General features: G+C 41.9%; 1 protein-coding gene across 5 annotated transcripts; it reads left to right on the plus strand.

The window, feature by feature from the left end:
* The first annotated feature begins 5,853 nt into the window (after positions 1 to 5,853).
* On the plus strand, positions 5,854 to 82,282 carry TBC1D30 (TBC1 domain family member 30). 5 transcript variants are annotated; one of them, XM_056574256.1, is made up of 15 exons: positions 5,854 to 6,006; positions 6,867 to 7,872; positions 27,725 to 27,889; positions 47,885 to 47,946; positions 53,340 to 53,405; positions 55,554 to 55,679; positions 57,094 to 57,279; positions 64,539 to 64,707; positions 65,037 to 65,205; positions 67,987 to 68,092; positions 68,337 to 68,449; positions 69,707 to 69,846; positions 76,131 to 76,337; positions 77,001 to 77,039; positions 80,414 to 82,282. In XM_056574256.1, the coding sequence occupies exons 2-15, from the start codon at positions 7,377 to 7,379 to the stop codon at positions 81,160 to 81,162; spliced, it is 2,793 nt and encodes a 930-aa protein (XP_056430231.1). In that variant the 5' UTR covers positions 5,854 to 6,006; positions 6,867 to 7,376; the 3' UTR covers positions 81,163 to 82,282. The 5 variants fall into 5 exon arrangements, with proteins under 5 accessions (XP_056430231.1, XP_056430232.1, XP_056430233.1 ...); XM_056574257.1 differs by lacking the exon at positions 77,001 to 77,039 and having other exon boundaries at positions 5,855 to 6,006; XM_056574258.1 differs by lacking the exons at positions 5,854 to 6,006; positions 6,867 to 7,872; positions 27,725 to 27,889 and adding an exon at positions 46,014 to 46,472.
* The last annotated feature ends 61,897 nt before the right edge of the window (positions 82,283 to 144,179 follow it).

The following is a 144,179-nucleotide window of genomic DNA, read 5'->3' on the forward strand; positions in this document are numbered from 1 at the left end:
AATAGAACCTGTACACATCATGTGATCCTCATGTCACAGATAATACAGATGTCATAGAACCTGTACACATCATGTGATCCTCATGTCACAGATAATACACGTCATAGAACCTGTACACATCATGTGATCCTCATGTCATACATAATACAGATGTAATAGAACCTGTACACATCATGTGATCCTCATGTCACAGATAATACAGATGTCATAGAACCTGTACACAGCATGTGATCCTCATGTCACAGATAATACAGATGTAATAGAACCTGTACACATCATGTGATCCTCATGTCACAGATAATACAGACGTCATAGAACCTGTACACAGCATGTGATCCTCATGTCATACATAATACAGATGTCATAGAACCTGTACACAGCATGTGATCCTCATGTCACACATAATACAGATGTCATAGAACCTGTGCACATCATGTGATCCTCATGTCACAGATAATACAGATATGGTAGAACCTGTACACAGCATGTGATCCTCATGTCACAGATAATACAGATGTCATAGAACCTGTACACAGCATGTGATTCCCATATCACAGATAATACAGATGTCAGAGAACCTGTACACAGCATGCGATCCTCATGTCACAGATAATACAGATGTCATAGAACCTGTACACAGTATGTGATACTCATGTTACAGACAATACAGATGTCACAGAACCTTTACACAGCATGTGATCCTCATGTCACAGATAATACACATGTGGTAGAATCTGTGCACATCATGTGATCCTCATGTCACAGATAATACAGATGTCATAGAACCTGTACACAGCATGTGATCCTCATGTCACAGATAATACAGATGTCAGAGAACCTGTACACAGCATATGATCCCCATGTCACAGATAATACAGATGTCATAGAACCTGTACACAGCATGTGATCCCCATGTCACAGATAATACACATGTGGTAGAATCTGTGCACAGCATGTGATCCTCATGTCACAGATAATACAGATGTCATAGAAACTGTACACAGCATGTGATCCCCATGTCACAGATAATACAGATGTCATAGAACCTGTACACAGCATGTGATCCCCATGTCACAAATAATACACATGTGGTAGAATCTGTGCACAGCATGTGATCCTCATGTCACAGATAATACAGATGTCATAGAAACTGTACACAGCATGTGATCCTCATGTCACAGATAATACACATGGCTTAGAACCTGTTCACAGCATGTGATCCTCCTGTCACAGATAATACAGATGTCAGAGAACCTGTACACAGCATGTGATCCCCATGTCACAGATAATACAGATGTCATAGAACCTGTACACAGCATGTGATCCCCATGTCACAGATAATACACATGTGGTAGAATCTGTGCACAGCATGTGATCCTCATGTCACAGATAATACAGATGTCATAGAAACTGTACACAGCATGTGATCCCCATGTCACAGATAATACAGATGTCATAGAACCTGTACACAGCATGTGATCCCCATGTCACAAATAATACACATGTGGTAGAATCTGTGCACAGCATGTGATCCTCATGTCACAGATAATACAGATGTCATAGAAACTGTACACAGCATGTGATCCTCATGTCACAGATAATACACATGGCTTAGAACCTGTTCACAGCATGTGATCCTCCTGTCACAGATAATACAGATGTCAGAGAACCTGTACACAGCATGTGATCCCCATGTCACAGATAATACAGATGTCATAGAACCTGTACACATCATGTGATCCTCATGTCACAGATAATACACGTCATAGAACCTGTACACATCATGTGATCCTCATGTCATACATAATACAGATGTAATAGAACCTGTACACATCATGTGATCCTCATGTCACAGATAATACAGATGTCATAGAACCTGTACACATCATGTGATCCTCATGTCACAGATAATACACGTCATAGAACCTGTACACATCATGTGATCCTCATGTCATACATAATACAGATGTAATAGAACCTGTACACATCATGTGATCCTCATGTCACAGATAATACAGATGTCATAGAACCTGTACACAGCATGTGATCCTCATGTCACAGATAATACAGATGTAATAGAACCTGTACACATCATGTGATCCTCATGTCACAGATAATACAGACGTCATAGAACCTGTACACAGCATGTGATCCTCATGTCATACATAATACAGATGTCATAGAACCTGTACACAGCATGTGATCCTCATGTCACACATAATACAGATGTCATAGAACCTGTGCACATCATGTGATCCTCATGTCACAGATAATACAGATATGGTAGAACCTGTACACAGCATGTGATCCTCATGTCACAGATAATACAGATGTCATAGAACCTGTACACAGCATGTGATTCCCATATCACAGATAATACAGATGTCAGAGAACCTGTACACAGCATGTGATCCCCATGTCACAGATAATACAGATGTCATAGAACCTGTACACAGCATGTGATCCTCATGTCACAGATAATACAGATGTCAGAGAACCTGTACACAGCATGTGATCCCCATGTCACAGATAATACAGATGTCATAGAACCTGTACACATCATGTGATCCCCATGTCACAGATAATACAGATGTAATAGAACCTGTACACATCATGTGATCCTCATGTCACAGATAATACACGTCATAGAACCTGTACACATCATGTGATCCTCATGTCATACATAATACAGATGTAATAGAACCTGTACACATCATGTGATCCTCATGTCACAGATAATACAGATGTCATAGAACCTGTACACAGCATGTGATCCTCATGTCACAGATAATACAGATGTAATAGAACCTGTACACATCATGTGATCCTCATGTCATACATAATACAGATGTCATAGAACCTGTACACAGCATGTGATCCTCATGTCACACATAATACAGATGTCATAGAACCTGTGCACATCATGTGATCCTCATGTCACAGATAATACAGATATGGTAGAACCTGTACACAGCATGTGATCCTCATGTCACAGATACTACAGATGTCATAGAACCTGTACACAGCATGTGATCCTCATGTCACAGATAATACAGATGTCATAGAACCTGTACACAGCATGTGATTCCCATATCACAGATAATACAGATGTCAGAGAACCTGTACACAGCATGTGATCCCCATGTCACAGATAATACAGATGTCATAGAACCTGTACACAGCATGTGATCCTCATGTCACAGATAATACAGATGTCAGAGAACCTGTACACAGCATGTGATCCCCATGTCACAGATAATACAGATGTCATAGAACCTGTACACATCATGTGATCCTCATGTCACAGATAATACACGTCATAGAACCTGTACACATCATGTGATCCTCATGTCATACATAATACAGATGTAATAGAACCTGTACACATCATGTGATCCTCATGTCACAGATAATACAGATGTCATAGAACCTGTACACAGCATGTGATCCTCATGTCACAGATAATACAGATGTAATAGAACCTGTACACATCATGTGATCCTCATGTCATACATAATACAGATGTCATAGAACCTGTACACAGCATGTGATCCTCATGTCACACATAATACAGATGTCATAGAACCTGTGCACATCATGTGATCCTCATGTCACAGATAATACAGATATGGTAGAACCTGTACACAGCATGTGATCCTCATGTCACAGATAATACAGATGTCATAGAACCTGTACACAGCATGTGATCCCCATGTCACAGATAATAAAGATGTCATAGAATCTGTACACAGCATGTGATCCTCATGTCACAGATAATACAGATGTCATAGAACCTGTACACATCATGTGATCCTCATGTCACAGATATTACAGATATGGTAGAACCTGTACACATCATGTGATCCCCATGTCACAGATACTACAGATATGGTAGAACCTGTTCACATCATGTGATCCTCATGTCACAGATACTACAGATATGGTGGAACCTGTACACATCATGTGATCCTCATGTCACAGATATTACAGATATGGTAGAACCTGTACACAGCATGTGATCCTCATGTCAAAGATAATACAGATGTCATAGAACCTGTACACAGCATGTGATCCTCATGTCACAGATAATACAGATGTCATAGAACTTGTACACATCATGTGATCCTCATGTCACATATACTACAGATATGGTAGAACCTGTACACAGCATGTGATCCTCATGTCACATATACTACAGATATGGTACAACCTGTACACATCATGTGATCCTCATGTCACAGATACTACAGATATGGTAGAACCTGTACACAGCATGTGATCCTCATGTCACAGATACTACAGATGTCAGAGAACCTGTACACAGCATGTGATCCCCATGTCACAGATAATACAGATGTCATAGAACCTGTACACAGCATGTGATCCCCATGTCACAGATAATACAGATGTAATAGAACCTGTACACATCATGTGATCCTCATGTCACAGATAATACACGTCATAGAACCTGTACACATCATGTGATCCTCATGTCATACATAATACAGATGTAATAGAACCTGTACACATCATGTGATCCTCATGTCACAGATAATACAGATGTCATAGAACCTGTACACAGCATGTGATCCTCATGTCACAGATAATACAGATGTAATAGAACCTGTACACATCATGTGATCCTCATGTCATACATAATACAGATGTCATAGAACCTGTACACAGCATGTGATCCTCATGTCACACATAATACAGATGTCATAGAACCTGTGCACATCATGTGATCCTCATGTCACAGATAATACAGATATGGTAGAACCTGTACACAGCATGTGATCCTCATGTCACAGATAATACAGATGTCATAGAACCTGTACACAGCATGTGATCCCCATGTCACAGATAATACAGATGTCATAGAATCTGTACACAGCATGTGATCCTCATGTCACAGATAATACAGATGTCATAGAACCTGTACACATCATGTGATCCTCATGTCACAGATATTACAGATATGGTAGAACCTGTACACATCATGTGATCCCCATGTCACAGATACTACAGATATGGTAGAACCTGTTCACATCATGTGATCCTCATGTCACAGATACTACAGATATGGTGGAACCTGTACACATCATGTGATCCTCATGTCACAGATATTACAGATATGGTAGAACCTGTACACAGCATGTGATCCTCATGTCACAGATAATACACATGTCATAGAACCTGTACACATCATGTGATCCTCATGTCACAGATAATACAGATGTCATAGAACCTGTACACATCATGTGATCCTCATGTCACATATACTACAGATATGGTAGAACCTGTACACAGCATGTGATCCTCATGTCACATATACTACAGATATGGTAGAACCTGTACACATCATGTGATCCTCATGTCACATATACTACAGATATGGTAGAACCTGTACACAGCATGTGATCCTCATGTCACAGATACTACAGATATGGTAGAACCTGTACACATCATGTGATCCTCATGTCACAGATACTACAGATATGGTAGAACCTGTACACAGCATGTGATCCTCATGTCACAGATAATACACATGTCATACAACCTGTACACATCATGTGATCCTCATGTCACAGACAATACAGATGTCATAGAACCTGTACACATCATGTGATCCTCATGTCACAGACAATACAGATGTCATAGAACCTGTACACATCATGTGATCCTCATGTCACAGATACTACAGATATGGTAGAACCTGTACACATCATGTGATCCTCATGTCACAGATACTACAGATGTGATAGAACAAACCATGTGATCCCCACAGCAGTGTTTGCACATCCTGGCATATGATACAGGGTAGTGCACTTGACATCAGGTCCTGTGTGTTCTTCCCAAATCCCGGCTCCTAGCCGCTCCCGCCCTTCCTTTACTCTCCAGCACTTGGCTCCTCCCCTGCACGGCCCGGCTCCGGTTACCTGACCCGGCGGCGGAGGAGAGCTGGGGGCGGCAGCAGGACACTACAGAGCGGACTATCGGCGACAGGTGTGTATGGGGTCCTGTGTGTACTGCGCCACTGCCATGCGTGTGCTGGGACAGGACAGGATGTGCAGCGCTGCTGTAGGAAACTGAGGAAATGCCAGAAGTCTGTACGAGTGATAGACTTACTACTGGCTATGAGAGACCTGGTGTAATAGCTCCTCCACCCTAATATGACAGCGGGGGAAATACAGGGCCACTGGGGGAAGGGTGGCACAGGATAATGTGAACACACACCCCTCCCCACTGGCACCTCATATTTAGTGGTAAGCGTTGTAGCTCAGGCAGTGTTTCCTAACCAGGGTGCCTCCAGCTGTTGCAAAACTACAACTCCCAGCATGCCCGGACAGCCGAAGGCTGTCCGGGCATGCTGGGAGTTGTAGTTTTGCAACAGCTGGAGGCACCCTGGTTGGGAAACACTGATCTAAGGGTTATGTATGCTCTTTATCCAGGCTAGTATTTTACTTGTAAAATGTTGTGCCAGCTGTTACATCTAACATAATCTGGATTTGTGCCTCATATCAGTTTTTATAACTTAAAAAAAAACTTTGTAACATTCTGTATAGTTTGTCATAAGAAGCAGTTTTATGCATATTTACTGTATATATAGATTTATTGCATTATAATGTGCAAGTTCTGGATGCAGCTGACATTTCATCTCAGACTGCATTGTCCTGTGATGGGAAGCTGTCCTCCCCTTTGGATCTCACGTATTCCTTTACCTTGTACAATATGTATATATATGTAATAAACCTGAATAATATGGCAGATGCAGCACAAGCCTGTTCCATTTCTGTTGAATTTCTTTTGTTTATATAATTATTGATTATTTACTTATTTTACATAAATATTTTGTCTGCACACAGGGTTGCAGTGATGAATTGTATCGGGATGAATTTTGTAAAGAAACGCAGAATAACCGCTGAAGATCAGTGTGTGCCCCTCATACCGTGAGGACATTTGGGTTAATTGGTTCTGTGTGCCCGTCTCCTTACCCTGCTACTCCACCCATCCTGCTAGGTGGACTATGAAAGTTGACGTGCATGCCTGCAAGCTGCGGCAGGTGGACTGACTGGAGACGTCACTTTTCTTCTTCACCTGTTGTACAAGTCACTGAGAAAAGTTACCAGTCAGGTTTCAACCACCGTGACTCAAAAAGTAGGGGAGAGTAAATAAAGGTGGCAGCTCAGTGCAGAAGACCTGATATCATGGAAATAGCTTTACTCCCTCCCTGCCAGTAAATAGTACATTCCCGGATCTTGGTCAATATGTGAAAATTAGATCTGCTAGTTGAGAAAAAATACAGAATTCGGACTGGCATGGTGATATTCTCTTTCCAGAATAGTTTCTGGATTACATGAGCATGAACTGAAGCCATGTCTTTGCAGGTAACTCAGGAGGAAAATGGAGATGAGATGGAGATTTATGACGAATTGTGTATAGATGACGAGAGTGATGTATTTGTCAACAACTCTTATCCCGACTCTGGGTTTACACAAAACTTAAATTCGTGGCCTAATACTTACCCGGTTGTCTGGCCACTTCCATCTTCTGAAGAGTATGAGACGCAGATGCAACCTAGTGAAAACTCAAGTAGAAGAGAGAGCACTGATGGTGCCAACTTTAACAATCCGAAGGAAGTCCGCAGCCGCACGTCGTCCCTGGTAAACGGTTTACTTACAGAACTTTATGACACTTATCGTAATGGGCCTGGGTCTGCTCTTGGCCTATATCATGACAGTGTGGACAGCTCGACAGAAGCATCAGGATCAGATGCTTTTCTAAGTAGGAGTAACCCTGAGTCCGGGTTCCTTTTAGAGTTGTCGGAGAAGCAGAGCCGCAGGCATCAAATACAGTTTCTGAGAAAGAAAGGTAAGATAATTATTTTGTGTGTCACATTACTCCTCCTATGCATGTAAGTCTTGTTAACATATACAGTGGTTCCTCAACATACGATGGTAATCCGTTCCAAACGGACAATCGTTTGTTGAAACCATCGTATGTTGAGGGATCCGGGCAATGTAAAGTATAGGACAGTGGTCTACAACCTGCGGACCTACAGATGTTGCAAAACTACAACACCCAGCATGCCCGGACAGCCGTTGGCTGTCCGGGCATGCGGGGAGTTGTAATTTTGCAACATCTGGAGGTCTACAGGTTGAAGACCACTGGTATAGGAAGTTGTACTCACCTGTCCCCGCCACTCCGGACCGTCACCGCTGCCCTGGATGTCTCTTTCCATCGCGGTTGCCATGTCCCCAATGCTCCAGCAAGGCCTCTGCTTCCCCGGCATCTTCGCTCTCCGTCGCCGCCATCACGTCGCTACGCACGCCGCTCCTATTGGATGACGGGACGGCGTGTGCAGCAACGTGATGACGACGATGGAGAGCGCTGACGATGGAGGGGATCCCGAAGAGGACGTGCCGGAGCCCCAAGGACAGGTAAGTGATCGTCAGCGTAAACGGATATTCGGTGACAGCTGAAGCAGTCTGCGCTGCCGGATAGCCGTTTTATGCGATGGCCCCGAAATACAAAAGCATCGTATGTTGATGCTGCCTTCAACATGCGATGGCCTCTGAGAGGCCATCGCATGTTGAAATTATAGTATGTCGGTGGGGGGGGGGGGTCACTGTATATGGCTTGTTATCCATAACTATAATCGCGGGTTCTTGCTCCCCAATAAACTGTGCTTAGACATTGAAGTAGCCTCAAAGGCCATGGCAGAGTAAAACTGATAACAATTTACCATATACCTTGCCCTCATTAAGCACTCGTCCAGTTATAGCCTATGGTTTATAGGACAAGCGGTACAAGGAAGACCATGCTCTTTATGAAAAAGGGTGAGATGTACTGCTGCTTCCTCCTGAGCTTCTGCCTGTTAAGCAACAAATTCCTATGTATTCAAAAGTATCTGTCAGTCATTAAGGACAAGGCGGGGGTGAGTCAGGTGTATTGCTTGTAAAGAGTCAATACACAGACTGCTAAATATTTGAAACGTGTAAATAATGAACATTTACATATAATGGGAAGGTATGATACTTTTTATTGCACCCTATATTTCAGTTACCCAGAAATTCCAGGATTACTGTTGTGAATTAAAAAATTGTTCTATTTATTCCAGTTTCAGATGATCATAATACGGCTGCCTTTGTTTTCTTTGTATTACCGTCACAAGTCCTGGCCTGACTGGAGGTCTAGGACCTAAACTGAAAGCCTTTATAGTGTGTGCAGATGGTGTGTATGGCAACGTTTTTACCTAATATTTTCAGGCTTTCATGACCCCAGAAAATGATTTTGATCAAAGCCACTGATGGTCGGATAGGCGTGGTGCAAGGTAAGCGATGCCCCACCACCGCCATGACCACCCTCTGTATGTCAGCGCTGGGACCGCTGTGTGATTGACACACAGGTCCCATCACATGCGCCCTTCAGCTAATCTAACGTGTGCACCGCTGCGTGTCATTCAGCTAGCACTGCGCAGGCGCACTGAGGAGGAAGACGGTGGCAGGAGCGAGCGCTTTCTGGATGACACGCAGCAGCACGCACGTTAGATTAGCTGAATGGCGCATGCGATGGGACTTGTGTGTCAATTGCACATCGGTCCCACCGCTGACATACAGGGGGTGGTCGTGGCGGCGGCGGGGCATTGCGTACTTCACGCCACGCCTATCCGACCGTCAGTGGCTTTGATCAAAAGCTTTTTTTGGCATCATGAAAACCTGCAAATATTAGGTAAAAACATTGCTATACACACCACCTGCACACAGTACAAAGGCTGTGTGTAGGTTATAGCACCCAGAGTTCGTGACAGTTGCGCTTGAAGGCATCATAGATTCCTATAATTCTCTCAGGCCAGATGAATAGACCCACAGCAGGGCTGTAATACAGATGCACAAATGAGGCTGAATTGCACTCATCTGAGACTGGCCATTGTCATACTTTCAGCTATGTGGTGGATCCAGTTGTATCCAATTTATAGAATTTTCTTTTAGCTACTTTACATAATACTGCACTTACCTGATACCCTATCACATCTGCTATTGTCACCATGTCACTTGTGTAATGTTATAATACTAGCAAAAAGGTACTCTGGTCTATACTGCACCATACCTATATGATTGAATATCAATTGAAGTCTATTTGTGACTGCTGTTCCAGGACAAACAGGGCTCACATTAGATGTGTACAGCTGGTACCCTGCCGGTAGCTCCCAAGCTAAGAACTGGTCCCTTCAGTGGGGTAACCAGACTCTTCACCTCTGAGCCCCATTGCACCCCTTGCGACCAGGCCTGCAGGTGAAGGGGAGGCTGCCTGGGAATCCAGGACACCTTTTCCGAGTAGCCACAACTTTTAACATTGAGTGTGCCTTTAAGATGCACACAGTGTTGAACATGTACTGTGGCGGCTGATGTGACAGAAATGAGCCAGAGGTTCCGTCCTGTCACTCCAGCCGGAGCTACCTGTGTGGCAGAAGCTCCCAATGATGCTGCTCGTGCAGGTAGCTGAGAGAAAAGAGAAGCTAAGGAGGGGTAAGTGGTGTGTTTTTATTCTATTCTATGGGGGCAATGTAAGGGAGCCTTATAATGGATGGATGCAATGTAAGGGGGCCTTATAATGGATGGGGGCAAAGTAAGGGGCCTTATAATGGATGGGGGCAAAGTAAGGGGCCTTATAATGGATTGGGGCAAAGTAAGGGGCCTTATAATGGATTGGGGCAAAGTAAGGGGGCCTTATAATGGATGGATGCAATGTAAGGGGGCCTTATAATGGATGGATGCAATGTAAGGGGGCCTTATAATGGATGGGGGCAATGTAAGGGGGCCTTATAATGGATGGGGGCAAAGTAAGGGGGCCTTATAATGGATGGGGGCAAAGTAAGGGGGCCTTATAATGGATGGGGGCAAAGTAAGGGGGCCTTATAATGGATGGGGGCAAAGTAAGGGGGCCTTATAATGGATGGGGGCAAAGTAAGGGGGCCTTATAATGGATGGGGGCAAAGTAAGGGGGCCTTATAATGGATGGGGGCAAAGTAAGGGGGCCTTATAATGGATGGGGGCAAAGTAAGGGGGCCTTATAATGGATGGGGGCAAAGTAAGGGGGCCTTATAATGGATGGGGGCAAAGTAAGGGGGCCTTATAATGGATGGGGGCAAAGTAAGGGGGCCTTATAATGGATGGGGGCAAAGTAAGGGGGCCTTATAATGGATGGGGGCAAAGTAAGGGGGCCTTATAATGGATGGGAGCAATGTAAGGGGGCCTAATTAATATGGGGGCTATGTAAGGGGGACTAATTAATATGGGGGGTATGTAAAAGAACCTAACTATAGCGGCAATATGAGAAGGCCTAAATTACTATAGGGGCAATGTAAGAGGGCGTATTTGACTCTGCTGATGTGCTGCCGGCAGTCAAAGAGCAGTGGCAGAGTGAGCGCCCTGTAGCTCTGTGTGTCCGGATTTCCCTCTGGCAGTCATGATCTGACACGCAGCAGGTATGTTGCTCTACAGTCAAATACGCTGCAGATGCACTGTGTATGACACTACTCTTAGAGGGGATAATTGACTTTTGTATAGTGGATTTATTCAATAACAATATAGCAGTATTCATCAGTGGTAATGGTGGTGGTCATGGTGTGGTGTAAATATTTGTCCCTTTTATAGTGGTGTTATTGGTGATACTGGTCTGTGTATGATGGTATTACTTAGTTTTACAGTATGATGGTATTATTTACTGCAGAAGTAATATGTTGTCCTGAAGTGGAGGTATTATTTTATGTTTCCAAGCCCGATACTAAAATCCAGCATGTGCCACTGGGAGAGGGGTGGGGGGCCCCAGACCTTGAGCTGTGTAAGGGGCTCCAAAAATTCTGATGGCAGCCCTGAGGACACTGTATGTTAAAACCATTGTATCTTGAGACTAGAACTCTATGGAAAACTGATAATCTGTTCCAAAGTCTCCAAAATGTCATCCAAAAATAAGGAAAACATTTAGATTAAAGAAAAATGACAAGATAACCAATAAGTCCTTACATATAAGTCTGCTAGAAGCAATAAATCACTTTATACATAGAGGGCAGTGCTTCTTCAGTGTTCTGTACAGTACATAGTGTACCTGAGATACAACATGAAACTGCCCTCACCTGGTGTCTATAGGAGCAGCTAATCTTGGCATAGGTAGAGAGTAGTGCAGTACCGCATTATACTGTGGGGAGGTGCTACTAGACAGCAAATCAGTGCATGCACTACAGTAATGCATGTTTTGCAAGTAAAATGTCCACTTTAATTGGTCGGGCAGACCACCACGAATAGACACTTATCCCTTTCCCTGTGTATAGTAAGTTTTTAGACTCTGAATAACCACTTTACAGGGAAATGGGTAAACCCAATAAAAATGATGTAGTGCAGGTAAACCCATATTGGGATAACGCCTTATAGTTTACATCGTACAATTGGCGTCCAGCTTCTCCCTTTTGGCTTTGTTTTATAGTGGTCAACCAAAACAATAGCAAAGCTGCACATTTATTTGTGCATTTGTTTTCTTTCCAATATGTATTTTTATTATTTTTACTTGAAAATTAAAACAGATGGCAATACAAGAGAATAATGAAACCATGAAATAATGAAAGTTTTAGGAAGGAACAAATAGATACCTTGGAGTAGCAACAGATGTTATTTGTACAATTTTATTAAAAGGTGTAGATTTTAAAGTATATTAAAACATTGTGAAGGTCTAACAGAAGCTAAATGTAATCTCTCCCCTTTAGTTTATGAGAAATCGAGAACTTTTTCATGTAGCATAGAACGTCTGCAGTGACTAGTTACGATACTGCTGCAGCTTTGTTGCCCAATAGAATGATGTGGAGTCATCCCACGGTATATGTAGGGAAGTCTATTGGTTTGTTCAGAGGTGTGTCTTAGTGACACTGAGCAGTCTCTTTATGGTGTAGTCATAGGAGCTAGCTGTATATACTGCCGCAGCACTTTGCTCTCACTAACCGTGATACTAGAAGAAGGGCACAAACTGTAAACTAGATGCAAATAGGACGATTTTATTTAGCAGGCTTATTACACAAGTGATTTATGCCTGAAGAGAAATGATATGGCCATGTAACTGTGTGACCTTTATAACTTTGTGGGACATTTCATTCCAAAACCATGAGCATTAATATGTGACTCTACAAGATTGTAAAGTGTGAGTCTCTCTCCTCAATGCAGGAGGTAGCCTCCATAGACTTTATATGAACATAATATCCTGCAGTGAGGAGAGAGACAGGGAGCGAAGTGCTCAGCTTAGCGATTCTCCCTGCTCGTTCTAGCGATCGGTGGGGGTCTTAGCACCCAGACCAATCAAAACTTTTGACATGTCCTTTTTTTATTTTTTTTATTTTTTATGACAGACGCTTTAATGGCCCAGGCAGTCACTCAAAAGCATATTTTTATTTTTAATTTTTCTATAATTACTTTAGGATAATTTAGAAAATAATCCTAAATACTTTCTTTTCACTTTTTTTAAAGGGGTACTCCACCCTAGACATCTTATCCCCTATCCAAAAGGATAGGGGATAAGATGTCTGATCACTGGTGTCCCGCTGCTGGTGACCCCCACAATCTCTCCTGCACCCCCCGAGTCATCACTGCACAGAGCTAAGTTTGACTCACGATACAGGGGCCAGAGTATCATGACGTCACGGCTCCACACCCTCGTGACCTCACGATCCGCTCCCTCAATGCAAATCTATGGAAGCCACGCCCCCTCTCAAAGACTTGCATTGAGGAACGGAGAATAACATCACAAGGGGGCGGAACTGTTACATGACCCTATTTCAACACTCTCACCACTTAGATAATGTACTTCCATATCGTTTGTATTTTAGTAAATTGTATTATGATGTTTTTCCACGGACAGACAGGTTATTAGGTTCTGCCTAGTATGCTGTAGAACAGGGCACCCCTTGGGACCATTGTTAGGTATTTGGTTGCCAGGGCAATATACACCCCATATTTGCATTGTTAGGCTTAGTTTCCACTTGGTTTTTTTTTCTGGCAGTTTTTGGAATCCTGCCACTGCAGTTTTTCAGCCAAAGTCAGAAGTGGATCCATAAGGGAGGAGAAGTGTAAGTTCTTCCTTTATATTTCCCATTCCTTTTGAATACACTTTCTGGCTTTGGCTCAAAAACTGCAGTGGCAGATATCCCAAAAACTGCCAGAACAAAAACCAAGTGGAAACTTAGCTTGAGAATGCTGATGGGCTTACCTTGGGAGTCGCCTTCCTTTTGTAAATCCACATATATGCTGCGGTCAGCTTTGGCCACAGCATTTGAGGGTTTAAATGACAATGATTGGACACTGCTTTCTTGCCATTGCAGCCGCTGTACATGTTACCCAGCATGACACAGCACCTGAGCCTGTGCCATAATAGTGTGGTGTTATGCAACTACCCACCCCACATGACATCCCTTAGCCCCAGTATGTTATTTTAGGTGCACCTAGCCCCACACCTTTTATTTTGATCAGTTTTGGCACTCATTTTGGTCAATATTTTTTAACCAGAGGTGGGTGCAAAACACAGACAAAGGTACAAAACTTTCCTTTTATAGTTTTTTTTTCTGTGTCTGTTCCAAAATGAGGACTTAGAATAAATGATCTTTTTTGCACAAGTCTATTCCAGATCCTATTACAAGGAAATTTCTTTTAACCCATTAAGGACCAGGACAATTTTCATTTTTTTTCAATTTAGTTTTTTCCTTCTCCCTTATTCGCCATAGCTCTTTCATTTTTTCATCTACACACCCATATGGGGGCTTGTTTATTGCGTGCGTGACCAATTGTTCTTTGTTATGACTTCCTTCATTCTTCCATAACATATGGTCTGAAATTGAGGTGAAATTGAAAAACAGTGCAATTTTGGTAATTTGAAGGGGTTTCTTTTTTAGGCTGTTCACCGTGCGGCAAACTAACACATTATCTTGATCCATTAGGTCCGTGCAATTACAACAATACTAAACACGACATTTGTATTGTTTGCGATCCACTGCACTATACTACCAGGGACTGTTTAAAGGTCACTTTAGATGCCGCTGTAGGCTTTGACAGCCGGGATCTACAGGGTTAATGGCCGTCTGCGGTCACCACATCAGCAGTACCCCACAGCTACAGAAATCAGCAGGGGGTCACTGGGTAAGGAGTGAGCTTAAGTCAAGGGTCCACTTTATATACCTTTAGTGGCACCATGACGGACTTGATCCATCGTGGGTCACAAAGGGGTTGAAGCGTACCGGTCACCATGGAAAATAAGAAAAACAAACCTGAAGATGTTACTCACACTTTAATCTATCTAAATGTATTTTAATAACTAAATCTAAATGTATCCGTGTTGACTCTACTTCTGGCCAAATAATAGCCCCGTTGTGCTGTTCAGGTCTCCTGCACTCCTCTCTCTAGCAGAGGTGTGTCCCCAATCTAGCTGTCTCAGCTTTCATTTCCTGACTCTGTGTCTTTCAGTGCCTGCTGCTGGGACACAGATGACATGTTGTGAGTACATAGATGAGCCAGGAACCTAATATTACATTACCTTGTATGGGCATATTTAGTATGGGGACATTTAATGGCTAAGGTAAAACCCACATTATTTCAAAGACCTATATTAGAGAGAGTGTTAGAATTACTATACATGCAACATATCAATATTTTGTTGGAGACAGTTTCCTTTTTAAATGGCATATGGCATCTTAAATGAAAATTGTTGAAGTATTTTTTATCAGTCTGGGGAATATATATCTAATAATGCTTAGATATGGATATATACCATAGTGACAAGACTGTTGTATTCATTCTTTATCTTAGTAGTTAGCAGTAAATAGATGAAAGGTTACTTACAATGCATTTCTAGTAGTGTTGCTGAAATGCTAGTAACCGACCTTCAATATAGAACAGTATTAAAAAAATCCTATACTGCATGTAACCTTCAGAAACTAGGATATTCTTTCAGTTTCTACTGATAAAATCTACTTTAATGTTAAAATATTTTTTTTCCGGGCACGATGTTCCTGTAACCATGACATCAGAACAATTGAGGAAGGCCACCATATGTTACAAGAAGCCCTGATTTGTCTGATAAGTGGTTGTGTACATAGAGAAATTATGATTAATGAATGAGCCTTCTATATACCACATTTGTATTAGGCTGGGTTCACATCACGTTTTTGCCATACTGTTTTCCATTATTTGTGAAATATATTTAATTCCATGGTTAATCCAAAATCTAGCATCTTCCATCATCATGAATTCTGCCAAATTATGATTATACCATAGAGGTGTGAACTCTGTACACCCCTTAATCCCTATAACTTTTTTAAGTAAAGCCCAACCCTTCAATATCATCCTCCCATATGAGAAGGAAGAGTCTATTTGTTTTGCCTCTAAACTCTCCATTATTCCAAAATCACCCCATGGATTAATCAGCTTACAGAGTTGTAAGAACGACCTATTGTCCTTATCCAAAATAAGTTTTAACTATACGAGCCAGGTAGTAGAGTTTGAAGTTTGGGGCCACACAGCCCCCCTTTCCAGATTTTGCACACAAAACCTCATATTTCAGTCTCGGCCTTTGCCTCCCCCAAATGAAGAGATTTAACTTTCTATGGTACTGATCAAACCAAAATTCTAGAATCCAAATTGGGGCCGAATTTAACAAAAAAGGGAAGCTGGGGCAGAATTATCATTTTTATCAAGGCTATCCTATCCGCCATAGAAAGGGGGAGTTTCCCCCATACCTGCATCTTTTTCTCGATTTTCTTTACTAAGGGTTTCAGATTAACTTCCATAAATCTTTGCGGATCAGTTGTAATCTTAACTCCCAAGTATTCCAAACTCTGTTCCTCATTCACTATTCTAAGTAGTACATCCCCTTCCTTCAAACCAAACCTGATAGGCATAACATATGATTTCAGCCAGTTGATCTCTAAACCTGCATATTTTCCAAAATATCAGAAAGTTTCTTTTATTTCTGGAAGGGCAACTATCATGTCCTGAATGAAGAGAAGGAGGTCATCCGCGTATAAAGAGAGTCTATGTTCTTCATTATATATCCTAAATCCCTCAACCGTAGGTAGAGATCGGATCAAGTTAGCCAAAGGCTCTATATGCAGTGCGAAAAGGAGGGGTGACAGGGGACAACCCTGACGGGTCCCTCTACCTAGTACAAAACCTCTAGATAAACATTTACCCCATATGATTCTAGCGGACGGATGTAAATATAAAAGTTTAATCCAGGCTATAAATTTTTCTCCAACCCCTACTGCTCTCAACACTTCCCACAGGAAGCTCCACTCCACCCTGTCAAACGCCTTAGTGGCATCTAAAGACAGGATGGTAACATTTGAATGTTACCAAATGTCCTTTGAATATTAGTGAATAAGCTTCTCTGCGGAATAAATCCAGTCTGGTCTTTGTTAACCAGATTTCCAATAACGCGACTGAATCTCCTCGCCAGGATCTTAGCAAAAATCTTCTCATTGGAGTTCAGTAAGGATATTGGTCTATATGACTCAACAAATAGCAGGTCCTTATTCTTCTTTGGGATTAATAAAATGTGAGCTTTTAACATAGTTGTGGGGAGTGCCCCCCCGTTGCAGGATTCATTAATTATATCTAATATTATAGGTACATTAACACTTTTTCTATAAAGGGTAACCCATCCGGTCCGGGGGCTGATTTAACTGGGGAACAAAGTATAACTTCTCTCACCTCACTCAAGTTTATGGGAGAGTCTAATCTCAAGCTCTTTTGTGGCGTTATTCTAAGTAAATTCACCTGTTCGAGAAAACGCTTGCAGTCAGACTCTCCCATTCGAACTTCCGAGCCATATAATTTATTGAAAAACTGCTCGAACACCTCCACTACCTTCTCGGGCTCGTTCACCAGTTCGCCATTGTTATCATATATAGATCCACTAATCTGGCTCAAGCCCTGAGATTTAAGTAAGCGGGCTAACATGGCATTCGGCTTCCCTCCCTCACAAAAGTACCTTTTGGCCCGAAAAGAATACCTTGTTCTGTGCTTTCTCCCTTTGCCACATAGCTAGGTCCCCTTGGGCCCCTTTTAATTTGTTCAAATTAGTCGTGTTTTTTTAGTGTAAGGAATTCATTTTCTGCTTCCTTAACTAAATGTATTAACTACTCCTCTCTTTTCCTAAAAAACTTTTTCTTCTTGTTAATTTAAAAAACAAGCAGACCTCTAAAAAAAAGCTTTAAACGCATCCCAGACTACTCCAATATCAGCCGAGTTCCTGTTTATTTGCCAAAAGGCCTTAATTTCTTCCTCCAAGAATTCATCCTTCCCAAGGACTGTAAGCCAGTGGGAGTTAATTCTTAGGGGCAATCTAGGTCCCCCCCCCCTTTCCCAGTCTCCAAATACAACACCATTGGGGTATGATCTGAAATAGAACAGGGATAACATAGGATCTTTTTGACTCTTCCTCTTACCTCTCTATTACCTATAAATAAATCAATACGGGAGGCTGCATAGTAAGAAGTGCTAAAACATGTATATTTAGTATAGTCTCTGTACAGAGCCCTCCATAGGTCCAACCAACCTACTTCCTCCAAAAATTTACTAAGCATAGTCCTATTCGATGTAGTAGCTCTCCTACCCACCCTTTCTCTTTCAGGATCAACAACTGCATTTAAATCCCCTGCAACTACAAGGGGAACACCAGACCTGGGCTGGAGAAATCGCAAAAGCTCGAGAAAAACCTCCAATGAGAATGGCGTGGGAATATACAAAAAAAGCCAAAATCAGTTCTACCTGATCAAAGACCCCATGTAAAAAAATTTAACGCCCCATAGCATCTATTTCTTTTGCAAATATCTCACAATTAATAGATCTGTGTACATATACTGATACCCCAGCAGAATAATTTGAGAACACCGCATGGAATTCCTTACCCACCCAGCGTCTAGAGGCTTTACAATTTGTTTCATGCGTCAGGTGAGTTTCAAGGAGGGCAACAACTGCCGGGAGTGAGCGGGATATTTGATAAAAAATAACGCATCTCTTTACCCTGTCCGACATTCCCCTCACGTTCCAGGAAAAAATCCTAATCATCTAACAGGGAGAAAAAAAAAAAAGGCCCAAAATGCATCGGCGGCAAAAACCTCCATCCCTAATCCCCTCCCCAACCGCCCTGCTCTCACCTCCCCCCAACCCCCCCTAACTGACCTTACTATGGTGTAATGCATAAGGTCTCTATATCTAACGCCCATTCCTACCTCTCCCCCCACAATCCACTCCCCCGATGGAACACATCATTTAATTTAAAAGGGTTATCGTTACAACCCCTGAGACTCCAACCATTCATTAGCTTGCCTAGGATCCGAAAAAAATAACACTTTCGCCTTAAAGTTTACTCTCAATTTTGCAGGAAAGAGAATAGAGAAACCTATTTTTGCCTGATGTAACCTCTTCCTGACCTCTCTAAAAGAAGCCCTTGCCACTTGGGTCTCCCTGAAGAAGTCAGGATAGAGGGATATGCGAGAATTATTATGCATCAACCCTGGCAGATCTCTCACTCGCCTTAACAAAGAGTCCCTATCTTCAGAAAACAAAAATGTCATTAACATTGTTCTGGGTGGTGAGCCCGGAAGGGGCCGTTTCCCAGGGACTCGATGGGCCCGTTCTAGTTTAAACAAATTAGTAAACTTAATGTCACTAAAAGTTCTCCTGATCCATGCTTCACAGTATTCCACAGGAGAATCCCCCTCCTCCCCCTCTGGTAGGCCGATTAGTCTTATATTTTAGCGTCTAGCTCTATCTTCCATATCAATTAATTTCTTTTTCAGTAGACAGTTCTCCTCACAAAGTTTATCCGTTGTGGATTTAACCAGGTCAATTATGGTTTTAGTTTCGGGAACATCTTTTTCTATTGCCATCACCCTCTCTCTGATTTTATTGAGATCATCCCGGATAAAGGACACTTCGGTGGATACTGTCCCCAGCTGAGTAGCTAAGTCTTTAAGGCCCAGATTACACTGCTGTAGCTCCGCAAGAATGTTCTGTAACATCTGTTCATTAGGTTGCTTCTCCCTCTCTCCCTCATCCCGAGCCAACACCTCATATCTTGAGCCCGTCCTATTAGCTGAAGGAGAGGGACCTTTATTTTTGCTGGTAGCAGATGGAGAGGACCACAATTTATCCAACTTTCCTGTGCCTGCTTTTTCTTTATCCCTGAGGGGGCTGTTACTCGGGTGTCTTTTCAGTGCCATATCTCCAATAGCCACTCCACGCTAGAATGAAACCAGATATTACAAGAAAAGAGCATAATCAGAGGAGGGGGGCAAAAGTCAGCTCTAAGTATACCTCCATAGTTCCCTTCAGACCTTCCACTTTCCAGCTATCCGGGGAGTTAGAGCATTAAGATAATGTAAAAAACTCACATATCCTGAAGTAAGTTCAGAACAGTCCACGGTCCTCTGAAACTTATACTGGTGCAGCCTGAAAAAAGCCTGGAAACAAAGTGGAGGAGTATTTAAGCTTCTTGAAAACAGTATAAAAAAGAGGGGGAGGGGGGTTTATACATATTGCCTTCATGAAAGAGGAGGTACAATATCCCCCCTCCATTTCTCCAAACTGGGGGCTCTCTCCTCTCACTAGAGGGGGCCCCCTAAGAGCCACGCCTCCACCAGTAGACAGATTCAATATAAGACTTCTCCCAAACATTAGCACCGGGGGAGGATTCAGGGGTAACTCCGGCCCCCCCCCCTGCAAAAAAGGGGGGGGGGGGGGAGAAAAGGGGGAGTCTGAGTTGCCACCCCGGGGCCCCCCCAGTACTTGCTGAAAGTTATCCAAAATTGCCATACCCCATCCTCACACCCACGGTGGCAGCTCCCCTTTGTTACACATGTCCAGAGCGGGGACCGTCCGGCCGGCAGACTTATACCAATTCAGCAGAAAAAGAGGGGGGGGGGGGGGAGAGCGGGAGCACATATGGTGGCACATAGTACAGTCATAAAAGTCCTACCTCGCTCCAGAAGCTCTCCCCGCCAGCGCCCGGTCCAACCCGGCAGTCCCCTCGGGTGCATACACGCCGGACGCCAAGTACGATCACGTGAGACGCGCTCTCCATGTGACCGACGCACGTCCCAGCGTCCTCCCAAGATGTCGCCACCAGATCTCGCGAGAGCACAGGCAGGTGTCTGAGCTCACCATCCCCAGCAACGCTTGGCACTCCAGTCACCCCCAGGAAGCCCAGGGAGTCCGAGGCAGATGCAACAGACGGCCGGGGAGGTTCATTCCAGGAGTCGAGCGGTCCCCCAGTCCAGGAGTCTCAGGAGATCATCAGGCCGCCGGAGGGAGAGGTGAGGAGGAGAGTGCGGAGAAACGGCTAGCACGTCATGGCATCAGGGCGTTCCCTGGCGGTGCCATACTGTTTTCAATCCGTTTTTCTAAAGAAAACCATATGGCAAAAAAACAGATGGAACAGTATGGGAAAAAGTAGGCTGGGTTCACATCACGTTTTTCAACTACGGTTCCCGCATACGTTTTCTATCAAAAACCGTACGGGAAAAAGTAAACCGTATGCGTTTTTAAACAGTATACTGTTTTTAAAAGTGCATACAGTTCCGTCGGTTTTTATAAAAAAAAAAAAGAAAATGTGCAAAGAAAAAACGCATATGGTTTTGCCGTATGGAACCGTATACATGTGCGTTTCCCATTGACGTCCATGTTAAAAAAAAACGTATGCGGTTGCAATACGGTTTTTAAACTGGAGTCAAAACCGTGGTTGAACACTGTTTGGAGTACTGTTAAAAATTGTATTGCAAGCAAACCGTACGCAACCGTATGCATCAGGGTACATACGGTTTGCAATGCTTTGCCTATGTAGACCATTTTCAATGCTTTTCCATACGTTTTCACTAATGAAAACTTATGCGGGAACCGTAGTTGAAAAAGTGATGTGAACCCAGCCTTAGAGGCCGTGTCACTGGTACTTCCCTGCTCTATTTTCTCTGTTTGACAATATTGTATGTGTTAAAGGGGTTATTCACTTATTAAAATATGGTGTCCCGGCACCACATTTCATACTGTACCTTGGTTATTAGTCCCCAAAGTCAGAGTCCCTAGGACTGTGGGGGTCCGCTTCCCTAGTTAGCCCCTAGTCACCCCTTAGTAAGTTAATATTTATAAAAATTATCATTGTAAATATGTATATTGCATTACTCCCTTGTTTGGCGTCGCAGGACCTTAGGTCATGTGACCCGTTACTCAGAACTCTATGGTATGTTGAAGGACCTTTGGTGGTTCTTGTGTCACGTGTTCACCCACAATGCCGTGTAACGGTGAGTGACAGTTGTTATGACCAATCCAAAACGGCTAATATAAGGGAGCTGCGGCCATTATTCTCTCTCTTGGGTTGCTGTCACTGAACGAGGTAGGACCTCCGCAACTTTCAAGTACGTTTACTAGGCCAAAGCCTTGTGGCCTCGGCCTATACCAAAGCTGTTGTACTTCTACAATTCCCCGCTACTCTCCGCAAGATCTCTGGACCTAAATACACCCCTAAATCCAGCGGATTTATGCTACGGAATCTTTTAGAAGCTAAACTGAGCTTATCTGATCCCAACCAACTGTCAATCGCTGCTCAACTATAAATAGACTCTGTTATCTTGACTGTTATTGATATTGCCTGCTACAGAAAATCTTCAGTAAAAGTTCTTGCAAGTTTTCAGTTAAACAGTGGTTGTGGACAATCAATTTATTACGCATTCACCTATCGCTCTTGGGAAGGGTGGCGATAGGCCCAGCACCATTACAGTATTTAACCCTCACTCTGGCGTCACGAGTGACAAGGGTTAACAGCGCCCTTTATCATCCAGAACAGCAACACCCCAAGTACCCTACACCCCCCCCAAGATTACCACAAAAAGCTTATAGGTGTCTGATCCTCGTGGGTCCCAGTGGTCTAACCCCCCACGATCTCCAGAAGGGGGTGCGGCTCTCCCTGCTGAGCGTTCCAGCCTCCTACCTTCTCACAGAGAGCCCCCTGTGGAGTGATCCTGTCCGTCCCGTCCATGCACATGTATGTTATACATCTTTAATAAAGAAAACTCTTTTATGCTGCCTGAACCATTGGCAGAATGAAAGAGAGACAGAGCACAGTGACACAACAATAATATAACGATGCTGGATGTGGATGCTCTAACCTGTGTGGCGATGACTCGGACCGTATCAAGGAGCAGAGTCTAAGGTGCTGCTGGTGTTCACCAGAGCCCACCACACGGCAGGATGGGCTTGCTGCGGCAGGTGACACCCAGGTCGCTACCCCCGACATGGCTCTACCACACAGGTAGTTGAGCAAGACGAGGTACAAGAGAATGAGGCAGAACCGTAGTCAAACTTAGCAGGAGGTCAAGTCAGGCAGCAAAGGTGCATAGTCAAATAATGTAGCAGGAAGGATACACAGGATACACAGGAAGAGGCAAACAGGCAAAAGGAACTCTTAATCTCAGGCTAGGGGCACTGAATATCCGGCAGGGAAGTGGGAGAGGAGCTGGCATAAATAACGTATTAGATGGACCAGACCCCAATTAGTGAAGGTGCCACGCGCGTGCCCTAGAAGGTGGGGGCGTGCGCGCAGGGAAGCAGAGAGCCGGACAGCAGGAGGTAAGCAACGGGCCGCGATTTGCATGTGGCCGTGTGCCGCGATACAAATCGCGATCCCAGAGGGAGACGGTGGGCACTCACGGTTGGGGTGGGGACTTAATCGCTCGCTGTAAGAAATATGAGTTGGTTGTCCCTGCAACTGCTCTTCTCTCTCCATGACTAGTCACCCTGTTCTTGGCTATTAAACCTATGATTTCTCTGAAATGACTGAGCGTTTCAAAGTAAATCATAGTTTGTTGTCTAACCGCATCCTCTCGCTGTTTCATGCAGCCCGTGTTTTAATAATTCAGATTCTCTTTAAAGTGCCTATATATGTTGTAGGCTGAACCCGCCAGCTGACAACATCTAATGTGTATTGGGGTGTCCTGACTAATCCGTGGCAGATGAAAAAGAGGGATCATACTGTTTGATTTCAAGATACCTGGTCCGTTTTATTTTCAGGATGCAAAATCTTGGCTTTCACCTCTCTCCTGATGAAATAGCTGTCAGCTAAAGGAGTTTAACTGGTAAAACATGTCGACAAGTTGTTTTCTCCAGTAAAACAGGTTAAAAAGCCTAATGCAACCCAAACAATTGTGCTGAAAACTGCAGCAATTTGCAGTAACATGCTTGCAGTTTTGTGTTTAGTTATTAACTTTCCATATTAGGGCCCCAGCTAACCTGTAATTGTGAGTGGTGTTGTTCTGATGGACTGATAAAAATTATTGTGGAAGAGAGATTGGCAGTCACACTGTTATCTTCCTACATTAGTGTATGCACAGGAAGTTAAGCTTTATCATGAAGTGCAAAGAGTTAAGAGTAAATCAAATTTATAGTTTCCTTTATTTAATTTTAAGCTTTTTTTTTTTTTTTGAGACAAGAAAAGACAGATCTGTAAGACTATGTTCACATGGCGGAATTTCTGAGAAGAATTCCACAGGAATACTCTGCTCAGTAATTCCGCTGCAGCAGAGCCCAATTTATTTCAATGGGGTTCTGCTGCACTGTGCACATGGCGGAAACATCTGCCGCACAAACCCAAAATGAAAGAAGCTATCTGATTGGTTGCTATGGGCAACTCAGCAAGTTTTCCTCTGGACAGGTTTTGATAAATCTCCCCCATTGTTCCAGAGGTCTTCTGGTTTGTTCAGATGCAAATTTGTAAATGTTCTCCTGGCAACCTTTCCAAACAAGCTATATTTGTTCAGTCTGTTTCTAATTATACTCTCATGAATTTGATCATTTAACATGCTGGGGTCTGTACAGTATGAGATGTAGCTCTTGTGTTTTTTGCAATTCCATTCACTCCTGGGAAGATTGTCAACTGTCTTGTCAATCACAGAATTATGTAGAATTATGAACATCAAATTGTTTGGAAATGGCCATCCCATCCCAGATGAATGCGGCAACAACAATAGCTTTTCTAAGATCATTGCTGATGTCCTTCCTACATGGCATGGTGTTAACACATGCCTGAATCCTCCACACCAACAAACTGCAAAAATCTGCTTTCATAGAGGTTGTCACACTTACTGATGATCAACTTAAGGGGTTTTCCAAATGATAACACTTATCCCCTGTCCACAGGATAGAGGATTCATGTCTGATACTGGTAGTCCAACTGCTGTGACACCAACAATCTAAATAATGGGGACCAGAGTCTCGCCTCTGCATGACTTGTTCTATTAATTGTCTATGTTGCTACTGTAAACTTCATAAACAATAAACAGAGCAGTGTTCGGCACGCAACATACGCAACATTCCATTTAAAGGATTCTGGTCTCCATTCTTGGATTGTGAGGGTCCCAGCTGTTGGACTCCCTGCGATCAGACACTGATAAGTATTAGAAGTTGAAATGCCTGTTTTTGCAAGGACATTTTTAATATCAGCACCTGGCTACTACTTACCATGTAAGCAGTAAGGGTATACTTTTTACACACTGTTGTTTTTTCATAAATGTCCTAATACATAAAACCTTAGGCTCAAAAGAGAATGGACATCATTTATCAAAACTGCCCACAGCAGTCAGTCACAGCTCTTTATTTTTTTTTTGTGATCAGAACATTTTAACACTTTAAAGAGGTACTCCGCCTCTAGACATCTTATCTCCTATCCAAATGATAGGGGAAAAGATGTCTGATCGCAGGGGTCAGGCCGCTGGTACCCCCTGTGATCTTCGTGCAAGCACCCGGCATCATGGACATTATGTTCAAAACGCTGGGTTTGGGCAGCCATGGTTTTGATGTCACGCCACGTCCCCTCCATTCATGTCTATTGGAGGGGGCGTGATGGCAGTCACGCCCCCTCCCATAGACATGGATGGAGGGGTTTGGCATGATGTCACAAGGGGGCTTGGTATGACGTCACAACCACGGCCACCTGAACCCAGAGTTCTGAACATAATGTTCAGAATGCTGAGTGCTTGCACAGAATCTGAGTGGGGTCTCAGCGGCCGGACCCCACCATCAAACATCTTATCTCCTTTAAGGAGATCAGTATTTTATTTTTGCACTTATATTTTTTTCCTCTTCGTCTTCTAATAGCCATAACACTTTTAATTTTCCACCTACAGACCAATATGTGGATTACATTTTTGCACCACCAATTGTTCTTTGTTATGACATCACCCAGTAAACCACAAAATACGATGAAACAAAAAAAAATTGTGTGGCCAAATAGAAAGAAAGTCATTTTGCTAATTTTGTGGGTTTCCATTTCCACACAGTGCACTTTTTCATAAAAATGACGAATTATCTTTATTCTGTTGGTGCATACGATTACAACAATACCCAATATATATAGATTTTGTTTTATTTTACGTCTAAATATATAATTTTTTATGAATTTTTTCTATTTTCGCGTTACGGCAGTGCTGACGTCATTCCACTTCCTGGGGACGGGGACGCCGCAGAGCCGTCGGCGTATCACCGGGTGTAGCGATGTCCCGCCCCAGTCGGTGATAGGCTGAGCCCACTGTCATGTAAGGAGCTCTGGCCGGCTTCTTACATGACAGTGGGCTCAGCCTATCACTGGCCGGGAGGGACATCGCCACGGCCGGTGATACGCCGACGGCTCTGCGGCGTCCCTGTCCCCAGGAAGTGGAATGACGTCAGCACTGCCGGACCGTGAGGACTGTGCCGGACCAACGGGGGCTCGTAGGAAGGTATGTATGAGTTTATTTTGTTTGTTTTTGAGGCCCGGGCACGGGCATATAGAAAAGTGTACCACTACAGTTGTCCTTTTAAAATTTGTCCATCAAAAACCTGATACAGGAACTGTATTGCAAAAACGTGGTGTGAATGCAACCTAATGTTTTTTTTTTTTTTTTCCTTATATGGGGCTGTATGTGGGCTGTTTTGAGCGGTTTTACCATTTTTGTTCTGATTAAACTTTTTGATTTCTTTAATTATTTTTTTTTTTTAACTAAATGGTAGAGAGTTTTGTTGTGATCAGCTCCCTGAGTTAGCTGACAGTGTTTTATCTCGCATTTAGATGCCTCAGTCAACTTTGATCGAGAGGGCTAATGCCAGACATCAGCCCGGTCAGTGATGTCCGGCATTAATCGTGAGTTCTGGCTGCTGATTAGCAGCTGGGACCCACCGGGTGTGAAGGGTGTTCAGCTGCTGAGTGCACTTCATACAGCGGAGGCAGGACTATAGGGCGCACATGTATACCAAATGTTCCCAAGGGTTTAAAAAAATAAAGGCTGCACTGTGCATGGGCAACAAAGATAGTTTTACTTTTTAGATAGCTTTGATAAATCTGCCTTGATTTCCTTTTTTCTTTTCTTCTCATGACTGTGTATTTAAGCCACTGGCCACTTAGGTACACACTGGCACACTCAGCCAATGACATAGCAGCAACTTAGTGCATTTGGGCATTTAGATGTCCTCAAGACAACTTGCTAAAGTTCAAACTGAGCATTAGAGCAGATGGGCTACAGCAGCAGAAAACCACACCAAGTGCCAATCCGGTCAGCTAAGAACAGGAAAACTGAAAGACAGGCATCTTAAAGGTTGCTTAATGCTTGTAAGCACAGTAAGTTTATATGTGGAATTTGTTTTTGATTTACTGCTCTTCATATTTTCAGATTGCAATGAATTAAAAGCTGTAAGAGAAGAACTTAGACATCGGATTGGAGTTCAGTCTGCCAAGCTACTTCGACAATTGAAGCAGAAGGATAGGCTTCAGCACAAAGTGCAGAAGAAATCTGACATTGTCACTGCATGCCTTCAGGCTGTCTCGCAGAAACGCCGTGAGTATTTATCGGGACGAAAAGATACTGGATATGATTTGATGTTAAAATATGTGTTTGTAAAGCCATATGCAGGAGACTGTATGGTAGAACATGGAGTCCCTCTGACTGTGTACCAATGTGTGTCACTCGATATGGCACTCTACCCAGGAGAAACCTATATTTAATGGAGAATGGTGAAAATGAATCAAATTGTCTTTTCTATTCTACTTTATGAAATAAGAGGGGAAGTAAGGCCTCATTCACTTCCAGGGTCACTTTATTATGGATTTGTACAACTTGGACAACTTAGTGGAGAGCCATTATATGGCTTATGTGCCAGAGGCCTAACTTTGAACACATTAAAAAGGTTTTCAGCCAAATATTTAATGTTGCCTCTCCACTTTTAAATGTAGGCTTTTTCATTAAAAACATATGGGCCCAGGTTTATCAATCTGTATGAGACATAAATGTGTCTGTGTTTTTTGTCTCCGATAACTACCAATCACAGCTCAGCTTACATGTTACCAGAATTTGAAAGCTGATCTGTAATTGGTTGCTATCTGACTGTGACAAAAATAAAATTTTTGTCACACATTCTAACACATTTTTGTGTCAGACAGATTGGTAAATGTGGGCCATGGTGTCTTAATACTGGATTTCTTTTTTATTAACACCCTCTCTTTGTTTTATTGACATGCAGCATGGCAATATATTGTTTTAAGGTACAGTACACCAGCATGGAATGCATGGTTTTTGCATCCTTCTTTTTCTTATACATAATTTATTTCTCTTACAAATTAATAAATATTCGTAGTGCCTTGGATTTATTATGTCTATACTTCAGTTGTGTATTCATATGTACTAATTTATAGGGAATGTGGGTGAAATTTATCAAAACCTGTTCAGAGGAAAAGCTCATAGCAACCAATCAGATTGCTTCTTTTATTTCTTAGAGGCGCTTTTAAAATAAAAGAAACAATCTGGTCAACATTTGCACAGGTTTTGATAAATCTCCCCCAATGTCTTTGGAAAATGACCCATTGTTTAAATCAAATGTTTGTTAAAGCGTACCTGTCATAGTGCAAGTTATATGTTACTCCTGATCATGTACATATATTATTATTTTTATGTGTTTAGGTTCTATATATGCCTATTAAATAGCATTTGTATGTTGTAGTACTACAAAATATAAAAAGTTTTTCATGACAGTGCCTCTATAACCATTTTTGTAAGAATTTTATGTGATGTTTTTCTGATTTTCTATCTAAATTAGAATAGTCCTGAAATCTTGCAGTTGAGACTTCCTTTTTTGTACAGCTTACTTCCCTGCAGTGCCCTAAATATCACAGATAGAATTACAGTGAAAGGTGACACAGTATATAGACAGCATGGGTACACATAATAGCTGATGCACACAGATCAGCCTTCTTGTAGAATGACATCTGAATAGGTCACAGAGCATGCCCAGACACCTTTTACATTCATGTGAATGGGACAGCTTCAGTTTGCTGATGCATATGTATGAGACCTGACCTAAGGTAAAAGACCAATGAGTAACCAACCTCATTGATTTTACAGGTCAAAGGAGCCTGATCTCTCCTCCAAGATACCTACAATAATTGCATACCTACAATAATACCACCTGACTTGCGTAGTCATTCTGAAGGTTGGGATTATTGTGGTAATAATTAATTCAGGAGTGATTACATGGGGGATCGGTTGCTGGGAAAGGTATAAAGGGGTTAAATGGGGAGATGGCTGAACAGAATTAGAGATGGCAGGCAAAACTTAATGTTTCATTTAAACCTTGTGGGGCCTGGGTTTGGAGATGGTAAATCCAGCAGTTCTCTTTCTGGAGGATTAATTTGTCCCAATCTCCTCCTCTTCCTGGAGGTCTCACCAGTTCAATCCCAACAAATTTGAGATTTTTGGAATCTCCACCATGTGTGGTGTTAGTGTGCCGTGCCACTGGTTTGTCTGCTTGGTTTGCGATATCTTGCAAGTGCTCCTCTATCAGTCTTCTGAATTCACGGATTGTCTTACATATGTACTCCATCCAGCAACTACAGGTTGCCTTCTAGACAACCCTTCTGCTCCTACAGCTGATAAAGTCCTGTATAAGAAAAGTCTGTTTGGTATTGTTGCTAGTGAATGTCTTAGTCACCTCAATGTTCCCGCATGCAATGCAGCCACTGCAGCGGTAGCAACCCCTAATCTGTCTATCCAACCAAGTGCTGCTTGTTTTGGCGGCCACAAAGTGACTCTTAACAAGCCATTGTCTAGATCTATATAGGGTTATACCAACTTTAATCCCTATAATTAGTGCCCCTGCTATCGTCAAAGGCTTGTGTGTTTTTTGTTTGTGGAGTATTTTCTTGGATTTTAAAGAGGCACTGTCATTGTTAAAAACTTTTCATATATTGCAGGACTCATTATAATATGACATTTCACAATATACACCTGTTAAAAAAAAATTAAAATTTTCACCTGAAATTCAAGCTCAATATAGCCACCACTAGGGGTCCCCTGTCTTTTTTAGCCAGACAAACTAGTCTAGATTTTACAGCTTACTGGATACGGCCGTAAAGCATACTGGTATCCAGTATAGGAGATTTCTATTGTGTATGCAAAACTACAGATAAAGGATGTGTGGACATGCTGGGAGCTGTAGTTTTAAAACAGCTGGAGGCAACACTGCTCTAACACAGTTATTTACAAACATTGCAGTTGTTACTAAACTACAACTACCAGCATGCTGAAATAGTCAAAGCTTTCTCGGACTCCTGAATGACAAAGAAGTTGATCAGACATTCAGGAGTCTGTGAAAGATGAATGACACACATAGTGACAGCTATGCTGATGAGCATCCAGCTTTACTAGGAGAAGATAAAACAGATAGAACATGTATTCATAAAAATGCTGTACTTTTATCTAAAAAATCCTTGCACTAATTTTATGAAGATCTATTCTTATATTTATACATTTTATCCTGTTATGAATTCACCATAATGTCTTCTGATTACTGCAGGCAAGCTCCAAGTATCTTCCTCTGACACATGACACAGCATAAAACCAGAGAGGAAAGGGTTACAGAGTAGAGAGCACTGATTGGCTGACTGCCCAGGCTTGCACCTGTGAGGGAGACAGACTGACACGCCCCCTCCAGCCTGCACAATGAAAAAGTAACTCACCAGCAGATAAATGCTTATATCTCTGGATATATATAGGTCCGAGACACATACAAATTGTATGCACATGATCAGGATTGGGTCCTGAGTAACATATCACTTATTTTTGCACTATGACAGGTACGCTTTAAGCGTCTCATTAAAAGTTAAATTTTTTAACATGTTTACCCCTCTGTGAATTACTTCCGGCTTTTGCACAAACAACTTGCCACAGAATACTTTGTGTCAACCCCCTCACATCCTTGTGGTGGTTCCTACAGTGAACTAAAAGTTCATACTTGACAGTTTGACTGGATGCAACTATAGGCTTAGCAGCTGTTTTGGGGCCCAGAGATTGAGGTTGCCCATTTAAGTGCTTGAACACTCTACAACAAGACAGTTTGACAATAACCAAATGTGGGAAAATTTTACTGTAAAGAAATGTACACTAAAAACTGAATCTCTGTTGTGCCTGACACCTGCAACAAGACCTTAACCTCTTGCTGCAAAAGATAAATTTTTGAGTGCATTACTAGAAATAGAAATACAATTATCTCCAGTGAATGACATGGGCAAGTAAGCAAAGTATTTGGGGCATAACATATTTTTTTCAATCGTCCTCCTTATCTGTGAGGACTATTTAATATTATGCAAATTAGGCTAAAGTGTGCAGGGGGTGCCCAAGTAAGTCCATCCAATGTCCTCTATTGGCTGTCAGTGAGACAGGATAGGCCAGAGGGCAGTGATAACGAGGACATGGGCTGGACTTGCCTGAGCTCTTACCATGCATTTCACTTGTGCACATGAGCCTCATTTGCATAATAAAAAGGCTTATATCTCACCAATGGAAAGGACTAATACTAATATTTAACTATGCACTCCAAATTCCCCTAGGAGGTGCCTGCTAAAGACTGGTAAGGCACATAATTATGTATAAAATCATATATAATCATGTACAAAAATCAGTAGCACTTCATAATTCTCACATTTGAGTCTTTCATTAATTGCAAATTAGAACTTCACAGCCCATAGAGCTCAACTTATTAGTATGAAATTGCATCAAAACCAATCCACTATTGATACAATTCACTTGATTTAATTACCAATCTGAAACTTTTTGCTCATCATAACCTTTTTCAACATAGTATCTATAATGACAATTACATAACATCGATTAGGAACCAGGGTTAATTTCAAATAATATACATAAGCACACAAAAGCAAGAATAAGAACCATTGCAAAAATGTTCACTGTCCTGGTATATAGAGAAGAGTTATACTGTAACTGTACTTGTAAAAAATAGTGAGTGGGTGCACATACATACCGTATTTTACATAAGTGAGTCCACCCCTCACATTTTTGTAAATATTCTATTGTATCTTTTCATGTGACAACACTGAAGAAATAACACTCTGCTACAATGTAAAGTAGTGAGGACTCACCCAGTATAACAGTGTACAATGTTGAGTACCCTCAAAATAACTCAACACAAAGCCATTAATGTCTAAACCTTGGCAACAAAAGTGAGTACACCCCTAAGTGGAAATGTCCAAAATTGGCCCCAAAGTGTCAGTATTTTGTGTGGCCACAATTATTTTCCAGCTCTCCCTTAAGCCACTAGGCTTGGAGTTCACCCGAGCTTCACAGGTTGCCACTGTAGTCCTCTTCCACTCCTCCATGATAACGTTACGGAGCTGGTGGATGTTAGAGACCTTGCATTCCCCCGCCTTAGGTCTGGAGACATGCCTGGTCATTCAATCACACTGGTCTTTGTAGTCATTACCTGGTTGCTGCCACACATGCTTCACACCATGTGAACCAAATGTTTTTCTGGTCTCAGACCACAGGACATGGTTCCAGTAATCCATGTACTTAGTCTTCTTGTCTTCAGCATACTAATTTGGTCGACTATAATGAGGCCAGTTCCGAGTGTAACCTGTCCTGAGAAAGCTGTCTGGTCTTGACCATTGTGATACAGCACACTTTTATGGTCTTGGCAATCTTCTTATAGCTTAGGTAATCTTTTATGTAGAGCAACAATTCTCTTTTTTTAGATCCTCAGAGTTATTTGTTATAAGGTGCCATGTGCCACCAAATTTAAGACACCAGCTTCTCATTCACATCTGAGAAGTTTTTAATACTAATAAGTCACATGGCATCAGGGAGGAAAAATGGCTAATTGAACTCAATTTGGACATTTCCCTTAGGGGGTCTACTCACTTTTGTTGCCAAGGTTTAGACATTAAAGGGGTACTCCGGTGGAAAACTTTTTTTTTTTTTTTTTTTTTAAATCAACTGGTGCCAGAAAGTTAAACGGATTTGTAAATTACTTCTATTATAAAAATCTTAATCCTTCCAGTACTTATTAGCTGCTGAATACTACAGAGGAAATTCTTTTCATTTTGTAACACAGAGCTCTCTGCTGACATCATGACCACAGTGCTCTCTGCTGACATCTCTGTCCAGAGTAAGAGAAAATCCCCATTGTAAACATATGCTTCTCTGGACAGTTCCTAAAATGGACAAAGATGTCAGCAGAGAGCACTGTGTTCCAAAAAGAAAAGAATTTCCTCTGTAGTATTCAGCAGCTAATAAGTACTGGAAGGATTAAGATATTTTTTTATAGAAGTAATTTACAAATCTGTTTAACTTTCTGGCACCAGTTGATTTAAAAAATAAAAAGTTTTCCACCGGAGTACCCCTTTATTAGCTGTGTGTTATTTTGAGGGGACACAACATTAAAGGGGTTATCCACCATAAGGTGATTTTAGTACTTACCTGCCAGAACTGGGTATTTCCTGTTGGATTTTGTTCTCTAAACTACACATCCCTCAGTTCCATGCTTGAAAGTTTGAGATCACTTTACATCCTTCCACACATCAGCCACCCCACCCATTGAAACATAGTGTTTTCTAACCAGGGGGCCTACAACTGTTGCATAATTGAAGCAGGACAGGCTCCCTCTGATCACCTGACTATTGATGTCAGGTCTCGACACACTGCAACCTGGGAAATCCAGAGACCTGAGTAATTTTGTATACTGTTAAAAATAAATATTGGGGCGATAATCACAGAAGAATTGTGAGAAAACCATCACACACAGGTAAAGACACTATATTATGAACTACACTAACTGTAAACCCCTGTAGCATAGTCAAATAAAAAAAAATCCTGGAATACCACTTTAACCAGTTTAGGACCCAGGGCGTACCTGTACGCCCGTGGGAATTTCGGTCCCCGGGGACTGGACCGGGGTGACTGCTGATATCTATCAGCAGGCACCCCGTGCAAATGCCCCGGGAGGTCCTGAGACCCCCCCCATGTCTGCGATCACCACAAATTGACGGTGAATTCACACTGGCGATTTGCGACGATTCCAGGTCATACGGGTCTCCGGTGACCCGGAAAATAAGGGTGTCCAAGACACCCACGATCCCCCTGAAGGGATATGAGTGAGATGGCAGGGGTGCCACCCCTCCTATCCCTGCTATTGGTCGTCCAGAAGCGACGACCAATAGCAGATCGGGGGGGGGGGGGAACCGACGGTGAACGGCACCGAAGGTCCACTTACCATTGGCGGAGGCAGCGGGCGGCGATCGGCGGCAGCAGAGGACGTCGATGCGGCTCCCTGGATCCTATACAGTGGTCTCTAAACTGTAGCCCTCCAGATGTTGCAAAACTACAACTCCCAGCATGCCCAGACAGCTGTTTGCTGTTTGAGCATGCTGAAATTTGTAGTTTTGCAACAGCTGGAGGGCTACAGTTTGGAGATCACTGTGCAGTGGTCTCTAAACTGTGGCCTTCTAGATCTTGCAAAACTTCAACTCCTAGCATGCCCACACAGCAGTTTGCTGTCTGGGCATGCTGGGATTTATAGTTTTGCAACATCTGGAGGGCCACAGTTTGGAGATCACTGTTCAGTGGTCTCTTAACTGTAGCCCTCCAGATGTTGCAAAACTGCAAATCCCAGCATGTCCAAACAGCTGTCTCGGCATGCTAGGAGTTGTTCTTGCGTACCTTGCGTACCTCCAGCTGTTGCATAACTACATCTCCCAGCATGCCCGTCGGCGATCAGTACATGCTGGGAGTTGTAGTTTTGCAAAAGCTAGAGGCGCACTGGTTGGAAAATACGGAGTTAGGTAATAGAACCTAACTATAGGTTTTCCAACCAGTGTGACTCCAGCTGTTGCAAAAGTACAACTCCAAGCATGCACGGTCTGTCAGTACATGCTGGGAGTTGTAGTTTTGAAACAGCTGGAGGTTCGCCCCCCCCCATATGAATGTACAGGATACATTCACATGGGCTGGTTTTCCTGCTTGAAGTTTTTGAGCTGCGGCAAATTTTTCGCCACAGCGCAAACTCCTAGTGGGGAAACTCGCCGTAAACCTGCCAGTGCGAATGTACCCTAAAAACACTACACTATACTACACTTACACAAAATAAAGGGTAAAATACTACATATACACCCCCTTACACTGTCCCCCCCCCCCCCCCCCCCATAAAAATGAAAAATGTATTGTACGGCAGTGTTTCCAAAATAACAATTCCCAGCATTTCCGGACAGCCACTAACTGTCCAGGCATGCTGGGAGTTTAGCAACAGTTGGAGGCACCCTGTTTGGGAATCACTGGCGTAGAATACCCCTATGTCCACCCCTATGCAATCCCTAATTTAGATTTAGTCCTCAAATGCGCATGGTGCTCTCTCACTTCGGAGCCCTGTCAAGGAAACAGTTTAGTGCCACATATGGAGTATTTCGGAGCCATTTCAAGGAAACAGTTTAGTGCCACATATGGGGTATTTCCGTACTTGGGAGAAATTGCACTACAGATTTTGGGGGGCTTTCTCTCCTTTTACCACTTATGAAAAGGAAAAGTTGGGGGCTACACCAGCCTGTTAGTGTAAAAAAAATAAATAAATAATTAACATGCTGGTGTTGCCCCATACTTTTTATTTTCCCAAGCGGTAAAAGGAAAATAAGACCCCCAAAATTTGTAACGCAATTGTACGGAAATACCCCTTATGTTGGCGTAAAATGCTCTGCGGACACACAACAAGGCTCAGGAGAGCGCACTATGTACATTTAAGGCCTGAATTGGTGATTTGCACAGGGGTGGCTGATTTTACAGCGGTTCTGACATAAATGCATAAAAATAAATACCCACATGTGACCCCATTTTGGTAACTACACCCCTCACGGAATGTAACAAGGGGTATAGTGAACCGTAACACCCCACAGGTGTTTGAAGGATTTTCATTAAAGTTGGATGGGAAAATAAATAAAAAAATGCTGGTGTTACCCTAAATTTTTCATTTTCACAAGGGAATACAGGAAAAAGCCCCCTAAATTTGTAACCCCATTTCTTCTGGGTATGAACAAACCTCACTGTTTCAAAGATCTGTCAAACACCAGTGGGGTTTAAATACTCACTGCACCCCTTATTAAATTCTGTGAGGGGTGTAGTTTCCAAAATGGGGTCACATGTGGGGGGTCCACTGTTCTGGCACCACAGGGGGTTTTGTAAACGCACATGGCCCCTGACTTCCATTCCAAACAAATTCTCTTTCCAAAAGCTCAATGGCGCTGCTCCTCTTCTGAGCATTGTAGTGCGACAGCAGAGCACTTGACGTCCACACATGGGGTATTTCCATATTCAGAAGAATTGGGGTTACACATTTTGGGGGTCATTTTCTCCTATTACCCCTTCTAAAAATGTAAAATTTGGTAAAAAAACAACATTTTAATGAAAAAGAATTTTATTTTTTTCATTTTCACATCCAACTTTAACAAAAAGTCATCAAACACCTGTGGGGTGTTAAGGCTCACTGTACCCCTTGTTACGTTACTTGAGGGGTGTAGTTTCCAAAATAGTATGCCGTGTGATGTTGTTGTTTTTTTTTTTTTTTGCTGTTCTGGCACCATAGGGACTTTTTGCCCCCCAAAAACCATTTCAGCAAAATTTGCTTGCCAAAAGCCAAATGTGACTCCTTCTCTTCTGAGCATTGTAGTTCACCATCAGAGCACTTGACGTCCACACATGGGGTATTTCCATACTCAGAAGAGATGGGGTTACAAATTTTGTAAAACTTTTAAATATGGGGGGAAACTAGCATTTTAGTGAAAAAAAATAAAAAAATAAAATATATATAAAGGAAGGACTTAAACTTCTCCTCCCTTATGGATCCACTTCTTACTTTGGTTCAAAAACTGCAGTGACAGTTTTAAAAAAAATGACAGAAAAAAAACCCAAGTGGAAACTTAGCCTGAGCCCTCTAGTGCACCCACAGAGCACTTGACATCCACATATGAGGTATTTCCTTCCTCGAGAGAAATTGAGTTACATATTTTAGGAAGATTTCTCTCCTTTTACCCCTTGTAAAAATTCAAAAACTGGCTCTACAAGAACATGCCAGTGTAAAAAATGAAGATTTAGAATTTTCTCTTTTTCTGCTATTCCTGTGAAACACCTAAAGGGTAAACAAACTTTTTGAATGTCATTTTGAATACTCTGAGGGGTGCAGTTTTTATAAAGGGGTCATTTATGGGGTATTTCTAATAAGAAGGCCCTTGAAATCCCCTTCAAAACTTTTTGTGAAAAATTAGAAAATTGCTGCTATACTTTATGATGCAAACATAAAGTAGACATATTGTATATGTGAATCAATATATAATTTATTTGGAATATTAATTTTCCTTACAAGCAGAGAGCTTCAAAGTAAAAAAAAAAATGCAAAATTTTCAATTTTTTCATCAAATTTTTGAATTTTTTGAAGTATCGACAACATTTTACCACTACCATAAAGTAGAATATGTCACGAAAAAACAATCTCTGAATCAGAATGAAAAATAAAAGTATCCCAGAGTTATTAATGCTTAAAGTGACAGTGGTCAGATGTGCAAAAAATGGCCGGGTCCTACAGTGAAAATTGGCTGGTTCCTTAAGGGGTTAAACTCTATTTTACAGGCTGTGCACTTTCTACTTCACATTGTAGCAGAGTGTCATTTCTTCAGTGTTGTCATATGAAAAGATATAATAAAAGATTTACAATAATGTGAGGGGTGTTTTCACTAATTTAAGATAGTTTGTGTGTGTTTGTGTGTATACAAACATATGGTACTGTTTCAGCTTACTTACAAGAGTCGCCTAAAAAACCCAAAGTCAGACCTGTTTCCATTCTCTCTAAAAATGAAAAAACTAATAAGTGATCAAAAACAAATAATTACCCCAAACTATTTATATATACCATAACGCCTCCAAAAAATATTGAAATACAGTGTTATATAACATATTGCTGCATATAGAAGCAAATATGGTCATCATAGTAAAGATAATAATTCATTTTTTGGTAGTTTTGTTGTTCAATACTAGGTATAAAAGCCATCGAAGACTACTCTAACACTTATGTTGGGAATGTCACTTTTCATAGAAAGGTGTTGCCGCAAATTAATTTATTCAGAAAAGAAAATCTCTTTTGAAACCAGTAAGTGTGAATTGTCTCTCCATATCTTAGCACCAGATCTGTGTGTGTATCCTGATAACTTTCTTAAATTACCATGCCTCTGATGAAATGGTAATGATGATCACTACGATGAAGTGGCCGTGCTTTTTACAGAGGTTGTGTGGATGTCCATGGATGACTTATTCTTAATGCTTTTTGTCTTTGACCCCTTTTAGAGAAATCCTGGACTGCACAGTGATATATAGCAGTGTCATGAAGTGCTACTACTGCATGACCTATTTGTTGTCTAGGCAAAAGCAAAATTTGCTTCCAGCCTGGGGTTGTATAAGACAAACAAGGTTCATCTCCTCTGTTTCTCACAGTAGCTGCTTCTCCACTGGTCTTCCTGGTTGTGTCATCCCTTCTCCACAGTACCTGCCCACTCAACCAGACAGTGACAGGATAGCGCTGCATTGTCTTGACAACTAGGTGTGTCTTACTATGCTGCTGTCTGCTGAGACCTGGATGGAATACAGGAAATGCAAGCTTAGCTTGTACTATGATGGGGAGAGTCTGGATCCTGTACATGAACTTGCCTGCCTGCTCCAGAGGATCCATGCTGTCCCTGAAGTGTAAAGGCTTTCCCCCAGGGAAGTTTTAGGCATCTGTCCCTTGTGTTCCTACTACTATATGTACACAGTGCTGCCTCATGAGTATAATACCCTCTCCACCCTCCCTTAAACTTGTCTTAATCATCATCATCATTGGCAGCAGCAGATCAGTGTTTAGTGTAACCCATTTTTGTTGTTGTTAGTGTATCATTAATCCCTTCTTACCTTTACATGCTATCTGTAGAATTGAGCTATATAAGTTATCCCCAAGAGCAGCCTGTTCAGTCCAGTCCACTTTTACCAGCACTATGAGAATTGGTCAGAAGACGAAGGCTGGGTTCATTTCTGCATTATTTTTTCTATTCTTCTGCTTTGGTATTGGAGCAGAGACCATGGACTATTCTGCTCTGTTATTGGGGCAGAGCCAGTGGATCCATTTCATGCAAGACACCAACTGTGCCTGACACATACCATTATGAGAGAGATTCATTAAAACCTTTGCAAAAAAGAAAAGGTGGCCAGTTGCATGTAGCAACCATAAACTTATTTATTTTTAAATCAATCAATCAATCCATAGTGCTTTTTCATAGGCCTGGGGTCTACGGGACTAAACATTTTTGTGTTGGCATTTTACATTTAAAGGGGTACTCTGCCCAAGACATCTTATCTCCTATCTAAAGGATAGGGGATAAGATGTCTGATTGCGGTATGTCCCTACTGTGACCCCCGTAATCTCCGGCGCGATACCCCAGTCATCCAGAGCATGGAGCGAACTCCACTCTGTGCTGGTTGACTGGTGACCACAGCCGTCATGCCCCATCCATTCATGTCTATGGACTAGCCACCACATCCCCTCCCATAGACATGAATGGAGGGGGCTTGGCGTGATGTCACGACACGGAAGCTCCTAGGTTCTGTGTTCAGAACGCAGTGGCACCAGCCTTGAGTTCACAGGGTACCATTACTGGGTATATTTTGTGCAGTTATGTTTCTGTATAGCCTAAACAATGGGACACAGGGTATAGGGTATAACTTGCTGACGTGACTGTTTACCCATTTAAAAGAATGACCAGAATTTGCTGCTAACTTCTTGGTTTCAGATAGCACAGAATATATTCAGAGTTCTTGTGCAGTCCAGGCCTCAATGGGTCAGAACTGTTTGGAGCAGAATTCAAACGCATGTGTTTTTAATATCATGGTTAATCGAATTCCGGTGACTATGTATCCATAATTTGTTAGTGCTGCACTTACACTACACCTTTGTTACCTTTGAGATGGTCTTCAATAGAGATGAGCGAACTTACAGTAAATTCGATTAGTCACGAACCTCTCAGCTCGGCAGTTGATGACTTATCCTGCATAAATGAGTTCAGCTTTCAGGTGCTCCAGTGGGCTGGAAAAGGTGGATACAGTCCTAGGAGACTGTCTTTCCTGAGTCTCCTAGGACTGTATCCACCTTTTCCAGCCCACCGGAGCACCTGAAAGCTGAACTCATTTATGCAGGCTAAAGTCAGCAACCGCCGAGCCGAGAAGTTTGTGACGAATCGAATTTACTGTAAGTTCGCTCATCTCTAGTCTTCACTGTAGGTATAGTAAGTTATACTTGAGCTATGGGGGGGGGCTATCAAAACCTGTCAAGATGAAAAGTCGCTGAGTTAGAGGCCTCTGAAAAATGAAAGAAGCGATCTGATTGGTTGCTATGGGCGACTCAGCAAGTTTTCCTCTGGACAGGTTTTGATTAATCTCCCCCCTATGTGCTTACACCAAAATAATATCTATACTCTCGTTGCCCCACAGTATAACCTTTTGTGCACTGATATATGGCTGCTGCAAAGTAGAATCACTGGGGAAAAACACCAGATTTTTGCTGGGAATCAATAGGGAAATATAAAATGCTATACTTAAAGTGCTTTTTGTCTATTATGACATCTGTCCCCCCTTGTGCGTTTATGAAGTGAGCGGTAGCTTAGCTGTCCTGATATGCAGCATGCTGTAGCTAAGGTAATGCTACAGGGTAAACAATGCACTAAAGGGATCAATAACACCACAGCAGGTTTTCTACTGATCATACAAGATAGTTGATCAGTACAACAAAAATAAAAAATAAACCTGGTATTAGGCCTATGATGTCTCTATACATGATGACTTTGGGTGGGACCTAGGAATGGACAACTAGGGGAGGGGTGCACACAGGACATATAAGTCCCTACATGCTGCCCTCGGCTAGGGCCCTTATCTATAATAGAGTTACAGCCCCACATCAGATCCTGCTCTAAATACACATAGGGTGTGTGTCCCCCCCCACCTATGTCTGACTAACTAAATACAGTGGTGCACCTTCCTATATGTCTGACCTCTACAATTACACGGATATGACCTTACTGTACACCACGTTATTATGCAAATGATATTTTTCTCATTTACCTAAATAATTGATGTAAATAAGTCAGCATAATTCTCATGTTATCACCTTTTAAGAGTACAATTCAAATTTTATTGAACAAACCTCCTAATGATAACAATATTTTTTTAAACATAAAACTTACAATGCACTGTTCCAAATAATAATTACGCACAGTATCAAAACACTTTATAGGTTGTAAAGAACTAAAAACTGTCATTTGTTGTGTTTGCAGCATATTTACTGAAATCCAAAGCTATTTCAATAAAAATTTTAACATTTTAACAGGTCACGTTACATTTTAACATAGGACCCCTTATTTGAAAGCAGCTTCACAAGTCTTGCATCCATTGAACTTGTGAGTTTTTGGACAGTTTCTGCTTGAATTTGTTTGCAAGATGTCAGAATAGCCTCCCAGAGCTGCTGTTTGGATGTAAACTGCCTTCACCATCATAGATCTTTTGCTTGAGGATGCTCCAAAGGTTCTCAATAGGATTGAGGTCAGGGGTGGATGGAGGCCACACCATGACTTTGTCTTTTATCCTCATGGCAGCCATTGATGCATTGGTATTCTTTGCAGCATGAGATGGCGCATTGTCATGCATGGAGATGATTTTATTACGAAAAGCATAGTTCTTGCTTCTGTACCAGGGAAGAAAGTGATCAGTCAGAAACTCCACATACTTTGCAATGGTCATCTTTACACCTTCGGGGACCCTAAAGTGACCGACCAGCTCTCTTCTCATGGTTCCAGCCCAAAACATGACTCCACCACCTCCTTGCTGACGTAACAGCCTTGTTGGAACAGGGTGGCCGTCTACTAACCATCCACTACTCCATCCATCTGGATCATCCAGGGTTGCACGGCACTCATCAGTGAACGGGACTATTTACAATTAGTCTTCATGTATTTTTCTACCCAATGCAGCCATTTCTGCTTGTGAGCATTGGTTAGTGGTGGCCGAATAGAAGGTTTATACACAGTTGCAAGACTCTGAGGACTCTACACCTTGATGTCCGTGGGATTCCAGAGGCACCAGCAGCTTCAAATATCTGTTTGCTGCTTTGTAATGGTATTTTAGCAGCTGCTCTCTTAATCCGATGCATGGATCTGGCAGAAATCTTCCTCAATTTGCCATTATCTGCACAAACCCATCTGTGCTTTGAATCAGCCACAAATCTTTAAATAGTGCAATGATCATGCTTAAGTTTTCGAGAAATATCTAATGTTTTCATACCTCTTCCAAGGAATTGAACTATTTCATTCTTTTCGGCAGCCGAGAGATCCTTTTTCTTCCCCATAGGGCTTGAAAATGGTGCTCTGCTTAATAATGTGGAACAACCATCTTTAGTAGTTTTTCCTTAAATTCACAGGTGTCTGAAATTTTTTTCAGTAATCAATAGAGTCCTAAGACACCATGCCATCCAAATATGTACTATATTAATACCACAGCCCCTTTTGTTACAATATTAATCCATTAGGAATAGTTAATGTGCTTTATACATCCAACATTAAAGGACAACTGTAGTGCTAGACTTTTATATATCCCTGTGCCCAGGCCTCAAAAATAAACAAACAAAATAAACTTTAACTCGCCTTCCTACGAGCTCCTGTTGGTCCGGCACAGGACTCGCAGTCCAGCGGTGCGAACCTCGTTCAACTTCCTGGGGCCGTCTGCGTATCACCGGCCGCAGCGATGTCCCACCCCGGTCGGTGATAGGCTGAGCCCACTGTCATGTAAGAAGCCGGCCAGAGCTCCTTACATGACAGTGTTCTCAGACTATCAACGGCCGAGGCGGGACATCGCTGTGGCCAGTGATACGCCGACGGTCCTGCGGCATCCCCGTTCCCAGGAAGTTGAACGAGGTTCGCACCGCTGGACCGTGAGGCCTGTGCTGGACCAACAGGGGCTCGTAGGAAGGTGAGTTAAAGTTTTTGTTTATTTTTGAGGCCCGGGCACAGGGATATGTAAAAGTCTAACACTACAGTTGTCCTTTAAGATAGCAAAGATCCAAAGCCTTTGCCCATCCATAATATATCTATGCTCCATACGTTCAATAGACCAGCTAAGACAACAAAATCATTAACTAGATTAGCTTACAAAGAAAAATAAACAAAGCAGGGGATACCAGATAAGCTCATATACTTATACTTCAGATGTATAGCTATATATTCCTATAGTTCTATATCATAATGTGTTCCCTCTGAAAGATCAGCAAGAGATAGGTTAAAGACAGTTGGCAGACTCACTATTGTAGTGGTCACCTGACATCGATAACCTGCAGGATCACATCAGTGGCCGTCTGCGCGGTGTAGTCCTTATTAGGACCGAAACCTGTAAGTCTTGTGTACCCCACCCTGAGTCATCGTGTAAACGGATTCAGACATCTTAGGGTTTTTTCCATACTACAGAATTCAGCAAGGATTCAATCCCTTTCTTTTCCGTGTTACTGGAGCAGAAATTAGTTGGAATCAGCATTTATATCAACAATGATGTGCTTCAGAAATGAGTGTGAAATGTGAACTGCTGCGTAGACTTGCTGACATCGGAGAGCACCAGCGTGTTGGCATGACTGCGGGGAGAAAGTGCTGTGATGCCTGCACCACTGGAGATGATCAGCAGCTGTGATTTAAAATTCAGTAAAGTCCTGTAGTAATTCTTGACAGCATTAGGCTAGGTTTCCACACAGGTTTTTTCCAATGTTTTTTTTTTTTTTGGAAAACTGCCACAGCAGTATTTGAGCCAAAGTCAGAAGTGGATCCACGCACCCTTAGGGCTCATTCACGTGAGCGGATTTATTTGCGGGTTTCCCGCTGTGTGTTAGAAAGGGGGTGGGCTCTCCACTGCCGAAAATCCACCGCAGACCTTATTGACTTCAATGGGGCTTGCAGCGGATTTTTCGAAGCCGAAAATCTGTGGTCAGCCATTGAGAGCCCGCCCCTTTCAAACACATAGCGGTAAACCTGCGAATAAATCCACTCATGTGAATGAGCCCTAATGGTGCATTCACACGTGCATATTTTTGCTGCTGAAGCCAATCTGCAGCAATCAATACGCACGTGTGAACGGACCCTTAGAGACAAGCAGTCACTCGAGTTGACTGGCGGCTTTGGGTTAACCTTTTGTGCATTTCTGTGGCACTAACTGGCATTTCCTGGATGTCAGAACTGTAATGGGGGTGGTAGGGTTGTTCAGATTCCATCCTGAAATCAACCCTGTCATTGCACACATTGGGGGAGATTTAGCAAAACCTGTGCAGAGTAAGAGTGGTGCAGTTGCCCATAGCAACCAATCAGATCGCTGCTTTCATTTTCCACAGGCCTCTTTAGAGGCCTGTGGAAAATGAAAGCAGCAATCTGATTGGTTGCTATGAGCAACTGCACCACTCTTCCTCTGCACAGGTTTTGCTAAATCTCCCCCATTGTGTAAACAACTACAGTTATTCCAACATTCCAAAATTGTATTTTAAAACCATGCGTGGCTGCTTTCCCATAGACACCTTATCAGATGAAAAATACTGCAGCTTTTTATACCTATTTTACTGCCATTTTTTGTTTTGTATTTGATATTTAATGTGTGTGTTTTTCTTCTGTTTCCTTCCCTCCTGTCTTTGACTCACATGATCAATGAATCCCATGACTTGTAATGAGAAAAATGCAACTGGAACAAACCTCCTGTAATAACACACTATTGTTTGTGTGTGTGTGTGTGTGTGTGTGTGTATGTGGGGGGGGGGGGGGGAATGCAGCAAAAACTGCATCTTACATCATCATGGGGGGCTATGCCAAAATTACATATGAAGGAAGTCTAAAGTGTCCGTGCAGGTACGGAGCGCTGGGACAAGTCTCCTCCATTGTGCTGCAGTACTCTTTTCCACTAGCCACAGTGTGCCTCCAGCTGTTGCAAAACTCCCAGCATGCCAGGACAGCCAAAGATAACAGCTGTAAGCCCCTTGTTGGGAAACACTGCCCTAGCCCTCTGTATTGGAGCAGGCAGACAAGTACCCCTTGGCATATACAAGTGTTTCCCAACCAGGGTACCTCCAGCCGTTGCAAAACTACAACTCCCAGCGTGCCCAGACAGCCAAAGAGAACAGCTGTAAGCCCCCTTGTTGGGAAACACTGCCCTAGCCCTCTGTATTGGGGCAGGCAGACAAGTACCCCTTGGCATATACAAGTGTTTCCCAACCAGGTTACCTCCAGCCGTTGCAAAACTACAACTCCCAGCATGCCCGGATAGCCAAAGATAACAGCTGTAAGCTCCTTGTTGGGAAACACTGCCCTAGCCCTCTGTATTTGAGCAGGCAGACAGTACCCCTTGGCATATACAAGTGTTTCCCAACCAGGGTGCCTCCAGCCGTTGCAAAACTACAACTCCCAGCATGCCCGGACAGCCTTTGGCTGGGAGTTGTGGTTTTGCAACGGCTGGAGGCACCCTGGTTGGGAAACACTGTTATATACTGAAGTGCACCTGGGATCAGAGCTGGAGACGTCATTAGATTTGTGCCATGGTGAAGCAGTGCCAGGTACCCCACAGTGCACCCATAATGAATGCTGGGCGCAGGAGGGGCGCAGTGCTGTAGGGCTGGCTGTTGATGATATAATGGTTGGTAGGTGGAGCGCCCCCTCCTCATCCGTCCACGTTCTCTCCGCCGCCTCTGCACTGCAGATTTCCTCAAAAACAAAGCTGGAAAGCGAAGCCTTCGGTAGGGACACACGGGGAAGCCGCAGACCGCCGGGATCTACCGGATACATGTGCGTCATTTATGCCAAAGAGATCGCCTGAGCTCCGCAGCGGTCCCCGAGGCTTCCATAGATGAGACAAGAAAAGCTGTCCTGTAGCCTGAGGCGAGGGGGCAAAGGCTTGAAGAGGCAGAATGCCGGAGGAGGAGGAGTGGGCAACATCCTCAGCAGTGTCCTCAAGAAGAGGAACTGCATCTCCAGGACGGCTCCCCGCCTGCTCTGCACCCTGGAGCCAGGTGATGCCATGGGGGGCACTGAGGAGAGGAGGTCTTAGTAATCGCCTTGTTGTGCTAGTAATCGGCTCAGCACCAGTTGCTCTGTCTGTATTGAGGCCTGGAGAGGAGCTGCATGATGGCGATGCCTGGTATTATTTCCTAGATTCCTTATTCCCAGCAGATGGGTGGCTGGCAGCTCTGCCTCTCAGGGGCTGGCAGTGGATCCCGTGTTATCTGCTGATGTGTGAGGTAGTCTTTGGTATGTAGCAGGGCAGGTATGTGCATGTTGTGTGGAATGAACAGGCCGGGTGACAGCACTTCAGCACTGGACAGCGCCCTCCACCTCCCCTAGCCTGCAGATAGAAGCTGCCCCTCAGGACATGCTCCCGGGGACAGCACAGGCCTGTTCTTCTTCTTGTTTTCCTTGTAAAACGGGGCAAACATGCACAATCCATTCAGGAGTTCAGCTTTTGAGTGTCTATAGCACTGTGTATTAACCGGGGTTGCAAAACTACAACTCCCAGCATGCCCGGACAGCCTTCGGCTGTCCGGGCATGCTGGGAGTTGTAGTTTTACAACAGCTGGAGGCACCCCGGTTGGGAAACGCTGGTCTATAGTATTGTAGTGATTTACTGAAGAATTATGACTGCTATGAGTCGATAATTTCTGAGTTTATATAGGATGTTGTTATCTTTCTGGGCTGGATACTATTGTTAAAGGAGAACTCCGGACTAGGAAAATTGCTCGTCATACACCTGGCAGTAAAAAAAAATAAAGAGATATATACCTTCCGTTGCTCCCCCGGTAACTGGCTCTGGTTTCCCGCCGCGATCCTCTTCTTGGTTGCTGGTGGTCAGCGAGTCATACTGCGCTCAGCCAATCACCGGCCACAGCGAAGTCCCGGCTCGGCCAGCGATAGGCTGAGCGGCAGTGTAAGAATGCTTCAAGACACAAAATTCCTCACTACACCGGCACCTGCTGCCGGGGCCGAAAATGTCACACTGTCGCTCAGCCTATCACCGGCATAGCCGGGACTTCATTGTAGCCGGTGATTGGCTGAGTGCAGTATGACTCACCGGCAACCAGAAAGGGGATTGCGGCGGAGACCGGAGCGGGTTACCGGGGGAGCCAAGGAAGGTATGTAACTATTTGGTTTTTTACTGCCGGGAGTATGACTAGCAATTTTCCTATTCCGGAGTTCTCCTTTAATAAAGGCTTATGTTTATTTTTCATTAACTTGGATCCTGCGTGACTCATCCATTGTAGGTGGTATCATGGAGGAGCTATCTGTGACCGTGTGTGTGTGACAGTGGAGGGGTGCTGGTGATATGAAAGCATAATACACACAGCTCCTTTTATTTGTTTACTTATTTAGGTGAGATATATTTATACAACAATGTATGTAAAAATAACATTTTTATCCGTTTCTGTAGGCGTGGATACAAAGTTGAAATTTACACTTGAGCCTTCACTGGGTCAGCATGGCTTTCAACAGGTAAGACATATATTTTTGCATCTATCTACTGATGTGGCAATGGTGATTAGAAATATGTTAACCCAAGATACCAATGTGTTGTGTTGAGATCTAATAGACCAGAGATCAAGATAAAGCCGATATCTGAGGAGTAATGGTAAAATAGGTTTGTGTAATGTGTTATGACATTGGACTGCAATCCTAAAATCAGGATAAGTTACCCTAATCAGAAATCAAGATACAGTCATGGCCGTAAATGTTGGCACCGCTGAAAATTTTCAAGAAAATGAAGTTTTTCTCACAGAAAAGGATTGCAGTAACACATGTTTTGCTATACACATGTTTATTCCTTTTGTGTGTATTGGAACTAAACCAAAAATGGGAGGAAAAAAGGCAAATTGGACATAATGTCACCAAACTCCAAAAATGGGCTGGACAAAATTATTGTCACCCTTTCAATTGTGGAAAAATAGATTGTTTCAAGCAGGTGATGCTCCTTTAAACTGACCTAGGGCAAGTAACAGGTGTGGGCAATATAAAAATCACACCTGAAAGCAGATAAAAAGGAGAGAAGTTCACTTAGTCTTTGCATTGTGTCTATGTGCGCCACACTAAGCATGGACAACAGAAAGAGGAGAAGAGAACTGTCTGAGGACTTGGAAACCAAAATTGTGGAAAAATATCAACAATCTCAAGGTTACAAGTCCATCTCCAGAGATCCAGATTTGCCTTTGTCCACAGTGCGCAACATTATAAAGAAGTTTGCAACCCATGGCACTGTAGCTAATCTCCCTGGGCGTGGATAGAAGAGAAAAATTGATGAAAGGTGTCAAAGCAGGATAGTTCGGATGGTGGATAAGCAGCCCCAAACAAGTTCCAAAGATATTCAAGCGATCCTGCAGGCTCAGGGAGCATCAGTATCAGTGCGAACTATCTGTCAACATTTAAATGAAATTAAATGCTATGGCAGCAGACCCGGGAGGACCCCACTGCTGACACAGACATAAATAAACAAGACTACATTTTTCCAAAATGAACTTGAGTAAGCCAAAATCCTTCTGGGAAAACGTCTTGTGGACATATGAGACCAAGATAGAGCTTTTTGGTAAAGCACATCATGCTACTGTTTACCGAAAACGGAATGAGGCCTACAAAGAAAAGAACACAGTACCTACAGTGAAATATGGTGGAGGTTCAATGATGTTTTGGGGTTGTTTTGCTGCCTCTGGCACTGGGTGCCTTGAATGTGGGCAAAGCATCATGAAATCTGAGGATTACCAATGGATTTTGGGTCACACTGTGTATAGCAAAACATGTGTTACTACAATCCTTTTCTGTGAGAAATACTTCATTTTCTTGAAAAATTTCAGGGGTGCCAACATTTATGGCCACGACTGGAAGTCTATTTATCTATCCGCCACCGAAAAAGAATGTCCATCCTATATATAGGTTTGATAGTAAGAGTAACAATATAAATAATAAAAGGGGGTTCACAATGAACAACTGAACTAACAATAAAACACACCAGAATGTGGACCCCCAATCAAATCCAAACAACCAATAATGTAGGTAAAAATATATTTTATTACATATAATAAATAGTATGCATACAGATGATAATGTATTTAAAAACAAATGTATTTCAAAACAAAATAATAAAATAGATATGCTGAATTTATTAAAAAACAAGGGGTACTGGGGTGAGAGGTCTTGAATAAATATTGCAAAAAATAGTAGTTATACCAAAAGGGCCTGGTCTGCCGCGATAAGTGCAAGTGCTTATAAGGTACAGACAAAGCCTATCTATCTATCTATCTATCTATCCTCCAGTGTTTCCCAACCAGTGGGCCTCCAGCTGTTGCAAAGCTACAAACTCTTTCCCACCATGCTGGGAGTTATTGCCTTGCAACAGCTGGAGGCACACTGGTTGAAAAAAATACTGATTATATCTATCTATTTATCTATCTCTTACTATGTGAACAAGGCCATTCTGCATGATATGTGCCCTTAGATTACTGAATAATTTGTTTCCACATTCAGCTTTTCAAATGTGGTAAATGTTATAATTTATTAAGTGAAACTTGAGGAGAATTTTCACACGGCAGATCTGTTGCAGACGTTTCTTCAGTGGTCAGATTCATCTCAAATATTGCCATTCAGATTAGTGGAATAGAATTTCCACAGCAAAAATTTCTACAACAATTTTGCAATGTACAAAACAACTTTTAATAATTTTTTTTCTTTTTTAATTCGAATTGTTTCTGCATACAGCAGTTAAGTTCTTCAGGTGTTCAAATGTACATCTGTTTTTCATTTCCCAATATATTGATATATGCAAAAGTCATATTAAGAGTTTAAAAGGGAATAGCTGGTTCTTTTGTAAAATATCAACATAAACAATTAGTAAAATACTGGTACTTACATTATTATCCGTTGATAATTGAATTGCTACTAAAAGCTAGTCCTAAAATTGTAAGACTATAAACCTGATATTCAGTATGTATATTCTTTAGTTTATTCTATTTTATACATCTGGAACAGATGCTTCCTTTTATTATTTAAATATAAGTAACAGTAAAAAAACAAAAAAACAAACCTATAAGAAAAATGTTATCAGATGCAGAGACCAGGTCTTTTTTAATGAAGAATAATAAGAATTTTAGGGAGCCCTTCAGGAATATTGCTATTCTGCGAAGGTTCTCATAAATTATTCACTCGAAAATATATGCCATATACAATGGTGACAAATCTCTTTTGACATTTTCATATGAAGCTTAATTTTAATATGTGATCTCATTGTAATTCTGTTCATAAAAAATGTTATTTGCGTTATTTGGCTTTAGGAAGAATAGTCATGTGATTTATTTATTTTTTAATGCCTTATACATCATTTCAACTTAAAAAAATGCCTTTTAAGTTTTCTTTTTCTTTTAAGTTTCTTCCCTTGCTGTTTTCTGACAATAGGAAGTAATCTGCACTAGATAGGGGTTGTTGACAAGGCTTTCCAAATTATTAAAGTGTATGTGTAATTTGCAAAAACAAATTATAAAATGTAGATGATAACATTAAATGTATATTTGTGATATAGATTGGTTAAAAAATTTGCATATTTTTGGGTGAAAAAATTCTGGCTTGTCCCTGCAGCCAATGGCTGTGTGCAGTGAGGACAAGCAGGGCCCTGTACACTGAGGACAAGCAGGGCTCTGTACACTGAGGACAAGCAGGGCTCTGTACACTGGGGACAAGCGGGGGCTCTATACACTGAGGACAAGCGGGGGCTCTGTACACTGAGGACAAGCGGGGGCTCTGTACACTGAGGACAAGCGGGGGCTCTGTACACTGAGGACAAGCGGGGGCTCTGTACACTGAGGACAAGCGGGGGCTCTGTACACTGAGGACAAGCGGGGGCTCTGTACACTGAGGACAAGCGGGGGCTCTGTACACTGAGGACAAGCAGGGCTCTGTACCCTGAGGACAAGCAGGGCCCTGTACCCTGAGGACAAGCAGGGCCCTGTACCCTGAGGACAAGCAGGGCCCTGTACCCTGAGGACAAGCAGGGCCCTGTACCCTGAGGACAAGCAGGGCCCTGTACCCTGAGGACAAGCAGGGCCCTGTACCCTGAGGACAAGCAGGGCCCTGTACCCTGAGGACAAGCAGGGCCCTGTACCCTGAGGACAAGCAGGGCCCTGTACCCTGAGGACAAGCAGGGCCCTGTACCCTGAGGACAAGCGGGGCCCTGTACCCTGAGGACAAGCGGGGCCCTGTACCCTGAGGACAAGCGGGGCCCTGTACCCTGAGGACAAGCGGGGCCCTGTACCCTGAGGACAAGCGGGGCCCTGTACCCTGAGGACAAGCGGGGCCCTGTACCCTGAGGACAAGCGGGGCCCTGTACCCTGAGGACAAGCGGGGCCCTGTACCCTGAGGACAAGCGGGGCCCTGTACCCTGAGGACAAGCGGGGCCCTGTACCTTGAGGACAAGCGGGGCCCTGTACCCTGAGGACAAGCGGGGCCCTGTACCCTGAGGACAAGCGGGGCCCTGTACCCTGAGGACAAGCGGGGCCCTGTACCCTGAGGACAAGCGGGGCCCTGTACCCTGAGGACAAGCGGGGCCCTGTGCCCTGAGGACAAGCGGGGCCCTGTGCCCTGAGGACAAGCGGGGCCCTGTGCCCTGAGGACAAGCGGGGCCCTGTGCACTGAGGACAAGCGGGGCCCTGTGCACTGAGGACAAGCGGGGCCCTGTGCACTGAGGACAAGCGGGGCCCTGTGCACTGAGGACAAGCGGGGCCCTGTGCACTGAGGACAAGCGGGGCCCTGTGCACTGAGGACAAGCGAGGCCCTGTGCACTGAGGACAAGCGGGGCCCTGTGCACTGAGGACAAGCGGGGCCCTGTGCACTGAGGACAAGCGGGGCCCTGTGCACTGAGGACAAGCGGGGCCCTGTGCACTGAGGACAAGCGGGGCCCTGTGCACTGAGGACAAGCGGGGCCCTGTGCACTGAGGACAAGCGGGGCCCTGTGCACTGAGGACAAGCGGGGCCCTGTGCACTGAGGACAAGCGGGGCCCTGTGCAATGAGGACAAGCGGGGCTCTGTGCAATGAGGACAAGCGGGGCTCTGTGCAATGAGGACAAGCGGGGCTCTGTGTAAGGAGGACAAGCGGGGCTCTGTACACTGAGGACAAGCAGGGCTTTGTGCAGTGAAGTCTGTGACATGCCCCTGGCTCATAAAGCAGGATGATTAACAAGCTATGAGCCTGCACAGAGCCCTGCTTGTCCTATCCTAATTTCCTTTATTTGGTTTCCTCACAGAGACTCACAGGCAATAGCTGCAGGGACAGCATTTTTAAACCAATGTATATTACAAATATGCATATAATGTTATTTTCTACATTACATAAAAAGTTTCAGCAAATAGAATATGTTTAGAAAAGTTCCCCAGCACAGCCAAGATCTACACATACACAGTGAGCAAGAGAGTTAAAAGCAGGACCTCTGGATAAGTGCAGCTGGACTTGTTCGGTGCAAAATCAGCCCCACAAGGTAAGTGTTCATTTAGATAGCACAAATGGAGAAAAGAATCCCTGCAGCACTCTTGAACAGTCTTACTTCTTTTATTATAAGCAGGTGTGATTGTTCGAGTGCTGCAGCAATCAGTAAAGGCCCACAGATGACATACTAGCAGCTGACACGATTCGATTGATGTTTTTGTTGTTTTTTAGTTTTGTTTGTGTTAAACCATCAGAAAACTGAGATGTAACTAAATTTCTTTTTAACAATTTGGTTGAAGACAGCTTGATAAATTTGTAAAATAGTTTATGCAGTGGGATTCTCAGAAGGTTTGTAGACAAAGTCAATCTAGTTATCTAAGACTGTGCCTGTAGTTTCCTTTTGCTGTGATAATGTTATTTGTTTTTCTAGTGGTATGATGCTCTTAAAGCTGTTGCACGATTGCCTACTGGAATCCCAAAAGAATGGCGGCAGAGAGTAAGTTCTTTAAAAGTGTATGTTTTTGAGAGAAATGTCAGGAGTTTTCAAATACTAAAACATTGAATTTTCAGTTATAAAGCCAGGCACTGGGGCCCCGTGGTGTGATCTATTAACTACTGTATACATTTTTATTCAAGTAAAAAAAAATTATTTTAGCCATTTATTTGCATGCTGCTAGTTTATGGTACAGATTCCCCCACTTTGAGGACTGATTCTTTCTCTACCAAATTGACACACACAACACTTACTCTAATATTTCAATCTGACTGCCAGTTTCCTATCTTCTTGTCTAGATTACATTTAGATTTTTTGAGTATTGATACCCCACTTGTTTCAATTTGTATTAGTTTAGTTTCAAACACATTGGATATTTGTGTCACAATCAGTTAACCTCGATCTCCTTAACTGTGAGCTGCACTTTCCCTATTTTTTTCCTTTGCAATATATATAGTATGATAGAGTGCATCACAAAAAGCGCAAGTACACAAGACATATAAGGTAGAGCTTGGATAGTGACTAGTAATGATCATGCATGTTTAATCCCCAAGTATGACATTTAAGAAGTCTGTACTATGTTTTTGTAGCTTGCTCTACACTGAATTTTAGGCAAAGTTTACACATCGTAAAATGTGCTGACATATTTTAATTTAACACACATTTTTTTTCCGTTACGAGCCCTTGACAAAGTCAGTATGCTGGCGAAACGTCAGGGAGTGGGTTTTAATACCGGTGGGTCTACGTAGGCAGGAAATTGTTCTAATATATTCCATATAAATATTATAATTGTGTAAACTGGGCAATACTATCCAATAATTCACAAAAAAAATGAAAGAAGGGGGTAAATTCAGCTCACCACCGCAATATGTCCCATGACTGAAAGATGCATCTGTGTTTGGAGAGCAGGGCAGGCAAACAGTGGGCAGTATCCCGGACTGGAGTGGTGAAGAGGGAAAAAAAGCAGGGGCCTCCAGCTGCTCCAAAGCAAAAATAGAAGCTAAAACTTGACTTTTATTCCATGTGCATTAACAAACAACAGATATCCAACAAGTGTCTCTTGTTTTTAAACACTTGTTGGATATTTTTAATGCACATGGAATAAAAGTCAAGTTTTATCTTCTATTTTTGCTTTGGAGCAGCTGGAGGCCCCTGCTTTTTTGCCCTCTTCACCACCTACTGCTAATAGCTGACCTATAGCAAGTGCTGGTGAGAGCAGTACACTAATTCTAGACAGCAATAGGATTCCGCTGTCATTTTAAGTTTATTATATGTAATAATAGTAGCTCCAAGGAGTTTAATAAAATTGTAACGTTTTTAGGAGGGGTCTCTAGTAAGGGTAATCCTTAAGGGTTGTATTTATTATTGCATTTTCCTGGGATTTTTAGGGACTTTGGGTATTTTGATCCTGCCTTATCTAAATGATGTGACCCTATTGTGCACAGATCCTGTTAAATAGAGTAGGACTCATGTAAGATATTCTATACATATATAGTTACTGCAGCAATTGTACCACCCATTGTACAGTAGTAGCATCTTTCTGGGTAAAATGTCAGCCAGGTGGGAGATTGCAACTTGAGTTACTGAAAATCATACAATCTAGCGGGCAGGTTTGTCTTAATACACAGTATTTGATTAAAGAGGAACTGCAGATTCTTAACACTTTACCAAAGCTCAGTATATGTGTAGCAGTTGGCTAATGCTCATTTTCTCAGTTCTGTTTAAGTTGCTGGTAGGTAATGCGTGTTCTATCCATACTGTAATGGTGCACTGTTAGAGGATTTGTGCTTTTGGACAACAGCTAGTGTGAACTTGCAGAGTAGCAGTATAAAGCATGGGGCAAAGAGCGAAAAATCGGTATCTCTGCACCCTTGATGAGACAGGGTAGTCTGTAGACTGACTCGCTCTCCCATTAGATAATGGAACTAAGTTATACCCTAATGAAACAGTAATGTAGTGGTCACTTGATATTCATTTTATCTTATGATCACAGCTTCACATTCATTACAGTAATATGTTATGTCACTAATGTACTTTTTCCCCCCAGTTTTTCTGTTAGTAAATGAAAACATTGTTTCTGGAAAAAAAAGAACTTTTTTTATTTATTTTTTATTTTATTCTATATGCTGATCTGTATTTACTGTGTTTTAGGTATGGCTGACACTTGCAGACCAATACTTGCACAGTATTTCTATAGATTGGGATAAAACAATGCGCTTTACATTCAATGAAAGGAGCAACCCCGATGATGACTCAATGGGCATACAGATAGTGAAGGTAACCATGTGGGATTTTACTAAAAAGTGTTGTAGAGTTTACATGTTTTATCATGTTTTACTGTGTGGCCAAAGACTGCTTGTCAAAATGATGGCCGCATTGTAGCCTCCAAAGAGAACCTATTACATAGGAAAGGTTGATCTGTGGGCAGCATGTTAAAGAGCCGGAGGAGCTGAGCTGATTTATAGTTTTTGTAGGAAAGATTTAGTATAGTATAATTTGTATTTTATTGATCTTAATTTCTGGTGATTCTGCGCTCAGAATTACATTGGGTTGTCCTACTTGGCTATTGAAATTTTTTTTTTTTTTTGGATACCCACTTCTACACCAGTAGCTGTCAATCACTGAGTCGGACCACCTTCTGGACTCCTATGCTCAGAATAAGCAGAGTTTTAGATAGTACAGTGATCCCTCAACTTACAATGGCCTCAACATACAATAGTTTCAACATACAATGGTCTTTTCTGGACCATTGTAACTTGAAACCAGACTCAACATACAATGCTATGGAATCTGTGAAACGAGTCAATTGCTGGAAGAACTGACCAATCAGAATGTATATTTCACTGGTAAAACCCCTGTAATAATGAAGTGCATGCACTGACTGGCTGTCCGGTAATGCCCCCTACAGTACAGGGAGGTACTACATGTTCTGTACTACTTTGCCAGGGTTAGCTGCTCCTTTGGACACCAAGTAAGGGCGGCTCCATTTTACTTTTTTTGGACACTTTGTGTACTGTACAGGAGCCTGAAGAAGCTCCTGTCCTCTACATAGACCAGTGTTTCCCAACGGGGGGGCCTCCAGCTGTTGCAAAACTACAACTCCTAGCATGCCCGGACAGCCAAAGGCTGTCCGGGCATGCTGTGAGTTGTAGTTTTGCTACAGCTGGAGGCACCCTGGTTGGAAAACACTGAAACAGACAGTGACTCACAGCTCCCAGCAGTTCTTTCTTACTTTTATATGTAAGGATTTGCTTTATCTATATTAGTTATCTACTTATTTTTCTGTAATCCTCACTTTCTCTTATTTTTGGATTACATTTTGGTGGCTTCAGAACCAATTACCAGGTTTCCATAGAGTTCTGGTCTCAACATACAATGGTTTCAACATATAATGGTCGTCCCAGAACCGATTAATATTGTAACTTGAGGGACCACTGTATATGACAAGTTATGCTGGCTCTTATTTCCATAGCACTATATACCGTACAGGTTAAACTGTTTATATTGCAGGTAAACTGTACTATAATTTATTATACGGTGTAAACACATCTACCAATGCTGGGTGTATAGCTTCTTTCTTGTTGGTCGGGTTAAATGCTACAGTATTTGAAATAAAATGTTTAAGGTTTGTATTATAGATATTCCTGTAAGTAATTGTTTAATGTTGTTTTGTATGTCTGCTTTATTTTAGGATCTCCATAGAACAGGCTGCAGCTCCTATTGTGGACAGGAGGCAGAGCAGGATAGAGTGGTACTAAAGCGTGTGCTTTTGGCTTATGCCAGGTGGAACAAGAGTGTAGGCTACTGCCAGGGATTTAACATTCTGGCCGCTCTTATACTGGAAGTGATGGAGGGGAACGAGGGTGATGCACTTAAGGTGGGTAAAGCTACCTAAACTTGACTGTAAATTGTATGTTTTGGTGTGCTCATGGTGTCGTACAGGTTTGATAAGACACAGTAGTTTTTACAGGAATGAAGTATGGTGGTTATGTAAATAATTTAAGCTGCTTTAGTGTAAAAGAAAGATTTAGTGACTAATCAAATCTGCATACAGTAATCCCTCAACTTACAATGGCCTCAACATACAATAGTTTCAACATACAATGGTCTTTTCTGGACCATTGTAACTTGAAACCAGACTCAACATACAATGTTGTGGACATTGAAACGTGTCACAACTGGAGGAACCGACCAATCAGAATGGGCATTTTACTGGTAAATCACCTCTATTACTGAAGTGCATGCACTGACTGGTGTCTGGTAGCGCCCCCTACAGTACAGGGAAGAATTACAAGTTCTGTACTACACCTTACCTGTGCCAGGGTTAGCTGCTCCTTTGGACACCAAGTTAGGGCGGCTCCATTTGGGACACTGAGTGTACTGCATAGGACCCTGAAGAAGCTCCTGTCCTCTACATAAACCATTGTTTCCCAACCAGGGTGCCTCCAGCTGTTGCAAAACTACAACTCCCAGTATGCCCGGACAGCCAACGGCTGTCCGGGCATGCTGGGAGTTGTAGTTTTGCAACAGCTGGAGGCACCTTGGTTGGGAAACACTGACATAGACAGTGATTTACAGCTCCCAGCAGATCTTTCTTACTTTTATATGTAAGGATTTGCTTTATCTATATTAGTTATATACTTATTTTTCTTTAATCCTCACCTTTTCCTATTTTTGGATGACATTTTGGTGGCTTCAGAACCAATTACCAGGTTTCCATAGAGTTATGGTCTCAACATACAATGGTTTCAACATACAATGGAGGCTCTTAGCGCACTTTTTGATCAAAACGTGTCCCCCCATCCACCACGCGGAGGTGGCCTCTTATCGGATGGGTCCCTAAACACTCACCTACCTCAGGCTGGGTGACATGTTGGATCCACTAACGATCCCAACCACCTTCTGTGAAAATAGGGGAGGGGATGCACGGCTACAGAGGGAGCCACTCCCCCCAAAATTGCACAGCAATGAAAAAAAAAAAACCTGAAAATGTAGCCAGCACCTAAACCCAATACACGGGTGCACGCTGCTGTGGCAAGTACAAAACATGTAAAAAAAGAAAATGGCAGCAGCACACTTGGTCAACAAAATGGAGGCTCTTAGCGCACTTTTTGATCAAAACGTGTCCCCTCATCCACCACGCGGAGGTGGCCTCTTATCGGATGGGTCCCTAAACACTCGCCTACCTCAGGCTGGGTGACATGTTGGATCCACTAACGATCCCAACCACCTCCTGTGAAAATAGGGGAGGGGATGCACGGCTACAGAGGGAGCCACTCCCCCCAAAATTGCACGGCAATGAAAAAAAAAAACTGAAAATGTAGCCAGCACCTAAACCCAATACACGGGTTGGGATCGTTAGTGGATCCAACATGTCACCCAGCCTGAGGTAGGTGAGTGTTTAGGGACCCATCCGATAAGAGGCCACCTCCGCGTGGTGGATTGGGGGACACGTTTTGATCAAAAAGTGCGCTAAGAGCCTCCATTTTGTTGACCAATGTGTGCTGCTGCCATTTTCTTTTTTTACATGTTTTGTACTTGCCACAGCAGCGTGCACCCGTGTATTGGGTTTAGGTGCTGGCTACATTTTCAGTTTTTTTTTCCATTGCTGTTCAACATACAATGGTCGTCCTGGAACCAATTAATATGGTAACTTGAGGGACGACTGTATTCTGTAAATCTGTTTAAACCTTACACAGCCTATTGACTTAAAGTTCACCATAAGTTATATGTTATAGGGTATGTCCTTTTTTCACAACAAATCTAAGCTTAAAATCACATATTGTTTTGTGTTTAGTGTCTGATAGTGGTCCGAACGCTGAAGCTCTGTGATCAGACACTTATTCCCTATTCTGTGTAGTTCCCCGGACTACCTTTTTGAGGACACAGCCCATTTGTCCATATTTTATTGCACAGATGAGTTTTCCCCCCTGTCTTTGACCAGCAATACTTGGTAACATTTCATAGAACATAAATGTATGTCCTGGTGCCTTGAAACTTAAAGCACCAAGATGTACTTTTACGTCCTGAGCTGCGGTATGAGCGGTGCTTGCTTCATAAACTGTAAGGGACGTCTGCTAGCAGCAGCTGTACACTTACAGTCAATGACAGAGAACGTCCATCCCATTGTTCTCCATCATTAAATGGGTACTCCACTGCAAAACATCTTATCCCCTATCCTAGACAAGATTGGAGGAGGCGTGGTAGCTGTGCTCCCCAGTCATCCGGCACAGAGCAGAGTTCCCCTGCAAACAAAACATCTTATCCCCTATCCTTTGAATAGGGGATAAGTTGTTTAGCAGCGGAGTACCCCTTTAAATTCCTTAAAGGGTACTTCGGTACTAAAGTTCTCATCCCCTATCTGCAGGCAGCCCTGCAACATGTATTTGGGGGTCCAATTTGTTTATTCACCAGCTGTCCTCTCACCTGCTCCATGAGGGTCCCGGCTTGCTGAGCCAGGCTCTACCAGCAGATCACAGATAACATAGCATAGATCGAAGTATTGGAAGTAAAAATTTCCTATAAGGACTTAAAAAGTTTGGAGATCACTGGCCTAGGAAAACTGAGCTGATGAACTCCACTTTATACAAGAATATTCTTGAGACAAATATGAAGCACATCAGAAAAGTCTAAACCTAAACCCTGTTAAGATGATGGGAAGTGATATTACGATAAATGTGCAGCTTCTCAAATATGAATAACCTGAAGCAATGTTATAAACTACACAGAACCAAAATGGCTACAAAATTATGTGAGAGACTCGTCGTATAGAATACTTTTATTGTTGTTCAGGGTTCTGCGTGTTAATAAATTGGAGGTTTTCTTCTTTTTTTCTTTCTAGTTTTGTAATGCTGGTTTACTTTTTTTTTTTTTTCTTCCAAGTTGTTCAATGTTGGTTTACTTTTTTTTTTTTTTTTTGGGAACAATAACCACAAACTGAAATGTGTTTGTTTGCTTTTTGTCACCAGAGATTATGTGTTTGGTGGCATTAACTGGTGGCAGTTTTTTTTTTCCCTCTCAAATTAACTGGTACACAGATTTCTAAATTACTTCTATTAAAAAATCCTTCTAGTATTTATCAGCTGCTGTATGCTCCAGAGGAAGTTGTGTAGTTATTTCCAGTCAGACCACAGTGCTCTCTGCTGACACCCCTGTCCATGTCAGGAACTGTCCAGAGTAGAAGCAAATCCCCATAGCAAACCTCTACTGCTCCGGACAGTTCTTCACATGGGCAGAGGTGTCAGCAGAGAGCACTGTGGTCAGACAGAAAAGAACTATGCAACTTCTTCTATAGCATACAGCAGCTGATAATTACTGGAAGGATTAAGAATTTTAAATAGAAGTAATTTACAAATCTGTTTTTAACTTACTGGCACCAGTTGATTTGAAAAAAATAGTTTTCCACTGGGGTACCCCTTTAAAATTTTACGGTCATTTAAAGAAATCTTTTGACATGTCACACAGGCATGTCCAAAAGTTTTGGATAGTTGGGGTGTCAGTGCTGAGGCCCCCACCAATCTCTAAGCCAGGAGAATCACACAGTTGTGTACTTCACTCCCCGACTTACCTCTGAGCCGGGCTCTATGGGGAGAATTTATCATTGGTTTTACACTTGTTTTTTGGGGGGGTTTACTAATAAGTTGCAAGAAGTGAAATTGTTGCACAATATACAGAGCTTTCTTTTTAAGCCTGATACTAAAAAGTGGGTTGATGCACAACATTGGGTTAATAAAGTATCTGTTCTGATGCAATAGCAACTGCTAATTCTCTTGAAATGCACTTAATGAATGTATGAGAGATTATGTAGACTGGCATCATGCTATAGTGAAAGTACCCGCTCTTGTTAATAATTCATAGCAAATTGCAGCCGCTTAACTTACAAAAAAAAAAATATAAATAAATAAATAACATTAATTAGTCATATGTTAATTACATCAAAGCCTCTCTAATGTAACATATTTCACAGAGCAGGGGAAGCAGAAAGATAAAATGAATATGTATCAAAATGCAGATTGACTGTTTTATCTTTTTAGAAATCTTGAAAGGATGTACATGAATTATTTATGTCTGTTCACAGCCACTTACATCTCCAAAGTATTTAGCCCTGTATAAAGCAGCGATGTTCTAATATTGACAAGATACTGGATCTCCTCAATCTTACTTAACCTGTTAATGACCACCTACCACATTTTGTTGATGGGTGGTGCAGATACTCAGTTTTCAGTGACTTTTTTGATGTGGTTGCAGTAGAGGATGGTTTGTGTCTCCCTATTCTCTTCTGCTATAAAAACAAGCTATTACGGTACTTACAGTAATTACGGTTACAGTCTGTAACCGTGGTATGATTGAAGGGTACTCCTCCCGATTGGTCACCAGGTTTCCCAGTGACCTCATTGGAGAAGGGGGAAACCCTCTATAGTCAGCTCTTAGTACCTAGAATTGACAGTAGGGTTGTCTGTTCAGTAAATCTGCTGTGAGGGCAGCTTGTGTCATAGTAACACATGATAATGTATGGGTATATAAGGCTATGCCAGTTTGTGATTATTTAGTATAAATAACATTTTATTGAGCATACAATACATAAAAAAAACCTTCAAATATTACTTCAGATGGTGAACAGAAAGTTGTCAATTTTTCCTGCAAAATTGCAGTGCAGAGCTATGCGAGCTCAGAGCTAGCAAAGATTTCAGAGGCTGCTAAACAGGCCAGGCTCAGATGCACCTAGATTCTGGGCGCATGCCTCTTGATAAATTTAGTGTCATTATACACTGGCTAGGGTTGGCTTAGGACTATGTGAAAAGGCCTTCTCCGTAAAAATCTGTCCAATGAATATGAGTCTTAGCCCCATTCAAATCATGTTTTGGAGATATATTTCAGATGTATGTTGGCATTCTTTCAATGTACAGTAATCCCTACAGGCTGACCATTGTAAGTTGAAATTTTGTATCTTGATACTAAAATTCCAAAGTGTCAGCCCAAAATAAAATAAGGATAAAAGAGAATCTGCCATGGAACTAATAGTGATAAAGCAAGTCTTTACATATAAACGTCAGAAATATCTGCTCAAAGTACATGTAGTACTGCACTATAATGTACACTACTAGACAGCAAATTGCTGCATGCCCTTCAGTTAAACCGGTCACTTACCAGTGGACATCCATTGGTGGGGTGTTTTAGCCATTCACACGTGCCAAGACTGTCCATGGCATTGTATGTTGATTATTGTTTCAAGACAATCTCTAGGATATGACATTACCTAATGATGAATGGGCACCTGACCTCTAAGACCCTTTCCCCTCAACTTGTGGCAGAGAGCAAGATTGTGTAGAAAAAAACTATGACTGGACTGTAGTGCTGAATCATTTTCAGGATTGTTGGTGTCCCAGATGTTAAACCCCAACCGTAAACCAAACATAAAGTGATGGCATTTTCAGCAACAGAAGACTAATGGGGGGTATTTTATTTTACTTTGGTTTTACTTTGCCCTTTAGTAACTTTGGCACATGTCATATTCTTCCTTTGGTATGTCTGTTTTTCATGTCAGAATATTGTTGGCTGTAATTTGCACCAAATATGCATCAAAAACAGGCAAATTAGCGCCAAAATACAATTGCAAAAATTATACACAGGACCGTCAAAATCCTAGCAAGTTTACAAATGACAGTGGAGAGAATGCATCAAACTTTGGTGAAAAAAGACACTGCGCCAAAAAAATTAAAAAATTATCGTAAGACCACTATAGTTAACTGGATCAAAGATATTAGTCTATGATAATCTAAAAACCGAAAACTTACTCTACTAGGTCTATCTCCTCTTCCTGTGTGGAAAAGCTGGTGCCTCTCTAGGCTGAATTTATAAGGCTGCCAGCTGGTATCCTGTATTCATTCTCTGAGCATTATAGGCTGGAACTGTTATACAGTCATATTAATGGAAAGTCCTTCAGGCTATAGTCATTCCCTAGTTACTTAAGTTTGGAAAAAGGGATTGGTTATTACCTTTAATTTGATTTCTATGAGTCCTCCGTGATGGCACTGAGTTTCATTCCCTATTATGAATGTGAAATTAACAATTTAAAATAAATGTTACTTGCAAGTTATACTGTCTACTTTAGTACTTTTGAACCATTGGTGGAAGATTGTAATAGGGACTCTATGAACATATGTTTGTTCCTACCATTCAAGAGGCCTCAGGGCATAATGGGGGTGTACAAATTGGGACCAAGCATCACAAGAACTGCTTGGGCCAGTGGTGGATCATTGTTGCCACCCTAGGCCTTGGCCTAGTGGTAAATATGCCACTGTGTATGGCGTATGGTATAATAAAGCATCTTACTAATATAATGTTTTTATCCATGTCACAGATCTTACATTATTAACTGAGTTGTCTGGCTTGTAGCCGTGACATAATGTCACGGTCTCTGAATGCAGAGCTCCCATTCCTCCTCCCTCCTTCTCTCCTGTCTGCTCAGGCCAAGACCAGTGATATAAAGAGGGGAGCTTATATTACTGCTAATTCGATTTTAAAGCAGGAAGCCTTTTTCAGTCACAGCAGTTTCTGTCAAAACAGGCTCAGTGCTGTCATAGTCTACTTCATTATACCTAAAAATCTAATGAGCAGTAATAGGAGTCCCACCCCCGTTTGACAACACTAATCTCGTGCTTAGCAGCCAGTAGGGGAGGGGAGCATAGGGATGGGAATTCTGCTTTCAGATAATGTGATGCGGTGTTACAGCCAAAAGGGAGAGAGCAGAGATGATGCATACAATTTCTTCAAGGAAAGAGTATATTGCCACATTAAGTGGAATCAAAAGAATGGAACTATATAGACATTACATTGGCTCTTATTTGCTTTAGTCAAAAACATATAAGTTAACTGTATGTCAATCATGTGGTGCAAACAGAACATATATGTGCATATTTGTGTTCATCTTCTATAGATTGTGTAAAAGGTTATTTTAAGATAGATATAATATCATCTTGTCTGATCTGATCCGTGCAGTTATTTTCCAGAAATGTATTTAGCAGGGTTTTAAAATGCTTTATAAGAATCAACCCGTTTCCTCTTGCATGTAGTAGTTTATGTACATTAGAGAACCATTTTTATTGTAGCATATATACTGTTTGTCTCTTGCCACAGGTAATGATTTATCTCATTGATAAAGTGCTTCCAGAAAGTTACTTTGTCAATAATCTGCGGGCACTGTCAGTGGATATGGCGGTGTTTAGGGATCTCTTGAGAATGAAGCTGCCAGATCTATCTCACCATTTGGATGTACTTCAGAGAACCGCAAATCGAGAAAGTGGAGGTATGTTTATTACGAGTGATCACATTTAAACCCATAATGTGTGTCTCTTAAAAAATTATTGTCTGGGAAATGTTAATTTTATGGCATCAATAATGAGTGATGTTATTACTAATATTTAATGTCCTATAATGTATTTATTGTTAGTATATATAAATGACAGCAAAATAAAAAATTGAAAACCAAACTGTTGAACTTGCCATTTATATTGAATATATACAAGCATTCAAGTGGCATAAATATTATTGTACTTTAAGGTGTGTTTGATTATTTTTATTCTTGTATATTATTCCCATCGCAAATCTAAAAAAGATGTACCTTTTTTGTTGCAGGTGGCTATGAACCCCCTCTCACTAATGTGTTTACAATGCAGTGGTTCTTAACTCTGTTTGCAACCTGTCTTCCAAACCACACTGTTCTTAAAATTTGGGACTCTGTGTTTTTTGAGGGGTCTGAGATCATCCTAAGAGTAGCACTGGCTATTTGGGCAAAGCTTGGAGAGTAAGTTTTTTTTTTTTTTTTTTACTTCATTATTTCCATTTTCGAGATATATTTATTAAATATAGATAGTTATCTAGATGTCTATAAATATCCTATTGAGATTCTTGCCCCAGTCCCCTCTATGCAAAGGCTTTGGGTAAACAGATGATGTAACTGCAAGAACATGACTTCTTGTTGTTGACCAGCAACACAACCGGACTTGCTCAGTTGCTCATGAAGACAACCTTTCGCCATTACAAAACAAATACAACTCAGGGGTGTGGAAATTTTATAAAAAACTACTTGTCCACGGGACTAAAATGGAGCAAAATCCACTTGTCCCTCATGACGATCTACTTGTCCCGGCCAATTTTCGCTTTTACGCACTAATTTTTTCCTCCTCGCCCTATAATAGCCATAACTACCTACTATAAGGATACCTTTTAATTTTTCAATAACATATTCTCCGAACCAAAAAATATATATATATATTTGGGGAAGTGAAATTGAAATAGTAAAAGATAATTTAGCAGATTTGGTGGTTTTCTTTTCTACGCCATTTACCTTGTGGTTGAGGTAACATGTAGTTTTATACTTTAGGCCGCCTGATTACAGCAATACCAGATTTGTATCGTTTACGTCATGTTTTACTAATTCTGAGCGTTTTCTAATTTTTTTAATTGCCATTATTTAACCCCTGTAGCTTTATTTTTTTTCCGCATACCAGGCTGTATGAGGGCTCATGTTTTGCGCCATAATCTGTTTTTTGTATCGGTACTATTTTGGTATTGATCTGACTTATTAATCGCTTTTTAACTTTTTTTTATGGGATATTATAAAAATAGCAAATCTGTGGTTTGGTATTTTTTTACATTTACCATACGGGATACATAATGTTATATTTTAATAGGTTGTACAATTACGCACGAAGCGATACCAAATATGTGTATTTTTATTATGTTTGCATGTTTTGATATAGGAAAAGGGGGTGATTTGAACTTTTAACATGGAAGGGGTTAATGCAGCAGTCTTCAAACTGTGGCCCTCCAGATGTTGCAAAACTACAACTCCCAGCATGCCCGGACACCCAACGGCTGTCCTGGCATGCTGGGAATTGTAGTTTTGTAACATCTGGAGGGGCACAGTTTGAAGACCACTAGGTTAATGTGTCTTTCAAACTTTTGTTAAAACTTTTTTATTTTTTTTTACACTTTATTACACTTATGAGGAATCATTAGATTCCTCATACAGATGAATAGAGTTCTATTGAACTCTATTAATCTGTGTGCTCTGTGATCCATTGATAGAGCCTGGTCCAGCCAGGATCTATCAATGACAGAGTCGGGACAGGAGGAAGCAGAGGTAAGCCCTCCGGCTACCTCTATAGTGGATCGCCCCGCTGCGATCGCGCTGCGGGGGGGCGATCCACCCCACTAGCCCACCAGGGAGCATTCACATCTCCCTTTAGACGCCGCTGTCAGCTTTGACAGCGGCGATCTAAAGGGTTAATAGCCGGCCGCGGCCGCATGCTGGCTATTAGCGGCGGCCCCCGGCTACTGTGAACAACCGGGGGCTGCAGAGTATGGAGCGGGCAGGAATCCCGAGCCCGCTCCATACTCCCCTGTGAGCGCCGCAAGCATCTCCCCGTGCAGACGTGCCTCCTCCCCTCAGCTCTCCGAAGCTACAGCTGGGGGGAGTGAAGGCAGAGGACGCAGGTTTGCACGGGGAGCAAGAAGCCACGCCCCCTCATCTCCCCCCGCACGTCTGCAGAGCAGGGGAGAGGAGACATACACAGCTTCTCATCTCCCCTGCTCTGCCTCCGAGGATACAGTTTTTTATTGTCGGAGGCGGCAGAGTATGGAGCGGGCAGGAGTCGGCAGCCCGCTCCATACAGACTGCAGATCGCCGCCGCACTTGTCAGGTTCAGCCCTGCTTGCCCAAAGCCGGGCTAAGGGCCGGACAAATTCACCTGCCCGGCGCCCAAAACTGCTAGTCCTGGGTGTCGGGCGATAGGAATTCTACATCCCTGCAACTGATAGAGCACATTCTAATTTACAGAAGTTGTACAGTATTATAGTCCAGGGAAGCAGTCATAATTCCGCTGGCTTTAGAGCTGGAATTTCTTAACATTCTTTGTTGGCTCAAGAAATACATAAAGAGCTTGCTCTTTGGTGGTACCAATGAGGCTCAAGAACCCCAAAACAGTTATGTATAGATGAGTAACTCTAGAAATCGTGGCTTGGATAGTAACCCCATCATGTTTCAAGGCTCTTTGATGGATGCATCCTCCTACAGAGAGCAAGCTGGTTTCCTAATGGAGGAGAGCAACCTTGCATACTTTTCCTAGTGTAAACATTGCATGGCCTATCTTCTCCACATGCTAATTTGACATTTTCTTTAAGGAGATACATAAGATCCTCAATTGTTGTGTAGTCAACAGAACTCATTTAGCTCACCTGATCCACACAGCACACGGACAGGTACAAGATGACACCATGTTAATCAAAAGATTGCACTTCCTTCTGTTCTCCTCACTTACTGGCTCAATGTATGCTTACATAAACTCTTGTGGTAATTTGCATTCATCTTCTAGACTTCCTACCATAATCTTATTTTTGCTGCCACCTTTTTTTGCCCACTGTTTCTAGTATGGCAGGGAGAGTTAGAAAATGTCAGCTGTAACCTTTTGTCCCCGTGTTTATTGATGTTAATTTTTCATATACTGTATATGGTTATTCCATAGTCGTGCTAAATGATATTAAACTGTTCCTTTTTTTTTTTTTTTTTTTTTTTTTATCCCAGACAGATTGAGTGTTGCCGAAATGCAGATGAATTCTACAGTACAATGGGAAGATTGACCCAGGAGATGCTTGAAGACAACCTGATAGAAAGCAATGAACTCATGCAGGTTATAAGAAAATCATATTTTCTAGGTTATACAGCTGAATAGACCACCACTTATTTGGTAAACTGAAGTACAAGAATACACTTTCCACCTATCTTTTTACATAAACTTCTGTATTGTATATTGCGTCTAAATACAATATTAATTTCTGACTTTCCATTTGGGTATAACATCTATTTTAGATTTACGTTGGTACAATATTGATAATAAAGGCCAAGTTTTTACTAATACATTTCTCTGTTTGTAGACTGTGTACTCAATGGCTACTTTCCCATTTCCACAACTAGCCGAGCTGAGGGAGAAGTATACATATAATATCACACCTTTCCCAGCACCAGTCAAGTCTGCTTCATTTTCTGGGTATGTCGTAAAGTCTATGACCAGTCACAATTTTTAATAGTACTGCTTATCTAGAATATATTGGTAACTGTTAAGATATGTCTTATGCTTGATATATTTAATGAAAACACTTTACCATTTTTACTGTATAAAATATGGCATTATATTTTCATAGCTGTTTGGTTAGCTTGGCTTTTGTTATTTTTTAATACAAGTCTATGTTGTCTACCTTTTTCATTTGCTGCTGCTGAAAAAAAAAATGGGTTACACTCTCTATATATACCATATGCTGTACTGTATATGAGGACTAAAATAGGCACTGTCATTTCAACAAACTTTGCATAGATCAATAGTGCAAGCAAATATAAAAACTTTGTAATATATAATATATGTAATATGTAATAATATATTAGACAAAAACACTTGTGTGTGGTGAGGGGAGGAGGTGGGGGCAGTCAGGTGACAGCTTAGATGCTGCAATCACTATTGTCCGTGGCATTTAAGTGGTTAAACAGCATCTCAAACTGCTTTTGCTCATGTGCACGTGCCCCTTAATATTCAGCCAATCCTGTAGTGAGCACTATTTTTTGATCAAGCAAACACTAGAAAGTCTTTCAGTGGTGCTTCCTTTCAACCAATGTTTAATATACATTTTGGACAAAACTATTAACTTGCTTAGTAAAATGGTATTTTGTGTCTATTCTGTTGTTCTCACTCTTGCTCGGCTTATTTTGACAAGTTAAACCTAAAAGGATTTGCCCATGAAACACATTTTTTATTCCTTTACTCCGGGAGTATCTGATCGGTGTGGGTCCATCCCCTGGGACCCCTTCTGATCATAAAAACATAGCCCCTGTTTCCCCATAGTTGAATGGATTCACTGTCGCAGTTGCCCCTCTATTTAACTCTATGGGCCGCATGAAGGTAGAGATGCCCTATACTTAGCTGTCTTCATATAGCCTATAAAATTTTAAAGAACAGCAGCGTGCATGTCTGACTGCCACTCCATTCAACCAGAAAGGAAACACATTCTTGTGAATGGTGGTGAATCCTATAGGTCGAACCTTCACCGATCAGACACTTATCCCCTAGGATGAATATGTTTTGTGAACAAACCCCTGTAAGCTGCATCCTAGCATGTGTTTTGTTTCTAGAAATGAAAGCAGGAAAGTCTATGACATACTGTCAAGTTATATAATCTTGTAAATAACTACAGTAATCAGCATTTAGAGCCATACAGTATACTGTCTAATATTTGTCACCTTTAACTTGTTACAGGCGCTCAACTAAAATGCAAGACAGTGACGAGGAAAACGAAATTGATGATGATGACATAAATGCCAATGCTGTTGGGTGTCTTGGCCCATTTAGTGGATTTTTGGCTCCAGAATTTCAGAAGTATCAGACACAGATAAGAGGTAAATAACATAAAATAGACATTTATTGCTTTTATGGTCACCATAAAATCAATATGGTGAAATATAAGGGGTACAACATACAAGAACAAAAACTGCACACACATAAAACAACTATAAACCCAACAAAAAAAAATTGGAAACCTCAAGAAGTAGAAACAAGTAGCTCTCACCGCATTATAGGAATTAGTTTAAACATACAGCAATTCCCAGACTGTGCACAGAAGATGCCATGAGGCAGAATAGGTAACAGCTGTTTCGCGCATTACACATGCTTTGTCAGAATGGGGTGGTCTAATGAAGTGCATGGCTTCTTCTGTGCACAGTCTGAATTGCTTTGTGTTCGGCTTTCGTCAATAAAGTAGCTTTGAACTGAATTCTCTACCGCAGTAAGTTGTAGTCGTTTCTACTCCTTGGTGTCTGTATATAGGACCTGCCTTTCTAAAAGACTTGCTGCACCACCTTACCTTTAGAAACGTGTCTACTTGTTGCTTGCTTGTAAAATAGTGTAGTTGTGGTAGTGTAGTGTCAGCCCCCTGCTTCTACATTGTAGTGTAAAAACAATCTACCTTAGTGTAGGTTTTAAAATGCATAATCTTCTTTTAAAAATAATTTTGGCCATATCTGATGTAGCACTATTCTTAGCATCAAACCTGAGGGAACCTGATGATGACTCTGAACACTACCTGTTATAGCAGTGTGAACAGAGCCTTATACTTTACCCTTTTTTGGCTTCTTTTTTATGTCGAAGTGGAACTCCAACAGCTTCTGGCCCCTGCTGCTCACCACTGCTTCTTGCGACGTGTTGCTCCTGCAGGAGCTGCCCACTAAGCCAGTTACTGTTTCTGTGGCGAAAACACTTCACAGGAACCATGTTGGATTAGTGAGAAATGGGGACTAGGAGCCCATTGTTATGGCATCTGCACAGGATCGGGGTAGAGGAATATGGTTTCTGTCTTATTTTTATAGCAGTCTTTTAAAAATGTTTTCTGGGCCTTGGCCTGCATAGAGAACTGAGCGGTCACACATCGCTGTGCTCCCACTAGCCCAGCTCACAAACTCCTGTAAAATATCACCCTGAGGGCTCCAACTCACCCCATCTAGTGTCCGGGTAGCGGAGAGGGCCTTGCTGGTGCCTGTGGTGGTTTCTCTAGGCGCTGACGTGTGTAGTGGAGGAGCGGTCGGACCGGACGGAGGGTCGGAGGATCCTTGAGTGTCTGCAGCGGGGCTGAGGAGAGATGCTGTGAAGATCGGTGGAGGCGGCGGCGGAGAGTGGTGAGAGAATGGAGGGTGACAGGGCGGCATAGAGGCCTCACAACTCCCACGCCTGAACAGTGTGATGGCCGGAAGTGCTTCTCTGAAGTGTGCTGCTGTTGCTGGAGACGGCTGCTGGAGTGGTGTTAACCCCTGCTGTGCCTTGAGGTCCCTGCTGTCCCCTCTGGAGTGAACTGCTGAAAGTACAGCTGCTAAAGACTACTGCTGGTTTTGCCTAACTGAGGTGCTGTGTGGTGGCTGGTAGGGAGTCTTCTTCTCCTGCTGTTGCTAAATCTGAGAAGGCTTGTATCCCTGTCCTGTGCCCAGTGTTGGGGGGTGAGGGTTCTCTGTCTTGCTGGTCTGTTTGGTGCTTTTGCTGTTGGAAGACATGGGAGTTCCAAGAAGCCGGTCCAAAAAATCTAAACAAGTGGCGGAGGCCGCCAGACAATCTACGGAAGATGAGGGTTCCTCTGATGAGGGTCCTCCACCTGCAGGTGACCAGGCTAGACGTGACTTGTGCTCCTACCCCCCCTGGTATCTACAGTCTCAGTGCATGCAGCTAAAGCCCTTAGCCAATTTACTAGACCCCAAGAGACACTGGACGGATTGTCTCCTGCACCCTCTCCTCCTATGTCTTCTGGCTCTGAGAGATGTTGTTCACCCCACCATTCTTCCTGTCCTGCTGACTCTGTGGATCAGAAGTTTACGCAATTACTGACGGCTTTCCCATCCTGCCAAACCATGATGGCTTCCAAAGTGGATGAGCTCCGGCAAGAATTTGTGATCCTTCGCCACAAGACTCAAAAACTCTGTGAACCCACTGGGGAGGTTGAGCACCAGGTCTCCACTGTTGAGAACACTCACAACCTATCCCTGCCCAGTTGACCTCGATGCAGCGACAAATTAAGACTGTGCCCGAAAGAGCGGATAATCTTGAAAAATAGGCTTAGGCACAACAATATACGCTTGGTGGGCCTCCCTGAGAAAGCGGACGGCCCGGATCCTGTGGCCTTTTTTGAAACTTGGCTTAAGGAAATATTACCTCCTGATACCTTCTCACCTTACTTTACAGTGGAGAGGGCACATCTGGTTCCTGCCCGATCACCCCCCACGGGGGCCCCTCCTAAACTGTTCCTTGCGAGGCTTCTCCACTACCGAGACAGACGCTAATCTGAGAGCTGTGCGTATCAAAGGGGAAGTGCGCTTTAATGACAGTAGGGTGGCTTTCTATCCTGATTTTTCCGTAGAGCTACGCAAACAGCGGAGCTAGTTTACTGAAGATAGTCTGCGTTCCAAAGGATACCGCTATTCCATGCTGTTTCCGGCCCGCCTTAGGGCGGTGGATGGGACTACTACTCGGTTCTTCACTTCCCCATCTGAGGCTCTGCAGTGGGTGGATGCAGTTCTGGCTGCAGCCCTTCTGGACTGAGTTGTTGACAGACTATTCCTGTTGCTCTCTTATATGCAACAGTATATTAGTTAGTGTAGGGGGTTAGGATTTGTCCTTTAGGTTCCTTCCCCTGGGTTCCTGCCATGGACTTCACTTCCGGTTTTCCCTGCCCATATTATGGGGTCCCTTAGCGAGTTGGCCCTTGTTTCTTGAGTTAGCTGGGGTTGGGGTTGGTTGGTCGGAGGGTGTGGGATTGTTTGGGTGGCTAGGACTCTTGCTACCTCTGTTGAGTCTTAGAGCTGGACGGTATGACCTAAAATGTGTATCACAGTATTTTTGTAACTTATGGCGGTTCCACGGTATATAACGGTATTACTCCCCCCTCCAAAGCATGTGAGCGCTGCTCTGCTTCTCCCCCCCCCCCCCCAATTAATTATCAGCCCATCGCTGCACTGTATCCATCGGGTAACTAATCACATGTCACCCGCAAGCGCTGCCCTCCTCGTCCTCCTGTTTGTTGCGGGCCGCTACTACATACACACACTAAGCACCGCTACATACACATATAACACACTCAACTCTGCTGCATACACACACTTGGCTCTGCTGCATACACACACACTCACACACAACTCTGCTACATACCCACAATCACACACTCAGCTCTGCTACATACACATACTCAGCTTTGCAACATACACACATTCACACACTCAGCTCTGCTACATACCCACAATCACACACTTAACTCTGCTGCATACACACACTCAGCTCTACTACATACACACACACACACTAAACTCTGCTACATACACACAATCACACACTTAACTCTGTGCTGCATACACACACTCAACTCTGCTACATACACACATTCACACACTCAACCCTGCTATATACACACAACACTCTTAACTCTGCTGCATACACACACTCAGCTCTGCTACATACACACATTCACACACTCAGCTCTGCTACATACACACATTCACACACTCAGCTCTGCTACATACACACACACACACACTTGGAGACTGGGAGGCTCCCTTATTCCATGAGGGAGGCCATTATTGTGGTTCTTCCCAAACCAAGAAAGGATCTGACTTTACAGGATTAATACAGACCTAGATCCCTCCTTAATGTAGATATCAAACTTCTGGCAAAAATATTAGCTAATTGGTTACGTAAGGTTATAGCCGCTGTCGTTTATCCTGACCAGACGGGCTTTATGCCAGGGAGAGCTACAGACATTAATGTCCAGCGGTTACATCTTAACATAGCTGCAGCGGAAGGGGATGCCTCTGAGGCATATGTAGGCAGCCTGGATGTATATAACGCTTTTGATTCTGTGGAATGGGTATATCTTCGGGGTGTCCTGGGGCTCTTCAGTTTGGTCCACGGTTCCTGGTGTGGGTACGGCTGCTATATTAAAGCCCTAGAGCCAGAGTACGCACAAATCCCCCTAAGAAGTATTTTGTAAAGCTGGGTGGCGTTTTGAGATCCTTCTATTGGCAAGACAAACCACCGTGATTGGTTCAGTGCGCTGCTCCAGGCGTCAAAACAGTGAGGTGGCTTAGCTGCTCCTAACATGCATAATTACTTATTAGCGTCTCAATTGGTGTATGCTGCCTGGGGGATTCCACTGGATCTGGCGTATGCATCTACTGCTCTAGCGGGAGCTCTCATGGGTTCGTATGAAACATTGACTAATACCCTGTATAGATACACTTCTACTTCCTGGTTGTTGGCCCGGTTGTTGGCCCCTAATAGAACTGTGCCTGAGGTGTGGTCGGTGGTCTCAATAATCTTTCCATTGCTGGTAATGTCTCCTAGAGCACCTCTGTGGGGGATCCCTCATTTTGAGCACCTGCAGGAGTTGGAAGCTGCCGGCTTCTGGAGTGATCATGGAGTCAAGTTCGCCATGCATTTGTTTGGGGAATTTCCTTCTTTCCCCTCTTTTCAAGAATCTCCCTCAGAGTGCTGAATTTCGGTACTTCCAGTTGAGACATGCGGTAGTGGTGCAGTTTGGCTCTCTCGATGTGACCCCAGCTTTCTCTGATGTGGAGATGCCTCTGGGTACCGCTGACCTTGCCAAACATTTGACTCGGGCATATGCACTACTCCAATCGGTGGGCCCTGATCCGTTTGGGTTGGCTTTTGTTAAGTGGGTGGATGATATTGCTGATCTGACGGAAGATCAGTGGCAAGAAGTTACTAAAACCTATTACCCTACGGTGGTTAGTGCTAGGGATATGCTTATCCAGGTTAGGTTAATCCTACACCTGTATTACACTCCAGTTAGGCTGTTCCGTATTGGTGTCTCTTCTGATTCTTGTTTTCGGTGTCATACGGATGTGGGCTCTCTTTTGCATGCTATCTGGAGTTGCCCTTGTACTGAACCCTTTTGGAGAGAGGTGATGCAGTTCTTGACTGATCACTTAGAATTTCCCTTTGTGTTTCCCCCCTGTTGTATGTCAGTTAGGGGTTATTAATGATCTGGCCTCAGGCTCCCATAGGCACCTACTCATTCAGTTTCTATTGTTCTGTGCACGTAAGGTTCTGATTATGGCCTGGAAGGATACCTCCCCTCCTCCCATCACGAGGTGGTTTAATTTGGTTAAAGGGGTACTCCACCCCTAGACATCTTATCCCCTATCCAAAGGATAGGGGAGAAGATGTCTGATCGCGGGGGTCCCCATCGGCGGGATCCCAGATCCTGCCCTTGTAGTCCGTTGCTATGGGCAATCCCCAACATAAAATGCATACAATGGAGGATGCCTGCAGCATAATATTAGATGCCTGCAGCATGTATTAGAATAATACAGGAATTTAGGTGCACTATGTGGTATCAGTGTTGAGGGATAGCCAATGTCATTGTTTACATCTACCACATAGAATAATACAGGAATTTAGGTGCACTATGTGGTAGATGTAAACAATGATATTGGCTATCCCTCAACACTGATACCACATAGTGCACCTAAATTCCTGTATTATTCTAATTGTTACACATCCACACCGTCTATCTGGTGTAGGATTCTATTGTGGCACTTGTAGTCCGCTGCAGGCATCCTCCATTGTATGCATTTTATGCTGGGGATTGCCCATAGCAACAGACTATAAGGGCAGGATCTGCTCCCCCATTATAAATGGACAATTGTACAACTGCATTTGGGGTTGAGCACCTCCAGCCATTTGAGACCATGTTTTCAGTGTTGTTTATTATATCTCCTTTAAACAAAAAAGTTATAAATAAATACTTTAAAAAAATAAATAAAAATAATGGAATATCCCTTGAAAGCATTACTGTCATTTCTAAAAACTTTGGACATGTCACACAAACATGTCAAAACTTTGATCGGTCACAAGCTCAGTGTTGAATGTTGTCAAAAGTTTTGATTTGTCAAGGTTTCAGTGCTGAGCTCACTGAACTCCACGGCTCATTGCTTAATCCGTCTGATTGCAGGAGGTAGGCTCCATAGACTATAATGTATCCTACTACAATAATGTAGACTACTGCAGTAGGACGGACTGAGCGCTGAGACTGGGGGATTTTTGAAAACCCACAGACCTAAAAACCACATTCTTTTTAATTTTGCTTCTAAAATATTAAATTTTATTAATTTTTTCGTCCATTCTTCAGATCAAAAAGAGGAGCAAAGCTTGAAATTTGGCAACATTGCAGAGCTTAGCCCGGGTGCGTTTGATTCCTGTCGAGGAGAATATCATGCTGTATTTAATAGTATGATGATGGAGCGCATGACAACTGATATCAATGCCCTAAAACAGCAGTACTCCAGAATTAAGAAGCGACAGCTGCAGCAAGTCCATCAGGTGTATATTCGTGCAGGTAACCTTTCTTATACTATCCACAACTTTTTATTTGGTCATAATATTTATTTATTTTATTGTGTATTTCTACAGCACAGTGCTAAATATGTGTGTACAGTTCAAGAGGCAGTTCCTGGTTTCTGGTCTGTTCCTTGCAGTTAAAAGGTACCTTTCACAAAGATCTGGCAGCAGGATATGTGTAAACTGACCAGGCCTTCTCGTAGACCGAGACTTGGCCCAACATGACAAGAACAGGAGTCTATATGCTGAAAGTGCCACGCAGAGTCTATGGGGCTTCAGGCATCATGTTGTGTCAGGCCAAGTTTGAGGCTCCAAGAATGCTCGTACAGTTGACACATTTCCTACTGCCGAATTGTCCTGACAGGTACCTTTCAAAGCTAAGTTCACACTAGTGCCGGGGCTTAGTTCCAGAGCTTCTTCAATGAGCTAAACGTTCCATTGCACAAGGGACAACAAACAGGTCCTGACAGTTCGCATTGTCTTTGAATGGGATATGTCTGGAGCGTTAAAAGCTGATGTAAATAAAGCCTAAAGAAGCAAGATAGTGATTTAGATCATTGTTTTCAGAACTATTGCTAAAATAGTGTGTTATCATAATATTTAACTATGTTTAATTCATTTATTTTATTATTTACCTGCATGTTTTATGTTTTTGACATAGGACTCGAAGAATTTGATCCTAGGGATCAGCTTAATAATGGTATTTAAAAAAAACAAAAAACTTACCTATTTGGGGGTCTTGGTTCTGCTTTTAACCAATGAGTGGTCATCTTTTGTCATGAAACATCGTGATTATACTTTTAAGATAAAATAAAAATGAACGTATGGAAATCTTGCATGTTATTGCCCATTGTTTTAGTAGGTAAAATAGGGTTATTTCTCATTTGTACTACATCATGGTATGTGACTGCAAACACCATGGTACTACATATACACTGCTCAAAAAAATAAAGGGAAAACTAAGATAACACATCCTAGATCTGAGTGAATGAACTAATCGTATGAAATACTTTAATCTTTACATAGTTGAATGTGCTGACAACAAAATCACACAAAAATTATCAATGGAAATCAAATTTATCAACCCATGGAGGTCTGGATATGGAGTCACACTCAAAATCAAAGTGGAAAACCACACTACAGGCTGATCCAACTTTGATGTAATGTCCTTAAAACAAGTCAAACTTAGGCTCAGTAGTGTGTGTGGCCTCCACGTGCCCGTATGACCCCCCTACAAGACTTGGGCATGCTCCTGATGAGGTGGATGTCCTCACAGACCTGGACTAAAACATCCGCCGACTCCTGAACAGTCTGTGGTGCAACGTGGCGTTGATAGATGGAGCGAGACATGATGTCCCAGATGTGCTCAATCGGATTCAGGTCTGGGGAACGGGCATGCCAGTCCAAAGCATCAATGCCTTCCTCTTGCAGGAACTGCTGACACACTCCAGCCACATGAGGTCTAGCATTGTCTTGCATTAGGAGGAACCCAGGGCCAACCGCACCAGCATATGGTCTCACAAGGGGTCTGAGGATCTCATCTCTGTACCTAATTGCAGTCAGGCTACCTCTGGCAAGCACATGGAGGGCTGTGCGGTCCCCCAAAGAAATGCCACCCTACACCATTACTGACCCACTGCCAAACCGGTCATGCTGGAGGATGTTGCAGGCAGCAGAACGTTCTTCATGGCGTCTCCAGACTCTGTCACATGTGCTCAGTGTGAACCTTCTTTCATCTGTGAAGAGCACAAGGCGCCAGTGGCGAATTTGCCAATCTTGGTGTACTCTGGCAAATGCCAAACGTCCTGCATGGTGTTGGGCTGTAAGCACAACCTCCACCTGTGGACGTCGGGCATTCGTACCACCCTCATGGAGGTCATTTTGCAGGGCTCTAGCAGTGCTCCTCCTGCTCCTCCTTGCACAAAGGCGGAGGTAGCGGTCCTGCTGCTGAGTTGTTGTCCTCCTACGGCCTCCTCCACGTCTCCTGATGTACTGGCCTTTTTCCTGGTAGCACCTCTATGCTCTGGACACTACGCTGACAGACACAGCAAACCTTCTTGCCACAGCTCGCATTGATGTGCCATCCTGGATGAGCTGCACTACCTGAGCCACTTGTGTGGTTTGTAGACTCCCTCTCATGCTACCACTAGAGTGAAACCACCGCCAGCATTCAAAAGTGACCAAAACATCAGCCAGGAAGCATAGGAACTGAGATGTGGTCTGTGGTCAACACCTGCAGAACCACTCCTTTATTGGAGGTGTATTGCTAATTTCCTATAATTTCCACCTGTTGTCTGTTCCATTTGCACAACAGCATGTGAAATTGATTGTCAATCAGTGTTGCTTCCTGAGTGGACAGTGTGATTTCACAGAACTGTGATTGACTTGGAGTTACATTGTGTTGTTTAAGTGTTCCCTTAATTTTTTTGAGCAGTGTACTTGTATCTATTATAGTGTATGTGGCAAGACTGTGAAGATGTTTCCCAATGTAAAGGATGACCACTACTTTTACAAATCACCTTTTCATATCTTTACAAATCGCATTATGAAAATTACTCAACGTTCTTGCTATGATATATGATTATTTTATATACTCTCTGGTGGAGGGAAAATTTGATCTACAGTTTGTCATAAGCTTCGATACCTCTTGGCCATATTCATTATAAATGTGTTTTTCACTATTCCAAACATGTAGTCCTAGTACATGTTTCCTGTCATTGGTCGGATTCACCACATTCTCAGTGGCACAGAAGTTTGTATACATATAGTGAATATTTGGTAGCATTGTCTCTAGATTGTCTACCTTGGGTCACACATTTTAGGCCTTTCACAAGTTTTTCACAATAAGTTGCTGGGTTGCTGTCTCATTCTTTCTGACAGCTCTGGTGTAACTGATCCAGATTTGTAGGTCTCTGTGCTTGCACTTGATTTTTTAGTTCTGCCCATAGATTTTCTTTGGTATTAAGGTCAATGCTTTATGATGAGCACTCCATAGCTTTCACTTTGTTGTTCTTAAATAATTTTGCCACAACTCTGGAAATATGCTTGGGATCGTGTCCTATTTCGAGGACCCATTTTACGCCCAAGCTTTAACATTGTGGCTGATGTCCTGAAATGTTACTAATTTTCCTTCCTCATAATGCCACCTATTTTGTGAAGGGTACCTGTCCCTTCACCCTGTGCTTCTTGGGATGGTGTTCTTTGATTTGCACACCTCCCCTTTTCTCTCCATACATAACCATGATCATTGTGGCCAAACATTTTTATTTTTGCTTTATCAGACCAGAAGACAATTCTTTGTCTCCAAGTGTGGTTGCAAACTGTAACCTGGCTCTTTATGTTTTGGAGAATTGGCTTCTTTGTCTTCAAACGTTTCAGGTCCCGTTGATTTAGCATGTTATATTGTTGATTTAGATACTTTTTGTACCTATTTCCTCCAGCATATTCACTAGGTTGTTTGTTGTTCTTAGGATGATTTGTTCAGAGATACAGCCATAAGACATAACCTTTTTTTTATTTTTTTACATTCACAGACCCATATGAGGGCTTGTTGTTTGCAGGACCAGTTGTACCATAATATATATGGCTCCAAAATTTGCTTGGAGCTGGTGCTGAGATCATTAGAATGAGCAGGGAGAAGCGCACGGTAGTGTGCTTTACTCTATGGCACACAGAAATCTTTGTCCAGCCTCAGCTCCACGGGACTGCCCTAAGACTTATATTGTGGCCCATTAAGTGATGCAGGACAAAGATTGCTGCAATTTGGGGAGTGAAGTGCAAGACCACACATTTCTTCCTACTCATTCAAATGATTGGTGGGGGTTGCAGCCTTGAGACCCTGACTGATCAAACTGTTTGACATGTTTCTGCAAGTCAAAAACTTTTTTAAATGACATTGACAATTTAAGCTGTCTTTACCACAGGACTGAATGTGTCCTGAAAGTAAACCATCCATTGTGGCTAAATTCAAAAATCAATCAAGTAATTGCAGATAATAGTTGGTATTATAATTGTGTACAAGAAAAGTAACTTTACATACTTTACATCTGAAAATCTTGTGTGACCTCATTTCAGATAAAGGACCTGTAAGCAACATATTGCCATCGCAAGTTAATAATTCCCCAGTAATAAACCATCTGTTACTCGGTAAGAAGTTAAAGCAGGTAAACAGAGCTTCTAAAAACAGTGTCATCCAGTTACCAACCTCTAAGTCCATGATCTTACCCAATGAGGAAACCAAAGCAAAGCTGAATACTCCGTGGCGTACCCACATTCGAGTTCAAAGAAAAAACATAAGGGCCAAAGGCCATGGAGACACGGTTGGATTGATAGAGGAGCAAAATGAAGTCCCTAAAGATCAGGTTGATGCAGCCAAAGAACCGGAGGACATTGAGCATGATACACCTACTGTGGAAAATAGAGACAGTAGCTTAGATAGGACAGTTATGAAGGCTGATGGACACTCCCCAGAGCCCGTTTTTGAAGATGAAAATGCAAATGTTACGATTGTACAGAACAAGCTGGAGACGTTGGAGCTAAACTCCAGTAGTGAATCTACAGACATGTCTGAGGTGATCCCGAATGTTGAAAGAACACCATCAAAATCACACAGTTTCTCTAGTGATAGTGGAACTTTATTAAAATCCCCCAAAGGAACTGTTTTCAGCCCTTTCCCAAGCGTTAAGCCTCTTAGAAAATCTGCAGCTGCAAGGAATTTGGGGTTGTATGGGCCAAATAATAGAACCCCAACAGTAAATTTCCCACATATGAGCAGAAGCTTCAACAAGCCTGCCAACGGTGCCACTGGAAGCAAAAAACGATAACATGGTTCCAGCACTGTGTTCTCAATGTAGACTCTCTTTGCTTTCATTTTCTCTGTCCCCAATCTGTCATCGTTCTAGTGGAAACTGTGTCCACACTTTTCTGTAGATTTGTGGTTCCACGTGAGATTTTGCTTAGGTAGGAGAATTTGGCTGTAAAAAGCTAAAAGTGAGTCTTCTAGGTCTAGATGAAAAGGAAAATTTGATTTCTGTTACAATTATTTAGCCTTCTTGCATTTTGCTTTTGATTTATATATTGGAGCCTTTGCTCTAGTCCTTTTCCACCTGCCATGTAAGGATAAGTATAAATGGCACAATGTGATTTCTAGCCAAAGACAATAGTCTTGATGTGCTATATATGCGAAGGCACAGAAAAAGTCATTCACTCATTTTTAGTGGAACTTGTTCCCAAACCAGGATTTATATACTGAATTATGTAAACTATTTATTATTTTTATTAAGGGATTATTAAAATTTGACTTTTTTGTACAGTCATTTTAAGTTGCCAAATGTCAGCATATACACAATGAATAGAAGCCTAAATGTAATCCAGTGGCCTCCTGGTTTATGCTTTAGTAGTGTGTAATTGACACAAAGATAAGTTGTTGAAAAGCAACAGCGTAGCGTAATATTTATATTTTCTATGCAGTGGTGATGTTGTTTGCCATGGTATAATTATATAACTGTCCTTTATATTCTGAAATTGTGTACGCTTCTTAGGCTTGTGTAGGAAAGCAATGTTATCAGAAGGCATGCCTTGCCTCATTGGCCTGGGAAATGGTGGTGTAAAAGGAACAGTTTCCAAATGAATGCTTTTTTCGGCATGCCTTATTTTGCATTTTGTGTTCGCTTGTTCTGCAGATTAGAAAGAAATGGTTTCTAACGCAGTTGGAATGTTCTTGCCGATTTTTGTCTGTGTTCCCATAGAGAGGTTTCACTGAACTTTAATTTTGATCTGTAAAATGTCCATCTACTTGTAATGCTGATTCCCAAATACCATTTGTTAATATTTCAAGTGCCAAATGCATGGTTTCTCTAGAAAGGTAAAATGCAAGGTGGAATCTAGATATGTGGTATGTGTTGTCTCCTTAATTCTTTACATTAATAAACTTCTAGAACAGCACAGTGTTGGTATAATAATTATTATAATGATTATGACACATACAGGGGCAAAACAAGTAGCCATGGTGTCCCATAGCAAACTTGCAGTAGGTCCCACTTCAACATGACCACCTTCAGCGGTAAGTTCAAAATATGTAACATTTTAAGGAGATCTGTAGTGGTAATTTTTCAGAATCCCCTGTGCCCGGGCTGCAAAAAGTAACAAATTAAACTTTAACTCACCTTCCAACGTTCCCCCGTTGTGCCGATATCTGTATCCGGTCCTCCGGTGCCAGTCTTTTTCCTGATTTCTGGGGACAATGAGTCATACTGCGCTCAGCGTATTGCCAGCTGCATCGATGTCCCGCCTTGGCCGCTGATACGCTGAGCGCACTGTCATGTAACAAGCCTGGGCAGCAGGGAGAAGGCGGGCCTAGGTTCCTTGCATGACTGTTTCAGGCGGGAAATCGTTGCCGGCGTTACGCTGAGTGCAGTATGATTTGGTTTCCCTAATGCACAGGGATAGCGTATGCTTTGATGTCATGGTACAGGAATAATGCACTCAGGGGTTCACTTTATTGAGATCATGGGCGCCATGATGTCACAGAACAGGGATAATGTGATGTCACAATATTAAGTTAATATCCACAGGGATAGTATGGCGATCAGCCACTCAATGAAGTCACAGCTTCAATTAATGCATACCATGTATCATAATATGGAAATAACACAATCAGTAAGATAAACATGTGTTTGTAATGTCACAACATAAGAAAAATATGTGCTGGGTTAATGCAATAATGTAACAGCACATAAATAATGCAAAAAAGCAATGACGCAATGTAGGCACAATGCATGGTACTGCATTCAATGTTACATTCCCTTCTGTAACTGCACCTTATTTCTGAGTAGCAATGGGTCCCCTTAGTTGTTTAAGCCTCATGCTATGCCTTCTACCCTAGCAGATATGCCCATGGACAGATACACTTCTAGGTCAGACAAATGAGTCACTTTACATTCACACAGTGTAAATGTTACTGAATAGACCATACAGTAATGACTACATTGACAGGACTGAGAAAGATTTCTATGCGTGAAAGACCCATCCAGACTATCAGTTTAAATTCAAAAAGCCTATACTACTAGGCACGCACCTGGGGGGGACAGAGTTTTCAAAGTTGCTTAGATTTTTAATGTCAAAACCAAAGATGTCAGTTTCAGTATCAGAAACCATGCAGTTCTAAGCCATGTAAACATGCCCTTAGAGTAGTTTGGCGGGAAATAACATTGGTAGCAAAAGGTCTTAGGCCTTATTATAAGCAACTGCAGAGACAGTTCCTCTGCACTAAGGCACTTTCCCCCTATAAAAAGAGATATTAAACCTATGGTGCACGCTATCAATTCTAACTTGCTTATATATTCATATATAGAAACCTCTCCGAATCATGTTAACTGATGTAACTCAACTAGGTTAGGAGCACACCTAGAGGATTATTCTATTGGGTTCTGGTAGTCCCCTCTAGAATCCAATGAAAAACTCAAAGCCCTTTTTTTCTTTTATGCGTCACAGGTAAAAGTACAGGTTTTAGACAACATTACATCAGAGTCAATTGATCTAATCAAAACTCCTTATCAAGGAAGTGGAAGGTCAAATTATAGACAGAAATAAACCTGACCCAACTGTCTGCTGTGCTTATTTAAGCCTCCAACAGATTTTTGATGACAGACTGAGGCTACATTTACACAGCGTTTTCTTCATACGGCTACCGGCCGCTGCCATATGCCCGCCGGACCCTCGTTTCATCTTTCATTTAAATAAGCCTGACTCTGGACGGCTCTATTTTGCACCGTATCTGGTTTTGTTGCCAGACTGAAAACCGTGGTATGCCACGGTTTTATGTCCGGCAATAAAACTGATGCAATGCAAAGACAAGCCGTCCGCTGTCGCTATCGGACTCTGGTCGGCTCATTTAAATAAATGAGATGTGGCACAGGTCCGGCGGGGAAATTTTAAAACCCAGACCGCTGCCACGTCTCATTCATTTAAATGAGCTGGCAGCCGTATGAAGAAATCGTGGTGTGAATGCTGCCTGAGTCAAGGTCTAACAATTATTGAAGAATGATCTAGGAGTTGGCATGTCTAATGTCAGCTTAGCTGAATCCTTTCGGCTACTGGCTGCATCCCTTTTAGGCTACTTGAGAACTTCAAGTAGACTACCAAAATGCCACCAGGTTCAATGCCAATGAGGAAACATTTTGTCAGGAGGACAGTCCCTTGGCAGCAGGTATCCTGTCCATTCCAAGGAGGTTTATTCCAACAAGAATCCTTATACAGGGCTTGAACTAAAGTCAATGTTTCCTCACTCATTCAGCGGAGTCGATAGTATTATTGGAGATGTCTCCCAGTGCAGAGCTCTGTAAAGCCCATAGTTCATTCTTGGCCGATGATTTTGACTCAAATCGTCCCTTATGGGAAAAAGGACACTCTTCTCAGACAAGACCTGGTGAGATTCAACCCAACAACTTAAAGATCAGCCCAACCAGCCCATAGTAGAATCTAGCAGCACACTATAGGCATGTTACACTCATGAAGACTATGGTTCAGTTTAGGTCTAATTCTAACATGAATGCTTGGAAACGGGGTTTAATTGAAGTAAAGAGCTTCCTAACTTATTAGATGAGTCGAGGGTGTTTCAACGACTTCCCCCAGTGCAAAACATTGGAAAGTCCACAGTCCAGCATTGCTGGACCATCCCTTAAAAGGGGTACTCTGGTGGAAAAAAAAAATTTCTAATCAACTGGTGCCAGAAAGTTATTCAGATTTGTAAATTATTTTTTATTTAAATATCTTAATCCTTCCAATACTTATCAGCTGCTGTATGCTCCAGAGGAAGTTGAGTTGTACTTTTCTGTCTGACCACAGTGCTCTTTGCTGACACCTCTGTCTGGGTCAGGAACTGTCCAGAGCAAGAACAAATTCCCATAGCAAACCTCTTCTGCTCACGACAGTTCCTGACATGGACAGAGGTGTCAGCACTGTGGTCAGAGAGAAAATAACTATACACCTTCCTCCATAGGAACAAGGAATATCCAGCACCAACTTTCTCCATAGCATACAGCAGCTGATAAGTACTGAAAGGTTTAAGATTTTTAAAAAGAAGTCATTTGCAAATCTGTATAACTTTTTGGAACTAGAGTACCCCTTTAAAGGGGTACTCCGTTACCTTGCTGTTGGAGCTCCGCTTTGCAGCGTCCGGAAGTTATTGTTCCAAACGATGTGTGTGCGGACTTCCGTGTTCAAGGCCGCCCCTCGTGACGTCATGCCCTCCCCCTCAACGAAAGTCTATGGGAAGGGGGCGTGACGTCATGAGGGGCGGCCTTGAACACGGAAGTCCGCACACGCATCGTTCGGAACAATAACTTCCGGACACTGCAAAGTGGAGCTCCAACAGCAAGATAACATAGTTCCCCTTTAAGGGAAAATATAGCAAACAAACCCTGATGATATTTAACCTGACAGCCAGAGGATTGATCAGTACCTATTACAATCTCGAGCACTTTCTTTTAGTCATCTAGACTTTGTCGCAGTCCATGTCTGAGTCTCTTGAGAACACACTAGGGTTGAACAGACCTTTGTGCACAAAGGGGGAGATTTATCAAAAAACTTGACCAGTTGCCCATAGCAACCAATCAGATTCATTTTTCAGATGTCGTTTCAAAAACAAAAGAAACAAGTAAAGGCATCAGGAGGTTGAGAATTGATTTATTTTTATTTTTTTCTGGGAGAATCATGAGCCTAAGAGATGCCTTTCCTCTCCTATTCTAGATTCCAGTATGGATTAGAGACGCCATTTGACTGGCTTTACATTGGTCAGAACTGTGACCTGGCTTATTTTGTTAGAGCCACTCTACTAGAGCAATATCCATCTCTTGGGCTGAATGTAAAGTCTCATCTTGCTGGATCAGATTTTTCATAAAGTTTGAGGCTCCCAATATGTTTAGCAATTTTAACAAGACAACTTTTTATAGGGTATGGGGGTGAAGAATTACCCCATTATTGTGCTGCTGTGAGGACTAAGGGAAAACAGATTTAAATCTAATCAAAACCTATATATCAGGTGCAAGACCATGTGGAAAAGACCAAAAACATATCAAGAATAGTGATCGTGCATAAACAAATGGCAACACAACCGAGACGTTGCTTGGCTATTTGTGTATGCATGATCACTTTTCTTGTGCAAAACCAGAAGTGGATACAGCAGGAAAGACATCAACCCACTCATTTTGAGTTTAGTACTGGTTATTGGCTTAAAAAAGTGAACAAAAAACACCACAATACTAAAACATTTAAAAAAAGAAAGTAGCTTTAGCTAGAAGATTTTAAATATGGTAAATTCACATATCAAAGACAAACGTTTCAAAATATGCTTGTGATCCGCTTTTTGACAGCAGAGGGCAGTATTGTACTACGCTGCTTAAGCAAATGATGAACATGAATTGGACTGTAGAGATCATTCATAGGAATTTGGCTATTAAGTGACACTACATTAAGGTTCTTTTATATTTTTTTGATGTCTCTGTATGGTAGGAATTTGACATTTTGTTTGATTATTTTACCAAATGTTTTTAAAAGGTAGACCTTAAGCTTTTCTCATAAGAATTTTATTAAATTATGCTGTATAGTAAATCCAAACCAGCATAGGCATTACATGTATTCATGCTACAGATTACCCATAGCAACCAATCAGATTGCTTCTTTAGTTTTTAAAAAGTCCTCTAAAAAGTAAACGAAACTGGTTACTATGGGCAACTGCTCCACTTTTCCCCTGCACAGGTTTTGTAAAAGGGGTACTCTGGCACTTAGACATCATGGGATAGGGGATAAGATGCCTGATCGCGGGGGTCCCGCCGCTGGGTCTGATTACCAGCGACCACAGGGCCAGCGGCGTGTGACGTCACGCCTCCGCCCCGTGTGACGTCACGCTCCGCCCCCCTCAATGCAAGCCAATGGGACGTCACGCCCCCTCCCATAGGCTTGCATTGAGGGGGGCGGAGTGTGACGTCACACGGGGCAGAGCCTTGACGTCACAACGTTCTGGCCCCGTGATCGACAGTAATCAGACCCGGAGCGAACATGCTTCGGGTACTGATTATAAACGGGGTGCGGCGTGCAAGATCACGGGGGTCCTAAGCGGCGGGACCCCCACGATCAGTCATCTTATACCCTATCCTTTGGATATGGGATAAGATGTCTAAGCGCCGGAGTACCCCTTTAAATCTTTCTCTCAGTACCTATAGTAAAGTGGGGTGTTTTTGTCTTCTATAAGTGAAGCATATAGTTGTTGGTCAGACCTGGTGAAGAGCTTTATTCAGTTTTATGAAAGCCTGTAAAAATAAAATATTAGTTGCTAACATGTGAAGAATATGCTAGATATAATTTACGTAAATGAATGGGTATCAGAAATCTCTTCCATTCAATACTATTATTAGTGTTTGATTGATTTACCTCAAAATTCTCCATAGGGCTCAGTTACTAAAGTAGTCAGGTCTCCAAAGGGCCCAAAGATGACTGTGAAGTAAGTCACTTGTTACAGGGGTTTTTCACTTAAAGGGTACCTCTCATCAAAAAAACTTTTGATATATTATAGATTAATGTATGCAGAATAACTTTACAATTGCATGTTATTAAATAATATGCTTCTTTCAATTTCATTTTCCACTTTGAAGAAATGACCACTAGGGGTCTCCCTACCAGTCCTGGCAGCAAGCATTTCAGACTCATGCTGGAGTCCTAAACACTACGAGCTGCCAGTCTGCTTTGTTCACAAAGGAGAACACTCTGAGCTGCCAGCCTGCTTTGTTCACAGCCTGTTTAGCTGTGAACAAAGCAGGCTGTCAGCTCTGAGTGTTTAGGACTCCAGCATGAGTCAGAAATGCTTGCTGACAGGACTGATCGGGAAAAATACAATAGAAAGAAGCATATTTTTCATTAACATGCTATTGGAAAGTTATTCAACATTCATTAATCTAAAATATATCAAAAGTTTCTTTGATGAGAGGTACCCTTCAACCTATTGAATTCTTGGTTAGAATAAAATACATTTTGAGACAAATAAAACTATACATGCAGGGAAATGTATGTGCTCAGGATGATTCTTCGTAATAGCAACAAGTAACCCAAGTTGAATGCTGATACTTTGCCTAGCTGGCTGATACCTAGGTGCATATATATTACATGTCAGGAAACAGCAGTATTCACAAACATGATTTGGAAAACTGAGCTAGAACACCTGTATTTACCAGAATTCCTTGGCAGTGATGGCCATTGTTTCTGGATATGGATAATATTGTTGACAGGCTTGAATAGTGATTGATGATTTCTATGTTGCCATACTAAAATGTTTTTATTTTCTTCCCCCTTAAATTTACTTTGCACTTTTCATATTAATGAACTAGGTCTGAGGTTGGTTTCACATGTTGCAATATGGTTTTATGCAGCAGCTTCTGAAATTGCAGGTAAAATGCTGCAGTCTTGGGAAAACTAAAACCACATTGGTAAATTATCGTTCATGTGAATGCAGCCTTATGCAATCTTTGGATCTGGACTATAAATTGTGCATTGTGTTTATATAATATATGTTCTAATGTTGAAAACGTATGTGTAATAATGCAATGTGAAACGTATTGAACACATGAAGAAAGGGAGGTGCAAAAAGGCATAGAAAGCCAAGACAACAGATGAAATCTATCAGTAATTTAAAATAAATCTAGCCCCTTGTCAGTGCAAATTAATATCAGCTGGTTCAGTCCCAACTCATTGCCAAGATGTCACAAAAGACACATCTCATGATGGGTAAAAGCAAAGAGCTGTCTCACAACCTTCATAACATAATTGTTGCTAAACATAACAATGGCATTGGTTACATGCACATTTCCAAGCTTCTGAATGTTCTACTGGGCACTGTTGGGGCCGTAATATGGAAGTGGAAAGACAATCATTCCACCATAAATTTGCTTCGACCAGGAGCTCCTTGATACATTTTTGTGTGGAGGAGTGAAAAGAATAAGCAGAAGAGTAAATAATGCACTCCATCCCTGTGGCCTGTATGCATGCTTACCCCGTAAGACTCCACAGCTGAATAAAAAGCATGTTATAGCTTGTTTAACACTTTTTTTTTTTTCATTTTTGCACTTTCGTTTTTCATCCTCACCTTCTGAAAATCACAACACTTTCAATTTTCCTACAGACCCATATGAGGGCTTTTTTGCACCACTAATTGTACTTTGTAATGATATAAATAATTTTACCACAAAATCTACAGCGAAACCAGAAAAAAATATTTGTGGGGCAAAATTAAAAAACAAAACACTATTTTGTCATTTTTGGGGCTTCCGATTCTACGCAGATAATTTTTCGGTAAAAATGACACCTTATCTTTATTCTGTAGGTCAATATGATTAAAAAGATACCCAACTCATCTAGGTTTTATATTTTTTTTATTTCTGTTAAAAATCTATAACTTTTTGTACAAAAATTAGTATGTTTAAAATTGTCATTTTCTGACCCCTATAACTTTTTCATTTTTCCATATACTGGGATGTGTGAGGGCTCATTTTTTGCAAAGTGGTCTGTAGTTTTTATCTGTACCCTTTTTTTGTTTTTAGGAGAAATCAGTAGATTCCTCATACAGATCAATGTAGCTCCATAGAACAACACTGATCTGTGTGCTGTGCGCTCGATTGATAAAGCCTGGTTCAGCCAGGCTCTATCAATCACAGAGCCGCAGCCAGTGCAGGAGGAGAGGTAAGCCCTCTGGCTACCTCCACAGTGGATCAATGCTGTCAGCTTTGACAACAGAGATCTAAAGGGTTAATAGCCGGCAGAGGCAATCGCCGCATGTCGTCTATTAATGGCGGCCCTAGGCTACAGGAATCAACAGAGGGCCACCTGGTATGGCGCGGGCTAGAGTCAGGAGCCCGCACCATACACTGTTTGCTGTCTTAGGACGAGCCAGCTCGTCCTTAGCCTGTTACCAGTTATAGTTTGCTGCACAACATTTGAAAAAGCCAGTGAAATACTGAGAGAATATAATATAGTCAGATAAGAGCAAAATGGAACTGATTGGAGGACATAATACACAAAATGTTTGGAGGAGAAATGACACTGCACATCAGCCTAGAAACATCAACCTACTGTACTGTACCTCAACATACTGTACTGTAACAGTAAAAACCGTCCCGCCCTTTGAAATGCTAAACAATAAATTAATTATACACTAGTGCCTCCATATGTTATGTACTGTGCCTTATATAAAATAAACTGTGCCTCATCATTTTCCAAACCCACCATACTGTGCCTTCCCATCCCCACCCATCCCCACCATACTGTGCCTCAGCACCCCTCCAACCCCCACCATGATGTCCCTCATCACCCCCCCCCCCCCAACCCTCACCCGGTGCAGTCCACACCCATGTAGCAATGCTACTGGTTATTTTCTTTTGTTGGTTTTAGGTTTTTGCTTCTACTGAATATTACTCTAGCAGCCAGATGGGCCTCCTTAGGGACTCAGAATTTTACATTCCCATGTTGTTTTTTTTTTTTTAACTGTAGTGTTAGGGAGCATTCACATCTCTATTTTGCTGTATGGTTCCCTTATACTTGTATGGTTTTGTTAGTTTTTTGCTGTGCACTAAACGGCAGTCAACCACGGTTTTGTGTCCGGTTCTGTACTGTTTTTCTGTTTACAAAGGATTTTGTGACCTTTATAAAAACTGTATACTGTTTTTGTAACATTGTAGTCAATGGAAACTGTATTGAGCACACGATTGCATACAGTTTTGTCAGCTTTTGAGGGATACGTTTTCCAAAACAATAACTAATTCAAAACAGTATGGCAAAATTGAAATGTGAATGTAGCCTTAGGGTTGATCTTGTATCATTTGCAGGATGCTCTATGGAGTCGGGAAAAGGAGGTAAGAAACTGTATGTGTGTGTATTTTTTTCACAAAAAAACTGCAAATCTAGTTTTAACAGAGACCATTGTTTGTACTTTTTTGAAATCTGTAATCCATTCTATTTATTAAATAAAAATGGAAAAAATGTTGTTGTAATCGAACCTTCATATGTAAACTATAAACTGCTCAATACAGGGTCCAGCAGACGACCAAAGCTCCCAGCCAGTGCAGAAACAAAATAAATCTCATAGTACATAAACAAAGAAGTGGGGAGTGAATATATTAAAACGTAGCTTTTACTAATATACGTAAAATATTTCCTACATCAAAAATGCAGTGCCAGACAAATAAAACACCAATTGAGCTCAGGATGTGGATGGATCCATGGACCAAATGTCTCCCATCCAGAGTATGAGATCTATAAGAACGTATTAAACAATGTCACACAGTAAGTGTGACTGACGACTTATTAGCAACAGCACAAAATCTCTCTAAACCACAAGGTTTCAATTATTCAGCAAGATTTCTCGATGCGTTTCTGCCGACATGTATCGGCGTCCTCAGGGGAAATCTTTGTCAATTATTTACTTATGTATAGATGATATATCAGATATTTGATAGCTGATTATGCAAATCAAATGATAAAAATCTCCCACTCAGCCAGAATAAGTCCGATGCTTATGATAGCAAGAATACTAGTATGTAGACCATATTGCTGTGGGAATAGAACCGCAGGGCTTCAGGTACCTAGAGAGAAGAAAGGCAAAATATAGAATAGGGAGTACCTAAACTTGGGCGATAATCACCATGTCCCCCCATAGCCTTTTACTCACATACAGGCAATGCTGTCAAGGTACACCTGCAAAAAAACACAAGAGGAAAAGATGCTGTTCACACCGTGTCCTGTAAAGAAAACCATAGAAGCCACTTGTGCCTCCTATGCTGGTTACTCACGATTCAGTAGTCCGGCCCTCGGATAGTGCGGTGATGTGCAAACCTGCCTACAGCAAGGAGCCGCGATCCCCGGCTTCATTGCACATCCCGCCTGTCTGTGGCGTCTGACGTAATATCCGGTCGTTCGAATGCATGCGTCAGGAGGCCACGCCCAGTCAGTCGCCTATGATAGGTGCGGCCCGGGATATCTATGCGCATGTGTAATAGTAGCAGCGAACCCGGTCACTAAATAGCTAAGTGTAAAATCTGGCAAAGTATCTCACAGTCTTGTCAGTTTGGCATATACCTTATCTCAGGATATTTCAAGTATAGTCAAAGAGACTGGTAAATTTACAGGAGTGTATGGTAAATAGTCAGTTAAAATTGTGGCAGTTGTGGACTCTGATTTTATTTTATATATATGTTGGAATATGATGGCCACAGGTGTGGAGGTCACTAAGTGATGTGAACACTGGGCACCCATTAAATAAGGTGCTAGTGCCACTGTTCTTAGGGGTGTCACAACGCATCGGCAACCCCCATAAGTGTGTACCATCTAAAGTATAGAATATGAAACTCAAAAACAAACATAAAAAATATATAATAATGGGGGGCAAAACATGGGATTACAGCAAATTAGAGCAGAGGGGGTTGTTGGGGATGTGAGATAGCAGGACCAAGGGAAACACAGTCTCCATGGGCTGGGAGGCCCTAACGGGGGTATGAAGGGATGGGGGTAAAACATGGGCCTATGGGGACCTATTAGACCCTACACTAACTTAGCAGCCCTATTCCTAGGCAGGATGATCAGCCCTAAAAAGGGCAGTCACGCTCTACAACCTCCTGTATGACCTAGAATCCCCTAACTCATGATGATGACACTAACTTGGAAGGCCATCTAAGACCTTCATTATCTGCCTAGCTGTCACCGCAGTATGGAGACCGTGTATATATTACAAAAAACAAGAAAAATTGAGTTGTTCATTCAGACCTGCTGGGTGGACAGTGTCCAAAGTATGTATCCATCGACTCTCCTTCTGAAGGAGCAGCCGATCTATATCCCCACCTCTCACTGATTGTGAAACTCTCAATTCCGATAAATTTAAGGTTTTGATGATTTCCTGCATATGTCCCATTGATGTCTCGCTAGGGGGGTATCACGATTATGACAAATATCCCCCAGATGTTCCAACACACACCTTTTGAACTCTCTAATTGTCTTGCCGATATATCTAAGGCCACATTCGCATGTGGCCATATAGATAATAAAGCGGGAGTTACAATTGATGAATTGTCTTTTTTTCCTCATATTTCCAGGTGTGAAAAAATGGTTTGCCTTAGAGATATGGGGACACGCTTTACATCGTCCACAAGGGTATGTACCTAAGGGTCTTGAGTAGAGATGAGTGAACTTACAGTAAATTCGATTCGTCACGAACTTCTCGGCTCGGCGGTTGATAACTTTTCCTGCATAAATTAGTTCAGCTTTCAGGTGCTCCGGTGGGCTGGAAAAGGTGTATACAGTCCTAGGAACGAGTCTCCTAGGACTGTATCCACCTTTTCCAGCCCATGGGAGCACCTGAAAGCTGAACTCATTTATGCAGGATAAGTCATCAATTGCCAAGCCGAGAAGTTTGTGACGAATCGAATTTACTGTAAGTTCGCTCATCTCTAGTCTTGAGGCCCTATACAACCATGTTTCCCGTGATCTTAGATAGGGTGCTAGGTGACTGTGTGTTTAAAATATCACCTAGGTTACGGCCCCTGATTCTTTTTGTATGGAGATGTCCAAGAAGGCAAGTTGTGTTGTATTAGTCTCATACGTAAAAAATAATCCAAAATCATTTAGATTCAGAGATTCCACAAAGGTCACGAACTGATCATGAGAACCATACCAAAGAATAAAGATGTCATCAATGAATCTGGCCCAAAATAGGGCCAGTTCACTAAAGTGTTCTCTTTCGTCATTAAAAACACTGGTGGCCTCCCACCAGCCCAGGAGCAAATTAGCATATGTGGGGGCACACGGGCTCCCCATAGCTGTGCCCCTGAGCTGGTGGAAGATCTTGCCCTCAAATAAGAAATTGTTCCGTGTAAGAATGTATTCAAGTAATTGTAAGACCAACATACTAGGTGCCTCTAGATGTACACCTCTAAATGACAGATAATACGATATCGCTTTTAATCCAACCTCGTGGGGAATCGATGAATAGAGAGCCTCAACATCGATACTCGTTAGTAATGTGTTCTCCTCCACCGTGAGGCCTTCTAGTTTTTGTAGGAGATCCATCGTATCACGTGTATACGATGGTAAGGCCACCATGAACTCACGCAGTACCTTATCAATGTAGATCCCTACATTCTGACTGAGGCTCCCTATCCCCGATACAATGGGACGGCCCTTTAAGGGGGCTGTCCTCTTGTGGATCTTTGGTAAGGCGTAAAAAGTTGCTATCACCGGTGATCTAGGTACAAGAAAATCACACTCTGTTTCACTGAGTAGTTTTTCATTTTTTGCTCGAGTAATGATCTCCACCAATTGTCTTTTATATAGATTGGTGGGATCATTTTGAAGTATCTCGTAAGTGTGTTTGTCATTCAAGAGTTTCTGGCACATAGTTACATATTGAGGTCGATCTAGGAGTACTATGTTCCCCCCCTTGTCGGCAGATTTTATGACAAGGTCTTGATTTTCTTGCAGTTGTTTTAATGCTTGTTTTTCTGACCTGGATAAGTTCTGTCTCATTGCCGACAAGGGGGAGGAAGATAGACTCCTAATGTCACTGAGAACTAGCTCCAAAAAGACGTCCAAACAGGAAGTCTCAGACACTGGCGGAAATATTTTAGATGTCAGTTTCAAAGAGGTGAAGGGCCCTTCCCCTCTCGGATGTTCATTATCGTCCAATAGGGATGTTAAATCCCTAATGGCAGGCAATTCATTAATACCAATACCCAACTCCATGCACTCCCTTCTGTCCCTTTGCTTAAAGAACTTCTTCCATTTAAGTTTCCTAATAAATAAATGGAGATCTTTTGCCCAGTTAAATGCATGGAATTGGGTAGTTTAACCGGACAACTGAACCTTCTGTCACTACTGCTATTCAGGCCTCATTCACATTTATTATCTACACTGAGTTGCTGTTCTGTGTCAAAATGCTAACAAAAAGGTATTCCGATGTATACTGCAGCATGCCTATAGGGCTTAATAGACCGAATATAATCGGTTTTTGACTATGTTTAATCTGCTTTATGGTTGTATACTTTTTATCTGAGGAACTTTTATTAAAGTAGGAAATAGTAGAAAAGGAAAAAATCCAGCTCCCGTTGGAGTAAAAATAAAATAGAACTTAACGTTTATTCCATCATGTTAAAAACTAGTGGCCACACAAGTGCCATGATTAAGAGCGCAAGCTCGAAACGCGTCGACGTTCTTTTTGTTTTTAGTGACATGTCACTCGCCACTTGTGTGGCCACTAGTTTTTAACATGACGGAATAAACGTTAAGTTCTATTTTATTTTTCCTCTAACGGGAGATGGATTTTTTCCTTTTCTACTATTTCCTGTTTCCATGAGGAGAAGCGGCTCCCGGTTCCGTGCTTCCGGATCCCAAGATTTGGTGTCCTTTCCTGGTGAGAAGATTGTGGTGAGCTGATCTAACCTATCTGCTACTTATATTTATTAAAGTAGACTACACTTTTCTATCTCATAGATAAACCCTATGAAGCAGATCAGACATAGTCCCAAATTAAGTATGTGGTCTATTCAACCGTATGGGCAAGCTGTGGTAAATCAGAATACCTTTTTTTTTCAGTATGTTGCAACTCAGTACTCATAAAATAAGTGAATTAGGCCTTAATCTTTCCTGGAAATACTGCATTTTAATAAACTGTGTTGATAAAGTCAGGATTTATGTAGTATCAGATACCACACAGAAGGTATTTTATTGTACATAAATCTAATGTAAATCTAATGAAAATAATGTCACTCTAACAACAGGGTTACTATTCCAATTACATAATGTAGACCACCACATCCATTGTACCTAACAGACAAAAAACAACAATGTATACCTTACCAACACTGCTGTTTGTGCATTTATTCGGGGCCAGATATACCCATTGGTTTATAGACATGTGAGAATAGTGGTATAGTCAATAATTGCAGTTGTTGGCCCAACCACAAATCAGGTTAAAATCACACTCCAGATTTCCTCCAGAATGTACAAAGGATTTGGACAAAAATGTATGTAAACATATTAACCACTAAGCCAAACATTTTGCATGGTTTATGTTACACTAATCTTCTTGGACACTAGATCTCTATTCTAACCCCACATCAAAAGGAGTGTGTTCGCTATGGTTAAGAACTTGATACTAACAAGCAATTCATACAGTAGGCTTTTGTTTCCCAGTTCCTTTTATTTTTTCATGATGGCAATGAATTCCTGATGTGCTCTCTATTTCACTACAATCCGCTGTTTTACAATTAAATATTTGGCAGCTATCTGTCATTCTTAGCTAAATATAGTTTTTCTTGGAAATTACAGCTACGTGCTTAGAAGTGATGTGGGGCTGGATAATAACAGAATCCTTGTTGTGGTCCATCAATAGTATTAGGATTCCACCTAGGGTTTATGCACATAGGGGCAAGGCTGCAGGTTTTCCACAACACAAAATCCATACAAAAAATCCCCAATGGAAAATGGGCACCAAATCATGCAGATTTGTTGGGAATTCTTATGTGGAGTATACAAAATATATATTTTTTAATGGTATTTTTACGCTAGCAGCCTGGCATATTGGTGCTGAAAAAGTGCTGAACAGGACATCTCCTTTAATGTTAGTGCCTGTTATAATATTAGTGCCTGCAATGTTATAAGTGCCTGTCTGTAGAACTCTGGGGTGAATGCCATCTGGACCTGCTGATTTGTCTATTTTAGTGTTTTTTTAGGGCACCACTACTGGTCGCATTTAATAGAAATTTTATATTATCCTCAATTGTGTCTTCTGTGTAAATACAATAGAGAAGAAGGCATTTAATTGCCATTTTCCTCATCACTATCTTTTATCATTACACCCAGATTATGTGGCTGAAGAATATTTTTGATTATTTGTAAGTTCTTTGCAATGAACCTCTCCAATTTAAATGTTCCTGGCTTTATTTGACATCTACACACTTTTTTTTTTCTTCTTTATGATTTTTTTACGCCTCGTCACTACCTTCTTGCTTTAGTAAGGCTGATTTCACATTCCCCAACATATCAAACCAAAAGGAAAAGAAACCACTTGAAAACGGACCATGTATAAACTAAAATGAATTTTATTTAGAATAATATAAAGACATATAATGATTACACACACAGCGTGGACAAACAGAAGTGGGAACCAGGGAGCAGGGGGAGCTAAAAAGAAGGTAACAATAGTATATATAGTGTCCAAGTGTGCTGAACAATTTAAAGTGCCAGCAGCGTGCCAAATGAATAAATAGGACCAATATGTTTAAAAACGCACACAAAATGGATCACAGAGAAAACCAGATGTAATAGTGGCATAAAACAGTAACACTCCCTCCGCTCCCCAGTTACCCACCAGACCTCCAACGCGTTTCACCCAACGGGGCTTTATCCTGGATAAAGTTGCTCTTTTCTGACTAAGTGTTCTCTGATGACACGTGTCTCGGGAAACGCCCAGTTTAGAAGAGGTTTGCTATGGGGATTTGCTTCTAAACTGGGCGGTTCCCTAGACAGGTGTCATCAGAGAGAACTTAGACAGAAAAGAACAACCTTAACTTCAGAAGCTCATAAATACTGAAAGGATTGATTTTTTAATAGAAGTAATTTACAAATCTGTTTAACTTTCTGGAGCCAGTTGATATATAAAAAAAAAAGTTTTTTCCTGGAATACCCCTTTAACAAATTTCCCATTTAGTCTGTGGCTTTATTCTAGTTAATACCAATATAGTCATATCTTAGCTGGTAAAAAAAAATGGACCTACCTAAAGTTTAGTATTTTTGTAGCTTGTCTACAAAATATTTTATTGAATGATAGATCAATATTTTTATATTTTGACTTATTTTGTTCATATATTCCCCCCGATACCAGTTTTAGACCTTTTAAATCTTGTCCTAATGTTTTATGATAGTTTTGGGTACTACACTGGCAAACCACACATCTTTATGCTTACGCTCTTTATTTTAAAGGCTACTTAAAGGCTACTATCTTCTGGAGGGGTTTTGGGTATATGTCTTTTATGTGCTTTTGTGTGCTGAAAAATTTATTTTATGTGCTTTTGAAAAAATAAATGTAGGTTTTATCATTCAAATTCAGTGTGCAGCTATTTACATTTATGGAGAATTACATCCATTACTTCTGAGGAATCACATCACTAAGTAAGTGTTGTATGATATTCTGTACACAGTGACTACAATAGACCTCTTTTGTTAACAGTTTAAGACTTATGGGTAGAAATTCTGCACAAGAATGATGAGCATTTAAAACTCCCTGTTTGATATGTCATGCTGCTACCGTATGTCTCCTCTCTGCTCTGTTAACCTGCTAAATGCCTATACTTACTGTAGTTTAAGCTGAAAGACTGACTATGACACTCACCGGTGATGGAGGAACAGTGACTCTTTATTGGTGACCACTGGCAGACTACAGCATAGGGATGAGGGACGCCACGAGCGTGATAGCTTTTTTGTGCGCTAGACCACTCAGAGTGTTAGCTATCAAGCTCGTGGCATCCCTCATTCCTATGCTGTAGTCTGCCGGTTGTTACCAATAAAGAGTCACCGTTCCTTCATCACCGGTGAGTGTGAGTGCCATCGTCTTTCTTTCAGCACCTCGGTGGATTGTGTAAGGGCTGAGTGTCGACTAGTGCCGCATATTTTCAAAGCGGTATTACTATGGGGGCTGTGCTGAATGCTCTGTCTATTGCACTTACTGTAGTTTAACACATAGTGGCAGATCTGGGGGGGGGGCCTGGGGAATCAAGGGGGCATTCCCTATAGGCCATAGCAGTAAATCGTGATCCCGGACCAGAGGATCGGTGGATGGAGCACTGAGGTCGGGCAGTGCACAGACATAAAGCCTCCAGCCATACAATGTATATGGCTGTAGGCTGTATGTCTGTGGGGGTCACTGCCTACCTAATGTGGGGGAACTATAATGCCAACCTAATGTGGGGGGGGAACTATGCTGCCAACCTAATATGAGGGGAACTATGCTGCATACTTAAAAGGAGTACTCCACTGTCCCAGCGTTTGGAACATTTTGTTTTGAACGCTGAGTGGGAGCATCAGGGACTACATGCCCCCTCCCATAGATTTGCATTGGAGGGGTGTAGTGTGACGTCAAGAGGGGTGTGGATGTGTCATCACACCACGCCCCCTCAATGCAAGTCAGTGGGAGGGGGACGTGTCGCCCAACACACGATACTCAGACTGTGCCCCTCGCAAGACTAGACTGTGGATTCGCCCCTGTTAATATCTTGGTGTAGACTCAACATTTACCAGTATGAAAATCTGCCTAAATTAATGGTTTCATGGCCCTTTTATTTAACCCCAGCCTCTGGTGTGACCTGATGTTCTTCATTTCCTGTTTTCGATAAAAACGCTGAAGGGACACATGCCGAGCACATACACAGGCTTCAAACATAGTGTGAATGAAATCGCTGTTTGCATTACAGTAAGTAGAGAATATTTTTTTGTGTGCAACGGTCTATGGACAATCCTTTATTAGTGGAAGGGTCCCTTCCCATCAAAGTGGATCTCCCCCTATACAGAGAATGTAAATCAATCACGAATCCACAACATCATGAATGGCTGTAAATCTGTGGGAAATTTTACAGCAGTTCTGACCCATGTGGATTCACCAAGGGGGAATTTTTTTTTTCTCCAGACCACAACATGGCAGCAACAGCCCAACATTGCTGGCCTAGGCACAAGCCCACTGGTGCCTATTGGGAAATACAGCCATGGCTGTACATCAAAATTCATTAAAACATACCTGTCAGATCCCCAAATTTTCTGATAAAAGCAATTTCAAAACATAGTTTTTGCATGCTTTATAACATATGAAAAGTTATTGTATCTGACAGTGCCCATTTAATGGTGTTCTAAACCAGACTACACCTTTTAGAGGTTGTAACCTTTTCTGAAGTACTACACAAGTTTATAACTGCTGTGGCTTATTTGTGCCAACTATCATTGCTGTAAGTAAAGTCATTTCCAGAGACTCCTGTGAATGAACCACTTTAGACATTTGTTGTGAATAGATGTCAGTTGCAATATAACTTTTTTATTATTTTTATTAGTAAACGGTGTTTTTATTAGAAGGTTTTCAAGATTTCCATAGAATGTCAAACAACAAACATTCCAATAAACATGGCGAGGAACAAGAAACAGCTTTAAATGGTCATAAGAAGGAAAGGTTTTATAAACATAACTCCAAGCAATCCAAACACACAGGAGGCAAAATGAGTTACTCACTGATGCCAAATCCACCTGAGATATCAGAGTAAGAAGTACCTCAATAGAACAAACTGGGAAGAGAAAAAAAAGGGACTAAAGAGGGAAGGGAAAGAAAAGGGAAAGAAAAGGAGAGGTTAGAGAAAAACATTGACACTGTAAAGTATATAGAACCTATTGACCAGGGGTTACCCCCTGATCACAAAAACCCTAGTTAACTCCCACCCCTAAAACTTAACTTTTATTTATTCATAATGCGCAATATATTGAGTAGTGGAGTCTATTAAAACCACAATCCTATAGTGTGTATATCAATATGTATTCATATTATCACAGACACGGGCATCCTTTCCTCTAGGGATGTAAAAAAAAATCCATTTGCGCGATTATCGCGATTTTTTTCACTTGGCGATACTGAATCGATTCAAAATATTTTTGAATCAATTCTTTTAGGGATGTGGAATTTGTATCTCCTGATGCCCGGAACAGCATGTCCCGGGCATCAGGAGATACAAGTTCCACATTTCTGGAGCCGGGCAGGCCGGATCTGACGCGGCGGCGCTCTGGGTGTACGGAGCGGGCTGCGACTCGTGCCCGCTCCGTACTCTGCGACCCCCGGCTGATTTCAGTAGCCGGGGGCCGCTAATGCATCACCGCCGCTAATATCCAGCATGCGGTGCTCTGCATTGTGTATGGAGCGGGCTCCGGACTCGGGCCCGCTCCATACTTTGCAGCCCCCGGGTGTTCTCAGTAGCCAGGGGCCGCCACTAATAGCCAGCATGCGGCGATCGCTGCGGCTGGCTATTAAAGGAGTAGTCTGGCGTGCACTTTTCTCATTTTATCCCGTAGGGGCTGCAAAATAAAAGAAAACACACTTTCTCTTACCTGCCAACGAGCCCCCGTAGCTCCGGTACACTCCGGTACAGGTGTTCGGTCCCCGGGCTGTATTTTTCTTACTTCCTGTTAGCCCTGCACGTCACACGGAGCTTCAGCCTATCACCGGCCGCAGTGATGTCCCGCCTCGGCCGGTGATAGGCTGAAGCTCCGTGTGACCTGCCGGGCTAACAGGAAGTAAGAAGAATACAGCCCGGGGACCGAACACCTGTACCGGAGTGTACCGGAGCTACGGGGGCTCGTTGGCAGGTAAGAGAAAGTGTGTTTTCTTTTATTTTGCAGCCCGGATGGGATAAAATGAGAAAAGTGCGCGTTGGACTACTAGATCGCCGCTGTCAAAGCTGACAGCGGCGTCTAAAGGGATCTGTGAATGCTCCCTGGTGGGCGATGTATTGGGATATATCGCGATGTATCGTCACCTAGATGGTATCGGGATATATCGAATCGCCACACTGGTATCGCGATTCGAATCAAATTCTTGGTGATTCACACCCCTACTTTCCTCCTGAGGACGCTACTGATGTAACGAAACATGTAGAGGAGGCAGTGTTAGGTTTTAATTGCAGTCCTAATAGTGTGCTAATACTATAATCAACCAGAGTTCCTGCAGGCCACTGGTGATTGTCAATTTACTAGACATGAATAGAGGTGTCTGTGATAATATGAATACATATTGATATACACACTATAGGATTGTGGTTTTAATAGACTCCTCTACACAATATATTGCGCATTATGATTTAATAAAAGTTACGTTTTAGGGGTGGGAGTTAACAAGGGTTTTTGTGATCAGGGGGTAACCCCTGGTCAATAGGTTCTATATGGTTTTGACCCTAAGACATTCTGGGGATTTTTGTCTTTTGACACTATGAAGTGCAATCTACAGCAGCCATAGCCCATTGGAAAAATAGCGGGTCAATCTCCTCTTTGGGCCTAGTGGAAGTCTCATGAGGACCAAACATCAGGTAAGTGGTCCATTTTGTTATTGGCCTGGGCATTCAAGAGCATAAATCTACAAATGAAGGCAATGCTTCAAATGCTTTACAGTTAATCACCGAGCCACAGTGAGAAGATACAAGAGCAGTTTTAAAGTTTAACGATCCAACTGGACAGGGCCGGCCAAATACATTGGTCCAGGAGTGAAATGCTGCTCCCCTCCCCCCCAAAAAAAATAAAAAAATAAGTACTAGGCCATTACATAGCAAGTGGACATGAAAAAAAAAACAATTCTAGGGTTTTGTCTTTCTTTTACTCTTACGCCATTTACCGTACGGGATAAATAATGTTATATTTTGATAGTTTGGACAATTACACTCACGGCAATACCTGAAATGTTTATTTTTTATTATGTTTAAATGTTTTTTTATATGGGAAAAGGGGGGGGGGGGTGATTTGAACATTTAATATGGAAGGGGTTAATGTGTGTTTGTATTTTTTAAACCTTTTTTTTTTTTTATAATTATTTTTTTTACACTTTATTGGTCCCTTAGGGGACTTTTAAGAGGAATCAGTAGATTCCTCATACAGATCAATGAAGTTCCATAGAACTTCATTAATGTGTGTGCTCTGCGCTCATTTGGTAGATCCTGGTCCAGCCAGGTTCTATGAAATGAAGAGCCATGGAAGGAGAGGAAGAAAGGTAAGCCCTCCAGCTACCTCTACAGTGGATCTAAAGGGTTTATAGCCGGCTGTGGCGATCGCTGCATGCCGGTTATTAGTGGTGGCTACAGTAATCAGCTGGGGGCCGCCGGGTATGGAGCAGGCTTGAGTCAGGAGCCCACTCCATACACCCTGAGCGGCACCATGACGGACTAGGTCTGTCATGGGTCACAAAGGGGTCAAAAATCTTCTCGGGGCTGCAACTTGCTGCCCCTGTGGCGGTGCCGTCTGGGTCCAATGGATCCATTGTAGGACCAGCCCTGCAACTGGACCTCAGAGTTATTAAAAGGTAAAAAAAAATGCCTCTAAGGGCACAAAGATTTCTGCACAATCTTTATTCAGGGACGTACTGTTCGCAGTATAACCTTTTTTTTTTATCTATCAGAAATCTCAAATTTAATGCTCATTTTCGTGTTCAAGAAAAAGCTTTACAAACAATAGCTTTGACTTTGGAAGATCAGTTGAAATCTATCCCTGTGTTTCAAGCCTCCTTTTCCTGTAGGCTAGTATTAAACTGTCTGGGCAATCGTTAGAAGATGGAAACACTGATATTATCTTGAAGTAGCACATTTTCAGAAAACATTCTGTTATCAATGTCTCCACCGTGGTGACCATAATCAGCAAGCGGGCACTTGTTTTTATGTTTTACTGCCAAATGAACAGAACTGAATGTCTCTCTGTAATTAAAATGTCTGCTTCCAGCATTGTCTGGACATTCCATTATAATATGTTTCCCATCAATACTGCCACAAAAGTGTGTAAATTGTCCCCATTTTAGAAACTTTGTTATTTTGGAAATTCATTTTCCATTTCATTTCAGATGATGAGTTGACATGTTTTTATTTAGAACCATTTTTAATTGTTTTACACAAACAGTATGGAAACATCGGGACAATCCATTTTGTCACCTAATGGACCAAGTGAAATGAGAAAGTGAAACACACATTTCTTATATAAGATACAGATTTAATAGAACCGACTAAATTGTGTTAAGTCAAAGTATAGCAGTGTCGTTCTCATGCGACAGACATTGCCTGAAAGTTGCCATTGTATGTTGAAACCATTCCAGGCCTGTGGAAAATGAAAGAAGCAATCTGATTGGTTGCTATGGGCAACTGCACCACTCTTCCTCTGCACAGGTTTTGATAAATCTCCCCCAATGTCCCAAAAAAGTAATAGAGTCACCCTCACCTGGTGTCCAAAGGAGCAGGTAACCCTGGTACAGATAATGTGTACAGAACATGTAATACCTCCCTGTACTGTAGGGGGCGCTACCAGACACCAGTCAGTGCATGCACTTCAGTAAGACAGGGGTTTTACAAGTAAAACGCCCATTCTGATTGGTCGGTTCTTCCAGCCATTGACACGTTTCACAGATCTGGACTGTCTGTACATTGTATGTTGAGTCTGGTTTCAACTTACGATGGTCCAGAAAACACCATTGTATGTTGAAACTATTGTATGTTGAGGCCATTGTAAGTTGAGGGATCACTGTATAGTACATTCTGAATTTAAAATAAGGTGCTTTGATGGCCAAGGATTAGATGACCGAGCATCTACTTAAAATGCTCCTTTAGTTATTCCCAATATTTTCCCAAATTTATCGATCTGTCTGAGACAAAAACTGGTGTGATTTGCCCACAGCAACCAATCACAGCTCAGCTATTACTTTACCAGTGTTAGTTATGACCTGAAAGCTGAGCTGTGATTGGTTGTGAGGGAAAACAAGCATAAAATATTCAAATTATATCACTATGCAATCTGCAAACAATAGCATCATACAGAGCTCAGATAAAATCACCACCAAACAGTGTGCAGACAATAGCCACATACTTGCAAGCTTTGGAGTAAGCTGGGGGGGGGGGCGTAAACTTGTGTCCTATCTATCTATAAAAAGCTTGAAATAGATTCCAAGAGGGGATAGAAACATGGCTGGTTCTTTTTTTCTTCTTTTTGTATGTGGCAATTGATGCAATAAACCACAACAGCCCTTCACATTATACAGAGTGCTATGTTTTTTACTTTATCTAGTTTATCTATCTCTTCATTCCCTATGTTTAGGAAAAAGCACTACCTGAGATGAGGTGCTTATCTTATTTCATGGAAAGTGTGCCCCAACATTGTTAAATAAAGTTGGTTGGTATTGGGTCAGTGCTATGAAATATATTCTATGGGGGAGATTTATCAATACCTGTGCAAAGGGAAAGTTGCCCATAGCAACCAATCAGATCGCTTCTTTCATTTTGCAGAGGCCTTTTAAAAAAAATGAAAGAAGAGATCTGGTTGCTATGGGCAACTGGGCAATTTTTCCTCTGCACAGATTTTGATAAATGTCCCCCTATATGTACTATATACAGTGGGTTCAAAAGTTTGGGCACCCCAGGTAAAAATTTGTATTAATGTGCATAAAGAAGCCAAGGAAAGATGGAAAAATCTCCAAAAGGCATCAAATTACAGATTAGACATTCTTATATGTCAACAAAAGTTAGATTTTATTTCCATCATTTACACTTTCAAAATAACAGAAAACAAAAAAAATGGCATCTGCAAAAGTTTGGGCACCCTGCAGAGTTAATATCTTGTACTGCCCACTTTGGCAAGTATCACAGCTTGTAAACGCTTTTTGTTAGCCAGCCAAGAGTCTTTCAATTCTTGTTTGAGGTATCTTTTCCCATTCTTCCTTACAAAAGTCTTCCAGTTCTTTGAGATCTCTGGGCTGTCTGTCACACACTGCTCTTTTAAGGTCTATCCATAGATTTTCAATTATGTTGAGGTCAGGAGATTGTGAAGGCCATGGCAAAACCTTCAGTTTACGCCTCTTTATGTAATCCCCCGTGGATTTCGAGGTGTGTTTAGGATCATTATCCATTTGTAGAAGCCATCTTCTCTTTAACTTCAGCTTTTTCACAGATGGCATCAAGTTAGCATCCAAAATTTGCTGAAATTTTATTGAATCCATTTTTCCTTCTACTCGTGAGATGTTCCCTGTGCCACTGGCTGCAATACAACCCCAAAGCATGATTGATCCACCCCCATGCTTAACAGTTGGACAGAGGTTCTTTTCATTAAATTCTGTTCCCCTTCTTCTCCAAACGTGCCTTTGCTCATTCCGGCCAAAAAGTTCAATTTTAACCTCATCGGTCGACAGAACTTGTTTTCAAAATGCATCAGGCTTGTCTATATGTTAATTTGCAAAGTTCAAACACTGATTTTTGTGGTGAGGACGTAGAAGAGGTTTTCTTCTGATGACTCTTCCATGAAGACCATATTTGTACAAGAATCTCTTTATAGTGGAATAGTGTACCACAACTCCAGTGTCTGCCAGATCTTTCTGGGGGGATTGTGCAGTCAAACGTGGGTTTTGAATTGTTTTTCTCACAATTCTGCGAGCTGTTCTGTCTGATATTTTTCTTGGTCTTCCAGATCTTGCCTTAACTTCCACTGTTCCTGATGACTGCCATTTCTTAATTACATTCCGAACAGAGGATATTGACATCTGAAAACATTTTGGTATCTTCTTATAGCCTTCTCCAGCTTTGTGAGCGTCAACTATTTTCAGTTTCAGATTTCTAGACAACTGCTTAGAAGAACCCATGGTGCTGATTGTTGGGGCAAGGTCAGCTGAGTCTGGGCATTTAAAACCTTTGGAGATTTACATCAACTGGTCTTCCCAGATGATGATTTAGAACAATCCATGACACTGACAGGTCTCAGCTTTGCAAAGGGGGCAGTGTATGCTATAAATTCTGCCGGGTGCCCAAACTTTTGCAGATGCCATTTTTTTGTTTTCTGATATTTTGAAAGTGTAAATGATGGAAATAAAATCTAACTTTTGTTGACATATTATAAGAATGTCTAATCTGTAATTTGATGCCTTTTGGAGATTTTTCCATCTTTCCTTGGCTTCTTTATGCACATTAATACAAATTTTTACCTGGGGTGCCCAAACTTTTGATCCCCACTGTAGATGAATAATAAGTATCTATTGTTAATATTAGGGATGTACCAATACCGATACGAGTATCGGTATCGGGCCGATACCAGGTATTTGCATGGTATCGGGGACTCGTCTAATGTCCCTGATACCAAATCCGATACCTGGTGGACTGCTGTGCTCCACTGCCCCGTTCTGCCGTCCACATCGCTGCAGCTGCCCTTTTCTGCTGTCCGCATCATGGCATCTTATGGAGGAGCATGTGACACACACGTTACTTCACTGCGTCCAGCGTAATGCTACAGAGGAAGCAGAGTGACGTGTATGTCACATGCTCCTCCATAAGATGGCACGATGCAGAGGGCAGAACGGGGCAGTGGCAGTGATGAGTACGAGGCTGCAGAGTGGCGACACCGGACAGGTGCAAGTGAGAAACTACAAGGGTGGCCCTGCTATCTACAAGGGGGTGGGGGTGCCTGCTGGCTACAAGGGGGGGGGGGGTTCCTGCTGGCTACAAGGGGGGGGGGGGTCCTGCTGGCTGCAAGGGGGGTCCTGCTGGCTAAAGGGGGGGTCCTGGTGGCTACAAGGGGGGTGGTCCTGCTATCTACAAGGGGGTCCTGCTATCTACAAGGGGGGGGGGTCCTGCTATCTACAAGGTGGGGTCCTGCTATCTACAAGGGGGGGTCCTGCTATTATCTACAAGGGGGGGGTCCTCCTGGCTACAAGGGGGAGGCCTGCTATCTACAAGGGGGAGGCCCGCTATCTACAAGGAGGAGGCCCGCTATCTACAAGGTGGCTACAATGGGGCTGCTACTATTGTCTGCACCTATCTATACTCTCTACTATTAAAGGCAATCTTACAGCAGAGTCACTTGCACTAACTTGAATGTTTAAGCAGGTGACCTGGTTTCTACCGCTACTCACCATGTGAACGTCAGCGCAGTCGCTCTGGAGACATCGGTTTCGCCACCAATGCAAATTCCCTGTTCTGCCCAATGGAGAAGAGAGAAATCTTGGCTCATACTACAGCAGCCGCCTCCATTGTACACAACAAGGAACCAACATATCAGCACGGTAAGCAGCGCCAGAAACCGGCTCACCCTGGTGTCAGATTCCCTTTAAAATATAAGTACTCGCACTTGGTATCGGCAAGTACTAGAATTAAAGTATCGGTACTCGGTCTTAAAAAAAAAATGGTATCGGGACATCCCTAATTAATATGTTCTCTAAATTCATTTGTATACAGAGGTGGACATACTGACTGTGAACAGGGACCATGAGGAGATAGATAGAACTGGTCAGGAAGCTCATACAAACCAGTCTCAATAGCCACATTTACCTTTACACACTGTCTCAGATTTATCATTGCAGACAAACATATGTCTGTATCGTCTATAACAACCAATCACAGCTCAGCTTTTATTTTACCAGCGTTTAACATATGAAAGCTGAGCTGTGATTGGTTGTTATAGACGATACAGACATTTGTTTGTCTGCAATGATAAGTCTGAGCCAGTGTGTAAAGGTATATGTGGCTATTGAGACTGGTTTGTATGAGCTCCCTGACCAGGTCCCTCTCTCCTTAACAATAGATACATCTGAATCATCCATATAGTACATATAGTCTGGTTGCTACGGGCAATGCAGACCCATTTTTGTCTCAGGCAGATTGATAAATCTGGGCAGCTGTGTATTGTTTGCTGTATCGCCAGGGGTGCTGCATACAATACCCAATAGAAGTTTAGCGATTTATGACCTTTATCTGTCAGCCATCTTCTTTTTTTCCTACCTGAGGACATAGTTTTAAATTAGAGAGGCAAAGATTTATTCAGTAATATCAGGAAGTATTACTTTACCGAGAGAGTAGTGGATGCATGGAATAGCCTTCCTGCAGGAGTGGTAGCTGCAAATACAGTGAAGGAGTTTCAGCATGGGATAGGCAAAATGCTATCCTTCATATAAGATATGAGCAAGGACTTTTGATAGTATTCAGAATATTAAGCAGACTAGATGGTGCAAATGGTTCTTATCTGCCGACGCATTGTATGTTTCTATGCTACCCCACCTTATTGCACAGTCTAGTAACCCCCATGCCTTTAGTGTCCTTCCCAAACTGAACTTTTCTCATCGCCCTTCTTTCTCCAGGGAGCGGTGTCTGGCCTTCCTTTCCGGTGTATAATGTTACCACTGTCGTGCTCCTGTTGTGATGTAGCATGCAGTAAGCGCATTGGTCATGACCAGGAGGTAGGGGGAGGATGTCTGTAGGCCCATCTGCCTCCCCCCCACTCTATAAACATCCAGCAGGTGAAATGGAAAGGACAGTTAACTAAGATCAAACGGAATGTTCAAAAGAATGTGTTAATCCATCTGGAATTCCTCAGAGCTGTCAATCACAAATACAAGGCCCGCAGGATTTTTATGTGGAATTTATGTTTTCTCTCTTTTAAGCTGGATGAAGTTAAACGTGGATGGCAGTTGTCACTTTCTTTAAGACTGAAATTCTTCTGTTGGGATGATCGAAACACCAGTATTGAGTAGAAAAGTTCCCATTTTGGTCCCTGCTAGTCTGTCTCCTGGGCGTCATTACATTGTTCTGAAGCAGAAGGTTCACTTTTGATCTGTAAAATCTGCAGCTATTTCTCTTGTCATTAGGACAAAACGCAGAACAATGCTGCCATTTGGTTACCCAGTCTTAGTGACTGTTCCTGTAGAGATGTACATAGGGATTTCATTTTCTCAATCCAGGATGCTATTTAGAACTGCAATGGACTGAGTACAGCGGCTTCCTGTCTGGGATTTTAATCAAAGCTTTGATGTTAAACTGCACGTTTTTGGGCTAATTGCTTTACGGAGGCAAGATCGCCAGGAGCCTCTATGATGTAACCAAGGTCTGTGCTGAAGAACTGCTGGATGCAGTGAGGTGACATCCAACCTAACAGCCTAAAACTAAATGGTGAAATAAGAAAAGGGATTGTTCAGAGACATAAAAGTTATATAGTTGGTTTGCAAACATGATTTGATATGATGCAAATATAAAAGAGGAACTGTTCTCACTATGTCAGTGCCAGTCCTGGGGTCTTGCCGTGATAGTCATGATGATGCCGCATATCTCTCTGTGTCAGTGATGTGCTTGAAAGGGGCTGGCTGTTTGGCTCGGTACAAGCAGCCCCTCCAAGTGAGTCACATACAGGCACAGACAGGCAGTTAGCGATCTGCTGTATTGGGACCAATGCAGAAGTGGAGGTTAATAGGACCGCAGGATTGGTCTTGATATTGAAAAAAACAGGGCAGCAATTTTTGATTGAGGTTGCTTTGTCTCAAAACAGTATTTTTACATGTTCTGTGCACTTCGCAGCTCACCACATTTCCCTTAAAGGAAACCGGTCATCACTTTCATGCTGCCTAAACCATAAATTATCAGGGTGGCCCCTGGCTGCTTCTTCCCACTCCTCCAGCCTTGATTGATGGAGCTTTCACTGTTTGGGTATAGGGAAAGATCTATCAATGAAGGCTAGTGGGGCATGGAGAAGCCTCTGAGGACCACCCCATTGATGTGGTTCAGGCAGCTTCCCTTTAAATGGAGCTGTGCTTCGACACCAGATGCAAACTATGGACAGATTTGGTGTTTTTTCTGGAAGAAAGCAGCCGTGTCTTTCTAATCTACAACACTTTAAAGGGGTACTCCGCCCCTAGCATCTTATCCCCTATCCGAAGGATAGGGGATAAGATGTCAGATCGCCGGGGTCCCGCTGCTGGGGACCCCTGGGATCTCCGCTGCGGCACCCTGCTATCATTACTGCACAGAGCAGGCTCGCTCTGTGCATAATGACGGGCAATACAGGGGCCGGAGCATCGTTACGTCACGGTCCCGCCCCCTCGTGATGTCATGGTACGCCCCCTCAATATAAGTCTATTGGAGGGGGCGTGGTGGCCGTCACCCCCCCCTCCCATAGACTTGCATTAAGGGGGCGGGCCATGATGTCACGGGGGCGGACCCGTGACGTCATGATGCTCCAGCCCCTGTATCGCCGGTCATTATGCACAGAGCGAGCGTGCTCTGTACAGTAATGATAGCGGGGTGCCGCATAGGAGAGCCTGGGGGTCCCCAGCAGCAGGAACCCGGCGATCTGACATCTTATCCCCTATCCTGTGTATAGGGGATAAGATGTCTAGGGGCGGAGTATCACTTTAACCCCTTAAGGACCCTTGACGTACGCATACGTCATGATACCCTGGTACTTAATGACCCATGACGTACGCGTACGTCATGGACAATTCCGGTCCCTGCCGGGCGGGGATCGGACCGGGATGCCTGCTGAAATCATTCAGCAGGCATCCCGTGCAAACGCCCAGGGAGGGCATTAGACCCCCCATGTCGACAATCGCAAGAAACCGCAAGTGAATCGCTGCGATTCCGGTGATGCGGGTCACTGGTGACCTGCTGACCCGGAGATACAATGTGATCGGGGGTGTAGGATACACCCCTGATCACCTCCTGTATCTATGGGGAGGTGGCGATTTCGTCACCCCCCCAGGATCGCTGCTATTGGCTGGACGATCATCCAGCCAATAGCAGCCGGCAGGGGAGGGGTTAACCGCATCCTCCTGCGGCTCCCGCGGCTGGGTTCAGTCAGCGGTCAGAGCTGCTGTAAGAAGACCGGGACCCCCCCTCTGCTGAGATCGGAGCCCCCACAGAAGAAAAGAAGCCCCCCATAGATCAGGGAAAGAATACAGCCCAGGGAAAGGTAGGGTAAAAAGTAAAATAAAAGTTAAAAAAAGTAAAAACATTTTTTCCCCCTAATAGGTCCCCGAGGGTCCACCGCAATTTTTCAGTGTGACCCGGGCCCTATTAGGGGTTCAGGGCGCTGCATTTGGCCCCCCATTTTTTTGGCTGCAGCGCTTCCCCCCCCCCATACAGTTTATAGTTACCAATCACACACAGGACATACTCCACACACCCACACCCCCCCCCCGACACCGCCACCCCACCACCCCCCGCCACCCCACCACCACACAAATTGACTATTTCAGTTATTTTGTTCAGTGACGGCCTGGTCAATCTAATGGTGGAGCAGACGAATCTGTACGCCAGGCAGTTCATCGCCCACCACCCAGATTCTTTTTTGGCCAGGCCCAATGAATGGCGCGCCAATGATGCAGCAGTGATGAGGACATTTTGGGGCCTCTTGCTGCATATGGGCCTGGACAAAAAGCCTAGTGTCAGGCACTACTGGAGCGGGGACGTCCTATACAAGACCCCGCTTTACAGTATGGCCATGACACGGAAGCGGTTCGAGGCCATTCGGAAATGCCTTCATTATGCAGATAATGAGGCATGTCCACCCCGAAGTGATGCCGCCCATTACCGGCTTTACAAAGTGAGGTCGATCATCGATCACTTTGGGGCCAAATTTTTGGAGGCCTACGTACCGCTCAGGGACCTCTCGGTTGATGAGTCTCTTATCAGTTTTAAGGGGAGACTCATCTTCCGCCAGTATATTCCCTCGAAGCGGGCGCGATATGGCGTGAAGCTCTATAAACTTTGTGAGAGTACCCCCGGGTACACTTACAAGTTTAGAGTGTATGAGGGACGAGATTGCCGTATTGAACCCCCAGATTGTTCCCCCAATCTGGGTGTTAGCGGGAAACTCGTTTGGGAGCTTGTGCACCCATTGCTGGATAAGGGTTACCACGTGTACGGGGATAACTTTTATACCAGCATCCCTCTCTTCACATCCCTTGCCGCCAGATCAACATCCGCTTGTGGGACCGTGCGGAAAAACCAGAGAGGCTTCCCTGTAAATTTTCTGCAGAAACCTATTCCCAAGGGTGAGTGCCGTGCCCTTGCCCATGAAAACCTGTTGTTGGTCAAGTATAAGCATAAGAGGGATGTCCTTATGCTGACCACTATTCATGGCAACGGCAGCTCACCTGTCCCTGTGCGAGGTACCACAACAACGGTCCTCAAGCCCGATTGTATTCTGGACTACAATCGGTATATAGGGGAAGTTGATCTTTCTGATCAAGTCCTCAAGCCATGCATGGCCATGTGCAAAACACGGGTATTGTACAAAAAAGTTGCGGTCTACATGGTACAGGTTGCCATGTACAACGCTTTTGTACTGTCCCAGCACGCTGGCAACACAGGGACATTCCTCCAGTTCCAAGAAGAAGTTCTAAAGGTCCTGATCTTTGGCGACCAGGAAAGAGCAGGCCAGACTTCCCAAGGAACTGGAGTAATAGGTGCCAGGATCGTCCCAGGCCAACACTTTCCAGGTGAAGTCCCCCACATTGGAAAGAAGGGACGAACCCAGGAAAGATGCAGAGTGTGTCACAGGAGGGGGATACGGAAGGATACCACCACTCAATGTAACACTTGCCCCGATCATCCAGGCCTCTGCATTAAGGATTGCTTCAGGGAGTATCACACTTCCATGGAGTACTAAATTTTCCCTTCTCATTTTAATTTTCCATAATTTGACCCCAATGTACCAAGTCCAGAGTACATTCCAAGTTTTAACCCCATAAACCACTAAATTGCCCAAAATAATGTTTCATCTGAAAAAAAAACAAAAAAAACTACTAAGATCTCTGGGGGTATTTTTTTTTTACAAAAAATGGGTCACTGAGTCACTATCATTGGGGACTTTTTATGTGGCCCCAAATGCGCAGCGCTCTCTCTCCACCTGAGCGGGGTGCGCATTTGAGGCAACAGGTTAGGAACGGCCACACACATCACATTCCCAGAATGATGCTTCAGAGCACAGGGTTTGGGGTGGGCATATTTTTTTAGTTTTGGCTATGCTCTGGGTCATCATTCTGGGAACAAAATTTATAATTTTATGTCCCACTGTACCCCATTTTAGTTATTTAGTCTACCCCAGTTATTTACCCCATGTAATGTCCCTTGAGGGGGGGTCCCACTGTTGTGGCTCCATAGGAGAAAGCCAAAGCTCAAGGACCCTGACTGATCTCCTGCACCTCTGAGACCAGTGTGCATGCTGTTTACGCCAAGATATGAGGTATGTCCTTACTCCTAAGAAATGTATTTACACATTTACAATGACATTTTCTCCTTTTACCACATGTGAAAATGAAAAATTTGGGGTAACCCCAGCATTTTAGTGTAAAAAAATCTAATTTTTCATTTTCACATCCCACTTCATGAATATTTATCAAACATCTGTGGGGTGTTAAGGCTCACTGTGCCCCTTGTTACGTTCCTGAGGGGTGTAGTTTCTAAAATAGTATGCCATGTGTTTTTTTTTTTTTTTTTGCTGTCCTGGCACCATAGGGGCTTCCGAAATGCGATATACCCCCCCATTTCAGCAAAATTTGCAAATGTGACTCCTCTTCTGAGCATTGTAGTCCGCCTGCACTTGACGTCCACACATGGGGTATTTCCATACTCAGAAAAGATGGGGTTACACATTTTGGAGGGCATTTCTCTTATCACGCCTTGTAAAAATGTAAAATTTGGGGAAAAAACAGTATTTTAGTGGAAAATAAGAATAAAAAAACATTTACACATTTAAAGTCGTCAAACACCTGTGGGGTGTTAAGGCTCACTGTACCCCTTGTTACATTCCTTGAGGGGTGTAGTTTCCAAAATAGTATGCCATGTGGGGGATTTTTTTCTGTCCTGGCACCATAGGGGCTTCCTAAATGGGACCTCCCCCCAAAAAACCATTTCAGCAAAATTTTCTTTGCAAAAGCCAAATGTGACTCCTTCTCTTCTGAGCATTGTAGTACGCCAACAGAGCACTTGACGTGCACATATGAGGTATTTCCATTCTCAGAAGAGATGGGGTTACAAATTTTGGGGGTCATTTTCTATTATTACCCCTTGTAAAAATGTAAAATTTGGGGGAAAACCAGTATTTTAGTGAAAAATTTATAAAAAAATGTACACGTCCAACTTTAACGAAAAGTCGTCAAACACCTGTGGGGTGTTAAGGCTCACTGTACCCCTTGTTACGTTCCTTGAGGGGTGTAGTTTCCAAAATAGTATGCCCTGTGGGTTTTTTTTTTTTTTTTTTTGCTGTCCTGGCACCATAGGGGCTTCCTAAATGGGACCTCCACCCAAAAAACCATTTCAGCAAAATTTACTTTGCAAAAGCCAAATGTGACTCCTTCTCTTCTGAGCATTGTAGTGCGCCAACAGAGCACTTGACGTTCACATATGAGGTATTTCCATACTCAGAAGAGATGGGGTAACACATTTTGGGGGGTATTCTAGCAAACTAGTATTTTAGTGAAAAAAAAAAAAACATTTACACATCCAACTTTAACAAAAAGTTGTGAAACACCTGTGGGGTATTAAAACTCACTGGACCCCTTTGTATGTGCCTTGAGGGGTCTAGTTTCCAAAATGGTATGCCATAGGGGCTTCCTAAATATGACATGCCCCCCAAAAACAATTTCAGAAAAACTCACTCTCCAAAATCCCACTGTTGCTCATTCCCTTCTGAGCCCTCTACTGCGCTCGCCAAACACTTAACATACACATATGAGGTATTTCCTTACTCGAGAGAAATTGGGTTACACATTTTAGGAAGATTTCTCTCCTTTTACCCCTTGTAAAAATTAAAAAAACTGGGTCTACAAGAACATGCCAGTTTAAAAAATGAAGATTTTTAATTTTCTCTTTCACTTTGCTGCTATTCCTGTGAAGCACCTAAAGGGTTAACAAACCTTTTGAATATCATTTTGAATACTTTGAGGGGTGTAGTTTTTATAATGGGGTCATTTGTGGGGTATTTCTAATATGAAGGCCCCTCAAATCCACTTCAAAACTGAACTGGTCCCTGAAAAATTTAGATTTTGAAAATTTTGTGAAAAATTGGAAAATTGCTGCTATACTTTGAAGCCCTCTGATGTCTTCCAAAAGTAAAAACATGTCAACTTTATGATGCATTCATAAAGTAGACATGTTGTATATGTGAATCAATATATAATTTATTTGGAATATTCATTTTCCTTATAAGCAGAGAGCTTCAAAGTTAAAAAAATGTAAACATTTTTGCAAGTATCAGCAAAATTTTACCACTAACATAAAGTAGAATATGTCACGAAAAAACAATCTCTGAATCAGAATGAAAGGTAAAAGCATCCCAGAGATATTAATGTTTAAAGTGACAGTGGTCAGATGTGCAAAAAATGGCCATGTCCTACAGTGAAAATTGGCTGGATCCTTAAAGGGGTACTCAGCCCCTGGCATCTTATCCCCTATCCGAAGGATAGGGGATAAGATGTCAGATCGCCGCGGTCCCGCTGCTGGGGACCCCGGGGATCGCCGCTGCGGCACCCGCCATCATTACTGCACAGAGCGAGTTCGCTCTGTGCGTAATGATGGGCGCTACAGGGGCCGGAGCAGCGTGACGTTATGGCTCCGCCCCTCATGACATCACGGCCCGTCCCCTTAATGCAAGTCTATGGCAGGGGGCGTGACGACCACCACGCCCCCTCCCATAGACTTGTATTGACGGGGCGGAGCCGTGACGTAACGATGCTCCGGCCCCTGTATTGCCCGTCATTGCGTGCAGAGCGATCTCGCTCTGCGCAGTCATGATAGCGGGGTGCCGCAGCGGCGATCCCAAGGGTCCCCAGCAGCGGGACCCCGGCGATCTGACATCTTATCCCCTATACTTTGGATAGGGGATAAGATGTCTAGGGGCGGAGTATCCCTTTAAGGGGTTAAGTTGCTCAATTTAGTTTCTTTTTAAACTGTCTACTACATTAAAGGTGCGTTCACACATTCAGGTTTTTAATTACAATTACTGAATACAAAGCCAGGAACAGGTCATAATTGGAGGACATGTATAAAGGAAAGACTACAACCTCCCTTTAAAATCCATTCCTGGCATTGTATTCAATAATTGCAAGAAAAAAACCATACACACTATCATAACAATGTATATTACTATATATAGATATTTTGGTGTTACATCTACTAATTGTTGTGCTAGTATATCCATCAGTCATTTGTAAATTTGCCCAAGGAAGAGACCTTTGTGCTATGAAATTTTCCAAAATTCTAATAATACAAAAGTATTTACCATCACACTGGAGAAACCAATGCAAATAAAAAAATAAAAGCCTAGAGTGGAGATATTCCATGGAAGTGTATTGGTTATAGATTAATGCAGAATTTGTATGCAGAATTCAGTGGAGAAATTCTGCTGTGTTAAACCGGCCTAACAAGGTATACACTTGTATATTGGCCTAATAGAGTATACACTTGTCCCTGACCATATGATTATGTGCTTCTACGTCCCAATTGTTTCCCTTTTATTTTTAATGGTGTAATTAAAATATTTTAGAGAGTGGTAAACAGTGCGACCTAGTACACTGTGTAAAATTCACTGTGATGCACTAGAGTGTGCCCCTATTTTTCAAATTTATTTTTTTTTGCCTTTTGGGAGGCGTATTTTATATTGACTTTTTGTTTCAGGGGTGCCTTTAAGTCTGTTTGGCCCTGGTCCTAGGTATTCTGTATGTATTTCAATAAAATAATAGTAGGTATTTTTATAAAGGAAACTTGCTAGAATATTAGGGCATAGAATTGAAAATGTAGGAACAATAAATCTGATGAACTGTAACCCAATTATCATGAGTAATGACGAAGTGTCACGTGTAGCCCTTGAAAGCCAAGCTACATTGTTTCTCTTAATTGCAGAATTCAGCCCCAGAGTTAGTACTGTCTCTTGACTTCTCTTTAATGTCTAGTTTTGTTTCTTTACAGGTTGCTAAATGATACATCCTCTCTGGCTCCTTCCAGTCTGCTGCCAGTCTCATCTGTTTATTTTAGTGCAGCCACTAGAAAGAGGAAAGTATGGATGGGCATGAACAGCTGACGTCGATAATTATGCATGACGTAGCAAGCAACGCCGCTGTGTACGACTGCTGTGAATAGTGAGCATGCTTGTAAAACTGATAGGATGAAATGTCTGATACAAACACATGGGCTTTAAATATTTAGTATTGTGTGACATTAACTTAGTTAACAACAATAATCCATATGTTAAATTGGGGGCATAGACTCGAGAGGGTTCACATGTTTCATGTTAAATTTACCGGTGGGTTAAAGGAAAATGCATGCAGATAGGACTTAATAACTCACATACACATGCTGCTAATTTTCCCCCCGCAGATTTTCAAATCTGCGAAATGTCAGTAATGTTGTAGATTTTTGGGGAAATTTTACCCCTATTAACAAAAAGTAGGAGCTTAATCTGCAGTAAAAATCCACTGCTTTATGTAGAGGTACCCAAAAACTGTATTAGGCTGGATTCACACCACGTTTTTGCAATACAGTTCCCGTATACGGTTTCAATTTGAAAACCATACGGAACCGTATTGAAAACCGTACGCATTGACTCTCCATTGAAAAAGATGCATCCGGTTGTGTCCGTTTTGCAACCTGTACGGTTTTGTCAGTTTTTTTCCTGTACCCAAAACCGTAGCCTACCACGGTTTTTGGTCTGGGTGAAAAACCGTATTGAAACATATAAGTTTTTGTTTTTTTTAACATGGGAGTCAATGGGAACCGTACAGAACTGTATGTGTGTATGGTTCCATCTGTTTTTTTTCTTGGAATTTCAATCAAACAAGTGAAACTTTATTCATAATGGAGTAAAAAGTTAAAACGTATACGTTACTTATTCTTAATGGATACAACCGGACATAATTTTTCAAACTGTATATGTTTGTCAACTGTATATGGTTTAAAATTTGTACACACGTTTTGAGACAGTTTAGTCAGGTTTTGAGGAATCCGTTTTTTTTTTAATCAAAAACCTGATACAAGAACTGTATTGCAAAAACATGGTGTGAACCCAGCCTTACTTGTAGTCATTCATATTACAAAATACATAGATGAAAAACATTGCATTAGGCTGGGTTTACATCACGTTTTCTCCCATACGGGAGCGCATACGGCAGGGGGGAGCTAAAACCTTGCGCTCCCATATGCCTTTCTACGCGCTCCCGTGTGTAATTCATTTCAATGAGCCGACCACAGTCAAATGTTTGGTCCGGTCGGCTAATTTTTGCGCCATATGCGCTTTTACAACCAGACCTCAAACTGCGGTTGACCACAGTTTTAGGTCCGGGGAAAAATCGCATACAGCGCAAAAATTAGCTGACCGGACCGAACGTTTCACTGCGGTCTGCTCATTGAAATGAATTACACACGGGAGCGCGTAGAAAGGCATATGGGAGCGCAAGGTTTTAGCTCCTCCCTGCCGTATGCGCTCTCGTATGGGGAAAACGTGATGTGAACCCAGCCTGATTCAAGAAATATTTCGTAAACTGCTTCCACATGTCAATGGACAATGAAAATGAGTGACCGATCACTTACACTATTGGTTTGGCTTTTGTGTAGCAAAAAAATAACGTAGTGACCGAAAGTTATATCATTAGCCAAGTGTGTGATCAAAAGTATGGAAATGTACACATTTCAATGGCTTTAAGTAGCATGAGAAACACCTTTCGGATGACAGTCCATCTGACAGAAGATACATTAACTTGCCAGCCGGAGGCATGGTTTACATCTGTTTTTAATCATATTATTCCATTTCTAAATTGTGATGGAGTCAGAATTTAAAAAAAAACACAAAAAAGTTCCAAAAAGTATTGTTAGTTCAAAGAAAAAATTTACTATTGCAAAACCGACATGTTTTTTCGGGTTTTGTGCCAGATTCTGGCACATTGCGCCAGAAATTCTGTCTGCGCCAGAATTGAGAAAAAACAGGAACCAGGAAAAGGGGCATGGCCATTAGGGCAAGGGGGAGTGACCACAGAAAAGGGACGTGTTCCCGACATTTTCACAAAAAAACAACATATTTACTAAGGTTTCCACAGAAAATTTAGTGGTTTTTAGCTGAGGAAAACCAGACAGATCAGAGCACGTGTACAAAAAATAAATAAAAAAAATGCTAAATGTAAGAAAAAGTGCAAAATGTAGGGAAACCTTATTTAAACCCACAAAGAAACCTACACTCCACTCTTAGTAAATCAGGGCCATTGAGTATTGGAAGGCAAATGGTCACAGGTTTATCACTATTTTCACAGCTTTATTGAGAAAACTCAAACTAATATACACTGTTCAAAAAAAATAAAGGGAACACTTAAACAACACAATGTAACTCCAAGTCAATCACACTTCTGTGAAATCACACTGTCCACTCAGGAAGCAATACGGATTGACAATATATTTCACATGCTGTTGTGCAAGTGGAACAGACAACAAGTGGAAATTATAGGCAATTAGCAAGACACCCCCAATAAAGGAGTGGGTGGTAATCACAGACCACTTCTCAGTTCCTATGCTTCCTATTTTGGTCACTTTTTAATGCTGGCGGTGCTTTCACTCTAGTGGTAGCATGAGATGGAGTCTACAACCCACACAAGTGGCTCAGGTAGTGCAGCTCATCCAGGATGGCACATCAGTGCGAGCTGTGGCAAGAAGGTTTGCTGTGTCTGTCAGCGTATTGTCCAGAGCATGGAGGCGCTACCAGGAGACAGGCCAGTACATCAGGAGACGTGGATGAGGCCGTAGGAGGGCAACAATACAGCATCAGGACCGCTACCTCCGCCTTTGTGCAAGGAGGAGCAGAAGGAGCACTGCTTACAGCCCAACACCGTGCAGGACATTTGGCATTTGCCAAAGAACACCAAGATTGGCGCCAAAATTCGCCACTTGTGCCCTGTGCTCTTCACAAATGAAAGTAGATTCACACGGAGCACATGTGACAGAGTGTGGAGATGCAGTGAAGAACATTCTGCTGCCTGCAACATCCTCCAGCATGTCCGGTTTGGCGGTGGGTCAGTAATGTTGTGGGGTTGTATTTCTTTGGGGGGCCGCACAGCCCTCCCTGTGCTTGCCAGAGGTAGCCTGACTGCCAATAGGTACCGAGATGAGATCCTCAGACCCCTTGTGAGACCATATGCTGGTGCGGTCGGCCCTGGGTTCTTCCTAATGCAAGACAAAGCTAGACCTCATGTGGCTGGAGTGTGTCAGCAGTTCCTGCAAGAAGAAGGCATTGATGCTATGGACGCTCCATCCACCAATGCCACATTGCACCATAGATTGTCCAAGAGTTGGCATCATCAGGAGCATGCCCAGGCATTGTAGGAAGGTCATACGGGCATGTGGAGGCCACATACACTACTGAGCCTCATTTTGACTTGTTTTAAGGACATTACATCTAAGTTGGATCAGCCTGTAGTGTGGTTTTCCACTTTGATTTTGAGTGTGACTCCATATCCAGACCTCCATGGGTTGATAAATTTGATTTCCATTGATCATTTTTGTGTGATTTTGTTGTCAGCACATTCAACTCTGTAAAGACGAAAGTATTTCATATGATTAGTTCATTCATTCAGATCTAGGATGTGTTATCTTAGTGTTCTCTTTATTTTTTTGAGCAGTGTACAATCCTGTAAAAGAGTCCTTGACAGCAAAATATTTAAAGGGAACCAATCAGCATATTTTAGCATATATAATGCTTGGCAATGCATTATAAATGCTAAAATCATTATTCTCACTATCCCCAGGGGACGTTTGTGCTCCCAGGGATGGTGAAGATATTAAGTTATAAAGTCCCACCTGGCAAGTAGTCCCCCTGGCGGGGACTTCCACTTGCTAGCTCCGTGCGCTGCGGCCGTGGCCCTGCCCCGACGGCTTGAATGACGGCTCACTTCACCACTCTGCTCCATATGCTTGTGGGGAGGTCATACGGGCATGTGGAGGCCACACACAATAGTGGGGGGAATCAGTGCTGTTTTATTAGCACCACTAATCAAGTTATTAGCGCCAGATTTCCGGAAGTGGGCATGGGACATCCTTTGTTCAAGACCCTTATACTTTAAACTTAGTAGAGTGTGGCTACAAAGTGTAACTCTGTCCTTCAGACAATGTATTGAGACACTGTCTAATGCTTAGTTTCCCCTGTGATGATGGTGGTGGGGGAGCAGTTAAACATTTAATGCCAGGGTTTAACACAGATTACAGCCAATCTCTGGGGATCCCATAGGGGGCAACTTTATAATAAGTCTATGGTCAAGAGGCTTTTCTAACAGGTAAGCAATGTTCAAAGTACCCTTGAACCAGCCACATTTTAAGAGTGCTATAGTCAACCAACAATACACACTGTAATATTCCTCACTTCTCAGAGTCTTCCCCTTAGTGAAGCCAATATAATAAATTAGTTTTATCAATCGGAACAATAAACAATAGTTTTATATCAGTGGGAACAATAAACAGAAAGACTTGCTCCCAGTTACAATGAACATAAACGCTCCTCAAGTCCACAAAATAATAGCAGAAGAACCATAAGTCATTATATATATATATATATATATAACAGAAAACTACATGTGTTCTTGCTCCCTAAAAAACCCTAACCCCCCAATACAAAGACCAACTAAGGGGAGGGTGGTACTATATCTTTTATAGCCTCAACTTGGCTAGATCCCATGTATAACCACCCCTTAATCTCCTCCCTAGAGAGCTAAACTAGCCTGTCCATTAGCCCTAACAGCACCATCCCCATACCACCATTCCCCCAAAACCAAACTACATGCTCCATGTTCTTTATAAAAAAAAATTGTGTGTACAGCTCCTATGTAGACCTATGTGTCACCATAGTAACAGGCTACAAAAAAGCAGTCATATGTTCCTCCTTGCTGTCTGTTTTCTACTGTAGGATTAGAAGAGAGGGAAGAAGGAGTAGCATAACTTATGCATGCAGCATCTAACTACTTGCCTGTAACCATAAAGAAGAATACAGTCACCTCATGCAAATATTTTATTTTTAAACAATACAATTGTTACTGTGAACATATAAATATGTACTACAAATTGAAACAGTATAAAAAGGTATGGGTACAATAAACAAAAATACAGCAACAAACTCTATTTGCAATCATTTATTATTTATGCAATGTTTGAGGGTTTCTTGTATTCACGGCCTATTTATATCCCCCGAAAACAGGACTTAAACGGGTACTCGTGTGGAAAACGTTATTTTTTGTTTATCAACTGGTGCCAGAAAATTAAACAGATTTGTAAATTACTTCTATTAAAAAATCTTAATCCTTCCAGTACTTTTTAGAGACTGTATACTACAAAGGAAGCAGCATATGTTTGCTATGGGGATTTTCTCCTGCTCTGGAAAGTTCCTAAAATGGACAGGAGAGGTCAGCAGAGAGCACTGTGGTCGTGACATAAGAGAAATCCAAAAAGAAAAGCATTTTCTCTGTAGTATACAGCCCCTAAAAAGTACTGGAAGGATTAAGATTTTTTTTTTATAGAAGTAATTTACAAATCTGTTTAACTTTCTGGCACCAGTTAATCTAAATAAAAAAAATAAAAAAGCTTGAGCTTTGTACTTACTTTTACATTAGTCTGCATTGGAAGCTGTATACACAAAACTGTAGGATTTTTTTTACTATTTGTAAACTTTATTTTAGTTTAAATGGGCACTCTCAGATCCAGAAACTTTTTATATGTTGTTACTGATGAAAATTAAAGACCACTTGTAATATGGTTGTTTAAATTATTCAGAATATTTAATAAAGAAAATGGCTCCTGAAAATCCCACCACTAGGGGTCCCCATACCTACTGGGACACTAACCAGTCCTGCAACAGCATCAGTCTTGTCCATAAATCATGGACTAGAGATGAATCATGGACAAGGCTGCATGAGCAGGGGCACCAACCACCTCTCACCACCACAAGGAGGGACATGTCCCCTTCCCCTGAGAGGATTTCTAACACTGTGAGCTAATGAAAAGAAGTATTTTTATAATAAATATAGCTGATAGAAGCATAAAAAATGGTCAGGATTAAGTACTGAGTATAATTTATTTTTTGTGGTATCTGACATCTATGCTTTAACTGATGTAATAAAAAGGCTACAAATGTGTACATATTGTTAAAAGGTTTGCGTCAAGAAATATAGCTATACTGTCCAGTAAATATTCAAGTAATGGAAAAGGAATGATACAACAAATTATCATGCTAAAATACTCTGATTTAAAGTTCACTGCACATTCAGAGATTCTTTGATTTATTTTATTTGGAATTTTGAAATAGAAGACTGAAATAGATGACTCATGATGATGTGTGGGGGAAATATCACAGCCTCTCACCAGGCTCTATGTGTTGGTGGGTTATAATTGTGAGACTTACATGAGGATGATGATGATTGATTAAAATAACACAGCTGACAGTAAGCAGAATCTAATGATTGTGTATGTTAAAGTGACTTGAAGAAGCTTTGTGATGTATTATGTCATACATACTTATGTCAGTCTGTCAAAACTGGCTTAATCCATCACCAGCATTTCTTAAGCAATCAAGATGGAGGTGGAGGGGAGAGCACTCCTGTTATGAACACAGCTGAATACGTCTGCGGGGCAGTGCGTGGATCCAGAAAAACGATTGACACCTGTGGGGTCCACACAATAAAGCTACTGTAAATAATATCCAGCGAACAAAAGAACGATAGCATGCACTCACCACTAGGCGTCCGGAGGTCCTGGATCACTGGGAGGCATTAAGGAAAACACTGAAGCGCTCAGAGGCACTTCAGCGTTTTCCTTGATGCCTCCCAGTGATCCCGGATCTCCAGACACCTAGACACAGTTGATGTGGTGAGTGCATGCTATCGTTCTTTTGTTTGGTGGATTTCTTAAGCAATATTGATCGATGCTGTGCCAATACATTGAAATATAAGATGCAGACAAAATGAAGAGCAATGCCGTAACTCTAGAAATGACTGGAATGCCAGTGTAATACAATTCCTTGCACTTGCGCAGTTTCTCATGGTTGCAAATATATATGTGCACTTGCTGGCTACTTTATTCAGTACACCTGTTCAATTGCTGAAGTTCAAAATGGGGAAGAAAGGGCATTTTAGTTACTTTGAATGTGGCATGGTTGTTGGTGAAAAAAGGCTGTTCTGGGTATTTCAGAAACTGCTCATCATCTGGGATTTACATGCACAGCTATCTCTATGGTTTACAAAGAGTGGTCCGAATTTTTTTTTTAATGAGTGGTAATTGTGTGGATGAACATGCCTTGTTGATGTCAGAAGAGAATGGGCAGACTGTCTGAGATGTCAAAGGCAACAGTAACTGAAAAAGTCACTCGTTATAACCAAGGTATGCAAAATAACCATCTCTAAATGTACATGTCAAATCTTCAAGCAGATGGGCTAGATTAGATTATACACAGCAGGGCTATTTTGATGACTGCAATGTTCACTGTGAAGACATCTTAGGCCCTTCATTTCTGCAGATATTTCCAGCACTCTATAGCAACAAAAATATATTTATGCCCCAGAACAGATTTTTATCTGAGATTAAATTAATTGCAGCCCCCAGATCAAACTGACATGCTGAACTCTGAATTGTTGAAATAATGACACCAGAAAATACATGCTGATGAGGATCTCTCCTAGCTAGCCACATGTTCAATGAAACGTGTCAGGAAGCAATGAAATCCCTGAAAAAAAAAATTATCCAAAATTATCAGCAGGACTGCTATGAAGGGAGGCAGGATTTGTCATTCTGAATTTTAGTGAGCATGAAAGAAAAGTGGTAAAAAAAAATTAAAAAGTCATCAAACTTAGTTCCAAAAAAATGGCAATAGAACATTTTCCTCAAGTTGCTGCCACTGTAAAAACCATATTGCAGAAAGCAAAAAAGAAGGAAATGATAACTTACACTCTAAGGGAGAATGTCCGCATGTCTTATAGACGGCAATGCATTTCTTTTTTTTTTTCAACTGTAAATTTTTATTGAACGTTTTCAAATATATAAATCAGAGAAAATAACAAGCAGTCGTTGCAAAACGGGCCATGCCGAAAAAAACACAGAAAGGTATACCCTGAAGGCTTGCAACAGGCAGCTAAGGCATATCTTACAATATAACGGTTAATACGAACACCGATGCAGCCGGAAGAAGACACAGTTTGATATGAGAGAACAATAATCAACAAATCTCAAAGGGCAACACCAACACGAGTAAAGGGGGGGGGGGGGGGGGAGGAACACTGAGGGGCCAAGAGGAAAAAGGAAAAGAAGAAAAGAGAAGAAAGTAGAAAGGGTAGGGAGCCCGACGGGTCAAGGCGGCTGTCGATCAGAGAAACGGTCCCAAGGTTCCCAAACTGAGAGAAAGGAAGGAATATAGTTATTCAAGAAGGCCGTAAGGTAGTCCAGGGAAAAGGTCTCCTGGATACGGGCCAGTAGGTCAGACTCAGAGGGAGGGAGGGTTTGTTTCGAACATTTAGCTATGAGTGTTTTGGCGGCCAAGGCAAGATATATGAAAAGTTTGAACAGTTTCCTGGATAGAGTGGGGTGGGAGAGGTGAAGAAAGTATATTCGGGGGTCTAGAGGGACCGAGACACCCAGGGAGCTAGAGACCAATCGTTGCACCAACTTCCAATAGTCAGCTATAAGAGGACAGGACCAGAAAATGTGGAAGACTGTACCCAAACCCACCCCACAACGCCAGCATTGAGGAGTGATAGAAGGATTCAGTCTATTTAAGAGCTCAGGGGTGTGATACCAGCCCATAATCATCTTATACTGGGTTTCTAACGACAATGCATTTCTGTGCAATAATATACAAGTAGTAGGAAAATATATAACACAACCAGAAAAAAGGGGGATATTTGTGTGCCACTGTTAAGACTAAGGGAATACAAATTATCATTTTGTAATGATCATTTTGCAAAGGAAGAGTGGTCCAACATTCCGGCTGAGAGGTGTAAGAAGCTTATTGATGGTTATAGGAAGCAACTGATTTCAGTTATCTTTTCCAAAGGGTGACCAAATATTAAGTTAAGGGTGCCAATAATTTTGTCCAGTTCATTTTTGGAGTTTGGTGTGACATTATGTCAAATTTGCTTTTTCCTCCCTTTTTTGGTTTTAGTTTCAATTCACACAAAGGGAATAAACATGTGTATAGCAAAACATGTGTTACTGCAATCCTTTTCTGTGAGAAATACTTAATTTTCTTGAAAAATGTCATGGGTGCCAACATTTGCGGCCATGTCTGTCTATATAGATAGCAGTCTGTGTGTATATTGCCTCTCTTATGAGGACCTCTTGTGGCCGATGGTAGTACAGACTTTAACTGTGAAGCCTATAAATTATTGTCAATTCAATTAACCTTTGGTTTGACCCTTCAGTTATATGTCATTCATGTGGTTTCTCGTTGTCAACATTCTAACTGATCTTTAAAGTTTTAACTGGCAAAAAAAAAAAAAAAAAAGATTCATGAAGTAAATTTAATGTACTTACTGTTTTCTCTCCTACACCCCCACCCCCAATCCCAAAAAAGACACCCTTTCTGTGAAGAAATCTAAAAAGTAACTCTAGAAGGCTAAGCATATACCAAAAGCCAAATGCACACAATGTAGAATGTCAAAGAGCTAGGTACTGATGATGAAGGGAGAGTATAAATGTATACTGCCGCTGCACTAACTGTATACATTTGTATTGTCCCATCATCCAACACTTAGCACTTCTACATTGTGTTCATTTGGCTCTTGGTATCGGGATTTCTAGACACCTTCTGGGTCTATAGCTATTCATAGTTTATATTTTCCATTTTAGAGGTTCATACTATTAGCCTTCTCAAGTAACTTTTTAGGATTCTTCACAGATAGGGTGTCTTTGTAGGGATTTCATACATCTCTCTATATTGTGTTATGCTCACATTTATTGTTGGCTGTGCCCTTTTTACGGGGATATTTATTTATGTTATAATTTTTGTGATAATTTTTTGGAAGTGAATACATAAGGTGTGAAACGTTTCCTAAATTCGCCCATGATGTATAACAAACTATAATCATTTTATTCATTCCCATGTCACCTGTAAAGATATCATATCAAACTTGATGTACCAAGAAGATATTGTATGTCATTTGCTTTTGTGGTCAATTACACTCCCACCCAATTTTCTAAAATAATTTTAAGATTGACAGGGATGTGTATGTACCTGATGAAAAGGGCCTGGCTAGCACTCAAAACGCCTGGGGAGAGATTTATCAAAACCTGTGCAGAGGAAAAGTGCTGCAGTTGCCCATAGCAACCAATTAGATAGCTATTTCATAAAAAAACAACTCTAAACCATAAAAGAATAAATCTGATTGGATGCTATTGGCAAGTGCTCCACTCTGCCTCTAAAAAGGTTTAGATAAATCTCTCCCCTTGTTCTTAATCTTGCATGTACTTTAAAATAATAAATAATAAAAATAAAATTATTCATAATTTAGCATTCTGGATCCTTCAATTCATTATAATAGACCTGGGTGCATGAAACTCATTTTTTCATTGTCACATCTTGGCACTCAGCATCCAGCTTGCAAGGGACCCTGAGCATAATTCGCAATTGGAGAGGGGGAAGTGGATGGATTCGGGAGAGAATGACACAGAGAGGATCTAGTAAGTGTTTATTCTGACCCCAGAGCTTGATTCACACTGCTCATTACTGCCCTGTAATGTCATTCATGACTCTGGGGATATGCTATAGAGATAAAGGTGGTGCAGGATCTCGTCTTCTGTTTGTATGCTGTGTCTAGTATGTAAGACATCATAGCGGCTAGTAAACACCTAGATAGGGCTAGTCATCATGATTCTGTGCATACCTTTTTTGTGTCCATACCCTATTTCAATGGTATAAGTCATTTTGTTAATATGTAAATTAGGTCCAAGTACCTTTGTACCTAGGGGGTGTTCCCCAGCAAGGCAAGAGCCCCCATCCTGGCCCATGTTCTTTTTATCACAACCACTGACCCAATTGCATTTGCCTACCCTGTGTTACTAACAGCCCCTAGATAAAGACTACATGGGCTCTTGCCCTGCCAGGAAATGCCCATTGGGCACTTAAGTGTTAGGTCATATGCATAATGACAAAAAGGTTTATGTCTTAGTGCTGGAAGAGACTATGGAGATAAAAAAAAAAAAAATATGCAAAGAATCATAATGACTAGCTCTATTTACACCCATGTTAATAGGTCCACTTTAACTACATACTATCTATGGGATCAGTGGTTGCTGTCAGTAAATGGAAACAATTTCTGGTTTACATTTAAAAGTACAAAACCTGCCTTCTTTATGCCCAATTGATAGCGATAGAAGGCTCGTTATTAGACAGCAATAAAGAATTTATTGGCCAGAAATTTAGGACAGAGGTTTAGTTTGAACCTCTGTGAAGAAGAATAATTCATAGATAACATCTAGAGGTATTATAAATAGTAAGGAACTAAACTAAAAGGTACACGATAAATCTTGTATCTCTTTCATATACTGTGATTATGCTTTATTTACATATAACAAATGTAGATTCAGGAGGCTGCCATTCGCATTAGAACGTCAGTGGTATAAGTGGTAAATAGCCAATAAAAATCAAAGCAAAACTGACTTAGTTGCCCATAGCAACCAATCACAACACAACTTTATTTGTAATATAAGATGGCAACATCAAAGCGAGAAAATGTAATTTTTTTTTTGCGTGTTAGGATTTGCAAGAGCCAGGTCTTAATACATTTGGTACCACAGAGTGTTTAAATTATGGAAAAAGTCCGAGCCATAGACTTTGGAAAAGACAGTGGACAGGATTTGAACCATGAACAAGCATAGTCCTAGAAAGTCGACCAGACTGACTAGTATGGAACTACAGGGGCCACAAACCATGGCATGGCATATCTTATGAAAACGTCTGCATGGAACCATTTGTAGTGTATAGATAAAACTTGGATAAATATTGTCTTTTCATATTAATAAACTTGTGTTATTTTCCCTCAGTTATGAATACCTGGGCTAAAATGTTTACCGTTCTTTTTGAATCACCCTGTACTTTACAAAGTTTCTTCATTTTTTGCGCTCTGTAAACGGAAAGTCCAGTAAGAACTGCCCTAATTCCACTACTGTTATTTTGTGGGAACGCTTGCTGTTATCTGTATATTGGATGCAGAAATGGCTGTACAAAATTCGGAAATTTGGAAACATCTGATGTCTCCATAATTTCAATTTCCCAGAATGAAAGTGAGCCTCTAACATCATTAGCAAACTCTCTTGTTTTATAGGATTTTTATACAATCCATATGTATTAAGTGCTGCCAAGGAAAGACAAGTAGTTGGTCTTGTATGTCCAATATTACAAGTATTTCTGTAACCAAAATCTACTGTCAGAAACACTAAATAACTGAGTACTCTGATGTCATGTTTGCCTTTAACTTGAATCACATGTGGAAATAAGAACTTTCTAGGTTCACATGAAGTCAACATCCCATTAAATATAACAGCATAATGTCATTTCCTATACATAATTTGTATTTCCTTGACCCTCTGAGCATTTGCTTAAAAAAGGGAAATACATTTAGGGTAGGGTCACAGATAACATATTTCCTGCAGCTGATTTTGCTTTTCATTGACTTCAATGGGTAGAAGAATATGTAGGAGCAAATATGCAGCATATACACTATGTGGGACCCTACCCTTAGTAGCAATTACAATTACGGATAAGGCATTTAAATTATACAAATATATATAGCGGGATAAAGGTTCAGGTTGCGCAAATGTCAGGTTTGTGATGCCAGGGTTAATAGAAGACAACCTAATTTTTCTTCAGATGCACTTTCAACTCAGAAAATAACACTTCGGAATGCTTCAGATTTGGTGATACAGTACCTAAGATACACCTTGTAATTCAGAAGCAATTGGCAGATTGTTATTGGTAATAGTCTAGAAGATTATTGCAATTGGAAGATTTGGATGTACTGAGATTTGTGGTTCCACTGAGATTTTAGATTTGTTTCTTCCTTGTTGTATGTGTTAGACTCAGAGACTAGGTCCCTCTTTGGCATAGCCCAGCTTGTTCTTCTATCAGGGGTCTTCACGGGATTGGTTCGTGTTGAACTGTGCAAGGATCACTTTCCTCACTTTCGTTTCCTTGGGTTATCTTGCTGGAAAACTCCTTTAACAATGTATAGTGGTGTGTTCATTAATGGGTTACTTTCACTTTAAGCATAAATGTACTTTTATTGCTGTATAGTAGAAAAGTCTGGAACTTTCTAGAAGTATGTGACCTGACCTGGTCAATGAGGCTTCTTGCTATGTAGGTTCTAGTTTGCATGCTGTCCCAAGAGAAGATCTTTCCAATAAATGGGAACACAAGGAGAGGTAGGTATTTGGCACTTCAAAGGCAAGTATTTCAGTTCACAGCTCAGACCAAAACTTAGGTGTCTGCAAGGATCCTGTAATTGACCATCTGTGGTGCCGGCATAAGAACAAGGTAAGGCAGTGGAGCAATGCAGATAAGAAAAAATACAATGTCTCACTCACCGGTCCAATTTAGACTTTATTTATTAAAGCAAACTCAGCGCTCAAGCGCTACGGAACGTCAGCAGATGAAGTGTGCACAGCACATGAAATGAATACCGTCCGTCCCATGGAGGTACCTCCCCACTTATGTACCCGATGAGTTTGCTTCAATAAAAGAAGTCTGTATTGGTCCGGTAAGTGCGGCATTGTATTTTTTTCTTTATCTGCATTCTTTTCAATAAATACTGGTGCAGTAGTGCTTAAACTAGTTAGAAGAATAGGTTGTAAAAAAAAAGAATGACTTCTGCTGCTGATTCCTGAGAAGAGGTATGTGCACCACAATCAGTCGCGCACTGGTTTTCATAACCCCCTGCGCCTAAGTGGCTGACACAAAGGTTGGAGCTAAAGACAGGTCCTGTATCAATCACTCTGTCAGGATTCCAGTAAAAGACAAGCCCGGACTGTGCCTGGTGCGGGTGTGTAATTGAGAATAATTCCTACAGCTTGTATGCAAAAACCATGTAATAAGGACTTTTCTTCTCATAGTATTGGACTGACAAGAGACTATGAGCTGATGTGTATTGACCTGTCCATGTGAGAGTGGTTAATAGTAACATAGTAACATAGTTCATAAGGTTGAAAAAAGACCAGAGTCCATCACGTTCAACCTATATCCCTAATGAGTCCCTACTGAGTTAATCCAGAGGAAGGCAAAAAACACTCATACAAGAGGTAAAAAATTCCTTCCCGACTTCAAATATGGCAGACAGAATAAATCCCTATAATTCTAATATACATAACCCGCAATGTTCTTACTCTCCAAAAATGCATCCAGACCCCTTTTAAATTATTTTACAGAGTTCCCCATGACCACCTCCTCCGGGAGAGAATTCCACAGTCTCACTGCTCTTACAGTAAAGAACCTCCATCTGTGCTTCTGTAGAAACCTTCTTTCCTCTAAACGTAGAGGATGCCCCCTTGTTATAGATACAGTCCTGGGTATAAATAGATCATGGGAGAGATCTCTCTACTGTCCCCTGATATATTTATACATAGTTATTAGGTCTCCCCTAAGCCTTCTTTTTTCTAAACTAAATAACCCTTATTCTGATAATCTTTCTGGGTACTGTAGTCCTCCCATTCCCCGTATTACCCTGGTTGCTCGTCTTTGAACCCTCTCCAGCTCCACTGTGTCTTTCTTGTACACTGGTGCCCAGTACTGTACACAGTATTCTATGTGTGGTCTGACTAGTGATTTGTACAGTGGTAGAATTATTTCCTTGTCGTGGGCATCTATGCCCCTATTGATGCACCCCATGATTTTATTTGCCTTGGCACCAGCTGCCCGACACTGGTCACTACAGCTACATTTACTGTTAACTAAAACTCCCAAGTCCTTTTCCACGTCAGTCGTCCCTAGTGTGCTCCCATTTAATACATAATCCCAGGCCGGATTTTTCCTGCCCATGTGCATTACCTTACGTTTATCAGTGTTGAACCTCATCTGCCACTTCCCAGCCCAAGCCTCCAACCTGTCCAGATCCATTTGTAACAGTGCTCTGTCCTCTATTGTGTTTACTGCTTTACAGAGTTTAGTATCATCTGCAAAGGTTGCTACTTTTCTATTCAACCCCTCTACAAGGTCATTAATGAATATTTTAAATAGGACAGGACCCAATACTGACCCCTGTGGTAACCCACTAGTTACAGTCACCCAATCAGAATAAGTACCATTAATAACCACCCTCTGTTTCCTATCACTGAGCTAGTTACTTACCCATTTACACACATTCTCCCCCAGCCCCATCCTTCCAATTTTATGCACCAACCGTTTATGTGGAACCGTATCAAATGCTTTGGAAAAATCCAGATATACGACATCCAGCGATTGCCCCTGGTCCAGTCTGGAGCTGATCAGGTTAGTTTGACAGGACCGATCCCTCATAAAGCCATGCTGATATGGAGTCATACATTTATTTGTATCAAGATATTCCAAAATATCATCTCTTAGAAAACCCTCAAACAACTTACATACAACAGAGGTTAAACTAACAGGCCTATAATTTCTGGGGTCATCTTTTGTCCCATTTTTAAATATTGGCATCACAATTGCCATGCGCCAGTCCTGGGGAACAGTCCCTGTTACTATAGAGTCCATGAATATTAAAAATAGAGGTCTGTCTATTACACTACTTAATTCCTTTAGAACATGGGGGTGAATGCCATCTGGACCTGGTGATTTGTCTATTTTGATTTTTTTGTAGGCGGCACTGTACTTCTTCCTGGGTTAGACAGGTGACCTGTAAAGGGGAGTTTGCCTTATCTCGCTGTATTTCACCTGGCATTTCATTTTCCTCGGTGAATACAGTGGAGAAGAATTTGTTTAATATATTTGCTTTTTCTTGATCCTTGTTTATAATTTCTTCTTTAGAAGCATTTTTTTTTATTGATTTTGTACAAGAGGTTTTTGACCATGTGAATAAGCCCTTGCTGTCTGCAGTCTGAGGCCCAGGGCATCTGTTGTAATGCAGTGATGTCACTGCATTGCTGACATCCTAAGCATACTCCCACCCTCTTGTCCAAGGCAGGTCAGTGGTAAATAAATAATACCACTGAAAAGTAAAGTGAATGCCATCAATTATTTTGGCAAGTGGTAGGATGTGGGATATATTAGACAGGAAATGAACAATGAGTTCTTGAAGTTGATGTGAAAGAATCCAAGCAACTTTGATAAGGGCTACAAAGTGATGGATAGGCAACTAGTTTCAGCACCTCAAAATAGGACTTGTTTTATGGTGTGGTACGTATCTAACCAAAGTGGTTCAAGCAAAGACAACTGTTGAACCACTGACAGGGTTACAGGTTACAAGGCTCACTGACTTTCTGGTTGCTGAAAAAAGTTAATGTTGACTGTCACAAAAAGGTGTAAAAACAAACAATCCATCACAGCTTATTAGTACCGACTAGTAGAACCTAACATGGAATCTAGTAGACATTTGGAAACAATCTATTTTTCCTTCCAGGGTGGCAGGGGGCCTCCTTGTCTACTGCACATGTGGTTTGTCATCTCTGTATCTGTTCAAATTCATCATTTCTGTTATACTCACAACAAACCAGCTTTCCATTGCCAGCTTCTTCTAGACTGTATACAGTCTAAAACCTCCAAAAAAAAGGCTAAGTTTCCAGTTTGGCAGCAGCCTGATCATGGATGAAATCACACCTCTGCCTTCCAGTAGAGATTGGCCAGCATCTCACTTTGCCAGGCCTGGTACATGATTTTCCTGCTCAGTACAATTCACAGAAAATGCTATGGCAATATTTAAATTCTACTCACATCATTAGCTGTTGGGTAAAAAGTGGGAACTCATCACACCCAAATTTTTTAGTTTCGCATCAAAATTTTGGCACAAAAGATTTCCACCAAATATTCTAAGTGTTTTACATGAGAATGATCTGAGGTTTACACAATGCAGTTTTTGAAGTTCTTCAAAAGTAGGTGTGGTGCAATACATTTCATGTTATAGTATTTTTGAAGGGTGAGAGTCCATTAACCCTTTAGACACTGATCAATGCTGATATCTATATATTTTCTCCTGACTCTTGATGACAATCTGAACACACTTTGACCCTACGGATTGGTGGTAGTGCATTCGGTATGTTATCAGGAGAGCAGGGACAGTGCATGATCAGAGTATGCCAGCAGGATAGGGGAGCACAAGAGCTGGTCTTTGCAAGTTGTGTATGCTGTATATTATTATTTTCACCTCGAGCAGGCTGGAAAAACCCTTTAAAGTACACCTGTTATCAGAAAAACATAGGTGTGCATAAACTAGATAGGATTAGTCTTTAGGATTTTAGGCATACTTTTTTTTTTTTATCTCCACAGACCTTTCCGGGCCCAGATGTCCTCTTAAAGGGGTAGTCCAGTGGTGAAAAACTTATCCCCTATCCTAAGGATAGGGGATAAGTTTGAGATCGCGGGGGGTCCGACCGCTGGGGCCCCCTGCGATCTCTCTGTACGGGGCCCCGGCTCTCCGCCGAGATAGCGGGTGTCGACCCCCGCACGGGGCGGCGGCCGACACGCCCCCTCAATACATCTCAATGGCAGAGCCGGAGATTGCCGAAGGCAGCGCTTCGGCTCTGCCATAGAGTTGTATTGAAGGGGCGTGTCGGCCGCCGCCTCGTGCGGAGGTCGACATGCCCCCTTCCCGCGGGCTGTCGGGGCTCCGTACAGGAGATCGCAGGGGGCCCCAGCAGTCGGACCCCCCGCAATCTGCAACTTATCCCCTATCCTTAGGATAGGGGACAAGTTGCTCACCACTGAGTCACCACTGGATATCTCCTTTAATTACTGTATATACTCGAGTATAGGCCAAGTTTTTCAGCACGATTTTTCGTGCTGAAAACACCCCCCTCGGCTTATACTCGAATGAACTCTCCGCCCTCAGTGGTCTTCAACCTGCGGACCTCCAGATGTTTCAAAACTACAACTCCCAGCAAGCCCGGGCAGCCATCGGCTGTCCGGGCTTGCTGGGAGTTGTAGTTTTGAAACCTCTGGAGGTCCGCAGGTTGAAGACCACTGCGGCCTTCGACATCATCCTGCCCCCCCTCTCACCCCCTTTAGTTTTGTACTCCCCTCCGCTCGGTGGGACGTTAGGGTGCGCTGGTCCGGTGCTGCAGGACTGTCCGGTGGGGAGGTCGTCCGGTGGGATAGTCGTTCCGGGCTGTCCATCTTCACTGGGGGGGGGGGGGGGGGGGGCCTCTTCTCCGCGCTTCGGGCCCGGCCCTGGAATAGTCACGTTGCCTTGACGACGACGCACAGGGATGTTCATTAGCAACCTCTGCGTCGTCGTCAAGGCAACGCCTCTATACCGGGCCCGAAGCACGGAGAAGAGGCCCCCCGGTGAAGATGGACAGCCCGGAACGTCTATCCCACCGGACGACCTCCCCACCAGACAGTCCTGCAGCACCGGAACAGCGCACCCTAACGTCCCGCCGAGCTGAGGTGAGTACAAAACTAAAGGGGGTGAGAGTGGGGGCTGGATGATGTCGAAGGCCGCAGTGGTCTTCAACCTGCGGACCTCCAGATGTTTCAAAACTACAACTTCCAGCAAGCCCGGACAGCCTTTGGATAAGGGATAAAATGTTAGATCCCGGAATACCCCTTTAATTTTACCATTTGTGAAGCCCTGCTCACTTTTTCTAGCACAGTTGCAAATGGACTAATGGCTTCATAAATATGGCATTTATCCCACACGCCAATGCAGTTACCCCACAAACCTGCCATAAACACATTGATAAATACACCATAATAATATTATGAATAATACCATTTTTATAACAATCTGATTTTAGATGACTCGTGCAGAACCATCTGAAATCAATAGTCTGACTTCTGCAGGCAACTTCCATGCAGACCATATGTTATTATCGGATTACTACCTACATGAAAGGGAACATTTTCTTTAATGATATATTTGGAAACTGCTGTTCATGCAGTGCCTAAATATATATATATATATATATATATATATATATAATTTTATTTATTTATTTTTATTTTTTTAAGGGAATTTGTGAGAGGGTTTCACACAGTGTAACGAACTGTGTTGTGCAATTGTGAACTGTTAAAGGGGTATTCCAGGAAAAAACTTTTTTTTATATATATCAACTGGCTCCAGAAAGTTAAACAGATTTGTAAATGACTTCTGTGAAAAAAATCTTAATCCTTTCAGTACTTATGACTCATGAGCTTCTGAAGTTAAGGTTGTTCTTTTCTGTCTAAATCCTCTCTGATGACACGTGTCTCGGGAAACGCCCAGTTTAGAAGAGGTTTGCTATGGGGATTTGCTTCTAAACTGGGCGTTTCCCGAGACAGGTGTCATCAGAGAGGATTTAGACAGAAAAGAACAACCTTAACTTCAGAAGCTCATAAGTACTGAAAGATTTTTTTTATAGAAGTAATTTACAAATCTGTTTAACTTTCTGGAGCCAGGTGATATATAAAAAAAGTTTTTTCCTGGATAACCCCTTTAAAAACTATGATATTAATAATAGTAAACAATAAAACATTATTAACATAATAAAAATTGCCTGCTTTAAAAAAAAATATTAAAAGTGTACTACTGTTCTAATATGTCTATTTCTTATGGCCATTAAATTAACAGCAAGGAAATTCTTTTGGGTGGGTAACAAAAATGCTTCTATATTTTGGCATGTAATGTGGGACATATTTTGAACATAAAAAAAACCTTCACATGTATTATTTGCAAACACATTTTTTAGCATATGTTCTGCTGTTATTTAAAAAAAATCTGAAAATATGGTAAAAAAAAAATCCAACTGCTTACAATGGCCCAAATGCATATAGGGGAACATTTATCAAGGTTTTAGAGCCTTTTTTTTTCTTCCTTACTCCAGGTGCATAAAAAGTAACATGTGCGCCTAAGCACTTTTTTGTGAGACTTTTGTGGGTAAGCGAAAAGTTACAAACAGCCTTACCTATGCAAATTTCAGTTTTTCAGACTTTCTATGAGGCTCAAAGATCAATCTGGACATGGCCAATGGTTTGTAAGATCTCTGCCAAATGCTATTCACTGGGAAACCATATTGTTTATGCCCAGGGGATACAGGTCTCTCCCAGTCCTTACTTGCCATCAATCTTAATTATGCTAGGACAATTCTGCAAACTTGCCCCAAAAAGGTGCAGGGTTACTCAATCAAAAAGTGGGCACTTGGGGTTTCAAGAGTTTCCCATTTTGGCTTTCAAAATTTTGGTGAAGAATTTTCTGTCTAAGATGAAACCCTACAAAATTTGAAAACTAAAATGTCGGTAACTATCTCTGATCATGGGATTTTAAGTGCTTGTCTTTACAGAAGACAAATACTGGACATGTGTGATCCTTACAAGACCTGACTACTCTGCGCTGCAGCTTGTTAAAATAGTTTTCTGCTCTTCTCCCTTTCTGCATGCACTCTAAGCATGATACTGTTTTTACTGGCTGCTCAATGTTAACTGCTTCCATGGTACCAGTAAGTAGAAGAGGTTATCTAACTGGAGCAGAGGCTTTCAGTATTAATAGTATTGCTTGAAGAATATATTTAGAAAGCATACCCAAGCAGGCAGTCAGTGTGGAGCAGCTTCAGCCAATAGTCTATTATATTACAGAGCACCTTGTAAATGTGTATATGAGGGACCAGAGTGGAAAAATTATTGCCCATAAATGTAACAGTTTATTAATTATGGAAATTTGATTATTGATAAATTTTACAACAGACAAATGGTATTTTTTCTTAAACGTGGGCTCATACTAATTTCCCGCGCAGATTGCTGTGTGGGTCCACATGCATATTAGTTACACGGTAGAGTTAAAACATTGCTTTTCTGCATGGAATTAACACCAATAATACTGTGGGAATAGCAATCTGCAGCATATTCATTATTTCATACTGATTCCTTCTGGGTCATGTACACTGGTCAAAAAGTAAAGGGAACACGAAGATAAAACATCCTAGATCTGAATGAATTAACTAATTGTATGAAATACTTTTGTCTTTATATAGTTGAATGTGCTGGCAAACAAAATCACACACAAATTATCAATGGAAATCAAATGTATCAACCTATGGAGGTCTCGATATGGAACCACACTCAAATTCAGAATGGAAAACCCCGCTACAGGCTGATACAACTTAGATATTTTTTTTTAAAAGTATTTATTTAGTTTTGCAGTTTAATTAACAAACATTACCAACAAGGTAAAAACATAAAAAACAGCCTCCGTAGGTCCCAGAGACCGACTGTTGGTAAAATTATATTTTGATATCTATGTTCTCTGTATATATATATATAGTTATCTAGTTTCAATTGACCATTGTCTTAGTTCTGGCCAGGCCCCAGTTATGCTCGAAAACTATCCAAATGACCTTGGTAAATAATGAGGCTTTTGTTGGATAACAAGCTTTTTCTATGATAAGGAAGAAAGTGTAAAAGGAACCCTGTCATTGGTAATAAAGTTATACACCAGTATCCACCGGGGTTCCTTAGCCAATCAGCTCACATTTAGAGCGTTGCCATATAAAAGGGCTGTATACTATTTTGGGTTATGATTTTGGGTAAGAGAACATCCATCTGTATCGATACATATGAATTAAATCTGTCTGCTAATCAACACGGCTGGAGTTGACTGATCACAGAGAGAAATAGATCCTAACAAATGGTCCTTCGATTGCCGGAAACAGAGTGGGCTTTGGGTCGAACGGTACCGACCAAAATAACCAGTGAGTACTGAGTCTTAAGTCGCTGAGGAGAAAAGACCCCCTCTCAACGTTAGCTGTGAAACAGGGGCTTGTTGGTATCTGGACCCAGGCCCACCTTCTGGTTCTGAACCCGATTGATCCAGTCCTCCAAGTCGCCTGAGAGGTAAGACAGACTGTTTTTCTTTCTTTCTCTCTTTCTTTCTCTTTGCTTGAGGTGATTTCAGTATTGCACACCGGCACTATTGTTGATCGTATAACAACTTGGTGACATAGTGGCCGAAGACAGGCACTGTGTTGATACCAGATAGAGAGATCTGGATAACACGGGCCTAAGAGGCTTTCTTGGGTTGTAGCCTAATATAAATAGACACTACCTGTTGTCCAGGACAAATAACAAAAAGATTGGTACCTGATAGAGATATTGAGTTATTGATTCTGTACAGAAGTAGCTACAAGTAATCTAAAAAGATTACGGAAAAGCTACTGTCACTTTCTGCTGTGGAGCTTGCAGTCTCACAGAGGAAGTGAATGTATTCTACTAGTCTACCAGTTTCTTCTCCTTTTGTTCCTCCAGCTGTTGAAAACCCCGGGGTTAATTTGTTTTTCCTTGCTCCTGTTATTTTTGGAACACTTTTGTTATTATTCTTTGTCTACGTGTTTATTTACTACTTTGTCTGTTATAGAAGTTTGAGAGGGGTTATTCCTGCTTCCTACTTCGCTCTTCGGACACCTAGAATAGATCACAATGGGGAATAGGTTGTGTAAGGGATCTGCTTGCACTTGTTTGTGTTGCTGCCACATTTCATCTGCTCCTTTAGAGGGAGATAAGAAATTTATGCATAGCAAAGATCCAAATAATGTCAAATACTTTCACAAATGGGAAAGAGATTGTGGGTTTAATGTGAAATTAACTGTTAAGGGGTGCCAAGACTTTTTACATAAAATTAAATCCTTTGGTCCCAAAGAACAAATAAGATATGGTCTGTCGGTGGCTGAAGAATGGCTGCAGCAGGCACAGAATAGGGTAGAAAACCAGAACAAAAAAAAGGATAGTTCATGTAAGCCTCAAAATCAATTGCCCTTGGTAGATGAAGAGGACGACACCGTGTGCAATGCACGACGACCACTGCCCTACCATGCCCCACCCATAGCACAACCTGAAATTCCTCTCATACCATTATTCGATCCTGCCCTACCCCCAGCACAGACTATTCCTCCTATACAAGAGTCTCCCTCAGGTCCAGCCCAGCTCCTCCCTGCCCTGCCTCCTCCAGCCCAGGTCCTCTCTGTGAAGGTGAAAGTTTTTTTTACAAGGTGGTGATGATGATGACAAGTGTGATGAGTACACTGCTGTTGCCACACCCGAGCATAGCTGTGGAGGAAGAGGTCGGGGCGGCAACAGGGGAAAAGGAAAAAGAGGTAGATCAAGGAGACAAGATAGAAATGAGAGAAACAGAGAAGATTGGCCGGATAAAGGATGGATGGAGAAAAAAGAATGTTGGTCATGCTACCAACAAGGACACCTGACTAGGGACTGTCCGGATGGGCCAGAACCCTGCAAAACAGAATGACTAGACATGGAGAGTAATAAGTCCCCTGGGAAAAGTGCGATATGTTGACAAACTACCAGAGGTGACTTTAAAAGTAGTTTAGGTTTAATAATAGATTGACTGTACAATAATGGCATGCTTTATGTGGTAGGATTAAGGAATAGAGTCTAACAGAAATGAAGATTGGATGTGGGGCACTGGCTCTGGTGCAGGGAAAGAACCGCACCAAAGTCAGATCTAACAAGAGAAAATAAATAAATAAATTTCCCTAGTGGATAACAGAGATGGAAATATTGTTTTTGCTGAACATCCACTCCAAGAGGCAGCCCCCCCCTATGTGGAGGTGCGGCCTCCCCAAACCCGGGAAGCCATAGTCACTCCCACTGTTTCCCAAGTCCATACTGTTTTGTTCCCACTGAACAAAACCCAGCAACTTCTACTTCTGTGGCACTAGTCACCACCACACCTCAAGGGATAAGAAACATCTTACCTGAGAGAGTGTTTCACAGTGGCCAAGGGCCTACGGGTTATTTCCAGACTTTTACATAAAAAAGACTTAAAAAGTATAAAAACTAAATAAATAATAAATTAGGCCCCAGTGTATTTGTAAAAGCAAAAACAGGATAAGAATACAGTTATAAGCTAAAAGGCAAAGGGAAATGTAAAGGTGACTGCATGTTTAAGAGGATGAGAAACAGTATGTTACAGAAGGCGCAGAGGAAGGTAGGTTTAGAAAAGGTGAGTGTTTATGTAAGTGATACTATGGTACAAGAAAGTTTGTTGGAACTGTGAAAAGTGAAAAGTGTTAATACTTTGCTCAAGAATATACTGAAGGAGTGAATACTTTCCTTTTTTAAAACTGTTTGTATAAATAAAAAGTGTTATAATGAATCGTTTCAAACTAGCTAAAAGATAAAGAAAATCCACATGGTATTAATTGAATGTTATTGCATATATTTGCATAATGTTATCCTTTTATAAATGTATGAAGAGCCCTTTGTTTGTGTCCTATCTGTTATTATGTTATCTCTTGTATATGATTTTTTTTGTGTTTGCAGTCTGTGTCATCAGTTGTTACAAAAGAAGAAAATGCTTGCAGATGATATTGTGAAATCTGTAATGATATCTACTGTGTATACAGCACTTGCTATATCTAACATGCTAAATTTTTAAGTTAGCATTGTATTTCCATGGTGATGGAAGACATAGTCAAACTTCTTTTTCCTATCTCTTATGTGAGATATGATATACATTTACATTTTGTTGCATAAAAAAGATAGAATGTCGGGTCCTGTTATACAATGTGTGTTGTGGCCCCTATTATAATCTATGTCCCAAAATGGCATTCAGGATCTAGCAAACACCCTGGAATAACGAAAAGTGGGCTTGTTCTAAAGGTAGCTGTTATATAATTATTGTTTTGTACTTCATAAACATTGCCCAAAAGGAGAGGGGCTTATATTTTATATGGACAAAGACCTGTGTAACATAGCAGGAGAATCTGTGAATAGTTTACAACGAATGCAATGAATATTGGTTTAATAAGTGACAAAATAGATACTTTCATGGGATAAAAGTTAATCAATATTTGCAGTAATACATTTAGTAAATGTAAAATATTGCCGGATTAATGGAAATTCTGAGTATGTAAACCTGCTTATGTTATTTTCAAGGATATGTAACAGGGAGGGAGAATAGCAGCCCACATACCCAGCTGCAGCACTAAACTCCTGTTCATACGGGAACAATCAAAAGAGATATACTCTTAGAGGGCTTGTTTTAAATCCAGATATCTTTTGATCTCAGAGCTGGTAACCCTTGTCCTCTGTGTCTCTCTTTCTCATTCTCTCTCTCTCTCTCTCTCTCTTATTCTCTCTCTCTCTCTCTGTTTTTCTCATAGTTCTCTGTTAGAGCGCCATTCCTATTTTTTTTTTATTTTTTTTTTTTTTGTTCTTCTCTCAGTATATCTTCTCTCTTTGGCTCACAGTTACTGTTAAGTGACCTTTCTGTGTTGCATAATTTTGCCTTCACTACTTGTAAGGCCCCGTAGGACATACTGTACTGTGTTTGTCAGTTTAAAAGTGCTGCTTTTAAAACATTATTGTCCCATTGGGTTAAATGTAGATTCTATTCACTGACATGTAATAGTGTTGGTGCTTTCTGGAATTCCAAACGCACCACACCACAGTCCCCCTCCCTGCTTACACCCCCTTATCTTATTCTTAGAGAACACATCCTTGAATGCAGAATCTCCCTAGCTTCTAGAGGAGGGAGGGGTTGAGGTATTTTAGACAACCAAAGAACAAAGGATGTAGTATATTTTATGGCCGCTGCCGATCACTTGGCACTACCCCAATCTTGCCCACGACCCTGTTTCAATTATGCAGCAGTATTGATACATGGATTAACCCATGTCTCAAGGGGGGGGGAGGTATAGGGCACTAATAGAACTGTATGCCTGGCATACGGCTTCACAAACTGCTAAAAACTTTTGTTCCCAATGTCTGATATGTGCAAGACACAATCTACAAGGAGGTTTTAGACCAATGAGAGGGAAATTTCCAACCCCAAAATACCCATTCCAGCACATCTGTATGGATTTTATTGAACTTTATAATAGTGAGAAAAAGAAATATTGCCCAGTGATGATTGATGCATTGACCAAATAGGTATAAATATTTCCCACAGGAAGTTCTGATGCCCTAACAGTATCTAAAGCTTTACTAAAAGACATCATTCCACAATTTGGGATTCCAGAAAAGATCTATGGTGATCATGGTCGACATTTTGTGAACCTAACTCTAAAACACCTAATAGAAGTAATGGGTATAGAAGTAATAAATCACTGTGCACACCACCCTCAGTCAGCAGGATTTGTAGAAAGATATAATGGTATACTGAAAAGCAAACTGAGAGAAGCTATGG

This window comes from Hyla sarda, chromosome 4, assembly GCF_029499605.1.
Source record: "Hyla sarda isolate aHylSar1 chromosome 4, aHylSar1.hap1, whole genome shotgun sequence".
Classification (NCBI taxonomy): domain Eukaryota; kingdom Metazoa; phylum Chordata; class Amphibia; order Anura; family Hylidae; genus Hyla; species Hyla sarda.

Coding starts and splice junctions, on each gene's coding strand:
- TBC1D30 (XM_056574256.1), top strand. CDS start 7,377: ATGTCTTTGCAGGTAACTCAGGAGGAAAATGGAGATGAGATGGAGATT. Junction 53,406..55,553: donor CAAAAGAATGGCGGCAGAGA/GTAAGTTCTTTA, acceptor ACTGTGTTTTAG/GTATGGCTGACACTTGCAGA. Junction 76,338..77,000: donor TCAGGTGTATATTCGTGCAG/GTAACCTTTCTT, acceptor TTTTTGACATAG/GACTCGAAGAATTTGATCCT.